Source organism: Symphalangus syndactylus, chromosome 14, assembly GCF_028878055.3.
Source record: "Symphalangus syndactylus isolate Jambi chromosome 14, NHGRI_mSymSyn1-v2.1_pri, whole genome shotgun sequence".
Taxonomy (NCBI): Eukaryota; Metazoa; Chordata; class Mammalia; order Primates; family Hylobatidae; genus Symphalangus; species Symphalangus syndactylus.
Genome location: NC_072436.2, coordinates 80241129 through 80385307, shown reverse-complemented (window position 1 = coordinate 80385307; position 144179 = coordinate 80241129). Strand labels below are relative to the sequence as shown.

Below are 144179 nucleotides of genomic sequence, written 5' to 3'. Positions count from 1 at the left end.
CCTGCCTGACCTGTAGAAGTTGGCATTCCCCAGGGTTCTGCCCACAGGCTGAGCCCCTGCCCTTCCCCCTCCTCCTTTGCCAATCCTACCAAGTGCTCAATGCCCACCCACGTGGGTCTCCTTTCTCCCACCTTTCTTGGATCATCTCACACAGAGTTGGGGGTTCCAGGTCCCATTTTTTATCTTCTGTAGTGCCCAGTCTACAGCTCTGGTTTGGGCATTCTCTCTGACTCTACCTTGCATTGTTTGTCTCACACAAACATGTTTTCTCTCTCCACATTGTATTTTCTGTAGTCAACAAAAATTCACCAACTGTAAGTGTGCAATTCAATGAGTTTTGTCAACCATATACAACCATATGACCACCAGCACAATGACGTGTAGAACACTGACATTATCTCTCACCTGTTTGCCATCAATCCGCCATCCAGGCCCCATGGCTGTTGGGAATCTCTGATGTGTCTTCTATCACTATTGTTTTGCCTTGTCTAGAGTTTTGCATTTTGCAATCATTCAGAATGTAGTCTTTGTGGTTGGCTTCTTTCACAGAGCATATTCTTTGAGATTCATCCACATTGTTGCACACATCAACACGTCATATGGTTGCATGCATAAAGTACTTCAGTACTTCAGCTATTTTTAGAACTGAGTAACATTCCATTGTATGGATAGATCACAATTGGTTTACCCATTCATCACTTGATGGGTATTTCAGTTATTTCCAGTTTTCCTTAACATAACAAAATGCTACTATGAACATTTAAATACAAGTCTTTGTGTGGATGTATGTTCTCATTTCCCCTGGGAATATAGCTAGCAGATAAATTGCTGAGTCATACGGTCAGTGTATATTTAACTACATAAGAAATCGCTAAAGTGTCTCCCAAAGTGGCTGTGTCATCTTGCATTTCTAGTGAATGAGAGTTCCAGTTGCTCCACATCTTTGCCAGTGCCTGTTATTGTTGGTCTTTTTAATTTTGATCATTTGAGTGCATATGTAGTGATATCTCCTTATGGTTTTAATTTGCATTTCCCTAATGACTAACAATGTTCAGCATCTTTCCATGTGTTTATTTGCCATGTCTTCTTTGGTGGAATGTCTGTTCAAATCTTTGCTCATTTTCATTGTGTTGCATTGATTTCTTACTATTGACCTTTGAGGCTGCTTTATTTATTCCGGATACAAGTTCTTTATCAGATGTATTTTTGCAAAAACTTTCTCCCAGTCTCTCTTGTCTTTTTATTTTATTAACAGTGTCTTTCAAAGAGCAAAAGTTTTAAACTTTGATAATGCCTGATTTATCAATTTTTTATTTAATAGTTTGGTTTGTGTGTGCATGTGTGTCCTATTTAAAAATTACTTCTCAGGCCGGGCACGGTGGCTCATGCCTGTAATCCCAACACTTTGGGAGGCCAAGGCGGGTGGATCACCTGAGGTCGGGAGTTTCAGACCAGCCTGACCAACATGGAGAAACCCCGTCTCTACTAAAAATACAAAATTAGCTGGGCATGGTGGCACATGCCTGTAATCCCAGCTACTTGGGAGGCTGAGGCAGGAGAATCACTTGAACCCGGGAGGCGAAGCTTGCAGTGAGCCAAGATCGTGCCATTGCCCTCCGGTGTGGGCAATAAGAGCAAAACTCCATCTCAAAAAAAAAAAAAAAAGTATTTCTCTAATGCAAAGTCACATCGATTTTCTCCATGTTTTCTTTTATATTTGTTGCCCTACATTTAGAACTGTGATCCATTTTAAGTTAATTTTTGTGTGTGGTGTGAGTTGTGGGTTGAATTTCTTTTTTTGCATATAAATTCTAATTATTCCAGCTCCTTTGATAAAAAGATTACCCTTTCCCCCACTAAACTGCTTGTGCATCTTTGTCAAAATTCAGTTAATCTTATATGCATGAGTCTATTTCTGGACTTTATTCTGTTCTACTGATCCTGTCTGTACAATAACACCACAAGTTTTGAAGTCAGATAGTACTGTATAAGTCCTCCAAACGTGTTTTTCTTTTTCAAAATTGCTTTAACTATTTTAGGCATTTGCATTTCCACATACATTTTAGAATCAGTTTGTCAATTTCAACAAAAAAAGCCTGCTGGGATTTTGATTGGATTTGCATTGACTATTGATCAATTTCTCTCCCTGTTACGTTTTAAGCTCCTGGAGGACAAGGAAGCTATCTTGCATTTCCCCTTGGTTCCTGAGCCATAGTAAACTACATGCTTACCTCTGGCAATGTGGCTGTGATTGGGGGCGGGGAGGGTGAAAGCCGAGTGAGAGAGGGTAAAGCAGAAGGCAAGGAATGGTGTAGAGTCACAGGCAGACGTCAGGATGATGAATGGGAACTCTTGGCTGGTGTCATGTATTCTGGCAGTGGCACAAGGAAGTGGTGACTCGGGAGAGGCCAGTTTTCTTCTCATAGCCAAGGTCACTGTTTCACAATCAGGGAAAGTTGCAAGATCCCCAGAACTTGAGATTTCTAGGACAAGCTAGGGTTCCTAGAGTCTGGGATCTGGTGAACAATCGCCAAAGAATAGAATGGAAGTTGATTTCACGTCTGTCTGACTTTAGCTTCCTTCTAGAAAGAGCTAGAAAGGTCTTAGAGATCATCTAGTCCACATTTTATAGATGAGCAAAACAAGAACTGGAAAGACTGAGGCCACAGAGTTAAACAGTGAATTGGTAGCACCCTAAGACTACAAAAAAATTCAGGTCTTCTGTCCTCAAGGCTGTTGACCTTTTGGCTATATTACATCACCCCCCACTTTTTTTTTTTTAGTAATGGTTGTCCTCTCCTGTCTGTCACCAGAGCCATTTACTTCACAGAACTGGAGCTCTTAGAATCAATCAGTTGGCTTGCCAGAAAGTCAGAATTTGGTCTTCAAGTCCCCCCGATGCCTCCTCCCTTCCTGTGCATCTATCAACACAAGACATTATTAAGAAAGCTTAGTGACTTCTCATCAAAATCCCCTCTCTAACCAGACTCTCTTTCCTTGCCATTTGCTTCAAGCCAGCTTTGGCCTTCCCAGGTATTTTGGTGAGATGGGACGGGCTCTAAACCAGAAATCAGGGACATGGTTTTTAAACCACCTATCCCTTACTCATCAGGCAAATCACTGAACTTCTCCAAGCCACCCATGGTTTTCTCTCTCAAATGAGGATGGTAACACTCACCCTATCTGCTTGAAGGCTTATAAAAACACAGTGAAAATAGAGCAGAAGTCCCCTCCAATGCCTACAAGGTGGCATATAATAGAAGATACAGGGAAGAAGATAACACACTCCAGAAACAACCTGTTTCTGAAACCTCACTTCCAGAAGCAGGAATTACAAAGGAGATTTAGGGGTACATTGTCAGGCCTCTGAGCCCAAGCTAAGCCATCATATCCCCTGTGACCTGCATGTATACATCCAGATGGCCTGAAGTAACTGAAGAACCACAAAAGAAATGAAAATGGCCTGTTCCTGCCTTAAGTGATGACAGTACCTTGTGAAATTCCTTCTCCTGGCTCATCCTGGCTCAAAAACTCCCACACTGAGCACCTTGTGACCCCCGCACCCCTACCCGCCAGAGAATAACCTCCTTTGACTATAATTTTCCACTACCCACCCAAATCTTATAAAACGACCCCACCCCAATCTCCCTTCGCTGACTCTCTTTTCGGACTCAGCCTGCCTGCACCCAGGTGATTAAAAAGCTTTATTGCTCACACAAAGCCTGTTTGGTGGTCTCTTCCCACAGACGCGAGTGAAATACATCTTGGATGCATACACTCTCCCTGCCATGAACTGCTTCCCTACTGGAAGGAAAGACAGATTCGACTTCCTTTCATTCCCAGTATGTGTGTGGGGAGGGGTGGACATCCTAACTTTCTACCAATTGCTCCATCTCCATTTCTCTCTCTAGAAATGGAGGCTTCCCAGAAAGTGTTAAGCTCACCTTTGCTCTGGTCTTGGAAGCCCCTTTCACTCCCAAATCACCGCACACAGCTCAAGTCCTAAACTTGCAACACTTTTCCTCTACTTCCCAAGTCAGTCCAGCCAGTGTCCTGGCCCATCTCTTGATAGGCATCCAATTGCACCCCTGATTTTCCTGTTCAGTGGCTGACTTAGACACCCCAGGGCTAAATTCCCCCAGAAGCCAGAAGTTGTTTGTTCATTTAACAGAGTTTTGCACCCACCTAAGTATTATTAAGTGGGAAAGATCCATAAAAGCAATCAGTGATCACTCCTTCATATCAAGCACTGACGATTCTAAAAACTCATGGACTTCAAACTCTAGTTCCCAGGGACGTGTTCCTTTTGCTTGCTTTTCTCTCTTCTGAAAGGAAAGCCTACGTTTTCGCTGAGACTGAACACTGCTCACGTGGTGAAAGCCTTCTTTTTGGTGATGCAAGATTCAACTCTGGTTCCTGGAAGCCTCAAAACTCAGTGAGCCTGGAACTGACCCTAGGCTCTGCTTATCTCTCCTGCTTTGAGCAATTTAATTACTAAATTAAGATAATACCATTGTTTTTCTAACCACAAATGGCTTTAAAATGATCCACGTCGCTAATGGGTAGCTGAATCTCCCTCTAGCCACCTCCCCCACCCATGTCCTAATCTTCCCACCTTCCCCCTCCAAGGAGAACCATACTGTCTTGTCTCTGAGTGAAAGTGCCACATTTCCATGCAAATTGAGTGTGCAGAGTGAATGGGGAGGGGGCGGTGCCCGGACTTTCTCCATGGCTGAGTTGCTGGAGTATTTGCATAATAAAATGCGTTAACAGCTTGGAATTAATCATTGCTGTTACCCTGAATGGCCTAGGAACTATTTTCCAGGCCCTCTTCTGTGAAAACTATGGATGTCATTTGTAGGTAATGGAGCCTCTGCATATTTTTCTAATTATCACTACTACATTTTTTTCTCTCTCTCCAAAATATGCCCCCATCCTAGAATATCATAAACTGTTGTAGATAACTGGGAATTTCACATTATATGAAAATTCACAAATGCTCAGTGATTTACACCACACATGCCTTTACACATAAGGATGATGTTGGAATAGGATGAGCAAGGTTTGCACAATAGAGAGGACAGAGTAATGACTCTAGTTTGAGTCTTCTTCTATGGTTGATTTAGAGCTAAAACTTGGTTCCCTCTGCTGCAAAAAAGGGATGTGGTAGGTGGCCTTCTAAAATGGTCCCATTCTCAGCCAGGAGCGTTGGTTTCACGCCTGTAATCACAGCATTTTGGGAGGCAAAGGAGGTCAGGAGTTCGAGACTAGCCTGGCCAACATGGTGAAACCCCATCTCTACTAAAAATACAAAAATTAGCTGGGCATGGTGATGGGCGCCTATAATCCTAGCTAGTCGAGAGGCTGAGTCAGGAGAATCGCTTGAACCTGGGAGGCGGAGATTGCAGTGAGCCCAGATCCCACCACTATACTCTAGTCTGGGTGACAGAGCGAAACTGTGTCTCAAAATAAAATAAAATAGCCCCATTCTGGTATCCACACCCTTGTGTAATCCTCTCCCCTTGAATGTGGGCTGGACCTAATGGCTTGCTTTTAGCAAAAAGAATATGGTAAAAGTGATAAGATGTGAATTTCAAGGTCAGGTTACAAAAGTCTGATCAATCTCTCTCTCTCTCCCTTTTCCTCTCTCTCCCTCTCTGTCAGCTTGTTTACTCTGATGAAGCTAGCTTCCATGCTATGAGCTCCTCTATAGAGTCCCATGTAGGAAGAAACTCAAGGAGCCCCCAGCCACTAGCCATTGAGGAACTGAGGCCCTCAATCCAACAACCCACAAGGAACTGAATCCTGCCAACAACCACTGAGTGAGCTTGGAAGTGGACCCTGCCCAGCTAAACCTCGAGAAGATTGTACTCTGCTGCCCTGACCACTATTCTAACTGCAGCCTTGAGAGAGACCCTCAGCCCAGCTAATCTGCACCTGGATTCCTAACCTGGAGAAACTGAAATAGCAATGCATGTTGATGTAAGTGCTAAGTTTGGGAGTAATTTGTCATGTAACAATAAATAACTAATAATACTTATTATTTAGGAGATAAAACCATAGAAAATACTTCACAGGGATGTTTTCTCCATAAGATAATCAGATTTTAAATCTTCAAGTGCTATACAGATGTATATTATCATTTGTTTTCTACCCAGTAAATAGGTTCCTCTCCTAAACGCTCCACTTGCTCCCTTTGAGCAGCCAGAGGAAGTTCTGCCTTCCTCCAAATGCCCCATCAATATATTTGTCTGGAGCTTTTATTTCTGTCACAATTCTGCTTCACCACTTGGGTTTGTTGCGCCTACGCTGTGGGCAGGACCACCTCACAGAAGACAATGGGCGGACGATGGTGAGAAGTGAGTTGAGGGTGCGAAAGGAAACTATATCACAGGACTCCCAAATCACTAAGCCAAAGAGAATGGTCAAGCTGGGAACTGCTTAGGGAAAACGTGCCTCCCATTCTATTCCTCAAAAAGATAGCTACTAACATAAAAAAGCTACATACCTCCCTCACAATTTGCCCACAGGGAAATTCCTTGTGGACAAAGGACAGACAGATGTCAAAGTCATCCCTCTGCTCACTGAGATAAATGCATATCTGATTGCTTCCTTGGGAAACGCTAATCAGAAACTCAAAAGAATGCAACCATTTGTCTCTTCTGTACCTATGACCTGGAAACCCCCTTCCTGCTGCGAGTTGTCCCACCTTTCCAGACCAAACCAATGTAAATCTTACATATATTGATTGATGTCTAACGTCTCCCTAAAATGTATAAAACCAAGCTGTGCCCCGACCATCTTGGGCACGTGTCATTAGGACTTCCTGAGGCTGTGTCATGGGTGTGTTCTTAACCTTGGCAAAATAAACTTTCTAATGCAAATCAAAACCACAATGAGATACCATCTCACACCAGTTAGAATGGCAATCATTAAAAAGTCAGGAAACAACAGGTGCTGGAGAGGATATGGAGAAATAGGAACACTTTTACACTGTTGGTGGGACTGTAAACTAGTTCAACCATTGTGGAAGTCAGTGTGGTGATTCCTCAGGGATCTAGAACTAGAAATACCATTTGACCCAGCCATCCCATTACTGGGTATATACCCAAAGGATTATAAAACATGTTGCTATAAAGACACATGCACACGTGTGTTTATTGTGGCACTATTCACAATAGCAAAGACTTGGAACCAACCCAAATGTCCAACAATGATAGACTGGATTAAGAAAATGTGGCACATATACACCATGGAATACTATGCAGCCATGAAAAAGGATGAGTTCATGTCCTTTGCAGGGACATGGATGAAGCTGGAAACCATCATTCTCAGCAAACTATCGCAAGGACAAAAAACCAAACACCTCATGTTCTCACTCATAGGTGGGAATTGAACAATGAGAATACATGGACACAGGAAGAGGAACTTCACACACCAGGGCCTGTTGTGGGTTGAGGGGAGGGGGGAGGGAAAGCATTGGGAGATATACCTGATGTTAAATGACGAGTTAATGGGTGCAGCACACCAACATGGCACGTGTACATATGTAACAAACCTGAACATTGTGCACATGTACCGTAAAACTTAAAGTATAACAAAAAAAATTTAAAAATAAACTTTCTAAATTAATTGAGACCTGTCTCAGATACTTTTTGGGTTACAAGGGTAAAGGAAGGCTGCCCCCCAAAACTATTCTTACCCAGCTTTTGTCACTGACAAACTCCTACCAGTATAATAGGGATAAGAATTATAATAACAACTACTACCATTTTTTGAGCAACTTCTTTGTGCCAGGAGCTTTGCAAACATTCTTTCAGATCCTCACCACAACCCTGGGGAAAAACATCCAGAGTTTAAACCACTTAGCCAACGGTAGGCAGTTAGCACATGTCAGAGCTGAGGTTAGAACAAAACTCCTCTCACTTGTATTTGCTTATTTCTTATCTTCTAGGGGTGTGTGCCTAAACGAACTATTTTCAATAAAGTTAGAATTTATTGGTTTTGTATGCTTTTTATCCCACTTAACACATTATCATGAATATTTTTCCATGTCATTAAACATTTTTTCGAAAACACTATTTTTAAAGGCTGCATAATATTCCATTGTCGAGTGGATTTGCCCTTCTCTTATTTTTCCAGCCTTTAAGCTGTTTCCAGGTGATTTACTATCATAAATTACGCTGTGATAAGCATCCTTGTACATACATCTGTGATCACATCTCCGATTACTTTCTTAGGCTAGAGCACTAGAGGAGGGGCTGCCAGGTCAAGTTAGAAAACACCTTTAAGGCTCCCGATGCCAGTTGCCAAATTGCTTTCCCGAAAGGTTGTACCAGTTCATATTCCCAAGGAGAAAAACACTTAACTTTGAAAGGAAAGGGTGTTTAAAAGTGTGAGATAAGCCGGCACCTTGTTTAAAGGAACAACTCCTTGAGTTCCCCACAAAGGCCCTCTGAGAACCCCTGTGAACCACGGACTGAGGAAACATTGTTCGGCCTTCCTGACTGGCTGGTTAAAATCCCAGCGTCCCAGATGTCATTTTACTCATGGTTGTAGGAGGGGATTGGGTGGGGTAAGGGGGGAAATGGAAGCATTTGCATGATAATCAACCTGAAACTTAATAATCATGCTTTTATAAAACGTGTACGGTCCTTTCTTGAGACAGCTTTTCCAGAATTGGATGACCTTCTCCAAGGGGATAAGGATATTTTTCACTGCCAGATCTTAAGCTAAGGCATTGAAATTATTTCTATACACATACACAAAGAGAAGGAAGGAGCTGAGGTGCAAATATTTAGCCACCCAGAGACAGGAGAAAAGACACCACTACAACTGTAACCCTCTAGATGGTACATAAGGCCAAAGGAAGATTCAGAACAAATTTTTTTTAATTGTTAAAATTCTCTACCCCAATTTGTTATGCATTGACATAGCCAAAGAACTATTGGCCTATTTTAACCTTTGAACGTTTCTATTTTGCTTCTGTGAATTGGAAGAGGGAGACAGGAAAAGAATGTTGAAAAAGACAATGGGTAAAGATGGCAATGGGAGGGAGACAGAAACAGAAGAGAGAGAAAAGGCTTTTTTAATTCTCTGTAGTTACTTGGATTTTCACACCATAGGCTAGATGTTAAGAAATCAAAGTCCACTTCCCTTACAGGTCAGGTAGGGCTGGGCCTGCCTGGTACGGTTTTTAGAGGTCAAAAAGATTTTTGTACTCTGCCATTATTTGATGCCCTGCATCAGTCAGAGAGGCTAATTGCTGTAACAACCCCAATCTCAGAGGCCTAACACAATAAACTTTATTTCTAGTTTATATCAGTTAGATACAGGTTAGCCATGGTGCCAGGAGTAAAGGAGGACCTGCTCCACACAGTCATTCAGGGACTCAGGAAAATGTGTATTAAACCGAGACCAGGTCATTCTCATCCATCAGATGGACAAAATTTTAAATTTTACAACAAAAATACATGTTTATATCAATTGTGTGACTCAAATAGATTTTAGGAATTATAATATGGCTTCTAAGTGTTTTGTGCCCTCAGAGAATATAGGAAACACCTCATAAGCAAAGCTAGGGGTAGAAGGAGAATGAGGTGAAAGGGAAGACATTTGAGGGAACCTCTTGCTTTGCTCCCCAACTCAAAACAGATTTAGAAGAAAAGGGAAAATGAGTCTAAGCCGTTATAGGCTGTGCTTTATAAAATGGGCTCTTTTAGACTCTACGACCACTCTCAGATCCCTCCCTTCAAGAATAACTCACTTAAATCAGGATATCTCAGAATCCCAGGCATGGAATATCTATGCTCATCTCTTAAAGCTCTTGTTTTCTTGTGGTCACACATTTCTTAGCAGCCCAGTCAGAGCATCCATTTTGGAAGGAAAATATTTTTTCAGAAGAAAAGTTGCTCCTTCGCAGGCATGAGGTAAGGGCTTGGGAGACCGTGTGAGAACCGAGGCAGAGGCCCAGCCACGGTCCCACCTGACTCCTCTGAACCTTCAGCTCCCACCTTAGGACAGGTGAAGGCAGAAGGAGAAGCCTGGGGTGAGAAGGTGACTTCAGGGACATCTCGTACAAGACCAGCTAGACCAGATCCAAACTAGCTTCTGGGATAGGAAGTGACTTAGTTACATAGGCATAGGGGCTGGGGGAGAAAGCATTTCATCATTTAAGTTTCAGTATTTACTTAATAGGGACCCAAAGAGACTTTAAGGGAGGTCAAGTAATGGCCAAGAAAAATCAGAGTTTTCTAGAATATTGTATATCTTAGTGATGCTGTCACTTGCCCTGGCTTAGCACCACCTTAACACTAAATTGGTGGGAACCGTCCTTCTCGGGGTGGCCGCCTGGCTGGTTTGCCCAGTGCTTTGCTGGTTTTATTTTTTTATTTTTTTTTTTATTTTTATTTTTTTTGAGACGGAGTCTCGCTCTGTCGCCCAGGCTGGAGTGCAGTGACGCCATCTCGGCTCACTGCAAGCTCCGCCTCCCGGGTTCACGCCATTCTCCTGCCTCAGCCTCTCCGAGTAGCTGGGACTACAGGCGTCCGCCACCACGCCCAGCTAATTTTTTTGTATTTTTAGTAGAGACGGGATTTCACCGTGGTCTCGATCTCCTGACCTCGTGATCCTCCCGCCTCGGCCTCCCAAAGTGCTGGGATTACAAGCGTGAGCCACCGCGCCCGGCCTGCTGGTTTTAAAACTGAGGGAAGCCACCTGGTCTCAGGCATACCAGCATGGCTGCCCCACTAGATTGTCTACACAATTTTGCAGACAGCATCAACTGGGAGCTATTTTAATCAAAAAGACTCGGCCGGGCGCAGTGACTCACGCCTGTAATCCCAGCACTTTGGGTAGCCGAGGTGGGTGGATCACCTGAGGTCAGGAGTTCGAGACCAGCCTGGCCAACAGGGTGAAACCCCATCTCTACTAAAAATACCAATAATTAGCTGTGCATGGTGGTGGGCGCCTGTAATCCCAGCTACTCGGGAGGCTGAGGCAGGAGAATCGCTTGAACCCAGGAGGCAGAGGTTGCAGTGAGCCGAGATCATACCATTGTACTCCAGCTTGGGCAACAAGAGTGAAACTCTGTCAAAAAAAAAAAAAAAAAAAAAGACAAAGGATTTGGTCTGAACCACTCACCGTCTCACCTAGAGGAGTCACGGTGAGGATAGGACAGGGCTGCTGTCTGTGATTCTGGCACAACACAGCACTGTCTACTCCATGAGGAGACTGAATTTACAACTTTGGCCTCTCATCACAGACTCGGAAGGGAGCTTGGAGATTATCTAGGGTAACTAACCAGATGGCAAATAAGGAAATTGAGATGGAGAAACCTTAAGGAACTCACCTAAAGCCATGTAGCAGAACTGTCCAGGACCAAGGCTTCTTTTCTAATCTAGTGCTCTTTCCAACACATGGCATAGACCCATCACTACAGCACCCAAGCAACCAAATTAATGGGCCTCAAGAGATAAACATGGACATCCATCCAAAACCCTACGAGAAATGTTCCCACTAGTCACCACCAGTGACAAAGCAGAGGATGGCAACAACAGCCACCCCCTGGGGAGATCAAATGTGATGGCTAAGAAGCCACACAATACCACATGGAGCCACCATGTGCTTCTGGGACTCCACCCCACATCTTCCAACCTCTCCTGTCCAACTGTAGAGCACTAAACCATCCTGTAATCTCTTTCCCTATCCCACCTTCTTGGGTTTACACAAGGCTGAAAAAGAAAGCCAAAAGAGAGGGAAGAGTGGGCATAGGATGCAGTCAGAGTCACCACAACAGCCTCCTCTGAGAATCTGTTTAAATAAAGTTTATTGGCAACTTTTGAGAAGCTGAGTTAAATACTTTGTTCAAGTTGATTTCATAGAAATGTCATTTCTGTTCTCTGAAAACCAACCTGGCACCCAGCAATGACATCTTCAACCAATGAAGCACCTGCTTACCCATGTATTATTTTTTAAGGGAATAGAAAAGGTTTTGATCACGCACAGAAAGGAACACTTTGCAGCTAGTAGCATATGGCTCTTGGGAAGCTTTTAAAATCTCTACTTTTATGACTCCTCTCATTATTATTTCATCAATTATTTCATTATTGTATCATCTGTGTCATCTGTGTAGATGTAGGTAATTTGGGTTGGTTATTGTTTTAGGAAGCATGTGGAAATTGCTATCAATGAGTAATATTTCATATTCTCACCCCTCCCAGTTCTCCTTCTGGACTTAGAGCTAGTCACTATTAAAGCAGATGAACGTGAGAGTTAGACAATGAAACCATCCTCTTCGCTATTTGAGGGTTGAAAGGCCACTCCAGGTAGTTATAATTGAACCTCAAAGCAGGTGACCTTGCAAAGTTAAAGCATCTGCTCCAATCTACCTCTGCATCTCACTGCCCCCCAGACACAAGTTCTGCCACTCTTCTCTATTCATGGTTCCTGCAAATCTTTTCTGTGCTCTGAGACCCAGCTTGAGATCCTCTCAAGACGTTGTGACAAGTCTCTCCAGCTGACATATTCTCCCTTTCCTGAATTCATATAGCTCTTAAAGTAGCACTTAATTACAAAATATGTTATATTGTGCTGTGTTTGGTGATTGTCTGATTCTTCTCCTTACAGTACACAGAGTGCCCCACGTGGAGACAGCATGTTTGATGAGAAATGCTCAATTAATATTTCTTAAATTAATTAATTAATAAGAGCATGGATTTTTGAGTCAGAAAGACTTGACTTTACCATGTACTAGCTAGATGACCTTTATCGAGCCACTTAACTAGTTTAAGTTCCAATGTCTTTATCTGGAAAATGGCAATAATGCTACATGGCTTGGAGGAATAACTGAAATACACCTCACAGATGCTCAAGCAGAGAGCATGTTCTTTACCCCTGTCAAGTGCCCACTGAGTAGACATTCATTTATTGACTGTCTAAAGCAGTCTGTATTCCAGAGTCCTATTTTTCTTTTTAATAGTGTTCATGCCAAGACATGTCTACCACATTTTTGTTATTTTCACCTATCAATTATGAAAAAGTTTTCAGGAACCCAGACCCAAGTCCCACAACAAAAAGACACAGGTAGGTCAGCATGTAGATGTGTGTTGATATGCCTTTTTATCTGAAAATAAAAATTCCGCAAACTTAACACAATTTGGGAAATGTTGTTTGAGTCACCTGCTGTGAACCTAGTATTGTTCAATTGTCATTTTCCTCAAAACACTCGGTACTGTGCCTTGCAGGTAGTAAGACATAGTGGAGGCCAGGCACGGTGGCTCACACCTGTAATCCCAGCACTTTGGGAGGCAGAGGCGGGCGGATCATCTGAGGTCAGGTGTTCAAGACCAGACTGGCCAACGTGTCGAAATTCTGTCTCTACTGAAAAAACAAAAATTAGCTGGGCGTGGTGGTGCACACCAAAAATCATAGCTACTTGGGAGGCTGAGGCAGGAGAATCACTTGAACCCGAGAGGCAGAGGTTGCAGTGAGATGAGATCACGCCACTGCACTCCAGCCTGGGCAACAGAGTAAGACTCTGTCTCAAAAACAAAATAAAATAAAATAAAATAAAATAAAATAAAATAAAATAAAATAAAATAAAATAAAAAGACATAGTGGGCACTCCATTTGTGTTTGTAAACTGAATTATAGCCATGATTCCAAAGTGTTGGGAATTTAACTGCCTAGGATGGGATGAAAGTGTTTTCAAAAGGCAGTTAATTCTCTGCATTCTAAACTATATTTCAACAAGCAAAACTTCCAAACAGAACTCCAAAAGATGCCCAAAGCTGCAACCAAGACAGCCCCAGGCCAAGAATTGTTAAATGGTGTCCTTTAAACTCTGCCTCGTAAATACTCCCAGCTTAATGAACCAATGCCCCCACACAGCCCCTGAACTGGTCTGCTAACCCCAATACATGTTAAATTTATGATTTCTAAACAAGATAAAAGACCTGATTGGATTTATTTTCAAGAAAAAAAAAAAAAGCATTCCATTCCTGACCAAGTTGGGACCCCGCACTGGTTTGTTTGCTACTAGTGCCTACTGGCCAATCACTTAGACAAAACCTGCTTGTAAACTTCCCTGGCATTTTGGAAGTCGCCTCCTTCCCCTGACTGGCCTGCACCTCCTTCTGTCTCACCACAGATTGCTCATGGCTGGTGACTCCTCCGTGATTCAAGGATGCCTCGTGTGCCTCTGCCTGGTGGCTTCGTACCTGGCCACCCTGAACAGCCACCTCCCAGACGCCCTTCCTGGGTTCTCTTCCAGCGAGAGTCCTGTAGAATCTAAGAGTGACCTTAGAATTCGTTGGCTTCTGCTACAGAGGAGAAAACTAAGACCCAGAGAAGAGAAGAACATGAACTGAAGGAGCAAGGATTAGAGCCCGGGAGTCTTGGTCCTGAATCCAGTGCCATGCCCAGCAACCTTGTGGCCCGAAGACAACCTCAGCAGCCCCCTCCCTGAGACAGTCTTGTCAGCTCACGTGGGGAGTAGGAGGAGTTTGCCTTCAAGGCCTGGCCCCAACACGCCACCTGGATAGAGTCCCTGCAGCTGCCATCCTCGCTGCTAGCGCTCCTGCCAGCTCCAGTCTCATCTCAGCTCACTCCCCCACCTTCCGTCCTCTCAAAGTCAGAGTCCTTGCTTCAGGAGCCATCAAGGTGAGATGTGCTAAATCCATCTGAGGAGAGGAGAGGAGACTAAAGACCCCTTCCAGATAATCTGAGAATAATAAAACAATGGCCTACTGAAGGAAACAGCTTAGCTATCCTGACCAGAACAGCAACCTCAAAAGAGGGCATCTGAATGCGGAGGGGAAGGCAGGGAAGCCGGCCAGCCTCAGCAGTGGCCCAGAGGTTCCATTCATCAGTGCCATCAGCTATTGCAAGCTGAATGCAATCACGTAGAACTATGCCTCACTAGCCTGACCCAGCACTCATACTCCGCCCTTCCAAGAAACGGTCTGGCCTGAATTGCTATCACTCCTCCACCCTCCATGGAAGGGTTAGTACCAGCTCTAGCCTGAGCACTGCAAGAGCTACCCTCCATTCCCACACTCACCCCACGACATCCAACACGCTCCTGCCTAGCCCCCAGCATGTGTCTAAACCCAGGCGTGGGCACGACCAGAAACGACAAGATTGAAAACCCCAAGGGAAGTCTGCAGAATGAGTCACAATGCCTGCATCCTAATCCATGCCTCTTCTAACCAGTTCTGTGGCCTCCAACAAACCCCTGGACTGCTCTGAGCCTCGGTTTACTTCTCTGAGAAATTAGGGAAATAGCAATACCTGGGTGGCATAGAGACAAAATGAGAAAATAAAAACTCTTCAGCAAACTTAAAAGTATTTGTCAAAGCTATGACTATCTCCTTGCATTGCTAGTAATAATATAGTCACTTCCTTGCCCTCCACCCAGATATTTACTCAGAATTTTCAGAGAATTCCCCAAATTTACCAAGCACCTTGTAAGAACGAGCTTCTCCTGATGCTCAAATTCCCTTGTAGTTAATCCCAGCTTGTGCCCATCGATTTTCCTTAATAAGATTAAAGGGGAAGCTTTGACCAGGTCATCTCTCAGGACTCAGGAAACAAAACCGTTTGGTAAAAAATAAATTCCAGTCATCTGCCTCTGTCACCAGCAAATATATTCTCAATGCTACCTGAGAGCAAGTCAGTGCTGAATACTTGGCTCCTCTGCGCTGGTTGCAGAATGTAATTTCATTTCTGAAGTCCCTTTACTGTTGAGGCCAGTTCTTGAACTTCTGGTTCTAAAGCCTGATGACGCTTAGCCCAGTGGTTCACACCTGTACTCCAACACTTTGGGAGGCCGAGGCATGAGGATCCCTTGAGCCCAAGAGTTCAAGGCCAGCCTGGGCAACATACTGAGACCCCCATCTCTACAAAAATTTAGCCAGGTGTGGTGGCTAGCCCCAGCTACTGGGGAGGCTGAGGTGGGAGGATTGCTTGAGCCCAGGAGGATGAGGCTGCAGTGAGCCACGATCATACCACTGCACTCCAGCCTGGATGAGAGAGCAAGACCCTGTCTTAAAAATAAAATAAAACAGAGCCTCATGGCAACAAACAAAACATGTGCCCATGCTCTGCTTTATCTCGGTGTTCACACCTTGCATTCCAGCCTTTTTCATCTACGGACTTTGACCTTCAGGACCAAACAGAGAGATCTACCAGCAGTGGCTGGGTTGTAACTCTACCATCTTGTTGCTGAAAGGGAAAAAAAAAGAGGAGTCCATTCTGAAATAACAAGGAATGACCATACTACAAATTAATACAAAGTTTAGTCTTCTTGTCTCTGCCAGCCTTAATCCTTTTTTTTTTTTTTTTTTTTTTTTTTTTGAGACTGAGGTCTCGCTCTGTCATCCAGGCTGGAGCATAGTGGCACAATCAATCATAGCTCCCTGCAGCCTCCAAGTCTTCAGCTCAAGCAAGTAGCTAAGATTACAATCACACACTACCATGCCTGGCTCCAAGTCCAAGTTTGAAAGCCAGCTTTTCCACATTTCCTAACAGGCAGTATGGACAACATGAAACTTTTAGAATGATAAAAGTAGATGTCACAAACTCACAGTAAAGAGCTGGGCCCCAGGGTAGGGAGCATTTTACCTTCGTTGGGAATGCTCCCATCATTTTAAAAGCCCCTATTTCTTGTACTTCCGAGGGGCTTAAAAATTATTCAAAAGTGAGAATATAATTAGAGGAAGCAGCAACCACGGAATTTGATGACTTTTCCCAATCTCCTCCTCAAAAGAAACCTTCCACTAAAGTAAATAGCTCTAAGGGCGCAGTTCATCAAGAAAGCACTCGTATCAACCCCCGGCCTTAAAATAGACATAAATATTAGGTCAGTTTCACAGTCATTTATCCCACTCTGGGGATAAAACACATAAATAAATTGGAAATGGGCACTTCTCCCACCCTAGGGATATGATCCTGCCCCAGGGCTCCAGGGCTGCTGCCATGTAGTAAAAGAAAGCCATCTCTTCTCTGGCTGATACTGGGACAGTTCCCCTGCAGGAGTCTCAGGCCCCAGAGAATGCCTCTCTTCCCAGCACTAAGGTACGTGACCCCTTGGGCAGAGCACCACCTGGACCTCTCCCGGAGACACCCTTCCTCTTTTTCTTCTTCCTTTTCATGAGGTAATGTTGTGTCTTCCACAACAGCCCCTGTCCTTTACCCTTGGGCCCTCTCTTCTTCCTTTGCCTCCTTTTTTGTTTTTGTTTGGTGGTTGTTTTCTATTTGGGTTTGTTTGCTTCCTTTTTTTTTTTTTTTCTTGAGACAGAGTCTCACTCTGTCACCCAGGCTGGACTGCAGTAGTGCAATCTCGGCTCACTGCAACCTCCGCCTCCCAGGTTCAAGTGATTCTCGTCCCTCAGCCTCCCAAGTAGCTGGGATTACAGCCATGTGCTGCCACGTCCGAGTTATTTTTGGTATTTTCAGTAGAGATGGGTTTCACCATGTTGGCCAGGCTGGTCTTGAACTCCTGTCCTCAAGTGACCCAACTGCCTTGGCCTCCCAAAGTGCTGAGATTACAGGAGTGAGCCACTGTGCCTGGCCTGGTTGCTTTCTTTTAACAGTCTTTTTTAATTCTGTTAATATATATATAATGTACCATTTACCATTTTAATCATTTGTGAGTATACACTTCAGTGGCATTAAGTACGTTCACAATGCTGTGTCCTCATCCCACCATCTACCTCCAACACTTTTTCATCATCTCCAGCATAAATTCCCTACCCGTTAAACAGGAGCTCCCCTTCCCCATCCCCTCATTAATCCCTTAGTAATCTCTATTCCACTTTCTGTCTCTATGAATTTACTCAGTCTAGGTACCTCATGGAAGTGGAATCATATAATATTGGTCCTTTTATATCTAGCATATCTCATTTAGCACAATGTTTGTGAGGTCCATCCATGTTGTAGCATATGTCAAAATTTCATTTATTTTTATGGCTGAATATTATTCCACTGTGTGTATAGCTCACATTTTGTTTATCCATTCATCTTTTCTTTTCTTTTTTTTTTTTTCCTGAGACAGATTTTCCCTCTGTCACCCAGGCTGGAGTGCAATGGTATGATCTCAGCTCACTGCAACCTCCACCTCCCGGGCTCAAGTGATTCTCGTGCCTCAGCCTCCTGAGTAGCTGGGATTACAGGCATGCACCGCAACGCCCGGCTAATTTTTATATTTTTAGTAGAGATGGGGTTTCACCATGTTGGCCAGGCTGGTCTTGAACTCTTGAGGTCAAGTGATCCGCCCGCCTCGGCCTCCCGAAGTGCTGGGATTACAGGCGTGAGCGGCCACGCCGGGCCTCATTCATCTGTTTATGGATGCTTGGGTTGTTTCTACTTTGCATTTATTGTGACTAATACTGCTATGAACATGGGTGTATAGAAATCTGCTTAAATCCCTCACTTCCATTCTTTTGGCTATACACCTGGGAGTGGAATTTCAGGATCGTATGGTAAGTGTGTAACTTTTTGAGAAACTGCCAAACTGTTTTCCACAGTGTTTCCACCATTTGACATTCCCACCAGCAATGCATGTGGTCTCCATCTTCTCTACATTCTAGCTAACACTTGGTATTTTCTGTTTTTGTTTGTTTTTAATAGCCATTCTACTAGGCATGAAGTGGTGTTTGCCTGCTTTTTTGATGGAGGTGGCGGAATAGGGTGGAATTGGTCCTTAACCATCAATTAAGCTGGGGGCCTTGGACCTCTGTGAATTGGCTGTGACAATAGCTAAAGGAGGCTGCTACCTCATACTGAAGAGATGTTTCCCAAGTTTGTCACCGGAGAGGGCACCGAACCAACTTATTATCTTGGAGGGAAGAAGCAGCAAGGCAGAAGACTTGAACTTCTCAGAGAAAAAACAGTCTACAGACTTCATTTTATGCTGTCCTCACACAGTACTGAAAGCTCTACCCTGGGGACCTGGCTTGACTTCTAACTAGCTACATTATCTCAGGAGAGCTCCCAGCTGCTCTGAGTCTCAGTCTCTCAATCAGTGAAACGGAGGCAATAGCACCTGCCTGGCTGCATCGCCCCACAGTGCTGCAATGAGCATCCAACGAGAGAAAGCTTGTCACCTGTGTTGCAAACTAAGTTACGCAAATGCAGGGAGTAGCAGCTAGAAGAAAATGGTTGGGAATCTGAAAAGAATTAAAGCCCCCCATGAATTTCTTCTCACGCCTCCTCCAAAAGCCAGGGACTTCTTCACCCCCCCTCCAGGGCTGCTGCTCCAGCATTTCCGGCAGCTGCTGACAGAATGTCTGTTGCTTCTGATCCCCCATGGCAGAGTCAAGCCCAGATAGAGCAAGGGCCTCTCTCAGAGAGAGGCACCCAGGTCTCACCCTTCCAAAGGAAGCACTTGGAGGGATGGCTTCTCAAAGGTCACACAGGAAACTGAAGTTAAAGCCTGGATCTAAACTATAGGAGAAACAGGAGCATTTGCATCCACACATTTGAATGTGGTAATTAGTGATCCGACTCCCCTGACCCATCTCCAATCTTCTGCCCATCTGAGAGCGTTTAGATGATCTGATGATGTAATTTGAACTTTAAAACACTTGAGAAAAATGTCCACTTTGCTTTTTAAAAACGGAAAGAAAACAAAAGTAAGTTACTCCAGAGACCTGGATGCATGTGGCCGTTCTAGTGATAACACAATGAGAAAAATAAAATCCATCCTAGGAGAGGAAATTATCCCACCAAAGTTCTTCTTGGCCCTTCCAAAGGCCATTTACATCTGGGCGTCTATACAGAGTTCACTCATCACCCAGGAATTACGTGAGGAGGGCTATGCTTGCTACAAGGGAAGCCACGAAGAGTAAGACAGGGTCAGATGGAAAAATAAGACATTTAAATATAATGCTCCAATTAATAAAGCCCTAAGAGCCAACCTCCTTTGTATGAAATAACCTGGGTTTAAAAACAAAAAAGCAAAAAGCTTCATTGAAGAATGCAAAGTTGAGCTGTGGTCTTTGCAGCTGCCTGACTGAAATACAACCCTTGCTGAGATGCTTCCTCTCTCACTGTGACGTAAACTAGGGCCCCAGACTCCTGGCTAAGAGGGGAGACTTCAAAATGCACGCTCTGCACCCAACCCTCTAATCAGTTTTATCTGAGTCTTTCCCACACTTGTTCAGTGCACCCCAGCAAAACCAGGAGAGTTCCATGTCTTCACTCTTTGTTGAGACTTGGTGATTGATTGGCTGGTTATTCTTTAACCCATTCATACTTAAGTGTTACCTCAACCCAGCCTTTGTGGTGTTTTCTTTGTGTTTTCTCTCCTAATTGTGTTACAAAAAGATTTTCATCTTATTAAGGAAATCCAGACCTTGGCACTTTAGGGGGGCAGAGTTAGTCTAAGAAGCCCCTGCAATCACCGTAGGCTCACCCAGTCTGCCTCAAGGTTAACTGAGTTTCATCATTAGGTGACCTGGGGACCCCTGTCCTCCGGCCCCTTCCCCCTCCTCCCTGCTCTCCCTAACTTTCACTCTTCAGGAGGTGGCTGGTGGCCTATTTCTGGAGAGGGTTAGGCAGGGGCAGACCACACTTATGTCCATAGCGTCCTCTTGGGCTTGAGCCAACACCATCAGAGCAAATGTGTCTCTCAGCAAACCTCTCATGTCCTCAAGGGCTGGACATCCCTTTCCTCTCCAGCCAACATCAAGGTGACCCCGATGTTATCTAACATAGTGTTAGTGGTATCTCATGCTTGCGCCCTATTGACCTCTGATGCATCCCTATGCTTGCAATAATTTTCCCTCTAATCATAAAGGTTTAACCCCCTAAAAAGGAGGCATTTAGAAGACCCTCTCTTAATTCTTCAAACCCTGCAAGCCCTAAATGGTGAATGAGGGGCTCATGCAGTGGTCAGAGGGTAGGGGTAGCACACTTCTCACAAGTTCATGTGTCTCCCTGAAACTCAGATCGTGACTCATAGGCGCAGATCGTGAGTCATAGGTCTGAGGAGGGAGGGGCTGCAGGTTGCGCATTTCACCTGGCTCACAGGTGATGCTCTGTGGCTCTACGGTCCACACACGATCCCACATGAGTCTCTGGAGGGGAGCTCCCTTCACCCAGAACCCCCAGGTGAGGAAGGCTTCTGAGAGGGGGCAGAGCTGAGGGCCGGTGTCCTCATCTGTGGAGCCCATGGGGATGACCACCTGGAGACACACAGAGTGCATCCTCTCAGTGACACCCTGAGAGGGAATTCACTGACTCAAAGGTGGCAGGAAGGCCACTAATTACCCAGCAGGCTGTTTGTGCCACCCAGGGAAAGAGGAACTGACCTTTTTCTCATGGGGAAGTGCGTCTTCTCTCCAAACCACAGGCTCACAAGCAGACCAGCTCAAGTGAAGTTCCTGCAATGACCACTGGGTGTGGGCCTGCTTTTCCGGCCCCTGCTGAGAGGGATCCCTGAGAGAGGTCCACGAGCCATGCAGGGCCACCATTCCCCTGCCCTGGTTCGGAACCCCAGCCTCCCCCACCCAGAGCCCACTTGCCTCCAGCACACGGGCGCTGTGCCTCCCAGCCTAAGCCAGGAAAGAAAGCTGTGTACGCTGACACTTAAATTAGAGCCTCGCAATTATCTCTCAACTGCCTTGCCCTGTGCTGCTTTATCCCTGTTTTTTATAGCTAAAGTTACTCGCCCTCGTTTTAAGTACATTGTGCTTAAGGCATAGGCCAACTTCTGATATATTCCCACAAGCAAAATTAAATACCAGTAACATGTGTTTTAGTGAATTGGGTCTCTCAATTTGCATCTTATAATAAGGATGTTATCATACTGGTTTATGGCTGAGCTCTTTAGTTTTTATCTCTCTGGGGCTAGATTCCCCCTCATGAGTTCAATATAAGTCTATGAACTAATGCAATTTTTAAAACACTATTCTTCTATGTTAACATTAACACCCTTATGAGTGAAAGGGTTTTACTCCCCAAAGTGTACAGAATGTTTGCATTCACTGGAGGATGTGGTGGGATATTAGCCCTCAGTGATAGCTGTGGTTGCTCATAAGTGAAAGGAGTTGTCTGTAATCCGGCCTGCCACTGCGAAGAAGACTTTTTCACCTCTTTGCACTGAGACATAATCTCTGGTGTGTTCATTCCCTTACATTTAGATTAATTATAAAACATTGTCACCAGAATATTAAAGTAATGTTTAATACACAGAAGGGAATAAGGTATTCTGGAAAATGCATAATTTCCCTATGATGATTTTGCCAGTTGCATGCAATATGATCTTTTGATTGCCAGCTATAGAAATATTGTGACTAAGCTTTCACTAGCTTTTTATTTTTGCAACCATCCTGTCATAGCACTTTGAAAACTGTAAGCTTGGCCCATCAAAAAAAAAAAAAAAAAAACTAAGAGTGCCCATGCTAAAGAGTTCTGTCAGCTTGGTTCCAAAGAAGGGAGATGATAGGAGAGGGTGAGCCTTGTATGGGCAGCACCTTACACTTCAACAAGCCTAACACAGCTGGGTGGTGGAGAAAGAATGGACTCTTACCCTCTGTACAGGCCCAACACACATGCACATCCATACACACACACACACACACACACACACACACACACACACATCCTTTGAACATGGGAAGGTGTCAACATTCCTAAATGGAAATCTCAAGTCCTCTCACTTGCTTCAGATTTTCCAGGCTCTACTGCAGCCATACACCCCGGAGGAATCATCTGAATCAACACCGAGTCACAGCTAGCAGAATTCTCCTTGCTGGCAGTGGCTGAAATGGGACCAACATTCCTCAGGGGGCTGCTCCTGGGGATTGATTACCTCCCTCTAGATACTGGGCTCCATCCTTGGCTGTGTTGGTTAACAACCAAGTATCGTTACCAGCGGAGGGCTCCTGTCCTTCGAGGTCTCACTCCAGGTCTCTGCAGGTGAAACTTTTCCACGATGATAATCATTTAAAAAATAATCACAATAATAGCAGAAGGAGCACTCCAACCCATCCGTCTTCCCAGCACACTCACTGGGCAAGTTGGCAACCCCATGCTTCTGTCACGCCATCAAGAATGCTGGTAGAATTCTCAGTGTGTTTTAAAACTAAAATTAATTTTTAAATGTGTTTTCTGTTTATCCATGCCCCCTAATGGCAATGCACCCAACACCTATTGTCTTGTTTCTATTCTCTTCAAGGCCTCCTATGTCTCTCTGACCTCTACACTCTGCTCTTCAAAAATATACTGGATGTGAAAAGCCCTCTCAACCCCAAAAGGCTCAAAGTCTTGTAGCTTAATTACCTTTCCATTTGCAACACGGAGGCCCCTTGGGTCAGAATTCAATGTGATTTCCAGTAGGAGAGGGGATAGGTTTACTTGGCTCCAGCCCACCCCACATCTGTTCTACAGATACAAGGACCCCCTAGGCCAGGAGAGGATATATGCTAACCTTTGCTGGCCTGGCTTTCTAGCCTTTACCTTTAACTCCAGGAGAAGACTGGGAGCCCAGAGTGAATACAGCTTCTGAGGATAAGACTACAGAAACTAGAGGATAATGACTATCAAAGATCAAGGTCAGTAATGTCATTGAGATCGTCATAGTCATTACAGATGAGGCATTTTTTTCTGTCTAGATAGATGTGTGTATATGGGTGGCACATGAATATGCATGTGCTATAAATAGATATATACACAAGGAACTATATGTGTGACTGTGCATATGTGCATACTTCCCATACATATACCATGATTCTGACTCATGGGCAAAATGGAAAAGAACGAATCTATGCTAACAGGCCCTTGGAATGCATGCTTGCATTTCCTAACCCAAGTATAGTATGTATGACTTTTAGTGATTATGTTTTGCTGAGGCACGGATTAAGCCTTGTGCTGACATGAAGAGGGGGTGCTTAGCTAGTGAAGGAAGTTTGTCTGCTCACAGACTTCATCTCACACAGGCCTTGCTTTTCTCCCTGTCCCCAATCAAGGTCTATACCTCACTTTTTCATTACAATTTACTATATTCGGTGAGAGGGGAAGTATGGGGTGTCCTGGTAATAGCAGAGTGTTTTCACACCTCCGGGAACACTTCCATGTGTGTTGAACCCCTCAGACGCCTCCCGTCCATTCCCTTGTGACTGATCCTTAGCATGTATTTACACGCTTGCTCCTAGGCCACTGTCCTGAGGTGGGGATGTTGCAGGGGGGGCATTGCTGAGACTTGTGACCATGGCAGGTCACAGGAGTGGAGACCACAGAGCTCTGGGAGAAACTCTAGGATGAAATAGAGAGTTTGCAACCCAGCACCAAAAAGGAATTCTTTATATGCCCTAAATATTATGACTTAAGACACTGGACAGTCATAGACTAGTCCTGCTTCCAGGAGAAACAGGATAGTAGGCATGGGGGAGAGAGATAGGGAAGGACACCAGATGATATGACTTATGACTGCAGTACAAAAATACCAAGTCTCTATTTTTGAAATGCAAGCTCCAAAAGAGTGAAGCCCCAGCCTGCACTGCCTTACTTTGTGCAGAGAATGCTTCTTTGGTTACGTATATACATGCTTGCTTATTCTAATCCATGCCTTTATTGTGAAATTCATCTAATGTTGTGGTCAAATGGCAATAAAATAATATTATTACAGGACACGGGCCTGTACCAACAAGCATATTGCAAAGAAAAAACAATATAAGGTAACTTTTACAAATAGTCAGGAGAATCAAAAAATTCTTAAATCACAGCTGGGTGGTGGCTCACGCCTGTAATCCCAGCACTTGGGGAGGCCAAGGCAGGAGTATCATTTGAAGCCAGGAGTTTGAGACCAGCCTGGCAACAAAACAAGACCCTGTGTCTACAAAAAAAAAAAAATCTTAAATCTCCCCCCAAAAAAGAAGTTGTTGTACCTCTCTGATCTGCAAAATTCTTGTAACGTTCTGTTCTTTTTTCTGTTAGGTTTATCATTTTGCTTTGAGACGTGATACTAAAATGTTAAGTGCTTAATGAGACATGAAGTCGTCCTTTGTGTTGTAAAAATAGTCAATCCCTAGGAACTAACTGACCTGTTTGGGCCTCAAGGTCTTTATCTTTAGGCTGTTTGTGGTGTGGTGTGGTGTGGCATCAACCCATAAGGAAGAACTTTTTCAAGCATCTACAGTCTTTGATGGGTCTAGACCAGCACAAATGGGGAATTTAGATACAGCTTCAAACAACAGGGTCAATGTCTATTTGAATATGTCAAGGATGACTACATAGTTTAACCCAAGTACTGTATGCACAGCAGAATCCTTCTTCAATGAAACAACCAGCACCTTCCAGGATCGGCCTTCTACTGGTCTCTTGGCTTGTTTTGAATTCCCTTTCAATCTATTTCATGCCCTGCTACACTCTTCCAAATCTTTTCTATGGACATGATTTTGAATAACCATTAACTGACTATAAGATTTAAGAAAGGCCATGTGTGATGGCTCACTCCTGTAATCCCAGCACTTTGGGAGGCTGAGGCAGGTAGATCACCTGAGGTCAAGAGTTCAAGACCAGCCCTGCCAACATGGTGAAACCCTGTCTCTACTAAAAATATAAAAAATTAGCCGGGTGTGGTGGCGGGCACCTGTAATTCCAGCTACTCGGGAGGCTGAGGCAGGAGAATTGCTGGAACCTGGGAGGCGGAGGTTGCAGTGAGCCAAGATCGTGCCATTGCACTCTAGCCTGGGCAACAAGAGTGAAACTCAGTCTCAAAAAAAAAAAAAAAAGATGTAAGAAAATGTTGTTGACTATAAGATAAAATACAAGCCCCTTGGCCTATTGTCAAAGTGTCTCCATAACATGGCCCCAAATTAGTTTCCCATGTTATGTTCCACTAGTTTCATAGACAAACCTCTTCCTGCCACACTGGTCTGGTCAGTGCCCTCCAAACACTGCAGTACTGCCTTGAACTGGTTTGCTGTCATCGTTTCTCTCTGTCATCTAAATCCTAGCCTGTCTTTGATGGCTTTTAGCCATCAAACATCTAACATCTCTGTGGGCCCCAGAGAAATTATCTTCCTCTGCATTCCTCCAGTTGGCGTCTCTCACTTACGGATTAATCATATTGCCCTCTCCTATTGTTATGTGCTTTTATGCATATAATCTTAGCCCCCACATAGGACCAACTGTAATCCCTTTGAGGACAGGGGTTGGATCTCGTACCTATTTATAGTTCCCCACAGTGCCTAGAGCCTCTTGCACACCGCGGGGTGGGGGAAAATATTTGCTTATGCTGATGATCTGAGAAAGATAATACTGCAAACGGGAGAAGTAAAGATTTCTTTGTCTTGTTCCATTTGGAATGAATTAGTGGCAGGTAATCAGTCAAAGGTCAGCTCAGAAGGTTAAAATACATGGACTTATCCCCTGTTACAGGTCTCTTATCTTTACAAAGACTGTGTTCCTGTTACTAACCTCTTTCTAAATCATTGGTGTTGTTATTTACAAGAAGGACTGGGCCAAAAACGTGAGGAAACATCAATGTATACTCATCCCTACCATTTGAAAAACAAGTTTTAAGTGTGTGTACCACTGATAAAGTATGAAGAATAACATTCCCATTCATTCCAGAGTACTCAGGCCCTTTGCCTGGGACTGCTAGCTACACAGGCAAAGTGAATTCTATATCAGCATTTTGTAAAGCCCACTATTCTCACCATACCAGCTTAACTGCAATCAGTTATTTAATAGGATTCTAATTAATTTAATTCTCCACTGGCAGCAATTTCTGATGCACAATGACTGTGCCTTTTACCTCTTTGCATCCCTTCCCCAGCACTTAACTCAGCAGGTTGCATATAGCAGGAACCTAATAAATATTTGTTGATGGAACAAATGAATGAGCCATACTGCAGATGGAGAAGACTGGAGAGTGAATTCCTCAGATATGCCTCACAAAACCATACTGGTTCTCCCAGCACCAGAAATGGACAGAAATGCAAGCACCACAGCAAGAAATGGCACCAGCCTTGCTCCATAGTCTGCAGACCCAGAGCCCTCAAAGCAAAACCACTTTGAATAGACTCCTTAATCAGTTTAATTAGCACTGTTGTTAATTTTTTAAGATGGTGAACTCAGCGTTGGCATTACAAGTGGTGACAAAATTTCAGGATGAGGTAGATACTAGGAGTCAATATGTAGAGGTTGGGAGTAAGCATTCTGGAGTGATATGACAGTAGTAGTAATACTAGTTGCAAAACCTTAGACATGACATTTAGTCTCTCTAAGCTTCAGTAGAACGAAAATAATAATAGTACCTATCCCACACGATGATCAGGAAGAAAAATAAGAACATGCATGGAGGACAGGCACGGTGGCTCACGTCTGTAATCCCAGCACTTTGGGAGGCCAAGGTGGGTGGATCACCTGAGGTCAGGAGTTTAAGACCAGCCTGGCCAACATGGTGAAACCCCATCTCTGCTAAAAATACAAAAATTAGCCGGGCATAGTGACATATGCCTGTAATCCAGCTACTCGGGAGGCTGAGGCAGGAGAATTGCTTGAACCCGGGAGGTGGAGGTTGCAGTGAGCCGAGATCGTGCCATTGGACTCCAGCCTGGGCGACAAGAGCAAAACTCCATCTCAAAAAAAAAAAGAACATGCATGGAAAACCCTTATCACTGGGCCCAGAATATAGTAACTTCTCAATAAACATTAGCTGATATGATTATTTCTACTTTAACCTACACTTTCCTCTTTACCAAGCTCTGGGCAGTCTGCCAATCAAGGACGAGAAGGGTTAGGTTCTCAGTCAGAGATCACATTTCAGAAACATCTGGGCCTGGATCTCTAGGCACCCGAAGAAGTCTGGTGCTTTGCCACCCTCAGTGAGGTGCCAAGGCCCTGTGGGAGAGGGCTGCCCTCCATGCTACCCTCCAGCAGGCAAAGGGGTGAAGAGGGACCCCCAATCTTAAAGTACAACCAAAGTGATAAGATGTACCCTGAGCACTGTACATGCAACAGTGTAAAAAATGTGTGCATCACGACGGCTTTAGTTTTCGAACAAAAATCACTTGCTGCTTTTTTTCTGTGACATAAGCTTATAAAGAAAAATGGGTTTACTAGCCAAAAGCAAAGGAAAGCCCACCCTTAACATGGACCACAACCCCACATCCTCGTGGCCATCAAGACTGGATGTCAACACTCCAGTCCCAAGAGGCCGGAACACATGAATGTCTCCCACTGCTGTGACTGTTGTGTGCTGCTGGGAAGTAGGAGGTAGGAAGCAGATTGTGTCCTTCCTTTTTCAGAGGGAGGAATGGGCCTTGAATGTGTCACATGCAGAGAGAGGGGACACCAGGTGGGTCAGCATGGCAATGATAAAGCCAAGATCATAAACCTGAGCTGTGGGCTTAGAGAACAGCACCATTTACCAGTCCAGGCCGAAAAGCACAGGAACCCCATCCTCAACCTGCCCCCGACACGTAGGCCTGTGTCAGAGGGAAAAGAAAATGTGCACTCAGAGAAGCTGAAAAACAAAAAGAGTTCCACAAATAAGGCATACTGGCTACAGGCAAATCCACACAAAGGACCGCTTTAAAGAAAAATCTCTTGTGTTCCTGAGTTCTGAGCTTTGGGTGAGTTTCTGAAGAGGAATATTTGCATTTTGGGTTTTCCCCTTTGTGTGGTGAAGCAACAGGTAAAATCAGTCACTCTGAAATAGAAGCGTGAGCAACTCTGCAAATCTTAGAGCCCAAAGGAAGCTAATTTCTGCGTACCTCTCAACTGGCTTTCTACGTATTCTAGAAGAGGGACAAATCAGCAGGGAGAGAGAAGCAGAAGGTTCAGAAATGGCAGCGGGAGTTGCCTGCTTGCATTACCATCTAAGGAAATTCAGGGAACTATCACTGGGGGAAAAATCAGGCAAATTACTTCGTCTCAGACCATCCTCAACAGGGATGTTTGATTTGCTGTTGCTCAGTGAGGCTTCCCGCTGTCTTTCTCCTATTTCAGGGAGGGCTTTGACTGTGCAGGCTCTAAACAGCTGCTGCGCACAGCAACTGCTGCCCTACCGGGCCCCAAGACATTCAAAGTCAACCCATGTCCACTAGAAATAAATGTGAATCAAAGGGTGACCCGGCCACAGAGGCTGGGTATGGTGGCTCATGCCTGTAATCCCAGCACTTTGGGAGGCCAAGGTGGGCGAATCACCTGAGGTCAGGAGTTTGAGACCAGCCTGGCTAACATGGTGAAACTCCATTTCTACTAAAAATACAAAAAATTAGACAGGCATGGTGGCTTGTGCCTGTAGTTCCAGCTACTCAGGAGGCTGAGGCAGGAGAATTGCTTGAACCAGGGAGGCAGAGGTTGCGGTGAGCCGAGATCATGCCACTGCACTCCAGCCTGGGAGACAGGGTGAGACTCCATCTCAAAAAAAAAAAAAAAAGAAAAAGATACAGGTTATGCTATTGGTTATTTGGATTCTCTAACAGGATGTGATGTGGCCTCGAAATTCAAATTCAGTGGGTGTTTCTCTTACATCTTGTCTAGAGAATGGAACAGATTGTGAGACCCACTTAAGTCATTGGAGATGAATTTGGTTTGATGAGCAGCCCTTTTAACTTTAAAAGCTGTCTCTCAGCAATTCTTGGTCTCCAGGTTTATTTCTACCATTGGAGGGGTGAATTAAAGAAGAATCCATTCAGGTTGTGACCTAAATCTTCTGCGTCATAGGAATATTATTTTAGAAACCTGTATTCCGTATGGGGCAGGCTGACATGTTCCCTGCTAGTACTGGCACTACCAAAACAAGCTTTTGGGTTCGTTCTTAAATCCTTCTGAAATGCATACTTTTCTGCTATTCCTATTTCTGAATTTAGTGGGTCACTAGGGAGAGATTTGCCACTTGAATTCCTTTGCACAGGAGCTGGGAGACTTGGGTTCCAATTCTGATTCAGCCACTAACTGTGTGGTTTCAATCTTGGCTGTGATGTTTTTTTCACACTGTGATCTTAGGTACTTCACTTAATCTTTGGGCCCTTATTATACTGATCTCTAAAATGAGTGATTACTAGGATTCCTTTCAACTTCAGTCTATTCTTTTCTTATCTAATTTATAGAATCACAAGGAAAATTGATTATATCATGAATATAAAAGTATTCTATAAACCTTAAGTACTTCCTGGGAGCATTTTTTAAAATACAAAGCAAAAAGAAAGGCCATGTGTTAGTAATAAGATATCCTAATTTAAACTAAGATAGAAAAACAGACAATGACTGCTTCTGGATTTTACTGGACGTGAGAAGTTCCATGACTTAATGTAACTCCTGGGGAATGCAAACTGAAGAGTACTGTCTCTCCTAGGCAGTCAGAGGAAAGAAATATAATATTGTTTCTCTGCTGGTTAGGAACGCAAGATGAACTCTTGAAGAAGGAAGGTATGCTTGCATCACTGGTTATTTCGGAACTTCCACCAGACTCAAAATTCCTCAAATCTGCTTCCTTCACAGTTTTTGAGTCAAAAAGGAGTCAAAGCTATGTGGCATACTGTAAGAAGAGAACCAACAGTCTACAAAATACTTCCATTCTAATCCTACTATTACTTCTGGGGACACTGATTTATAAAACAAGAATTATAAAATAAGAATTTTTAAAAAAAGGAATAAATATAGCTATCTTCGTCAATGTTAACCTCACTATCAAAAAAAAAAAAAATCATGTCAACGCACACAAAACCTGAAAGATATTCCTGATCACTTGAAGGGCTTGGTTTTAATCTGAATGCTCTTGGAAACTCCAAGCAAAAGTGCCCAGAAAATATGCTGTCAAGGTTTGGGGCACTGAGACCTCAGCAGATTCCAAGATTGCACTCCTTGCCTAAGAGTTTTCTTTAAATGATCACTGGCTTTTGAAACAATTATTTCTCAAACAGGCTGATATTCAACAGGCTGGATGCTGGGTGCTGCTGGGGCTCTGAGTATCTTTCTCTACCATTATGGACCCCAGAGTCTAACAGACCTTTTTTATATAGTGTGATAATCTGGCTGGGCATGGTGGCTCACACCTGTAATCCCAGCACTTTGGGAGGCCGAGGCGGGTGGCTCATGAGGTCAGGAGTTCGAGACCAGCCTGACCAACGTGGTGAAACCTCGTCTCTACTAAAAATACAAAAATTAGCCAGGTGGTATGCACCTGTAATCTCAGCTACTCAGGAGGCTGAGGCAGGAGAATTGCTTGAATCAGGGAGGTGGAGGTTGCAGTGAGCCAAGATCGTGCCATTGCACGCCAGTCTGGGCAACAGAGTGAGACTCCATCTCAAAAAATAATAATAATAATAATCTGAACAGACCACAAAAGGCTTGGGAAAGTAGAAACAATGCCCTGTATTTGGTCTCCTCCATCCGAGTGGCTGGGACTCTGTCCTCTAGTCTGTGCTCATGTCAGGCAACCAATTTATCTCTCTGCAATCTGAAGTTCCACTCTGCAGAGAGGACACAGTGAGGACCCCTGGCAGATTTGTGAGTCTCTTCCCTGCTTCTGCCATTCACAGATAACCATGATCTTGACTCATCACACAGAGAGATGCCTTCCCAAATTATCAATCTTCTATGGGGTTTCAAATGTCTAGCCCTAGGCCAGGTGAGGTAGCGCAACGTCTCTAATCCCAGAACTTTGGGAGGCCTAGGAGGGCGGATCACGAGGTCAGGAGATGGAGACCATCCTGGCTAACACGGTGAAACACTGTATCTACTAAAAATACAAAAAAAATTAGCCGGGCGTGGTGGCACATGCCTGTAGTCCCAGCTACTTGGGAAGCTGAGGCAGGAGAATCCCTTGAACCTGGTAGGCAGAGGTTGTGGTGAGCTGAGACCTTGCCACTGCACTTCAGCCTGGGTGAGAGAGCGAGATTCTGTCTTAAAAAAAAAAAAAAAGAAAGGCTAGCCCTAACACAATTCCATTTCCTAATAAATTCTGTAAATAAATTTTGGTTGTCTTTCAACTTAAAAAGCCATGGGAAAAGACAGTCTTTTTGTTTTGTTTGTTTTGGGGGGGTTCTTCTCCACAGTGAAGAGGAAAAAAGATATCCTTTATCCACTTCCATTATCCTCTTACCCCTTAAAAGTCCCACTTTTAGAGATATCCACTTATTTACAAACTGACTCTGAGAAGAAATAAAAAGTGAGGGTAGAAACACAGAACAGAAATGAAAGTGTAGTGACCACCAAGTGCAGTTACAAAGGCTGAACTTGTCTCCAGACCCAGGATTGTTGTTTCAATTCTGGCCTCCCTTTGGAAGTGGTGTCACTCTTTCTAGGCATCAGCAAGGAGTTCAGCACATTTAGGAAGGATGCCATCACAGAAACCCTAATGGTCTTATGTTTCAGCAACACATAGGCAGAGCATGGGGCAGGGAGAGGGTTTCTTTATGAAATAACTTCTTGTCTGGAAGTCCCAACTAATTGAGAGGAAGTCACAAACAGGCCACTTGTGCAATCAGGGTTATTTGTCATGGAAAAGCCACAGGGGAAAGATGATGGCAAGGAGGCCGCAACCTCACTTTCTCAGTGCACACATCTGTCGGTAGGAAGAGGCAACTCTGCATGCCTTTACCAAAGGCCATCCTGGGTCTGTATGTGTAAGCCATATGTGTGTGTCTGTGAACATTTATAATTTATGTGCTAACACAGGAAAAGATACTCCCTTTGATCAGTTAAACAGAGTTTGGTGAAATTAGCCCTGGACAAGAAACCAGAAAACCTGGCTTCTCTTTCTCTCTTACTGATGTGGCCTCTGGCAAGCCTTTAACCTTGGTGAGCCTCAGTCTCCACCTCCATAAAGTGGAAGTCGTGAGATCTGTCCCAGAGAGCAGGTGAAATAATGCACGAGACAGCACTGTATACAGTACAAGGTAGTTCACTACTGTAGAGAGTCATTATTTATTATGAATAAGCAGGAAAGAATTCAGATGCCAATTAGTTGGCTATCTGTTCACTAAGCTAGGTAATCTAGCCAGAAGGTGGATGGGTAAGATTTTCCCCACTCAGGTTCTCGGCCTGTATGTGAATCTACAGCACACAGGTGTCTGAGCTCTGTTACTGACAAACCTATTTTAATTTGCTATATTGTTTCTAATTCTCTTCTGGATCTCCAAGCAGTAAAAAACACCAAACTGAGAAAAGTTCTGTGCAAATTAACTTGGCCAGCAAGAATTTTTACCACCTGTTTGTAGACGTAACTTATTTGTGGCACTAATTTCTAAGGAATGGAGCACTACTGTGATTACAATTGTCTGTTCTCATGTGAACTTCTTTCCTCCTACAATTTACCCCCTCTAAAATCTGCCCCAAATTTCCTGATGTAAGTACTAAAGAAGTTTTACGTTTGTTTGTTTGTCTGCATTAAGATATATTTCCTGAAGGTCTGGGAACCTAAAATTAGAATATTTAATAAGCAACTACTGACATTTATCACCTTCTTTAGGATTTACCGCTCACCCAGTGACGTTATCTTTCCTAAGCTAAATTAAAAGACAAATTCAAATCCTGCATGGTAGCCACCAAAAGCATATATTTGAAAAACAGGATTCGGCGTGCCATATTACGCATTATTTAATGGTATGCAAATTATAAGTCAGACAGTTAGGAAAACCACACTTCAGCATTAATAAACAGCAACACTACTACTACATTAATTATGATATTGCTATGATTTATTCCCAAGTTTTGCATTTTGATTCTCCTTGAAAATTTATGCCATCTGATAAGTGGTAACCTAGTTCCCCTCCTACATCTCCTGCCCATTTCTCAAATCTGTTCCTCCTACCCACCCGATGGGTGTCTGTAGGAAACGGGTACAGAAATACAAAGTCATAAGCAGCCGCATTGTCTTATAAGCATTAAAAATTAAAGAACAAGCAAACACCACCTAAAGCTCCAACATTTATTGTGTCAATGTTAAGCACACTTTTTAAAAGACAACATAGAATGTATAGAAACAAGGGGTTGGGGACTCATGCGCATTTCCACAATACAGGTAATTAGGTTGGCTGGTTTCTGAAGGGCCAGGGCATCACTCATGACAGCGATGGTCCACGGGCCCTCTCTATGGGACTGATTCACTGTTCCAATGTGGGTCTGTTTTTTTGTTTTTACTTTTTATTAAAAAATATAAATAAAATGGCACTGCAGGCCTAGGCTGGAAGGACTCTGCAGGACTCTGTCTTCGCACAACGGCTTCTTGGAGGCTACTGTCAGAAAACATCACAAACTAGCAGGATGACAGACCACGCTGACGTCGACTGGGCGGCACGCGTCCACCCCGCCCCTGGGGGCTTCAAATTTTCTCAGAACTTAAGGGCTCTCGAGCTTCCATCCGAAAACTGCCACACATCTTGAGCTCTCTGGGTACTACGCCGAATGGGGGTGTGTGAAGAACCTAGAAAGAGGTTGGAGACAGAGGAGGGGGAAAAAAAAAGTACAGGTGTGACTTGGCCCAACGATTTTCTGTTCTCTAACTAGCTTTTTAAAAATTAGAACTTAAACCAACCACAGGTCGAGCCACTGGCATCTTAAGCATGATTTCAAACTCAGCCTCCCCTCCCCAAGTATCTCTGACCTCTGAGTGGTCTTCCCATGCCTCCCTCCCTTCCGTCCCCCCAAGGAGGACCCAGGTCCCCCTACCCCTGCCCAATTGTATGATAGTCCTAATAAACTCGGGACACACCTGGAAGGAAACACTTTCCCTTATGACTGAGAAAACTTAGAAACAGTCCTTTGGTTGAGGAGAGCGGGAGAGGGAGGAGGGAAAGGGGACATCTTCTCAAAATAATAATAAAATTATAAAGAAACAAAAAATCAAAACTGATGTAAAAGCAGCACAACGAAAACATGAAATGTCATCAAGTTCAACGTCAAAGCAGCCAATGATTTACAAGAGGCGAACAAATCTCTGAAGAGAAAACCAGAACCCAAAAGAGTTGCTCTCAAATTGCACCAAAAACTGCCTGTAGTTTCTTTCAAACATGCAGTTTTCTTTTCTTTTTTGGAAGGGGGAAGGCAATGGTGAAGGGAAGAAGGGAGTGGTTATTTTCCTCCGGGGTTCCTCCCTTGCTGTGGACATTGACTTGAAGCAGCAGAACTGGGAGTCCGGATGTGCCGAGGAAGAGGGCTACCACTGTGGCATTCCAGGCCTCGTTGCCATGGCGACCCGAAGCAGGGGCCTGGGGCCTCCTCTCCCCTGACTTGGCGCCGCAGGAGGCCCGGGGTCTGGAGCTCAGCTGCTCTCACGCATCCCACCCCTGAGCAGAGCAGCGGAGACCTGGGCTGAGGGGCATGCTGTGTCCAGGTGGGTTCTGGGGAATCCCATTCCCAGTCCAGCGCTAAGTCACTGTCGCCGAGGCCCCTTTAGCTGATACCCCAATCAAACCCCTTCGTCCAACCTGCTACCAATATTCAAAGCCCTAATAGACAAAGTATATCATGGGCATGTACCACGTTCACAGCTATTTAAAAGCACAGCCCCCCTATGGGTTTAGGGGCTCCGGCTTTAGAGGATACTTGGGGAAATGGCTTAATTTGCCTTTTCTACCATCCCTATGAAAGATATGATACACGTGCTCCCTTGAAATAGTTTTTGCCACTTTACAGAAAGGAAAAACGTATTTGGATCAACCATCGAGCTGTGTTCAGCCAAGTTTAGGTTCTTAAGTACAATGACCCGTGTGAACTGGATTCGTCTCTTTCCCATTTGGAAGGGAGGAATTAATGGTATCCCATGACCGTAGATGACGCTGGGAAATAGAGAGAGAGAAAGAGAGAGAGAGAGAGAGAAACAGCCCCATCCCCCTAAAGGCTGAGTCACTGGCCTCGTGCTGTATGTAGTAAATGAAACAGCGGGCTAATTGGATAACGAGATGCCAGCAAGCATAAGTGCAGACCGGACAACCCATGTCCACAGTTCATAGCTATAGCAGCCCTAGAGTAAATACACATCATCCCAATTCCCTCTATGTGTTCTGATGTCCATTTCTCTAACAATGGGTTCATTTATTTTCAATTGGGAAAGATGCAGGGCTTTAGGAGACAACTAGGAATATCTGCTAGATGGCTCATGCCTTTTAAAAGTTAGCAGTCTTTTAAGAAACATTTTTCCAAACAGGTTGAGAGAACTCTGCCAATCCCATCCTCATGTCGGCAAAGTTCCCACAATTTTTTTTTTATGGGAAGTTGTCTGAAAAAAAGAGAACGGGATGCGTACATTCCTGAACACACCAGGCCCAGGGACAATGGAGTAACAGAATCGTAATGAGGAACACACAGTTACAACACAGTCATAAGAAGTCATGTTCGTGTGTGTACGGAGGGGGAAAAGAGGCTTAAAACAAGAAAACACTGTATTTCCTCCCTCAGTCTCTGTGGGCAAAGTGCTACAAGCAGGAGAGGATGGGGCCTGAGGCTTTTCACTCCTTTTCAGAAATGCCCGAAATAATCCCAGTGCCTTTCAGCAAACTGTGTCTGTGAATAAACCACCTCATTTCCTTATTTCTCCAATTGGAATTATACCTAAGCCATCTCCTGCCACTTCCTTTCAAGTTCTCACTTCTAGCATTATGAATATATACAATACGCACTTATTGCATATACAAAAATGGTATTTAAATAAACAGTTCTATATCTACAGAATGCCCTGGGAAAAACTCAGCTACTTCACACTTTCTGCCATGGCCAGTGCAAATGAAGAACTGTGTTCACCTCACTTCTTAGCAACCTTTGTAATGTGTTGGTTCCAGCCTTTTTGTAGGTCCTAAACAAAGAGAGGATAGCAAATGGGTTCAGGATGGAGGTAATATAGGCACTGGAAGAGTTTCTGGTTTAAAATCTGTGAAAAATAGAATTTGCTGTATTTCTGTTTATTAAGTTGCTCTCAAATGAAGATTAAAAAGAACATTTTAAGCATCAGTTCAGGTATGTAGAGAACATTCCACTATTACAAAAACTTACTTGAGGATTTTAAGAGACATTAATGTTCTTAGTAGGTCCTCATTTAAAAAAAAAAAGATCATGAATTCATCTTACTATTGGAAATTTGTGTTATTTTATATTAAGATTTTAAATTTTAGAGTTCTGGATACAAAATATCATTTATAAGTGATATTCATGTCGGCTAGGTTCTCATGCTTCTATTGTTCATCAGCTTCAGAAATAATATTTTATCAGAAGGCTTCAATAAGTCAGGAGACTAAGTAACCTGAAGAACCCATCTCCCAATAAATTTATCTAACTTTGGGAACATGTAAATCAAACATAATCTGTGATTTATCACCAGATGTTTGCACTCCTCCCCATTCCCCATTTGATTTAAGAAATTTGAACAGACAAGTATACAATATCCACCATTAATTCTGTCTGTCAGGATGCAAAACCTAATCACACTAAGAGCATCATATACTGAGAAATTAAAATGAATACTGTATAACAAAACCTACACAGCTGCACTCATAGCTCCTAATAAAAGAGTAATAGGGACACACAGAGGTTTTATGGACATTTAGTATGGTGGAGTCGAAGTCACCACGTCTAAAGCTGGCATGGCACTGGGGAATTATTTCTATCTGTCTTGAGCAGCATTTTGGATTCAGTTTTGGAGAAACCTAATCCAAAACACATACAGTATATCTTTTCTAAGTTCAGTGACAAACATCAAGTTCTCAAGGTACCGCATGCCCACCCCACCCCATCTCCTATGTAATATTCTCCAACGTCCTTTCTCAGTGGATTCCTCTAGCCCCACTCTCTCCTTCCCACCCAAACTGGCTTTTCAGAAAACATTAACTTTCTTTATACTTTAGGAAGATAAAACTATTTTTGCCTCAGATAAAAGGCATGACATGAAAAGGCCACCTTACAGGCACTAGGGCATAAGAACTGAGCGACAAAAAATGCTACCACAAGAAGACAACAGAACGGCTTTTGTTTTGGTTTTTTACAAAAATAAGAACAATGTCGTATTCATTCATCTACACTGGGAACAGGGAGACGATATCACAGAGGTATGTGTTTAGTAAAGCAAATAGATGCTGCAACATGCAGTATTTGTAAAAGTGACAACACAGATTTCTAAGGATTTTTAAAATAGACCTAACTGGCTGGTCAGAGATAATTGAAGGGTATTCCCACCCTTATTTGCTGTCATCCAGGAAGACCCTATCAAAACACCTAAAGTAATCTGTAGCATCTAGGGTTCCTAGGATCTCAGAACCACAAGGCAAACCACTATGCATCTCAGGAAATCAGTGGCTGATTCCAAAGATTTCACTATGTCTGGCTACACCCCTAGTGGCTGCTTTCTTTTCTTTCCTCTCTGTCTTTTTTTCTCCCTCTTTTTTAAACAAAACAAAACAAAACCTGATGCCTTTGTTTCCAGATGTTTAGATTTGAAAAGTGGGGTTATTTTGTTATGAGAAAAGACTCTTACATGGAAACCAAAGAGCTGATTTTTTTTTAAAAAATATTTTTTACATTATGTTCTAAGGTAAAGCAAGGATGGAAGAATAGAAAAGAATTTTTAGACAACAAGAACAGCAAAAAATTTAAAGGAAATAAGTTTAAGATGCTATTACCAGCAAGTTTTTTCACTTATGTTTGAATGGATTTCTACTAAGAGATGGAGTAAGTTTTTAACATCAGACTGAAAACACCTTCCATTTCTTGAAAACTATTCTAGAACTGTAAAGCCTTAAAACTATGTCCAGGGTTTGAGATATGTCTATTTTAATATAGTAAGCACTTTATGTTCCTTTAGGGTATAATACACGCATCAGAATGCCCATAGAAATAATCCTGAAAAAGACTGACTGGCCTTCTCTTAAAACCTGTTATTTTCTTGAAAGTAATTTACAGAGTGTGTCAAATGAGGACACAAGAAGCTTACAATGTGTACTTTAATTTTTTTTATTTTTTCAATAAAGGGACAAAATGGGTGTATGAACAGGTTAATGCAGACAACTGCCAAAAAAACACAGACAGTGGTTTTTCCAATAGAACTTAACAAAGACCAGAAACAAATACAATAAAAAGCCAGGTTGTAATGACCTTTGGTCATCTAAATAAAAAAAAAAATAAAAACAAAGAAAAATAAAAGATCAAATTAAGCGCCTCCGTTTTGAACAGGGCACATAAGCAATAATAAATAGTGACTCCCATAGTAAAAGATAAAATTTCAAGTTACGACAAACAGCTTTCATTACAGGAATAGAAAAGGCCAATAACAAAATATTCTGCATTGCCATTTACAAAAAAGTATTGACTAAAGCGGGCTTTCTCTTTAATATGCTTTGCATATGAAATTCTTTCCAATCTAAATATAAAGCACCATTTAGTTTTTGGCAATGAAAAAAACTGCAAAACATTGGTTTTTTTTTTTTTTTTTCCTTTTTTTTTCTTTCTTTCTTTTACTGCATATGAAGGTAAGATGCTGGAATGTAGGGTGATAGAAGGAAAGGGACAAAAAGCACACTACGTAACAAACCAACGTTATTAGCTTGCAGTACTGCATACAGTATGGCAGCAGGAAAAAGGAACAAAAAAGGATATGTACAACCCCTATGACAGCCATCCATGTGACATTCTAGCAGGCTCCCCCAAACCGCCATTATATGGCTTCTCATCTGTAATGTCACACTTTTTTGTTTCTCTCTTTTTTTTTTGAAGCATACAAATAATTTGCACTATATTATCCTGCCAAATTAAAAAAATATACTGTGGCAGCCTGTCTTTTTTTTTCCACTACCAAAAAAGGTACATTGATACCTTTTAAGAGAACAAGCAACAGTTAAAAATACAAGCTTCAATATAAATACTATAGTGCCTAACACTAGATGAACATTTAATTCAAATACCATTCTAGAAATACAGAAAAAAGACCATAAATGTATTTTAGCATAGGAATCAACATGAGTGTGCATTTTCCTATATTTAAGTACTATATAATCTTAAACCTTTCCCCAATGTATGTTTTTTTTTTACAACCTGAAGAGCGGTGTGTATCCAAGGCATAGAATTTCCACTACCATTTTTAAATGGATAACAAGTCTTGTAACACCACCAAGACAATGGAACCCTAAAATGCAGTTCCCCCCTAAACATAATGAAGTGTTTTTTAAAAAAATTTTTTCTTAACATTTATATTTAAAAAAGTTTTGTACAAAAAAATCCTTGCACTGTAGAAGCGAAAGCAATCATTCATTTCTATGTTAAGTGTATTCTGTTTCCATTCACAGCGCTTGCAATGTTGCGTCCAAGTAAGTAAGCTCAATAGTCAAGTAAATGGCTGGCAAAGTTTTTTTTTTTTTTAGTTTTTTAAAAATGCTCCTCAATGAGATTGTGTTCAATTTTTTTTTCAGCATTCTTGCAACTTTTCCCTTAAGTATAGACCTGTAAACTGGGAAAATTGTACAGTGCACTTAATTGTCCTATCTGAGCAGGTTTATTTTATACTCAACCTCTGTATCTCTGATTAGAGAAAAGATACAGATATCACAGGCAGAGTCAAGTGCTATTTGAACACCAACTGGGGCAGATGCTAGCTTAATAAAAAAGAAAAAATTTAAAAAAAAATAAAAACAATGAATCCTCTTCCATGTTAACACAAATAGCACACAGTGTATGGAAAAGAAATGAAGTACAACTTTTAGGGAGCACAGACATATATACTGCTACTCTTAAAATTCTTTCTCTTCTTTTTTTAAGAATGTCACATTTAAACGCAAGTCTTAAGATTTCATAGTTAATCATCATTGTATCAATATTAGCTTATATACCTGTTCTAGTTTTAAATGGCAAATAGTACCACGTTGTGCTAATAAGTCATATTATTTTCTTCTGTTCCCCTCTGTCAAACCTTATTGTCAGCCTCTTCCTTTCAATATGGTATACAAGGTCTTAAAGTTTATCATTTGATTGTCCACTTGACAACCAAGTAGATCTGGATCTATTTCTTTTGGTGCCAGAATTTTTAAAAAGACATTATTAAAGCAAATATCTTCATAAAAAGAACTCCTTACTAGTGTATTTAATTGCGTTCCAGGGCTTTTGCACATTACACATTCAATTTAATCATTGTTTAAAAAAAATAAAACTTTGGGCAAAACAGCCCATTTCTTTTAAGCTCTCACCAGGAGCAAGGTAGCTTTTATACTGGTATAATCAGTTTTGTTTATAAAATTAAACTAAAGAAAAAATGATGATTAACTAGGACATAATGGGTCATATTTTTAGGTAGCCATTGTTGTGAGAAATACAATATAGAATTATATGCTAGTTCCTAAGGTTTATTACCTCACCCAATGCTGAATTAAGCTACAAGTTTATAACAAGTAGAAAGAACCATCGATGTGGTTGTAATAGATCCAAGGCACTCATATTTTAAAACCAAATGATAGAATAAACTTGTTCTGTTTTCTGTTAATTTGTCAATTCAAGGCCTTTTTTTCTTCCTCTCCAATTGATACATTTAACCCTTTAGAGACAGACATTTAGCTTATAGAGATTTTTTTCAGTGCTATCTATTCTGTCTATAGAGGGTTAATCCAAAGACTGTTTTTCCTCCTCACGTTATAAAATAAAACTGTACATGATATGTATTACAGAATGTATGCAGCATGGTCTTTTTCTCTCTCTCTCTCTTTTTCTCTCAGAACGGAACTGGAAACAGCAACATGTTTGCTCAGCAACGAATTAGGGACAATTCAAAATAGCCATAACATACCATACATGCTGTCTAAGTTTAAAAAAAAACATACACAACATGTAAATTATTGCACAAGAGAAAGGCTCAAAGTTTGCGTAAAATGCAATAGTATTGCCCCATACAGATCATGCATTCAAACGGTGAGAACATAAAGGAAAAAAAAAAAAAAAGGAAAAGAAAAAAGAAAAAGAAAAAGAAAAAAACAGGTGTGCTGGTGACAAGCACTCTCATATTCTTAGCTTCGTTACTTCTGTTTGTTTGTTTGTTTGTTTGTTTGTTTGTTTAAATCACATGGGACTAGAAAAAATCCTACAGGGAGTGGGGCTGGAGGGCGATGGGGAAGGGGAGTGGTGAAAAAGGGGGTGTCAGGTGGGAGTGAGGGAGGGGTATTAATATACCTCTATTCAGTTTTTATATCATTATTCAACACTCGATCACTGTGCCATTTTTTCATGTGTTTCTCCAGGGTACTGTACACGCTAAAAGGCATCTTACAAATTTCACATTTGTAAACGTCCTTCCCCACCTGGCCATGCGTTTTCATGTGCCTGGTGAGCTTGCTACTCTGGGCACAGGCATAGTTGCACAGCTCGCATTTATAAGGCCTTTCGCCCGTGTGGCTTCTCCTGTGGACAGTGAGATTGCTACAGTTCTTGAAGACTTTCCCACAGTACTCACAAGTGTCGCTGCGTCTGCCCTCTTTTGAGCTGGGCCTGCCCGGGCCCGGACCACTAATATGGGGCGTGCTCCCTCCACTTCCCGTGCCGCTGCGCCCCGAGATCCCTCCGTCCAGCTCCCCGGGCGGTGTGGAGAAGCGCAAGCTCCCGTTCTCCGAGGAGTGCTCCGACGAGGAGGCAAAAGGCGATTGTCTGGAGTCTCCGAAGCTAAGGAAGGGATCTTTGAGCTGCCTGGAGGCCGCGTAGCCGGCGAGCCACTGCGAGTACACGTTCTCCGTGTTGGGCATCGCGGCCGGGGGCAGGTCGAACTCCTTCTCGAGCTTGATGCGCTTAGAGAAGGGGCTCAGCGAGCTGGGGCTGCCCAGCAGCAGCTTTTTGGACAGGCCCCCCGAGGCCGACTCGCCCGGGGAGCAGCCGCGGCCATTAACAGTGCCATCGTCTATGCGGTCCGACTCGCCGGCCACTGAGTCTTCGTCGCAAGTGTCCCTGTGGCCCTCGGCCTCGGCCAGGTGGCCGCGCTTATGCTTCTCGCCCAGGACCTGGTGGAAGGCCTCGCTGAAGTGCTGCATGGAGCTGAGCACCATGCCCTGCATGACGTCGGGCAGGGCGCGGCTCTCGTCGCCCACGCCCACGACCGCGCCCCGCGAGCTGTTCTCGTGGTGGCGCGCCGCCTCCAGGCTCAGCCCGAAACCGTAGTCCACCCTCTCGCTCTCCGTCAGCTCCTCCTCCTCCTCTTCCTCCTCTTCTTCCTCTTCCTCGTCGTCCTCCTCTTCCTCCTCGTCCCCGTTCTCCGGGATCAGGTTGGGGTCGTTCTCGCTCTTGAACTTGGCCACCACGGACTTGAGCGCGCTGCTGGCGCTGCCCACCAAGTCGCTGGTGCCGGGTTCCGGGGAGCTGGCGGTGGAGAGACCGTCGTCGGACTTGACCGTCATGGGGGACGATTTGTGCATGTGCGTCTTCATGTGGCGCTTCAGCTTGCTGGCCTGGGTGCACGCGTGGTCGCACAGGTTGCACTTGTAGGGCTTCTCGCCCGTGTGGCTGCGCCGGTGCACCACCAGGTTGCTCTGAAATTTGAACGTCTTGCCGCAGAACTCGCATGACTTGGACTTGACCGGGGGCTGGGAGGGAGGAGGGGCGGATTGCAGAGGAGGGAGGGGGGGCGTCGCCAGGAAGGGCGGCTTGCTACCTGGCTGGAATGGTTGCAGTAACCTTTGCATAGGGCTGGGCCGGCCTGGGGACAGCGGTGGGCTAGACGTGTTCCCTGCCAGCTCTCTAAGTCTCCTAGAGAAATCCATGGCGGGAGGCTCCATAGCCATTGGATTCAACCGCAGCACCCTGTCAAAGGCACTCGGGTGATGGGTGGCCAGGGCCATCTCTTCCGCCCCCAGGCGCTCTATGCGGTGGGGGTCCAAGTGATGTCTCGGTGGTGGACTAAACAGGGGGGGAGTGGGTGGAAAGCGCCCTTCTGCCAGGCCGGAAGCCTCTCTCGATACTGATCCTGGTATTCTTAGCAGGTTAAAGGGGTTATTGTCTGCAATATGAATCCCATGGAGAGGTGGCTGGGAAGGACATTCTGCACCTAGTCCTGAAGGGATACCAACCCGCGGGGTCAGGGGACTTCCGTGTTCGCTTTCTAAGTAGATTCTTAATCCATGAGTGTTCTGTGCGTGTTGCAAGAGAAACCATGCACTGGTGAATGGCTGTTTGCAAGTTGTACATGTGTAGCTGCTGGGCTCATCTTTACCTGCAAAATAATACAACACCAACATCAATGTTTAATCACTGAGGCGGGCATCAGCAATTGCTTATTTATGTTCCACCTCCAGCCTTCCCTGCCCCCACCCCTCAACCCCAAGGCCTAAGCCCTCACTGACCTACCCCCTGTGCCTGGCACGTCTGAGCATGGGTACCCAGTAAATATTGGTCCAATCAGTCTTCCTGCCATTAAACTCAGTTCTAGGAATTTTATATCCAATCCCCAAAGCAGAAAAATCCTGACCAGTTCTGGCTTGAGGATGAAGGTCCCTATATTCTAGGCACCTCAACAAATGTCTTCTAAACTTTCCAGTCCTATCATCTGTAGTTTGGGGCAAGCCATCTCATCTCCATGTGCCTCTGTTTCCTCCTCATTAAGTGAGAAACTTGGACAAGGTGACCCAAGGAAACTTTTTGGCTTCCTAAATCCCAGCTTTCTATTCCCCCCTGGGTGGCAGGTGAACTTTCTAAATAAGCAAACATTTCATAGAGATATCAAAAAAGGGGAAGAAGGTCAACTCACTACAATGTTCTATGGCCCTAAAGATGCTTTCAGCCTTAGCCTGAAATACACTAATTGTTGATATTGTTAAAATGAGACGATACTTGTAAAATACTTTCATAGAAAAAAGACTAGCAACATTCTCACACCCCAGACTGTGGGAAGATCAGTGAGTCCCAATTGTGGTTCCACAACACCCCATGGGGACGCCCATTTTTATCTCAAAGAATGTTTAAAAAATCTGAAAGAAAAACTTCATTCAGATTTAACTGATAGGCTGTATCCAATCTTTAGGAGTTGTCCCCTAGTCAGACAAATGAAAGTCTGGAAAAGTTAGGCGGAGTGGCTGGTGCCGACTTAAGCAGACACAGCATCCTAGTTTAAGGAACAGTTAAAACAGCCAGCACCATGACAGGCAGCAGGCTGAGAAATGCTACACTATCCTCCTCCTCATTATTTTGAGAGGCTAACAACGTGAACCAAATTATACAACATCCTGCGCCCTCGCCCTCTGCTGAGACTCAGCTCCAGTTGAGAAAGAAACAGAAAGATACAGTTCAGCTAGTCAACTCTGGCCAGTAGCCAAGCCGTCTGGAGAGGGGCCCTGCTTAAGTCACATTATTTCCCTTGCTGAAAAGAACCCAAGAGTGGTAAATGCCACTTTGGCAAAGAAGGGCCAGCTTGACTTCACAAAATCTTTCATTTGGGGAGATGGCTAAATTAAATATATATGGGGAGATAGCTACATTAAATATATATATATATATATATGGAATAACTAACCAACAGTTTACTAGTCAACTGCAACATTAAAAAGGGCAGAAGTAATGGTAGCCAAAGGACAAGGATGAGAAAAACAGAAAACCTCCCAGAGATTCTGAAAAAAAGCCTTAAAATATAACTGAGAAATAACAAACTTTTCTCCTTCTTTTAAAAGAAGGGCTGCAAGAGTTCTTTAAGGCCACAGCTAGTATTTCTCAGTAACTTTCTAAGAAGGAAAAAAAAATCTACCAGGGAGGTTAAGAGTGAGAATGAGGAATTAATCAATTATATGATGCGCCTCCATTTAGCAAGTCAGAAAGAAAAGCCGGCAGGGTCTTCTCAGGAGCCCCCAAACACTGGTATTCCAAAACAAGCCAGCCTTTCTCGAGCACTTGTCTAAATAATGGACTCCTGCCCTGACCTTGTAATTTACTTTACAATGCATTTATAATCCTACTCAATATATCCCACTCCTGGGTAAATCTCTTAAACAAGATTAGATGGTAAGATACCAAAATTAGGTTTCAAACATTTGTCTAATGTGGAAGGGGGAAAAAAGGCAGAAAGATTTTGAAAGAAAACGCTGACATTAGTATCACATTATCTGCCTATTTTTGTTTGCCTCCTCTCTTCAAAGGGAAATAAAAAGCTTCATTGAGAGCATTTTTATAAATTTTTTGTTGTTGTTGAACAATGACTTGGGTCCCAAATAGGCTGGAAAAAAAACTATCTGGTTCCAACTACATGATCCTCTGTGGCTTCCTCCTTGTCCTCCCTAGATCCCTGGGTGACTATCATACCCACTTAGCCTGACGATCTGAGTTGGGCAAGTAAAAAGATTTGTCTGATAATGCAAGTCCTTAACACGTTCATCACTCCAAATGCCTTAAAATTATATTTTACCTTATAAAAAATCGATTGAAATCCAGGACTAGACTCATAATTAGTGGTGCTGGTTTCACATGTGCCATGAATGTAGTCATTGATAAATGCCAAAATCTGTGGCATACAGCGCTACATCAAGGATCTCATTTGTATCCTTTCAAAAAGGCTTAAATGAGAAAAGTCCATTTTATTTTGCTGCCCTGAGCATCCTAAACTTCTTTTCAGAGCCAGTTATGTGATCATGCTACAGTATGTTAACACTACGATGTTATCCTCCCCTCTCTCTCATACATCAGGTCAGAGAAAATGGCATTTTATCTTCTAATGAGCATACAACATACAGTTTTCACTATCGCATTTTAGTATTCCCATCAACTAGATATTCTAGATCATGAGGGCAGCTAGTGTAATCATAATGTCAATGAGAAGGGCTGTTACGATTGAGACTAAAGATTACATGGAGAGAGCTGCTTTGAAACTGGTAATTATTACCAGTCCACTAATAGCAAATGATGCATTACAATTTCACCATATAATCTGTATTTCACTCAGCTCATGCCGGTGTACCATATTATATTACAGTGCTCACAGATTCTAAATTCTTAAACTGCAGTCATCAATAAATGTGTTACTTGCCATAATTTGTGAAATTACTTTGTTCATAACATCTTTGATGATTTAGAAAGACTGGAATTGATTTCCTGCGTGGCAAAATTAGGGCTACATTGATTTATTGATGTGTAAAATATAATAATATTCTTCATTTACTCTGATGAAAATCAACTTCTCAATTTGAGAGCCTCATTGGGCATTTACGGGGACTGTTTTGATTTAGAGCAATAAATGATACCTGGCCCCTAAGCATAGGAACTTGAGGCATCAAAAGGGTTAAAATCAGCTATTAACCCACCTACTGGCTTTTATTTTATTTTATTTTACTTTATGGGAAGGAATGACCCCCATTTCTAGTATGTCACCAATGTGAAAAAGTCATGTGATCTAAGCCTCAAGATTCAGAAGAACAAGTTGGTCTGGGACTGGAATCCTAGATCTATTATTCACTAGCTTGTAACTCTGGGATAGTCATTTGATTTCTCTGAGTCTTAGAACTCCTATCTGTAAAATGAGCATAAAAACAGTACCTGTAAGAATTGTTGGGAGGTTCAAATGACGGAAGTATATAAAAGCCCTCTGTAAACTATCAGGTCCAATGTGAATGTGAGTTTTCATTACTACCAGGGGTGATTAATTACTGAGGGTAATGACTAACCACATTACACACCCCGAACAGCTTCCAGAGGAAGGTCCCAGTCCAGGCCTTAACCCAGGCCAAAAGGAGGCTCTAGTTAAAGAGCAGGGGTGACTGGCACACAACAGGGCGGCCACAGGGAAGTGCTATGAGCTCTGGAAGCCGGGGGCAGCAGGTTAATGCTGCCAAGTGGAATGGGCATCAGGTTTGTTCTAGAGCTTTCTGGACCCCCACAACCCACTTCCACATACCTTGTTCTGGTCACTCCTAAATTGATCCTGCCAGCAGGGGCACCAGCAAACTATGTACCCTCCCTTTGTGGGAAGGTGGGAGAGGACAGGGGTTCCCTATCAAGCTCAGACTTTCCTACCAGTCAAAGCAAACTCCCAGCCCTCAGGAAGACCAGGCTGAAGACCGAGAACTATGTTTCCCTGGCCAGCAGCCCTTGGCCTCTCAACTCCACACTCCTCTCAGCTGCTCAACTCCCTTCTATCCCTTCCCTCCAAAAGTGTCTCCGTTCCCACAGCCCCATGCAGGCGCCAGATGCCCCCAGCAACAGAGGAGCTCTCCCCACCCAGCCAGCATGCAGGGACTATAAACCATGAGCCCAACCTCCTAAACCCTCTGCAATCTGTGACCTAACCCAGGCTTAGGCCCAGCTTGGGGGAAGGGAGCCGATGAGGTGCTTTTAACCCCTGAACCACCCAGCCCTCAGGACTTGAAGGCTTATGAAATTCACACAATAACTCTTTGTTACCTAGGATTACCTAGGAGTTAACAAAAATAAACAATTGGCTTTGAATCTGGTCTCAGGGTGCATGCCCTGCTCTTCAGATACCATTTACAAGACAGGTAAGTGTCGTTTCCCTCCCATCTAAAAACAGTCCCCCTTAGAGCCTTAACTCTGGCATCTTGCTCTTTGTTATTCTCTCTCCATGACCTTTTTCCTTTTCTTTTTTTTTTTCTTTCCACAGCAGGTTATTTTTCATTTACTTTCAAATAAAAATTAGATGTCACACTTCTTTTCTTCTTGAACCTGCTTTTTGTGTTTAGGGCGGAATCACTGCCCACCCCCTAACCTTTTAGCCATGCATGATTCATACCATGTGTTCCTACACAGAGAAGCAAAGTGTATTGTTTTCTAAAACAGTATCTTTCAGAAAACATTTGTATAAATGGACAAATTTAAGTTTCATAAAATGGTCCCTACTATAAAAGATCGCTTGAACAAGTAAATGATGGTGGTGGTGGTGGTGGTGTTGGTGGTGGTGGTGGTGATGGTGGTAGTGGTGGTGGTGATGGTGGTGATGGTGGTGGTGGTGGTAGTGATGGTGGTGGTGGTAGTGGTAATGGTGGTGGTGGTGATGGTGATGCTACTGGTGGTGATGGTGGTGGTGGTGGTGATGATGGTGATGGTGGTGGTAGTGATGGTGGTGGTGGTGATGGTGGTGATGGTGGTGGTGATGGTGGTGATGGTGGTGGTGATGGTATTGGTGGTGGTGGTGGTGGTGGTACTGGTGGTGATGGTGCTGGTGGTGGTGGTGGTGATATGGTGGTAATGATGGTGGTAGTGATGGTGGTGGTGATGGTGGTGATGGTACTGGTGGTGATGGTGGTGGTGGTGGTGATGGTGGTACTGGTGGTGGTGGTGATGGTGGTGGTGATGGTGGTGGTGATGGTGGTGATGGTGGTGGTGGTGGTGATGGTGGTGATGGTACTGGTGGTGATGGTGGTGTTGGTGGTGGTGGTAGTGGTAATGGTGGTGGTGGTGATGGTGGTGGTGGTGATGGTGGTGGTACTGGTGGTGATGGTGCTGGTGGTGGTGGTGGTGATGTGGTGGTAGTGATGGTGGTGGTGATGGTGGTGATGGTACTGGTGGTGATGGTGGTGGTGGTGGTGGTGATGGTGGTACTGGTGGTGGTGGTGATGGTGGTGGTGGTGATGGTGGTGGTGATGGTGGTGATGGTGGTAGTGGTGGTGGTGGTGCTGGTGGTGGTGGTGGTGGTGATGGTGGTGATGGTGGTGATGGTGGTGGTGATGGTGGTGATGGTGGTGGTGATGGTATTGGTGGTGGTGGTGGTGGTGGTACTGGTGGTGATGGTGCTGGTGGTGGTGGTGGTGATATGGTGGTAGTGATGGTGGTAGTGATGGTGGTGGTGATGGTGGTGATGGTACTGGTGGTGATGGTGGTGGTGGTGGTGATGGTGGTACTGGTGGTGGTAGTGATGGTGGTGGTGGTAGTGGTAATGGTGGTGGTGGTGATGGTGATGCTACTGGTGGTGATGGTGGTGGTGGTGGTGGTGATGATGGTGATGGTGGTGGTAGTGATGGTGGTGGTGGTGATGGTGGTGGTGATGGTGGTGATGGTGGTGGTGATGGTATTGGTGGTGGTGGTGGTGGTACTGGTGGTGATGGTGCTGGTGGTGGTGGTGGTGATATGGTGGTAGTGATGGTGGTGGTGATGGTGGTGATGGTACTGGTGGTGATGGTGGTGGTGGTGGTGATGGTGGTACTGGTGGTGGTGGTGATGGTGGTGGTGGTGATGGTGGTGGTGATGGTGGTGATGGTGGTGGTGGTGGTGATGGTGGTGATGGTACTGGTGGTGATGGTGGTGTTGGTGGTGGTGGTAGTGGTAATGGTGGTGGTGGTGATGGTGGTGGTGGTGATGGTGGTGGTACTGGTGGTGATGGTGCTGGTGGTGGTGGTGGTGACGTGGTGGTGATGGTGGTGATGGTACTGGTGGTGATGGTGGTGGTGGTGGTGGTGATGGTGGTACTGGTGGTGGTGGTGATGGTGGTGGTGGTGATGGTGGTGGTGATGGTGGTGATGGTGGTAGTGGTGGTGGTGGTGCTGGTGGTGGTGGTGGTGGTGATGGTGGTGATGGTGGTGGTGGTGGTGGTGGTGGTGGTGGTACTGGTGGTGATGGTGGTGATGGTACTGCTGGTGATAGTGGTGGTGGTGGTGATGGTGGTGGTGGTGGTGGTGATAGTAGAACCTTCACATTTTAACTACAATGATGTGCATTTTTCTCTAAAACCAGGAGAAAAGTAAGTCGAAATTATGTGTGGGCATGTATGTATAAAATATACTATGTTCAAATACACATGTAAATACATAAGGAATATGCATTAGAATAACTCTGGAATAACCCTAAACTGACTCCTTTTGATTCTGGCCTTGGCTAAAGATGTGTGCCATGGACTATACCCAAAGTCCTAAATGAGGCCACAGGAGTGAATGTCCAGTAATAAAATGGGCTCCAGAGGCACAGGCATATTCAATCACTAGCCATGGAGCCAGACAGGACCCTGGGGAGAAGACCCACAGGGATGAGCTACTATCAGCTCCCAGCCTCCAGTGAGAAAAGAAAAAGGGGAGGGAAGAAGTCCTTCTGGGGCTGAGTGGAGTGGGGAGCGGCTGCCAAGTGAGTAATGGAATAATACATATGACAATCTATTTTGGAAGTAACTCCCTTCAGTACTTAAAAAGTAAGGGCAATTTCCAGAAATTCTCATCTCCATACACATGGACATTTGTAGAAGAAATAAGGCTCAACTTACAAATACCCTGCGGGGCATATTCTGCACTCATCCCGGGCGTGGGGATTAGAGCTCCATGTGCAGAACGAGGGGAGGAGAGGCCCCTCCAGTGCAGAAGTTTATCTGTGAAAGAAACCCAAAATCAAGCACTACAGCTACAAACAACGTGCATCATAAACCACAGGATATCACATTTCAATTCCATTAAAATAGATTACAACATCATTACAACAGCCTTGCAGATAGTTAACAGGCCCAAGGCCTGAAACAAAAGAAGAGTGGTGAGTTATTTCCCACAGTTTCTGTTTTGTTTTCAATTTCGGTCTTTTTTGACAAAAGGGAAAGGGTTTGTTTTAGGAATGGGGAGACGTGGTCTTTGATTCATTTGCTTGTTTATTTGTTGTTGTTTGATTATTGTCTTGTGGAAAGAGATGTGTAAACAGCAAGGGGAAAACTGGTAATATTGTGGGTAGCCTGGAAACATGAGGGGATTTTATCTGCAAGGCTGGTTTACATGCATACATTAACTTTACTTTATAGACAAACCCAAGCAAAAAACAAAATGCTGATAGGAAATGAGTAGATTTGTGAACCGTTTTTTATGTGACAGAGTCCCACTCTGCCTTCTCTTTTTGTTTTTTTGAGACGGAGTCTCGCTCTATCGCCCAGGCTGGAGTGCAGTGGCGCGATTTCAGCTCACTGCAAACTCCGCCTCCCGGGTTCACGCCATTCTCCTGCCTCAGCCTCCCGAGTAGCTGGGTATACAGGTGCCCACCACCACGCCCAGCTAATTTTTTTTGTATTTTTAGTAGAGACGGGGTTTCACCATGTTAGCCAGGATGGTCTCGATCTCCTGACCTCATGATCTGCCCGCCTCGGCCTCCCAAAGTGCTGGGATTACAGGTGCGAGCCACCGTGCCTGGCCATCACTCTGCTTTCTCTGTCCCTCTGCCCCCCTCTTCCCATGCTGTATTTATGATAGAGCCTTCAGTGATAGGGGAACCTTGAGCATTTCTGGACTGAGCTGGGCCATACTCTAGAATCCTGTCAACTGGAAACCTTATACAGATGTGGCTTCTCACAATACAAAGCAATGGAAAATAAAGATTAGACTTCTGGGGTCCAAATAACTTTGACCATTAAATAACAAGGAAAGAACCAGCATTCCAATAATGCCAGCACCCAGAAACCCTGACCCACCTTCACCATTTTACTGCACTTTGTTGTACTCTGGTGAAGACAAGTGACTTCTCACACTAATAAAATGAATCTAACAGTCAATGAAACATTTCTAGCACTGAGATTGTTTTGAGAAGAGGAAAATTTGGTTTGTGCAATCTGCGCATTTTATGGTTTATTTGGTAAGTGCCTAGCTTTTCCAAGTCCTCCTCTAGCTAACTAACCACGTAGCTGTCCATCTTGAGACAGACTGGAGGATAGATGGTGCAGGAGAAGCTATGTGTGTTCTAGAGGTTTGGAGTTCATGATGATTGGGGAGGGCAGGAGACAAGAAAAACAGACTTTGATGGTGAATAAACAGTATGTTTTCCATTAGCTTAATATTAAGAGCACTTAGAAGTGTTGTTGTTGTACTCTAGGATAGAGCACACTGCCAAGCACAGCCAAGGCAGTTGGGACAAGATTTCCTTTCGCAAGGAGCCTAGTGGGTAACGATGGTGTGCTGCTGAGAAGGCTCTTACACACACAGCAGAAGTCTGCTGTTACCAGGCCTGCAGAGGGAAGCCCTGGTGGAAGCACCACCTAGCCTGAGACCGTCTACAGAGACATTTCATCCTTTCTGACCCAAAACAAAATAAACACCGCAAAGTGAACCAACACAAGCAGGAAGACCGGACTTAACAAACAAGTACGTCTACATTTGACTGTTTATGTCAAATGAATTGAGAATGTGGCGTAAAATTACTACAGATTTTGTCATGGTATTTTTCAATGAGAAATCTGAGAATCCATTTTTGCCTCAGCCTTGTTTTTGCCTCAGCCGTTCACTAAGTTTGCTGCCAAAACAGACATCCTTTTCTTAGGAAACACAGGCAACCCAGGTATCTCTGTGATCCCAGCATAAAAGCAACAGGTACTTGGATCCTTGTATGGGGAGCATCTAATTTCAAATTCTCTGCCACTTACTCTGGGAAGAGACCCTGAAGTGCTTCAGCAGGCCTCCAGCCAGAAATGGGAGAACTGCTAACCTAATCCATGCTTAGCCCCTCACGTGAATCTCTGGTTCGCAAACTTGTCTACAAACCCATTAGCCCTAAACAAGCTGACTGCAGGACCAGATCTCTACAGTGTCCGGCCATGTGGCAAAGTGAGGTCTCATCTGAGTATCTGGCAGCATAGTTTGTTTTTGTTTTTGTTTTCTAAGTTGTAAAAGACCCTAGCTATCATCAAGTCTGTCCCTTCATTTTACAGATGGGGAAACTGAGGCCATGAGAAATTAAGTGACTTGCCCATGGCTACACTGATGGTTAACCATAATGTGAAGATTAGAATTCATCTCCTGACTCCTGTTCCAGTGGTCTTTCCTGGGAATCTGTCTCTTACCCCCTGCTGTTCCTGCCGTGGTCTTCACTTCCCAACAAGAAGGTCCGGTTTCTACTGATCCATTAGGCAGTACTTAACAGTCTTGGGGGAGGGTCCAGCCCAGCAGTGTTACATGGGGCTTTCGAAAGGTGCCAATGAACTGACTTGGTCTCACAATTGGAAAACAAGGCTTGCTCTGCTGCCTGGGCCTCCTAGCCTCACCTTTGCTGTGTTCACCCTCTACCTCTGCTTCCCCTGCAGAATTAGACAGCTGAAAACATTTCTATCAGCCTAAGAAGCTATTTACTTTAGAAAAAAGCACACTGTCTTTGTGAGACTCACCCTTGCATTTATCTTCCTCCAGGAAGAGGGTCAAAGCAAAGCCAAATGGGGACCCCAGCTGATTCTGCTGCTTCTTCCACTAAACACATCCATAATATTCTCTTTGGTAAGTAGAATCGACATTCCCACAAGAACTGGAAATGCTAAATTGTTAATAGCCTCCCTAGGGCTTAACTTCTTGCTATGATGCCTTCAATTATTTCATCACGGCTTAGACAAAGTAAAGTATCACAATTAACGCTTCTGAGCATCAAACTCAAGGAGCAGCTCTGCCTTCCCAGGCCAAGGAGGGGAAAAGGAGCTGCCCTTGGTTGAGGGCCTCTTCTTTTCCCACCTTCACTTTCATTCTCCCCAGCCAGAGATGGGCTCTGGTTGCTGGCTAGGAAGTGGGTGATCTAGGTATGTCCTCTTTTTTTCTTTGTTAGTGCTCTTAGGCAAGTGATTCTCACAGTGCAGACCCAGGCCCACCCCCGATCAGCATCACCTGGGAGTTTGTTCAAAATGCAAATTCTTGGGCACCACCTCAGACTTACTGAATCAGAAATTGAGGGCGGGGAAGCAGCAGTCTATGTTGAATAAATTCTCCAGGTGATTCCCATACACACTCAAGTTGAATCAGCACTGCTGTCTTAGGGTAAGGGAAGAATGAACGCTGGAAGTTTTGAGATTCCCTGGGCAGAGACCCATGGGCCATAAGGCTGTTTTTCCTCCTGTCCAGGACCCACCTCCTTTAGGACTGGAACAGTCAAAAACAAATTAAGCTTAGGGAATCCCTAAGGATCCCTCCATTAGGAAATTCAGGTTCCACCCTCCGTCTGTCATTGATAAGGACGGGGAACAGGTCCAGGCTCTCCATCGGGTCCAGGGCCTTCTTAGCATGAGACAACACCCAAACCAGCTTGTGCCAGACAGATTGTGTCCTCACTGCTTCCATAAAAGCCGACATGTCGGGGAATGCAGCTGTGGCAACTACACGGACACAGCAGGAACTGGACCCTTGTTTCCCTTTCTGGTCTCTCAAATGGGACACATTTCCCTTTTCTGACTCAATCTTTTTTCAGATGGCTTACACTTTTCTGGTGGAAGGTGTTTCAACCTGTTCTATTTCATAAAGGTCTCTCTAGACCCAGCATTTCCACTTGGGGCCTCAGAAATGCCTTACACATTATTAGGTTGCAAAGTTTCCTTATGGCTAAATTTTAAAATAATGACTCTTATTTTTCAGGTTTCATTAAAAAAGGCCGGGCGCGGTGGCTCACGCTTGTAATCCCAGCACTTTGGGAGGCCGAGGCGGGCGGATCACGAGGTCAGGAGATCGAGACCACGGTGAAACCCCGTCTCTACTAAAAAATACAAAAAATTAGCCGGGCGCGGTGGCGGGCGCCTGTAGTCCCAGCTACTCGGAGGCTGAGGCAGGAGAATGGCGTGAACCCGGGAGGCGGAGCTTGCAGTGAGCCGAGATTGCGCCACTGCACTCCAGCCCGGGCGACAGAGCGAGACTCTGTCTCAAAAAAAAAAAAAAAAAAAAAAAAAAAAAAAAAAAAAATATGCAACAAACTGGGAATGGCTTTGATTTAATGTTATACATTTGGTCACTTTACATTTCTACATATATTGGGTACCAACTTTTGACACAGAGCTCTAAGCCCAGTGGGATGTTCCTGGAATTTAAGTCATTAAGTCAAGTTTTTTGGTTTCCTCAAGAACATCTCAAAGATTCCTTGACTATTAACATGCTATTTGTTTCTGAAACTAATCACTGGGTGTGTAATACAGCAACATTACTGTCGACTAATCAACAGGTAATACTGCAGATTTCCAAATGTGCCAAGACAGCTAAGCAAAAAGCATCATTCCAACACATTTAATGACTGCTTTGGGAGCCCAACTTTAACAGGTACTAAAACCACAGGACTCTCCACAGGAGTACATAGATGTGTGCTATTCACTAAAATGTATGTGTGTGTGCATGTGCAAGCGTGTATGTGTATATGTGTGTGAGCGTGTGCATGCGTATGTGTGTTTATGAGTGTGTGCATGTGTGTATATTTTGTGAGTGTGTGCATGTGTGTGTACGTGAGCATGTGCATGCACATATGTGAGCGTGTCCATGCGTGTGTGTATATGTGAGTGTGTGCATGTGTGTCTGTGTACATGTGTGAATGTGTGTATATTTCCTAAACATATGTTTTTAGATAATTTCCCTGGTTTTTTTTTTCAGTGAGACAGGCACAAAAGCAGTAGAGCTGTCCCATGTGGAATGGGCTATCTCGTGACGCCTCTTTCACCCTGGGTCTTCAAAAAGAGAATGGATGGCACTGTGATGAGGACGGGTCTCTATATTGGTGACAGGCCAAAATACAGGACTACCTACAGTCCTTTCCCAGTCCATAATCCTCAAGTCCCTCAGCCCTTCCATGTAGCCACCTTCTAGACTACACTTAAAATGTATCCTGAACGTTTGTAAAGTACCCTGAAGGAACCTATTCCAGTTCTGAATCCGATTACTAGGTTCAAGCCACACAAATAACAACAGTGCAGCTAGTCTGAGCTAGAGGCTTCTTTACCTAACTGCAAAGTAAATGTCCTTTCTATTCAGCCGCATCTAGCTCTTGACCCTATGTTTACCACAGATACCAGTTCTTCTCACTTAGATTCTCTGACTTATCAGAATAGTATAGAGCAAACATTAGCTATGCCTGTGTCTTGAGTTGTGTCAATCTGTAATGAAAATGTGCCAGCCTTATCATCACTCAGACTTCTTAATTAATCTTCTAATATTGTCAAAATCGCATTCTCTTTTGTTCTAGAAATGAGCATTTACATGTGCATTTTTTTCCTTCATTGCTTTTTTACTAGTTAAGGTTTTACCAAATCCTGATGTTCTTTAAAAAGTGTATTCTGCAAAAACAAAAGAAAGCAATAACTATAGACACTACGATATAAAATTTCTTTCCTGAAATCCGTTTATCGTCCTTAGATTCCTTGATACTTCACCAGTGACTTTAATAACATCAATCCCTCATTTTAAAACTCTTTTTTGATCAATGCTATCCTTTCGGAGCCTTGATTATTCAAACAATAGGTTACTAACTTCACCTTTTATGAGTTCTCCTCCTAGGCTTTTTCTCAATAAAGGGAGGAAGTAGAGATGACATTTTGTGTGCCCCTTTATCTATAAAAATGCCAGCCACCAATCTGTCAGGCCTAAACAAAATTTTTCTGCAAGCTGTGTCTTTAACATAAGCAAAGCATATAATTCCAAAAAAAAAAAAAATCTTGCTTTTCTGAAGAGCAACTAAGCCAAAGACATTGTGTTCCATCTTTGTGTTGAAATGCAGATTTCCCACTAAAAGGCAAATCCTTCATTTCAAAAGGTTGAATAGGATGGTACTTAAAAAAAGAATTCCAGCTGGTTAAATTTAGGGTGTTAAAAAAAGTTCACTCCAATAATATTCTTTGGCTCTGGGCCCAAAGTATTTTCACTTGATCGTGAATTAGATAAATTTTTTATTACACTTTAAGCTTTTGCCTTAGAATGGTGGAACTTATCTAGGAGACTGAGAGGGCAGCTGCATAAAAAGACAAATTGTCTTAGGACAATTTTTTTTGTTTGTTTAATCACATACCTCACTATGCAAAATGTGTATTCCCAGGATAAATTCCATTCATTCATTCTCTCATGCATTCATTCAACCTCTCATGCATTCACTCAACAAATATTTACCGAGTGCCTACAATGCCCAAAGCAATGGGCTAGCCACTGTGGGCAGTACAAAGAAAACAGACACAGATTTCTCCCACAGCAGGCTTCATTTAGTAGAAAAGGTAAGGCCTGCACAGAAATTGCTCTACCCCAATGCAGAAAGTGTGTCATGAGAGAGGTACAGATGAGCTGCCATGGAAATTCAAAGGAAGAGAAATACTTCCATTTGGAAGGGAGGGAGAGAGGCTTTGGGAAAGAGGAAAACTTATGAGTTAAACCCGGAGAGCCAAGAGAAAGGATATCCTAGATAAAAAGAAAAAGCAGGTAAAGATGCTCAGAGAGAAGCAAAGCCCAAGGTGGGCACAGAGTAAATGGGGCCCAACAGGCGGTTACATTCACATCAAAATATTGCACACTGATTCATCCAGTTGACAGCAGAGGATACGACCATCTAAATAAATCCTCTGAAGAGTTCTGTGACATCTTCAGCTTTCACAAGTGCGTATTTTCCAATTGCACATTTTCTGAAAATAAGGGACACAACCATGTGGACTCTTGTGAAACTCCATGAAGGTTCATCTGTTCTGTTTTCCCCCCACCTCAATTGTTTCTTCCCCCAATGAGTGTGGGTGGCCCGCTAAGGCAAAATTTACTATGTTTTATTCCTCTGAGTCAGACAAACAAGTGTTGATAGCCATGTTCTTCCTTGCAATACTGCCTTCCTGGCTTAAATAATCTATTTCAGATGTCTCATTGCCAGTTTAAGATGGGCTTGTACTTGCTGACACATTTTCAACAAATGACTGTGCAAGAAACGTTGAGATTTTCCTACACTACTTTGTCTCTTCAATCACCAACTTGACCATCCCTCCAAATTTCCCCTCTTTCTTCTTTTCAAAGCCATGGGGAGGATAGGGGTGCCCTTACTTCTGCTCTGAGTCCTCAGCTGAGGATCTTGTTTGTGTGTAGTGGGGGCAGGGGGAGGGGTGTAGCCTTGCCTCTATCTGAGGTATTTATCAGGTTATTTGGGAGCTACTTTCAGAGATGCCCCTACTCTGTGTATTCCCACTGCCACCACTCCCTGGATTCCTTTCTTCCTTTAGGAAGCAGGGACTTGTTCCTCTGGAGAGACTGCTAGAGGGAAGTCAGGAACCTAAGTTCTGCAGCCCCAACTCTGCCACTCACCAGCTGTTTTGTGACTTTGAATAAATCCTTTCTTTCTGGCCCTAAGTGTTTCCATCTTTAAAAGGAGAAGACTGGATTAGATGAGGTGGCTTCTCTCTCCTGCCTCCCATGCCAGTCCAGGCCTCCTTCGGACCAACCAAGAGACCTACTATAGGCCGTGCTAGAAGCTGGCCAGGATACACCTGTTCCCCTCATGACCTTGACCTGGATGAGGAGGGCCTTATAGGAGAGTTCGGGGCTGGGCTCGGTCCCCAGGCTAATCCTTAGGCTTAGAGAGTGAGCCTGATGATGGATTTCAACCTCCTGGGACACAGTCTTGCAAAGTTCACCTGTCTGAGCTTCAAGGAGGAAACCTAGGTGCGTCCTGAGCCAATGAGACTGAAGGTCAGAGAACCAGGAAGAAACTTCCCCAAACCCAGGCTAAATGTCAAGAGAAAAGGTCTCAGTGGCTCATGCCAGAAGTCCAGTAGCAAAGCTCGGCCTCATGCCAGAGCCTGGCACTCACTGTTCACGAAGGCACACACAGGACTCTAAGAAAAGGGAGTCCTCTCCCTGGCCACCACAAACCAGGACAGCAAAGCCCAGCACCCTGTGGTCCTTGCCCTCCCACCACACCCCATCAGCATGGAGGGTTCTTGGAAAGCCATGTGTGAAATGAATTTCTGTAAAATAAATCACATTTGCTAACCAACATAATTTCAGAGATGTTTCGTCACCCTTCCAGGCTCATTGAAAATTGGCAGGGCTTCTAACATTTTACCTTTTAAGTGTGTCTTCCTTCCCCCCAACCCCCAATATCCTCTCTGTCAAGTAGTTAATGATCTGTAAACAAACACTTTAAATTCAGTGGGGGAGCTCACTATTTAAAGAAACCCTGTGGTGAAACCTTTTGAAAAGTTAACAATCTTTCTGTAATGTGAAAAATCACTCTCTAATTTATCAGTTTCCATTAATGAGATTTTTGTGTGTACTGGGCCTTCTGAAAGTGGGGCTCAACTGCAATCCATGCCTTTGTAGTTCGAAGGGACGATAAAACACACTGCCCTGAACATATTTCTGTCACCCGAATTGTCCAGCTTCACGCAAACGTATCACAAACACTCTGATGCCTCCCTACCCCACTTGAGAAATGAAGAAAAGGATGGAAAATCATCATTTGGACACCTGGAACGCCTTGCAAACCAAACTTGCATTTCTCCCGGGTTAAGTATTAGATACCTGAGGAAGGTGAAATACGCATTTTCAACTGAGCGTTCAGGAAGAGGCATGGGGCTGTGAAGATGGATGCGATGAGAATGACCATTTGCAAACGTTTGATTCTGATAACACCTGCTAGGGCAGAGAAGGGCTTGTCTATCAAAGCCAGCAGAACACACGACTCCCAAATTACTCTGAAGGGGCCACCCCGAGCCTTTTTATCTGCATCAACTCACAACAAATGTGCTTTATGCCTCTATATTATCATTTCGATCGGTCTTGAGAAAATACTAGAATAAGCTAAAGAAAACCAAACATGGGTGGAGGGGCAAGGGGAGGGTTGGCATTAGGAGAAATACCAAATGTAGATGACAGGTGGATAGGTGGAGCAAACCACCATGGCACATGTATACCTATGTAACAAACCTGCACATTCTGCACATGTATCCCAGAACTTACAGCAAAATAAATAAAGAAATAAAGAAATAACGAAACATGGTGTTTCCAAGAGACTCCTGATGTTTTGTTCGTGGGCACTATGGAAACAGGGGCAGTGGTACTGTGAGTGGCAAGGGAGTGGGGAGCCATGGTCACCAAGTGTGGGCAGCCCCAGCGACACTGCAGCCCGGCCAGCTGGAGGGCTTTCCTGACTTATCATCCAAGACTGGTCTGTGCACGGAGAAGGGGCCAGAAGAACCGGCAGCCCCAGGAAGGCTCTGTCAGGCCTCCCCCAAGGCCAACAAGCCCAGAGGAGGGCAAGGCCTCCAAGTTTAGCCCTTCTTAAGGAAGCACATCTGTCTTGGCCTTTATGGAAAGCTTTTTTTTTTTTTTTTTTTTTTAATTGAGACATGGTCTCACTCTGTTACCCAGGCTGGAGTGCAGTGGTGCAATCTTGGCTCACTGCAGCCTCCGCCTCCCGGGTTCAAGCAATCCTCCTGCCTCAGCTCTTAAGTAGCTGGGACTACAGGCATGTGCCACCACCACACCTGGCTAATTTTTGTACTTTTTGTAGAGACGGGATCTCACCATGTTGCCCAGGCTGGGTGGAAAGTGCTATGTTCTTCCCAAAGTACTCTCCTCACATCCTGCCCCCACAATCGCCCTGTGGAATGAGGGAAGGTATTAGCCTCACCTCCCAGTGAGGAACTCGAAGATCTCAGAAGTGTCCTGCTGTGGACAGGAAGGACAGGGCTGGGCTTCAGAACCCTGCCCACCTTCTGACGAACCCCCTCCCACCGCCACCTCAGGGTCTCGGCAGAAACGTGTCGTCTGGACACTGGACTTACAGCCCCTTTCAGGCAATCTCCTCACTTGCCTTTCTGGCACTATTGAGTGAGTGGTGTGTGGACTTCAGGGGAAATGTGGAAGGCACTTCACAGGTCTAATACTCTGTGACAGTCTTGGCCAAGAGATTCTGAGAACCAGAACCAGCCATTCTCCAGAATTAAAACCTATTATGTCCTGTGGTTAACACAGAGCTGCTCAGAAATTATGAGAACTAATTTAAGGCTTCAAAGCTCTACCAAAAAAAAAAAAAATGGTCTAGCAGGTCAGGCTCTAACATTTCTTCAGGAACAAAACTAGGCTGCCCTCTCGCCTGAGGTGAGGCTGAATGAAGGAGCGCTCTGGTGCTGCGAGGCCAGGCTTCCTCCCATGACAGCAAGTCCTTCTTTCAGAAAACAGGCCTCTGCCCGGGGCACGCGGCAGCTGCTTCTCTGCAGTGCCTCAGCACCTTCCGGCCTCCCAGGCACACAGCGTCCCAGCTCCGGCCTCAGTCCTCATCTCTGTGGCAGAGCCCCACAGAACAAAACACAGGCCTCAGCTTTGTCTTGTTGTTGTTTTTTTCCCCTCCTCCCTGGCTTTTTATCCAATTTCCTAATCCTTCATTTATACCACTGACCAATCTGAAAAGAGTTCCCTGAGCAAATCGGAGATGCCCGCAGATACAACCCGCCATCATTGGAGCAGCCTCAGTCCAGCCACGGGGTGGGGCACTGCCGTCTGTTCTTGGGTCTACTAATTCTGCTGATTCCATGTGAGTAACATCCAATGTTCCCAGACACCTCCAAGCTCCTCCAACCAACAGCACAACTTCCTCAACTGCTTTCTACCCACCTAGCAGGTCCACGTGGGGACTCAGCCTATGGACACCTGGCCTCTGCGGGCACAGGGGCCACACACCACGGTGGGACCTGGGGACCACTTTTTGTTTTGAGTCTCTCTAAGGCTGCTTGGAAAATGAGGTCTCTCAGGTCTAGCATTTCCACGCAGTCCCAACCATGAGGCTGACCGGAGGCCACCAATGTCAAGCTCTCTCAGGTCTACTAGGAACAGGAAAGAATAACTCTCCCTTAACAAGCCCCTCAGGCTGAAATCCTTTTGCTTCCAGGGCCTCAACCTTCTACTGCTGGGTAGAAAGCCCCCTCTGTCACCGGCCCACAGATCTCAGCCGCCATCGCACTCAAACCCTGTCAGGCGGTGGAGAGTGTGGACGGCAGGCTGACGCGGTTTCAAAGAGGCCGACCAGGCAAGAACCGTCCTGTACTCCTGCCCCGGCTCTAATGCAATAAAATGTCTTTTATCAATGTAATTCAAGGCAAAGAGTCAAGGGTCTGTCACCATTTTAAAGAGGCTTATTACATGGCCACAAAAATTTGCCTCAGGCTCAAACCTGGCATGTAAGGTATCAGCGTGGGACAGGTTCTTTTGATTTGATTTTATTTTCTTACAAAATCTGAAAATGAAACGCTTCTGTCCCTCCCTTCCACCAACCGTTTTTTGATTTATGGGGAGGAGGAAAGAAATCTGAAGTTGACAGGTTGGGACAACTCCACTCAGTTTTCTCACTCAAAAGCAGCTTTTGTGAAATCATACTTTGCATTTATGGCCTGCGGCTCTTGGCCGACTTTGGCAGCTCCTCCAATGTGGAGCAAGCTGTGGACTTCCCCGGGAGGAGGCCCCACTGAGATGACTGCTCCACTCTGCACCAAGGACAGAGAGGCGGGGGAAGGTTGGGGGGGAGGGGCTGGAGGCCAGGGGGCTGGGGACATGAAGGCACTGGCTGGATAACACAAAGGCCTGCAAAGGATGTGTCTCTCTTCTGAACCTGGCTCTCCACTCCATTTCCCCTGGATCCAGGTCTCCCTATAATCAGCATGCATCTACCACTGGTTCTCCAACTAAAAGTTCAAGGCTTCTAAGAACCAAGACTCAGTGGTCTGCCTCTGACTGCCCAGCACCATGCTGGGCAAAGAAGACCCCCTCAATAAGTACTTAGGATTCAAGCTCTGTGCAGTGAACTTTTCTTCCTGTTGGAGAGCCATTCTAAATGACCTGGCTGGAAGGACCAGGCCATGGAGCCAGCACTGACCAGGGGAAACCTACCCTAGTAAATGATTCACTAATCAAGGAGCCTCTGGGTCAGCCTTGACCCAGGAGAGGATTACAACCCCTTGAAAGTGGCTGCTGGTCCATCGCTTCACTGTACTATTTTGGCAATCTGTAATAGTGTATTTACTCAATGGTTGTTATGGACAATCAGGTTAATCATTCACTTTCCAAATGCTGTGTAATTACACAGTTAGAAGAGCTACAGTGGATGTCAAATTTCCTTAAGTCTTCTGATGAATTGGTCTCAATTACTAGTCTGGGTCCCTTTCTCCTTCCTCTCTCAATTTGTTTTAGCAATCCTCCACATTTTCCTCTATTCTCATCCCCTACCTGCACCCCCTTCTCTGTCCCAAGAGAAAGAACAGTGTGAAGTACATCCGCTTGAATAATCCTATTTTTGAACTCATAGTTCTAAATAGTTTTTGCTCCACTAAAAGGGCTTAAAAATAAGGCTAGGAAGCTAGCCCTGGGAGGGGCATTACAGGCTGGCTGGAAGCCCCCAGCTGCCTCCCTGCCTCAGTTGCAGGGAGAACACCTGCAGCCACCCACACCTTGTCACCCAAGTTGCACTAGATCCTGGTACAGCCCAGTGGTGGCCACAGCTCAGGGAACAAAGAAGGCAAAGCCCTGCTGTGCTCAAGGAGATTGAGGCTTCCCAGCCCCCAAACTGGGAAGGGCCCTGGAATGGGATATCCCCTCCCCTCCCAGCACCCCATTACCAAACCTAGCCACCCATCTCTGCTTGGGACATGCTAGACGGCAAGAAGAGAGAAACAATTAACACCTTGAAAACAAAAATGAAGCAGGGATCCTAGAAAAAGTAAAAACATTCGGAACCCAGGGCCTTCTCTCTGTCTCCCAAGACCTACAGCAGGCCCTTCACACCTCTGGTTTGCGGCTTTAATGCACTACACCCCACCGACCGCAAGCACATACACATGCTCTCAAGAGTCAGAGGGTCACCCAGGGCTAGAACTTAAGCCATCCAGCCCACAAGCTGGCAGGTGAAGGAGGACAGGGTTCAAGGTGACAGTGCTGTCCACGGCTGGCCCCTGGCTAAGAGCAACTGCAGCAGAAGCAGTGTTTCTTCTACATTTCCACGGCTCGTGAAATTTTTTGTCTTTTTTTTTTATTTGATGCTCCACCCCCTACATCTTTCTTTTCCCAACGTGCTCCAGGACATACAACTCAGGGCTCCAGTGTTTTAAGGGCATTTTTTTTCCACAAGTGAGATTAATTTTCTAACAGAACCCTAGTACATTTTATGTGATGGTGGGAGAGCCTTTTGACCATCAGTGTCCTGGAATGAGCTCAGCATGCTCTCTGGGAAGTGAATTGGGAAAGTGAATGGGGAAAAGCCTCAACACACAGACAGCCCCACAGAAAATTCTCCATCTCAGGAAACCCACCTAGGTATAGAGACCTTCTCCGGAACCTCTGGTCTGTTCTAGTCCTGCTGTCAAAAGAAGGGGGTTGGACTGATGCTTCCCAGCGGAGGGCTTGTTTGTCATTTTTGGACCTAACATCCAGTTCATCAAGGTCACTCCTGACTCCCAGGAAGAGAGGCAGACCTGTTAAGGGGCAGGTGGTTTGATCCACTTAGGACATTTTGGACATTTTGCATCTCTCACGATTCTATCTTGAGAGTTTAGTTTGGTTGGAGTTTAGTTTTTGAGTTTTTTGTTCAGGTTGTGGTTTCTCTTCCTCCATTAAAGAAAAAATTGGAGCTGTATTTCTGTTTCCTGTTCACGGAGCGGACAGAAGGAGGGTGTGCAGTGGAGGAGGTGTGTGGGGAGGAGGCTGATACATGGAGCAGAGCCGAGAATATCCGGAACTGGAGAAAAGTGAGAAATGGAGCTTTTTTCTTGGCTTCCAAACAGTTGTAATTTCCACTGCCACTGCTTAGTTCCTGGGCACCAGGCATACAGAGTGGGAAAGGGGCATGTGACAACTTTGCCACAAATCAGGATTTGGCATTTAAATCCACAGGAAGCAAGAAGAATAGAGGGACTGCTTATTTATAGATTTGCAGATGAATGAGATAACCAAAATGCACTTCTCGTGTATGTGAAGGAGCAATTCCATTTTCAGACTTGGAAAGTTCTCCATAATTAAGTATCACCCGACCCTGAAAGCACATTGCATCCCAAGGTTAAGATGAGCTTCCTGAAAACAGGGCAGAAGACTGCTGCTTCGGTGGTAGCTCAAGAATTCTATTTTGAAGGACAGGTTAGTACCACACTACATTTAACTGGATTCAGTTCATGTGATTATACAGTGCTTTGCTTTCTGGAATATGTAATCATCTCTTTCTGATGACATTTTAAATATCCAACTAGACAAATAATTGCAGCAATAATTGATAGCAGAGTCAAGCTGGAAGATCATTGATTGGCAGAGTCCCCACTGAAACAAATCTTTCTTTCAAACATTACAGAAATGATGATGTTTAACTCTAACTTTTGCTGATAAATGCTCAAAATCTGATTTACTGATAAAGGCACTGCAAGAAAACCTGCACTTCAGCCCATGATTACTTTGTGAGATGTTTGAGAAGAATCAGGCAGTGTGATTTATATTATTTCCCATGAATAATTGCAAGGATAGTGTGGGTAGCTGGAGGAGAATCAACACAGGCGAGAGAAGTGTTGCTCCTTAATGCTACACTTCCTGAACAATGCTAGCCAACAATCAGGGTTTACAGCCCTTTTCCCCTCTAATATATATCCAGTGGTAGAGAAATGGTCTTGACAAGGGGAAGACCAGGAAAAGAAGACACACAAATAATCAACTCCACTCAGGCCTTTGAAACGTGGTTTAAATCAATGCCTCAAACTGGGACTCAAATTCCCCTGCCCAGTGCAAAGAGCCCTGGCCAAGGTCAGAAGACTTGAGACCAGGCAAGTCCCAAATGATCTCAGTCAAGTCCCCAGGTATAGCTGCAGTCCCTTCAGCGCCAGTCTGTTTCTCTGTCCAAGGCAGAACCCAAATCAACTGCTGTCTATGTCATGGGTTTTGATTGTAATATTTAAGTTAGGGCACTGTGTTCAACAACTCAGACCCTGTGGAATGCTGCAATTGTCAGAAATAACTCAAGAGAAGATGCTCGTCTCCAGGAAACATCAAATGAATGAGCTGGCATATTAGCAGACGTGGATTACAGTAAGGAAAATCTAAAACAGAAGATGTATCTGGATGCTTCAGCAGGCAACAAAGGAAGAATTTGGGGACTGGGTCTAAGCACTCGCCCAAAGCACTAGAAGGAGGATTTCTTTTTATTTTTCTTTCCTAGTTTTGTTCTTCTGGTTGTTCTTTCTTTCTTCCTTTCCTCCTTTTTTTATTTCTTTCCTTCTTTTTCTTTCTTGGATGCTTTTTTCCCCCTTTGAAACTGAACCATTATAAATGAGTTGGTCTCATAGCTTCTGTTAAAAATCAGACGCTTGTTAGATGTAATGATTATCTGCATTGTGACACTTACTGCGTATGAGGGGTCTTGTCGAACAGCTTTACTCTAATTTAGAGCTCCTCTGTTAATTAGAAAGCCCTCAGATTTTCTGCAAATGCAGGTCACTATCGACAGCTCATGCTTTTGATGCTTCGTCTGTGACAGTTGTTGGGTTGCCCTTCTAGGAGCTGGCAGGGTTGTCCAGAATCTGACAGTGTCAGAAAATGCAGTCACCATGGCTGCTTCACAGGAAGTTACACGCAAGGTCTGCACATAGTCAGTTTCCCTGCAGCCCAGGAGCCTGATGAAATCTGCACTCACATTCAGCTGAAAATAGCTCGAATTCCAACCCTCTCTCCCCCTGCCTCCTCTCTTCCCCTTTTCCTCCTTTCTACTTCCTTGCCTCTCTTTCTCCAACCTCTGTTTCCAGCATCTTCTTTCTCATCTCTCTCTTTAGTCCTCCACAACTGGGGTCCTCTGCTGTCAAAAACAGCCACATTCACCAGAAAGGGAAGTAGGTTTTACAGATAAACCGGGTTGCTTTTCACTGAAACAGCAGTGATTGTGGAACAGAAACTCTCCCCTCCCTGCCTTTTAAATAATATTTCCTATTTTTTTGCACCGGTCAGCAGCTGCACCTGGTGAGGCTGAGGTCAAGGCTACACTTCCAACATGGCTCACATGTTTTTTCTTAAGAGAAGGGGGACTTTGGAGGGGGGCAAAAAAAGAAGGAGAAAGAGAGGAAAGGTTAACCACTCAAGCAAAAATGCATATGGGCTGAGGTTTCCTGCCCTTATCACCATTCCAGTGTAAAACCTCAAATTATATGAATTCTCACTTAGGAATACCTCATTATGGAATATATGTGCTGGGGGTCTGGGCAGATGGGAGAAGGGGTGTGTGTTCATGTGTAAACTTGTGTGCTCCAAATTTAATCAAGTTCAAGCCAAAAAGAAATCCTCTGTGGCACTTGTTTAGGACTTCGCAAACAAACAAACAAACAAACAAAAAACAGTATTTAAATCAAAATAGGAAATATAAAAACGATTTGTACACCCTCACCACCACCACCAAGGCATAGCCTTGGAAGAAAAAGGCATCCCTTGCAGCCACAATTTCACAAGTTGACCTTTTCACCAGGCCAGTGCCTAATTCCCTAAACAGGCCCCTTCTTCCTTGAGGTCCCTGCAAACAAATGCAGTCGTCCAGAGTGTAATGGAAGTCTGGCCTTGGAGTTACTGGCTTATGAAATGCAATGGGATGAGGTGGGGTGAGAGGCCATAGCCCAGACTGAACGACACAGTAACCAGGCAGAGTGGAGCAAGGCCACTCCAGCAAGAATGCCAAGGATACTTGGCAGTGGGTTACTAGCCCCAGCAGGGCCCATGCCTCTACGGCCATGTTGCTGTCATCTTGGTTCTTGGCTAGCAGACGCCAATGCCAGGAATGTCCTCCATGCCTTTAAGCTAAATGCAAAAACAGAATGGTGTGAGCCAGGGCAGACCTCATACTCTTTTAGATTCTACCTATAAGGGAAAAATAAACCTAGACCTGGAAAATAATGTGTAAAGTGGCAAAAGCCAATCAACTCATTTAAAAAGAAAAACCCTCCATCCAACGTCATGAAGCTGCTGAATATTAGGTTCCTGGGAAGCTGTCCCAGCAACCTAGATATGAGAAACAACGCTTGCTATTCTGGGGTGAGAAGTGAAGTTGCCTTTCACTCGGGACTGTCAAACACAGTCTATAAATACCAGCAATGCCCCTTGTGAACTACGGGCTGAGCTCAACCCAGAGAAGGCAAGTGTTTCCCAAAGGTCACACAGCAATTCCAGGTCCCCCAGAAGTAGCCCTTCACCAGATGGATCCCATCACCAGATAGCTCTTGGAAATATACATTGCTGCATCTGATTCTCATTTTCAACAAGAAGGCTGAGGAATGAGATTGCACATTTTAGTTTCCTTCCCCAACTTTCTTTCTCCAACCTTCTGCTCTGGTTCTCCTCTCCCCCACCACATGTACAGAAAAAATCTTTTTAGTATGTTTAGGGATCTATTTCCATATCTACCCAAAATCTCCAAGCCCCTTGTTCTATCAGCAGGTCAAGAGTAGAGAACTGTGACAAGCTGTTCTCCATTCTGAAGTGGATTTGACTGAACAGCTGCTGAAAGGCAAGACATCCTAGGAAGACTGGTACTGGGGATTTCAGGGTCCTTGTTCTGTGGGTGGACCATGGCTCCTTTCCAGAGAATGACTTGTGATTTGTTCTCTCTCCTACACATCAAAGTGAGACACCAATCACAGCTCTACTGGCCCACCTTGCCCCACCTCCAATTTGGCAACTTTGCCTCCTTCTCACACAATGAGAAAGAACGGATAGCCAAATTCTAAGAGTTCACTTTCTGCACATATGTGTAGTTAAGTACTGAAGTGAGAAATTCAAGAAAACTATACTTAGGCACACACACACACATTTTGAGAGATAATTTCTAAAGACCTACCAATCTAAGATACTGAAAGAAAATGGCTACATCAGGCCCAGAAAAGCCTTGAAATTTTCCCTGTCCGCAGACCACAGCCCTGTGGTGGACAAGAGATCCTCTGGCTTTGAGATGAATAACGCACAGAAATGAGCAGCATGATGGATTAGCTGGCAGATTATTACCAGACACGTGAACATGCCAACTCAACATCAGGATTGGGCCTGAAACTTCTCTCAGGAAGGCCTTGATAGCATTAGATGGTTGACAGAGATATTACAGTGTAACAGAGTCTGAGCCCACAGTCTGAGAATGACCACATCCCTTCTCAGGGAGACGTTCCCACTCAACACCCTGGGAAGACTACTGCGAATCACTCTGTCTCTCAAACCTGGCCATGGCTCAGCCCACGCCCTTTCTTGTATTCACCCTTTTCCCTGCTAACAGAAATGGAATCAGAACAAATTAATATTTAATTTTAAGATTACTATTCTATCAGAATAAAAAAGACTCGGGAGATTCAAAGCCAAGGCAAATGCCCCTCCTTTAAGTCTAACGTTGCTATTCAGGCATTTAGGAGTGCTAGGCACAGTGAGTTTCCCTGCCTCCAACCTGTGACTTGCCACAAGGCAGGAGGGGGAAGGATGGTGTGACACCCCTAAGTGTGTGAAGTTCTAACCTTTTACCCATGTAATGATCTACTTAATGTAATATTTTGTCTTTAATCAGTGAAGGAGTAAGATAATTTGATATCCTATAAAACTCCCTAACCTATATTTTGCAAGTCGATTAGCCAAGCTCTTCATGCTAATGTCAGCAGAGCCCATGTTACATCTCCAGTCAGGCTTTCGGGTGTCTGCACCCCACAATGCCACACGTCAAGAGTGGAAGAAGAAAATTCAGCAGGGGGAGCAGTGTAGTGGGCAGTTACATTTTCGTCATCTGTATGGAAATTGGGAAATCGTCTTCACAAATGGAGATTATCTTCCCTTGGGATCCTTCTGGAGGGCTATAAATAATAGAACATACTAATCAACATTAGATATTAAAAAATGAATACAGACTCAGATTAAAGGAAAACTAAATGATGCCTTTATAAAATCCAGAACAAAACAAAACAAAAAAAGGTATGAAAAAGAAGGCTTAGCGGATCCCCCTTAAGTTTGCCCTATTCTCTGGCAACCAAACCAGCCTTTAATGAGGGTGTTCAAAGTAACCATTTCACACTCCCTTATTTATGAGCAGCAGAATGTAAAAAGCAAGAGGCTTAATTTTAATGTGGTAATTTTCCCATCAACCATTCTATCTAAGGAAGCTGTAGAAAGGTGAAAACTGGAAATCTGTAAACCTTTAATGGGAAATCTGGATAAGAATTTGGTCTAAATATATGAAGAGGAACATGGACTGCTGGCACAAACACAAAATGCAAGTACTCCAACTCCAGCTCCCTGATAACATCTGCCACTAAAGGTTTACTGACTTGGTTTTCCCAACTCTAGAATGGAGCCCTCATCCAAACCTGGGGAAGTAAAATATGAACAATTAGATATTAAATGCTTATAGATCCCTCTCTGTGCTATTACTTTTGACCTGGGTTTTAAAAACACAGTAACACTTACAATTTATTCTCATTATGTAGAAACATTTAAATTATCCTGGAAGAGTTTGTCTCACGGGCTGTTCAAAGACTATTTCTTCCTTTCCTTCTAGGAACATGAGGAGTGAATCTGACTATTTCATCAAAGCCTGTAAAAGATACCTGAGTCATGATTTTAACTGAACAATGTCTCCAAGAATTCAAACTGTGAGAAGGGGAAAAAGACTGTCTCTTTGGTGTAGTGGGAATCACCATTGTGTCCTCCCTGGTTCCTCTCCTCTGTCCTTGGCAATCCAGTTACAGTTTGACAGCATTTAAAGATGACAGTACTTCAGATAATAGGACAATGCCATAACAGGATTACAGCAAATGTGAAAGAAAGGACACACGTAGGTACTGTCATTTAGGTAATGTCATCTATGATCAGTTTTTGTTTCATTTTTTGCTGACACAGAAGTCAGTACTACTTATACAATTCACTGGAAACCCTGTTATGGCTGTAAATAGTTTGCTTCCCCCAGTGAAAGAAAATACTTATTGTACTGCAGGGGAATTCGGTAAAACTTTCTAGTTTTGCTTAACATGAAAATAATAACAAAAAATTTCAAATCAGTATCAATAGCCAAAGATCCAAAAACAGCCTAAAGCCACTGCTACCCAAAACAATTTTTGTTTGTTTGTTTGTTGTTGTTTTGTTTTTGAGACAGAGTTTCACTCTTGTTGCCGGGGCTGGAGTGCAATGGCGCAATCTCGGCTCACTACAACCTCCGCCTCCCAGGTTCAAGCGATTCTCCTGCCTCAGCCTCCCGAGTAGCTGGGATTACAGGCATGCGCCACCACACCCAGGTAATTTCTGTATTTTTGGTAGAGACGGGGTTTGCCCATGTTGGTCAGGCTGGTCTCAAACTTCTGACCTTAGGTGATCCACCCACTTTGGCCTCCCAAAGTGCTAGGATTACAGGCATAAGCCACCATGCCCAGCCATACCCAAAACAAATTTATCTTCAAAGAAAAAAATGCTGTGTGTCCTAAATAACAGGTGGTCAAAACGTTTCTAAAGGATATCTTAGACCCCAATTAAACTGTTGCTTTAGAGTTTGGGGAAAATAAAGTGGAAACACCTAACTAAATTCACACTGTGAGAGCCAGTCAACACTAGCCCACCTGCCAATGGGGTCCTTGTCAGTCACTTACACTATTTCTCATTCCATTTCTTTTATGTCATTTTGCCCACAAGATATCCAAATTCATATAATAGAAGCGTTTGGAACCCAGTGCTACACTGCTTCCTAACTAATTTCTGCCACTGGAAGTTTGTTCCTAAAGCCACCAAGTCTCCTAGAAGCCCTTATTTCTTGGCAGTAAACACAGGGCTGCCCTGCCTGCCATTAAAATAGCTGCCTCGTCATCCAGGATGACAAAGAGCCACACTGTGTGCCAAGTGACCAGCCACAAACAAAAGCTTGTTTGACCAGCACCTGCCTCAAAAGAAAATTCTGAGTAGAAGAGGAAGCACCTGAAGGAAGCTGAAAAGAAAGTCTGACATTTGAAATTCTAACAGAGGTTTGTTCACCTCTAGGACACTCTGGGTCACTAGCGTCTCTGCTTTCCTTGTTCCCTGGCTCATCTCCTGAGCCCCCGGGCCCTTCTCCTTTCCAACTGTCTATTTACTAACCACTTTTATCAGCCCCCCTCTCACTCCATCCAAAAATGTTTACTCAAATTCAGGCTAGCTTAATAGCCCCCAAAGCAGGAGGACACTATTAAAGAGAGATCACAGGGATATGAATTTTGATGCCTGCCTTATTTTGTCACATATCATCTAAATGATAAATGCTGTCATGAAACACCATCCATGCCCTGAGTATCCCAACATGGATGGACTGGAGGAGAGGGACAAGGGACCAATACAAATCCCGATGGGCCCTTGATTCTGAACTTCATTCCTGCCCACTCCCCATCTGCAATGGGGGCAAAGGCAAAAGGAAAGCTTTCCAAGATTTAAACAGTCCTCTATATTAGTAACAGACCCATGTGCTAGGCTCCTGCAATATCTGGTTCCATTCTGCTAGTGAAAGGAAACCCTACAGTCAACCAACTCCATCCTCTAGAACATATAAGTCAACAGGGGAGAACTCGGCATGAAGGGTATTACAGAGAATTTCAACAACTCATCCACCCCCTTTGCAGAGTCCTCACTTAACATCCCCTAGCATGCTGCCTTTGTCTTCTGATCAGAGTATTTCGGCAGCCCTCTATGATCTATAGGATGTGGTCCAACTCCTTAAGCCATCATTCCAGAGCTCCACAATCCAACTCCAATTTTCTATTCCAGTCTTAGTTCCCTGTACCCATCAATGAAAATATTCTGCTCAAGTAAAAATCCCTTCCATTCTCATTTCCTTCCTGGCTTTTCTTGTTCTCTTACCTCCTGGAATCCTGCTCATACTTCAAGGCCTCACTGAAGGTCTACCTAGTCACCTTAGCAAGAAGAATCAATCTCATCCTTCTCCAACCTCATAGAGCACTCATCCCATGCACCACTCCCTGACTCATATCTAGGCATTACATTGCTGGTTAACCCTCTATGCCTCTAATTAATTCCATGTGTTCCCAATGAGTTTCTTAAGTACAGGGACTCTTTCTCCTACTTGCTTCTATTATATTTGAAAGTACCAGCAGAGCAGGTGACATGATATTCATATATCCTAGGAATTCAACAAATAGCATATACATGACTGATTTACCTTCCTAAAAGGGAAGTTATTTTTCCAAATATCATTTCTGTTCAAAATGGTAATTTTAACCTTCTTAGCACCCACAAACAGTTCCCTTCTGATATCTACTTGAACTTTCAGATAAAAAAAAAAAAAAGCAAGTTGCAGTAACATGTTATGCTACACAAAGATTAGCATGAATATCCACCCTCTTTAAACAGCCACCCCACACCCTGGAGAAGAGCAAATGTGAAGTTTATGTGCCAACCAGCCTGTGTGCCAGGTTGGTAAAGTCTGACAGAGTTAACAAAAAATAACAACATCTTCTATATGTGAAGCCCAAATACGTGGTTGTGCAACTCTATAGCTGACTTTCAACCATGGTCATCTGCAAAGAAGTTAGTCTCAGCCACTTGCGCATCCTCAATTCAAAAAGCTAAGTTCTAAAAACATATTGTTAATGCTCTTTTAAATGCAGCACTACTAAAAAGGACCTCATTTTGATGCCAGAGGGCAGCAAACATGGACACTCTTGGCCCCCTTCAGCTATTAAGTATGGTAAAAGGAAGTCCTAACTATCATTTGAAATGCTCCCGGCCAGGCGCAGTGGCTCACGCCTGTAATCCCAGCACTTTGGGAGGCCGAAGCAGGCGGATCACCTGAGGTCAGGAGTTCAAGATCAGCCTGGGCAACACAGTGAAACCCCGTCTCTACTACAAATACAAAATTAGCTGAGCGTGATGACACATGCCTGTAATCCCAGCTACTCGGGAGGCTGAGGCAGGAGAATCGCTTGAACCTGGGAGGCGGAGGATGCAGTGAGCCGAGATGGCGCCATTGCACTCCAGCCTGGGCAACAAGAGTAAATCTCCGTCTCACCAAAAAAAGAAATGCTCCCCTCAGGTCTCCAGGCTGGGCTGACTGTCCACATCAAAACACCCTAGGCATCATCACTCCGTGTTGAGAGCCAAGACCTGGCGTGTGGCCAGGTAGGACCCAGCACTACACAGGCACAGACGTTTTCCATGTTAAGAACCCAAATCTACACAGTCCTTAGCACCCAAAGAGGTTCAGAAAAGGCAGTCCACACAAATCTGCCAAATAAATGAATGAAGTTCAGCTATTGCATTTATGCTAAACACCTTGGAAATTGAGAGGGAATCTGGAGAGGAAGATGGATGTAAGAAAAACAAAAACCCTCACTTTACAGAAATTCACCACAGGAGATGCTACACTGTTAGCATCTCCACTTAAGAAGAAGATATACTGATGAATCAAACTGAGTTGGTGACAGCCACAGTGGCTGTCGCCTGTAATCCCAGCACTTTGGGACGTCAAGGCAGGAGGATCACTGGAGCCCAGGAGTTCAAGACCAGCCTGGGCAACAGGGAGAAACTCCATCTCTACAAAATTAGCCGGGCATGGTGGCATGCGCCTGTAGTCCCAGCTACTCAGGAGGCTGAGGTGACAGGATGGCTTGAGCCTAGGAGATCAAGGCTGCAGTGAGCTATGAACATGCCACTACACTCTAGCCTAGGCAACACAGCAAGACCCTGTCTCAAAAACAAACAAACAAATAAAAAACAACTAATTGGGCTAATGTTTAGAATAAATGTATTTCTAGGGAAGAAAAAAACTTAGTTGGGTACTCCCTCCCCTTTTTACTTTTTGAAGCCTGCTGGAATTCCAGGAAAATAGATTTCCTCCCCTTGCTCTCTCCTTCCTCACATACTCACCAGTACTCATGCACTTCTCAGACCCACATGCTCTGCTTATGGTGGATAACCCCATCTCAGTGGGCCTCTCTCTGTCTGTCATTACCAACTTCTATAAAATCTCAGAATCCAAAGGGCATTCTCATTTCCCTGAAATGTACTTTGGTGCTACCCTGAAAGACGGCTAGAGTCTTGAGGAGACCCAAACAGTTAAAGGCTACAGACAGACTTGGTTCCACTCCAGTGGTGGGTGTTTTGTTTTGTTTCGCTTTAGCTTTATTAAGGTATAATTTACATACAACAAAAGTCATTCATTTTAAGTGTACAGTTGGAGTCAATTTTCCAATTGTATACAGCTGTGTGGCCTCCACCAAAATCAAGATACAGAACACGTCCACCAGTCTAGAAAGCCCCCTCATGCCCCTTTGCTGTCAATCCCCTCCCCTAACCCTCTGACCCCTTCCTTCTAACAACTGAACCCCCACCTACCACTACAGTGTTGAGAATTCTAGAATTTGGTACAAATGGACTCATACAGGATATGGTCTTTAGTGTTTAATTTCTTTCACGGAGCAGAATGATCCTGGGATTCATCCGTGGTGTGGAGTGTGTTACTCTTTCATTCTTCTACTGTTGAGTTGTATTCCACCATAGGGCTGTTTATCCATTCACCTATTGGTTGCCATGTGGGTTGTGACCACTTTTTGACCACTACGAACAGTGCTACAATGGACACTGTGTAGATGTGTTTATAGGAATGTATGCCTACATTTCTCTCAGGTAAATATCTAAGGCATTTTGAGAACACAGAAAAGGTTTTGAGTTTGAGTCCAGGGAGCCCTCATTTTGTCATCCTCCAGGCTGCCCCCCTCCCACTGCATTCCCTGGAGAGTTCAACTCCAAACCCTGTATCCCAGCTATCTGTTTGGCTTAGCTACCAAATGTCATCCTATTCCGAATAGAAACCTCCCCACTACTCTAAGGAAATGATGGGAAGAGACCCCAAAACATTCTTAAAATGGGCATTCATTTGAATCAGGCCAAATCAATTGGACTCTGGGTCAGAGATAACTTAAATGTGGTGTTCAGAGTCCTAAGAGCCCCCACTAGCTCAGAAATGGGCTTAGTTGACCTCCCCCATTAGCAGCATACAGAGTCCAGGAGATGACTTCTACCTTGCCAAAGGCCTTGGGAAGAAAGACAGCATCAAGGTCTCACACAACACTCCAGGGAGGCAGCTACTGCCCAGTACTGTGGACAGCAAAGCATCGGTGCAGGAAATTAAGATTCCCCCTGCCTCCCCCTCCCCCATCCTTATCAGCTCAGCCAGGGCGGGGCTGGGGGACCACAGGTGAACAGGAAGCAGAAGGACCCCTGGGGGAGACAGGGCCTCCAGTGGGACCAGAGCTGAGTGGCCCCAGGCAGTGGCGGAAGCTGATTAAAGGAAGGTACGGGGAGTGGAGGGGAAGTGGACAAAAGACAGGACAGCCATCTTAGACAACAATGCAAGGGGGAGAAACTGAAGAAAACAGAACAGAGACCACCACTGGCAATAAACAGAGAGAAAGGGAAGCCCCATGGGTGAGGCACACCTGCATTACTTAAGACACCTGAGCACATTCTTACACCTGGGGCAATAAATACATCCTTGAGCTACACAGGCTAAGCAAGAGTGAGAGAGGGTGATGCTGACAGGCCACATGGGAGAGTGGGAAGACGTGGGATGGGAGCTGGGAGTTTGGCTTCTCATCTGTGCATGGCCTCTAAACTGGGCAGTGACCATGGCCTGGTCACCTCCCCACTCTGGACCTGGGTTGCCCCTCTGTAAAGAAGGAGGTTGTAATAAATTATCTCCAATACCCTAATGTCTTATAAATCTTGTGCAATTCTTGCCGAGATGGGAGTATGGGGAGAGAAGAGTGGAAACGGCCCAGAGCTCAGTGAGATGAGATATCAAAGGGGAGGAAAAGTGTTCATTCCATCTCCCTAATCTCCAATTGGGAAAGCCAGACTTGGGGCAATACGGACTGGTTCTGTGATGACAAATAACTCCTAGCTCATTCCTAATGATTCATCACTAAATGTTCTTTCTTCAGCTGGAATTTAAAAAATGGACTCATCCATAAAATAGAAATAATAATAGTATATGCTTCATAGGGTTTGTATGAAAATAAAATGAGTGCGTATTTGTAAAGTTCCTAGAGCAGAGTAAGTGCTCTGAGCTTGTGAACTAAAATGCATGCCTCCTGGTATTTATTAGTTACATCTCAGCAGAAGCAAAGTTATCAGGCCCTTCTTCTGACCCTAGTTTGGGTCAGAAGAAAAGGGAAGAGGGAGAGGAAAAAGGAAAAGAATATGATGTCAGGGGAGGCGAGTCAGTTGGGAACACAGATCCTAACACAGTAGCTAGTATCTGATAGGTGCCTATATGTGATGGATGGGTGGACAGCCCGGCAGATGAAAAATGGACAATTATGATGAGGGGAGAGTGCAGACAGGGGAAGCTTCACCTCCTTTACAATTTTGGGAGTCCACACGGCATGGCATACAAATTATTTCATTCCCATTGAGAAATAAAATCCAATTCTCCATCATCAAGAGAGCCTTCCCAAAGAGGCCCCCCTGGGCAAACGGCCACCGACGGAGAGGTCTGCCAGTCCTCTTCTACCCCACCCACGCCACCACCCTAATCAGAGGCCAAACCCTTCCTGGCGCCTGTGATAAAAGCAACTGTTAGCTTGCACTAGAGTAGCTTCAAAGTTGTATTGACCCTGGTGTGTTATGTCTAAGAGTAGATGCCATATCTCTTTTCTGGCCAATGTTATTACCTGTATGGACTTTGCACTGGAATCAGCTATCTGCTCTTACTTATGCACACCTGGGGCATAGAGCCAGCCCTGTATCTCTTTTCAGCTGTCTCACTACAGATAACTCCCAAGTCCTGTCTAGCTGCCTTCCTTATCACAGGGATAGCACCCAAGGTCCATCAGTACCTCAGAGCAGAACCACCTATAAACTTGTCTGGTTTGCCCATGGGGGACAGTCAGGCTGTTTTCCAGGGTGGGATGCAGACATTCTCTGCCTGTTGTGATGCTTACACGTAACGTCATAACAGACACACGTATGTGTTGTAATCCCTGCGGTTTGAGAGTTTGGAGTTTCCCTAAAAGTCCAAATGTTCTCAATGGGCCCTTAATCGGCACATACACACAAAAGGTACCTGGAAAACTGTAATTCTTTTCCTGCTCAGAGACAGGCAATTCAATATCCCTTCCCCCAACCCAAAACCCTTGCCACCATGGGAGCCTGGGGCAGAGAAGGCACAGTGAAGTCAAACTGTAATTCCAGGCTCTAAATGGTGCTGTCATTTTTCTGAGAGTCTCCAAATTACAAGGGTATTTTCATTATTCTTAGCATATTTTTTGAAACACCTAGGAAACATACTGCAGCTCTGGAAAAGAGAACAAACCAAAGAGAAGGGGTCCAAAGGTCACCCTCATATGTGAAAAGTCAATTGATGATGAAGGCTTTAGGATAAACAGAGGGGAGATGATTGAAAGCAATGCACCTGTGCAGGAAATGGATTAGGGAAACAGGGAATTGTTCATGAAATCCCAGAAAACCAGAACCGGGAAAGTTCTGGAAGTCGGAAAAACAAATCATGACTTAAGCAATGGAAGTCCAATACACGTTTACAGAATGCCTTGTCCCACGAGGCAACACAGGCTACCACAGATGGGGGACAGGGTGGGAGTGGACCATCCCAGTGGCGTTACCGAGGGGCAAAGGGATAGCCCTATGAGGCAAGTGTCCAGGGCAGAACTGGAGCTTTGTGAAACCACTTCCCAGGCAGAGACAGAGCAGTAGGCTGGTGCTGCCAGTCTGACAGTAAGTCTGCCATTGACCTCTGGTCAGCTCTGGACACACAGCAAAAGTGAGTTCAGAGCAGCCTGAAGCAGGAGAGAGGGAAGAGAGGAGGATAACACCCATCTTCCACTTTGCTGCAGGTTCGAGGCAAGGATTTGAGCCAGTTACCGCTTCTGGAAGAGCCTGGTGAGTACATCTCTCCTGTGCTGTACAACCCTCTCTCCTCACCGACTTTCTCTCCCAGCAGCCAGCAGGGGCCTGGGCCATTTGTGGAATGCAAGCCCTGACCACATAGACTTACTTACATGCCAGGACAGCCACCAGGTAGCCTTTCCCCCTCTGGGTTCCATTGTGAGCGCTCTCTCTCTCTCTCTCTTTCTCTCACTATGCTCCCAAGAGGAGTCTTACATCAACCCCTTCCTCAAATCTCCCTCACTGGATGCCACAGTCATAGGCCTGAAAAGCAGCATGCAAACTGAATTTTTGTAAAGTGGGACCCATTTCCCCACGGACAGTCATAAGAGATGAGTGAACACAACTTAGCACTTAATTTCTGTCTTCACGATTACTTCACAATAAATCTGGATTCCAAAGGGACTATGAGCTCTCACATGGAAGGAAGCAAGATCTCTACTCCTCCCCCAGTGTTGAGTGGACAGGGAGTACGCCGCAGACACCTGTTGGCCAACCAATTCTAACTCCCTTTAGCTAGCATCCCCTAAGCTAGAGCTACAGCTAGAGCTATTTCCTTGCAGCCTTCCTTTTCTCTAGCAAAGTCCTTCCATGCAGTATTTAATGACCTGTAAACACTTAATGAGCTAGAGAAACATTCCATTGAAAGGAATACCACTGTGCATCCTTTTGTAAAGAGGGGGGAAAAATCTTTTGTAAAACGAAGCATCGCCTTTAACTGGTCTGTTTGATCAAGTCAGATTTTTCAGAATATGAATAGCTAGTATTCAAGCATATAGAAACTGTGTTTAAGTTAATCAATCCCTAGAAACTAGCCCCCAGATTAGCAAGCCAAGGATATATGAGAGTGCTTTGAAGTCTAGACTCAAACCGCTGCTCCTGAATTGAATCAGAACATTCCAGGTAGACATATTCATGGCCCCTAACATCAGGAATCAGCTAGAAACTCAGTCGGCTCTTACCAGTCACTACCTACGTCAGTGCCATATCCTATAATGGTGACGATAATGACCATTATGATGATAATAATAATAATAGCTTCCACCGGATGGCACTTTGCACCTTCCAGAGCAATTTAACATCTTTTACTTTTTTTGGAAGGCCTTCAGGACCAGCCTCCTACTCTTCCCTTTCTCTGAACTATCACCTTACTATAGGCACATATTTCCCCCAAAGGACTCAGTGGTCTCTTTTGTCTCATTTCTCCCTTTGCTGATGATCCAGTAGAGAAATGATCAAAAGGATCCCGCACATTGTCCTAAATGAAACCAAGCTTCCTCTGCAGGACGGAAGTGACCCAGGTGATAGAAGGGGGAGCCTGGACCCACCGCTTCATTGGCCGAGGATGACCCCATAAAGGTCAGGGTGCTGCAGAGATTGATATGCACAAAATCCAAGAGGCCCATGGAGGTGGGGAGATGAGGGACCCACCTGGCAGTCCCTCAAGAGCAGGGGTCTTGTCTTTGGGGGAGGACATCACTCTGAGCAGGGCTGGGGTGAGTCAAAAGTCTGGGAGAAGGGAGGTGTGGAGGGGATAACTGGGTCAGACCCCAAGCAGGAAGGGCCTCTATGTAGACGGGTGTGTGGCTCCTTAAGGCGACCCAGCAGCCCTGGGCACAGAAGTGGTGCGTGGAGATAATGCCAACAGTGATAACCAGCAAGGCCTGTCAGAAGAGGCCCTGGACACTGAAGGCTGGGCACAGCCTTGGGGACCGCTCACAGGACATGCAGCAGTGTGTGCCGACAACTCCCCACCGCGACCCGTATCAGTGCCGACCAAGCACACAAGATGCACACCCAGGCTGGGCTGGACAGAGGGGTCCCACAAGATCACAGGGTGTGCCCTGAGAAGGTGGGGAGCTCACAGCCTCCAAGTATTGCATCATCCTGCTACCAGGAAGGCAATGGGCTGCCCCATACCCACTTCCCTTCCTAGAAATGGCCTGGGACATTCATCATTTAGCCACCTCTGGCACCTGCATTTGTTTTTCAAATTTTAATAGCAAATAGGCTTAGTGTGCTGAGCAGAGCTGAGCAGAGGTGATCTGACCCCTCTATCTACTCACGTAAGATCAGTAAAGAGAAGGAAGCAGGCAGATGAGGTGACAAGGGGAGAAACCAGTGAGGTCATCTATAGGTCCAGGTTCATCCAAACCCACCCCATTGTCAGCCAGACTGCCAATTCTCTGAGGAGCTAGAGACTTGTTGCTTAAGGAAGCCACTCTGATGGATGTACTAATATGTATGTACCTTACACATACATTTGAATTACCTGTAAATCTTGATCAAACTCAGATGACTGTCCAACTCATCCAGAAACTACGTTTGTCTAATAGAACAGGAAGCAGGTGGTGGTGGTGGGCAGTGGGGGGGCATTGATGAGTGGCAGGGCCAGTGTTTCTTCTCCATTTTCCATTCCACTGATTCTGTCCCCACACAGGCATCCAAAGGGAAGAATGCTACAGCTACAGTCCATTTCTCGCTGGCTTTTCTGGGAGATCACCCTACAATGTGTTCCCCAGTATTCAGGTTTCTGGGCTGCCATTATCTTCTCTGGTCTCAGAGCCCAAGCCAAAGAGCTTGAGAACAGTATCTGGCCACAGAACCTAAGGCCTGGTACAGTAAGACAGCCATGTGCAAGGCAAGTGGATAGCGCCCTTCCATCACCCCCACAGAGCCACAGGGGTGTCACGCCCCTGCCCAGCCATACCCTTCTGGGCCACAGTGCTGGAGGCTGAAGTCAAAGCCCATGGTGCCTTATTCCTTCAGGAGCAATACTCCTGGGAAAGGTTGCACATTTTGTAACTCCTCTAAGTGATATTTCTTCCCGGGGCAAAAAAGGAAATTAGCCCCATTTTATAGATAAAGAGCCTGAGGCCTGATGGGCTGATTGACTTGTCCAGGGCCACCTAGCCAGCAGGTGAAAAGACTCATGTGTAGCTGGCTTTAGAGTCCAAGCTCCTTCAACGTCGCACATTCTCAAGACGGTGTTTGCCCCAGGCCAGGGCTAGCAAAGAGACCCCTCCAACCCCTCACACCTCCCCACCAGCCCCATGCAGGTGTCAGTGAGGCCCAGGAGCATGAAGCTTCCCAGACCAAAGGGGTGGACAGCACTGAAGGAAACCGCTCAACCTTGAGTGGAGAGGCTGCTGTGAAACAGCGCTGGGCAGCACCTGGGCCACAGTGTGTGGAAGTAGACATGTTCCTAAGCTGCCTGGTACTCTGCCATCTCTCTTCTCTTCCTCCTAATCCATAAGCACCAGACCTCAGGCCCCATGTGCAGCTCCAGAAGCTGCTAGACCTCAAGCAGGACAAAGATTCGGAGAGAGCAGCCACTGACCTGGCTCCTCCCAGGCAGGCCAGCCCAGGTGAGCCCCTCCAGCCAGGCACCCACCCCACTGCCAGGCTGTTTACTCTTAGCTGGTGTTTGTCTCCTGTCTGCTCTACTGTAGCTCCCTCCCTCCTCTCCTCCTTTCGGTCCTCTGCCCAGGCCTGCCTCAGGCTGTCTGCCAGTGAGATTGCATGTCAGGGCTATGCCCTGGTCACTGAGGGCTGGGGTGCCCAGAGGCCTGCAGCTGTGCCCTGGATGGAAAACCAGCAGCCTGCAAAGGTGTGGGGGCAGCACAGGAACTGTGTGTGAGAGGGGTGGTCTTGAGAGTGAAACTGGCCGAGTCTAGCCCAGGCGGAGAGGGGACAGGGGGCAGGTAGGGATAGGGCAGGTGAGGTTCCCGGGGCCAGTTCCCCCATTATGCACTGCCTCTGCTCCCCCGCCCCCATGAACCGTGCCTCTGTGGGCTGACAGATGTGCCTTCAGAGAAGGGCAGGGAGCAGCTGGGGGCCTGGCCAGAGCAATCATCGCAGCAGGAACTTACATCAGAGCAGGCAGCCTACCCAAGAGGCAGGGAAGGAAGGAGAGCCCCTGAGAAAAAATAGCAGAAGAAAGGAAGGGACTACGTGTATTGATGGGATAAACCAGACACCTCACACTTCCCAACCCCTCAGGACAGGGTTCAGAGCCAGACTGGTGGCTGCTACATAGAGACAGCACCCTCCACCAGTTAAGGTATAAGACAAGGTATAAGGCTGATGGGCTGTAGGCATCAAACCTGGAACTCAGAGTCGGGGCACCTCACTTCAAGCCTTGGTGCATAGGTAAGATGAACGCTCAGGCTCCCAAGTTAGACAGATGAGCTGGATTCTTCATCTACCACCAATTTCCTGGCTGTGTGCCTGGCAGCAGCTCTTTAACCTCTAAGAGCCTCAGTTTCTTCACTGGTAAAATGTGCATGATGACATTGTATGGCCAACCTGGGGTTGCTGATGGAACTGGTTAAAAGAGTGTCTGTGAAGCAAGCCTAGCTGGGTGGGCTTGCAAGGATTTCTGGGTTGCTGCATCCTCCTCTGTAAAATGGGAGAACCCTGAACTGCTCAGCTGACCTCATGGTTGACTCACTCAACAACAGAGGTCTCCACAGGAGCCCTGCCCACACGAGACATCTTTGGCACATCTTCTGAAACAAGACCTGTTTCTGGAAAGTTGTTGGTAAACATCCAATTTTGCACTTATTTATATTATTGTTTCAGAAACACTAACCTCATTCTGCTTTGATTCAATGACAGCCAATTTCATTCATTTGGTCCAAACCTGTAGTGCTACTTGCCAGAACAAAATGGAATGAGCCTCATTCCCTGCCCTCGAGGAGCTCACAGTCCAGTGGCTCTGTCTTTAATAGCTATAAGAACACAGGTAAGTGTCACAGGAAGCCATGGTCCTTTGGGGGAAATGAAGAACACTCTTGTAATATGATTAATCACTTTCAAATACTTTACCTGGTTTGTAAGTTCTCCTTCAGGTGCTTCCCTGAGTGGCAAGAGGGAAAGGCCTTTTGCAAGTACTTACATCGCTTTTTTTTTTTTTTTTTTTTTTTTTGAGACAGAGTTTCGCTCTTTTTGCCCAGGCTGGGGTGCAATGGTGTGATCTCGACTCACCACAACCTCTGCCTCCTGGGTTCAAGCAATTCTCCTCCCTCAGCCTCCTGAGTAGCCGGGATTACAGGCATGCGCCACCATGCCTGGCTAAGTTTGTATTTTTAGTAGAGATGAGGTTTCTCCATGTTGGTCAGGCTGGTCTCGAACTCCCGACCTCAGATGATCCACCCACCTCGGCCTCCCAAAGTGCTGGAATTACAGGTGTGAGCCAGTAATTACACTGCACCCAGCCTTACACTGCTTTCTTAATTATAGCAGTGTGCTCGTCTCACATAAAAATTTAAGAGGGGAAAACAGGAAGATGCATTCTGAGAAGTTATATCAGCCCCTCTGCCTCTCTACATTCCAAAACAGCCTTTTATTCTAATTATTTTACTAGTGAATTATGGAATAAAGTAGTAGTATGTTTCTTTCTACAAAACTTGTGTTGCACTAGGTGAAATCTCAGGCTAACAGAGCTTCAGGGAAGAAAGGCCAGACCAAAAATATCCCTCACTCCACAGAGAAGCTGTACCACCAGAAGTCCTGGAAAACTGACAGGTTTGCATGTTGTAACAATGCAACTCAAGACCATCAGAATGATATAAATATTTGTATAGATACTTATCAAAGCAACAATCAGAGATCCGGTCCCTCCAAATGAGCTTACAGTTTATTATCCTGCTTTGTAAAAGTTGGTGAAACAAAACGATGGACAGCAGATTTGCTAAGCTCCAAAGTCAGGGAGTAGGTAAACAGTGCGAACATGTCAGCTCCCTCCTGGCTCTCCCCTACAGTCTGTGAGCAAATGGAAAAATAAACCATCGGAAAAAGTCTCAGCCTAATAAAACTGCACAGAGAGAATAATTTCTTCATCGGATTCAGAAGAGTAGCGGGGGGTTCTTGCCAGCACAGATTTGAGCTCTGCCATCACACACTTTGTACATACAATTCCGGGATCTCAGGAATTGCTCCTAAAGGAAGAGCCAGCTTCCTTCTCTTATCTTCCTTCAACATCAAAAAGCAGTGTTCACACCCAATTCCATGCTTTCTAATATTAAAATACGAATTTAAGAAATACCAGTGAAAAGAGATTTTTAAAACCAGAAACTCTTTGTGTTGTAATGTTCTCAACATGTTAATAAAACTGTTTTCAATCATCATCAGAGAAAAACAAATTTACCTCTGATCATGGTAGCACAGTAGAGCAGAAAGAGCACTCAACTGGTGATCAAAAGAAATAAATTCTAGTCCTGTCACCCAAAAACTATGTGACCAGGGGAGGTACTTAATCTCTAAGAGAATCAAGTCTCAAGTGGGTAAAATGAGCTGGGGAAGGAGTGAACCAGTGAGAAAGAACGCTGGTCTGTCTGGGGCTCCCAGAAGACACAGACAGACTTCTTTCTTGCTCTTGTCCAAACACCTCCTTGTCTTTTAAGGTCTGGGCTGTCTAGGGGGATGGCTACTGGCTTGGAGCAAAACCAACGTGTCTGTCATCTTAATACACGGAATGTGTTGAAATGAAGGTGTCTGTGTGGAAGGGACAGACCCAGATCCACTCCGCATTTGTCCTGGCAATGGGAGCAGGAATGAGTCCACCTTCTCCAAACCTGGTCACTCCTAGTCCCAAGAGGGAGAAGCCACATCACCCTTGATCATGTTAGCCCCATTCTGCAGCCTCAGGAGGCTCTGAGCAGGTGGAAAGTCAGAATGGGGTCCAACCAGGAGACCCAAGACAGAAAAGGCAGGTGGCTGCAAAGGAGCCTCACTTCTCCAGGGATTGTGACTTTTTAGTAAAAACCCTTACCCATGCCACCCACCGTAGCCCGGACAGGCATTCCAGGAACCAGACATCTCCCTGGAAGACAGTAGGCTATTGCTTCCTCTGAGCACTGCAACAATTTTCTCTGGACCCTCTCCTCCACCTATTCCCAGGATGGGGCACAATCCTCCCTCCTATCCATTAGATTGCCCAAATCTGGGAAAAGAATTGGTGGCGCTCAGGTCTGAGTACAGACCAAGCTCCCAATACCAGTGGCTATTTCAGGCTTACAAAGCCTTGGTGGTTTCCACACCCAGCAGTTCCTACCCAGGACTGAGAAGCCCTCAGAAAACACCCAGATGGCCCTTGTTCACCCTCCTGGAAACCTATAGCTGCCAGGGAAATGTGACATTTTGTGAGGACTCATTTAACCTGCCTAGAAGATCTAGGAACCAAGATGCAACCCTAAAGCCCACTGCAAGGGACGATATTCTGGATCTTTTGTCAAAGCTGGATTATTTTAATAAAATTTTTATATTAAACAGTAATTCAAATTCATCTAAACCTCCTGAAAATTGGTTATTGGCTGCTTCATTGATTCTAGAAAAAAAAAAAGAAAGGAAGAAAGGCAGGAAAGGAACGAGGAGGCAGAGAGGGAATGAAAGACACTGAGTGTTAAGGCCCAACCCAGCCAACACCCCACCTGCTAGAAGCCTGCTGGAAGCCTACATGGCTTCTAGTGGCACATTCTGAGAACTCTGAAGAGTACCATTCAGCCGACATTGCCCCCATGACACAGGGCCCTGGTCTCCTCTTTGACTCACACTTGCCTGGCAGGACTCCCCAAACAAAACAGAGGTGCTCAGCTGGGCACGAGAGAGCAGGCCCCAGGGCTCATGCTGCACTGTGGTTTCCACAGCAATTCCAGAACTGCTGCCTACCGGCACACACGCAGGATCAATGATGAAGATGCGGCCGGGCGCGGTGGCTCACGCTTGTAATCCCAGCACTTTGGGAGGCTGAGGCGGGCGGATCGTGAAGTCAGAAGATCGAGACCACGGTGAAACCCCGTCTCTACTAAAAATACAAAAAAAAAATTAGCCGGGCATGGTGGCGGGCGCCTGTAGTCCCAGCTACTCGGAGAGGCTGAGGCAGGAGAACGGTGTGAACCCGGGAGGCGGAACTTGCAGTGAGCCGAGATCGCGCCACTGCACTCCAGCCTGGGCGACAGAGCGAGACTCTGTCTCAAAAAAAAAAAAAAAAAAAAAAAAGATGAAGATGCAGTACCTTCTGGGTCTGCCTGGGTCCACCCTTCCTTTCGTAGTCACTGCGAGCGAGGTTTCACCCAGCCCAGCCACCCACTGAAAAGGCAGAGGAGGCCACCCGTCCAAATGCTAGGACATGACATACTTGAACCTGAACCTTCCTCCTGGCCAGCCTGCTCTCCCAAAGAAGGAATAACAGAACAAAAAAGTCAACCTCTGACTACTTCTGGTTTGTAAATTTATACCAATATTCTTCTTGAAGTGGGAGCTCAGCATTGGGACACCCAGGAAAAATAATCTCCAATGCAAAAAGCAAATAGAAGAATGAGTCTGCTGAAACAGCCAACTCTGTCTCTGTCTCCCCCAAGCCCTCCTAGTCAGAACCTTCTGTCAGCATTTCAGCAGGTACTGCTCACCTGGAAATACAGCTGATGTATTTACTGAGAAGCTTCTTCAACCTTTCTACTGGTGCTTAGGGACAATGCCAATCAAGTCTTGAAATTATATAGAGAGGTGGAATATCAGGTACATATCTGTCCCCGAAAATGCTTAAAAGATCAAATTGATTCCTATCACATACCTCCCCTACCAGTGAGCACCCACCACTAGCTTCCTTGCTCCAAACTATTAAAACAGAGCTTCCCCCAAAAAAACAGTCTTCTGCAAGCCGCAACTTCCCTACCTTGTGTGCAGGCTGTGGAAGCGTGGGGTGGACCCAGAGACGTAAGGAGTTCTGGGTCAGAATCCCTAGTCTACCTCTGTGGCTGCGTGAGACCAGACATGCCATTTAACCTCTCTAAGCTTCAACTACCCCTTCTCCTGCCTCTTCACGGGGTTACTCAGGAGGTGAGGCTCCATTTGACAATACTCCTCAAAGGGCTTACTCAAAAAAAAAAAAAATGGGATTTTATCCCTATCCTCATTATTAACAGCACAATGGACATTTGAAAGGGATGGGCCCAATTTTTCATAAGCCAAAAAAGCTAGAGGATCAGAGAGAAGAGAAGGGACAGATACTCAGAAACGGCTTCAAGGGTGTCCTTTGGCACCCCATTCTCCCAGATTGTTCCAAATGCCTGCTGCAGTAATAACAGCCCCAAAAGAACACACCACTTTGTCAGGACTTGTAGGTGAAATGTGTTGGAGCAGCTGTCAGCTTGGGGAAAATCACTCATCAGGTAGTCAGCCGAGTGAGGCTGCCTTCAGCTGGACAAACACTGCATCCACACGGGGAACGAGCGAGTGCTTTCCTGTCCTTCCCTTAGGGGCCAAACCAGCCCTCTTTTACCTTCTTGTCCAACCCAGTGGGCCTCTCTCCCTCAAATGCACACCTCCTTCTCTTTCCTCCAGCTCCCTAAGATCTTGTTCAGGGCACAGACAGCTCTTCAGGCTGCCAGAGCAAGACAGTTCAGAAATAACGACCCCTCCATGTGCATTCCCACCTCCTGGAGACAGGGGACACAGCTGGCCACTCTTGACGAGAGTGTGTAACCTCTCTACCTGGGTGTATCATTTTAGAATAAGCCATTCGTGGCTGACTCTTAAATGGGAAGGGCCAATTACAGATACCTCTGAGAACAACTCTACCTGAGGGAGGGGGAAGTACCTCCCAAAACAACGGTGGGCAGAAAAATCTGCATCCTGTAAATATCCAAAAGCAATAGCAGCCCCACCTGGTTCATCTGCCAGATGCTGTGGAGATGGCATGGTGGCATTTGGTAAATAACCCAAATAGGGCTTTGCAGCGTATGGGACACCATACTAGGCTTTGCAGCCCGAGTGAAACCAGATGGTATGAGAAGACAGTGAATCACTCATAGGCAAGGGATATTAGCACACCTAAAAATCCCCTTTTCCCAGCCATCCTTTGACACCCACCATAGAAATCACAGAGAGTTCGGAAAGAACACCTGGGCCCAAAATAGCTTGTCCTGTTAGCCAAATGCCAGCACTCCCACTTTGTCTGAGGACATGGAGGGGAGGCAGCTGGCCAGCAGCTAGGGCTCTGGCCTCTTCATTTAATTCTCTCTGCATCAGAGGAAGAGTCACCTTCATAGGCCAGGTGTGGTCTGACTTGCCACATTTAATGCCACGAGACCCTGCCAGCAGCCTCCATTCTGGTCTGTCAAACCCCCGGAAATCTTGAGACAGTGTTCCTCAGATCCGGGACAGAGCTGGCTCAGGACACCACACGGGTCAACCCGAGCGCGCCAATCCTCAGACCCTCCAAGGTGACAAAGACCTCACTAGACTGTATCTCATTTTTCCAGCCTCAGTGAGCTGGCCCAAGCTGGCATGCTGAGTCCAGGAAAGCCCTGGCTATACAAAACACAGCACCCACGCGCCTTTGTGCATGGATGCTTAGAGGGCTAATAATAAAGGCAGCTCACTAAGGAAACGACCAGGCCCAGCAGTCTCCTAAATGGCGAAGGCAGCATTTACCACTGATGACAGCCCCCCACATGTTTCCTTCTAAATGCCTGATATATCCATTTTTCTGTCAGCAACCTCAAATAATGTCTATAATGCTGAAATTTATACATGGGTACTTATAAATGTGATTTCATTATAGCCTCTGCAAAACTACCTTTCCACCTAAACATTTAATTAATGTAATTAAATTGCTACCTGATGGCATTATCTAATTTAACTTGGGATCCAAACTATTGAAAAGCATGTGCCTTTTAACACCCTGACTGGTAAGGCATGTGATGAACAGAGCTATAAACATGTTGGCGTAACTGAGCTGTTTAAAAATAAATTAGCAAACTATAAAAATAAACAGTAACATACATATGTACTCAATTATGAACTAACTCTAATTTTTGTTCTGAAATACTGTCTTTGACCTTAGTCATAAACAAGCACTATTAAAAAAACATAATATCCCAACAGACAGAGGGCCAAGGATTAAATGCTCTTTCAGCTCTGCAGAATGCAAAGCAAGACAAGGAAGGGAAAGGAAGGGAAGGGAAGGGAAGGGAAGGGAAGGGAAGGGAAGGGAAGGGAAGGGAAGGGAAGGGAAGGGAAGGGAAGAAGGGAGGGAAGGAGGGAGGGAAGGAGGGAGGGAGGGAGGGACAGAAGGGAGGGCCCTTGCCTTTCTTGAAAAGCTAGAAAACTGTGTCCAAAACCTACAAAGACTGCTGTGCTCTTATTGACTTGAAGCTGCTTCCGTTCAAGCCAGAAAAGTTAAAACCTGGTGAAGTGCTTTTACATTTTCAGATGTTTTGGAGTCTCTCAAGAAATGAGGACAGGCAAGGGGAAGAACTATTTCCACATGCAGCTGTTTCAACAGCTCACTGTCTGCACAACAGAGTCTCTTACACAGGGCTGCCTCCACACCTGAGCTGAGCTCACTGTCCTAAGTCGGCTACTGCTTCTAAGTCCCCAGCTTTTCTAAGACATATGGCAGAAATGTGGAAATTGTCTTCCAAATAGCACAAGACAGAAAGCGGGTGGGGTGGGGGGGCAACGGGTGCGGGGAGAAGGGAAGAAGTAAAAACAAGCTGTTGAAACTGTATACAGGACACGTTTTCACACTAATCCAGTGCTCCTGTAACAAAGGACAGCATACTATGGGATAATTACTATGGATTATTATTACAGTTTCTAAAGCAAAAGAACAAAAAAAATTCACAAAAGACATATTACACACGCAGATTTCTAAAGCTTTAAAATCATATGGTCTTCGGTGTTGGTTCCTATGGGGTTGCGGATAATGCCCTAACTGAGCAGATGCAAACACAAAAAAGAAATCACAATAAACCTGAAATTCTCTCATGTCATGGTGCTTACTGCCCTTTCTTTCACAAACAAAAGTAGTTGAGCAACAGCTAAGTAGTTATTCATCTCAAAGAACCAACCTAAAATGCTGACAGGCCCAGCACTGTCTACCCCTACCCCCAAACAACAACAACAACAAATTACACAAATAAAAACTAGGAGGAAGCTCAAACTCATCCACACTTGGTTCAGAACACAGGGAAGGCCTGATGTGAAAGAGGACACAGAGAAGCTTCCTGGGTGTGCAGAATTACACCCCAGGCCACACTCCCTGCAGGGGCCACAGGAGCAAGCACTGCAGTCGGCTCCCCGAGTCTGACTTTTACCCAAACAGGGGGTTGCCAGTTGCTGCGACACAAATATCCCTAGCACATCACCTAGTTGGCAAAGGAATGCAACTGGGAGGTTCTGGAATAGCACAGTGTGGACCCGCACTGGACTTTTCCTGTTCTGAAGAGGATTTTGCTTTCCTCCGGGATGTAAAGCATTTGGCAGGCAAAGGACAAAACTTACCTCAGGTACTATGGCAAACTGGCCAAAGGGAAGCGTTGCTAGGAGAATGGACACGGCAGGAAACAGCCTCAGCTTGGCCCAGGAAGAAGCTGGCGCTCAGCTACAGGGGCCGTGGGAATAGCTGGAGGCCTGTGCATTTCCCTGAGGGTCTCCTTGGCGACAGGGCTGGACCTTTGCACTGGCAGCCTGGACTCTTCTCTGAGCTCCACCTTGGGTCCCCTATGATTCCAGAAGAGTTCGCACTACATGTGGCAAAGCCAGCACCACAGAGGGGACAGAGGGAAACCTAAGGCCTACCTTGAGGGATGTTAAACTTACGCTCTAACCACTGCTACTTAAGGTGTCTTTTGAATCCTGAGGACCAAGGAGCTCTCCTATGACAAGGAACCTGTCACTGGTTCTTCTGTGATTGCTAAAGCCTAGAGGACGTCCTCCAAAGAAAAGTGGCTCAGACAGAAACACTGACTCTTATTTCTCATCAGACTCTGAAATCACAGGCTTCTGGTCTAAAGATTCAAGCTGAGAAACAAGAAAGCAATTTGTTTGATTCAGGCCCTTGCAAATTATCCCCCAATAATTTACTTGGTCTCAGCTTTGGCTGGCTTGGATGTTATGAGTCCAAGAATTTTTTAACTTTTCCATTAGAGGGCTCTGCACTCTCCTTTCAAGGAAAAAGGCTCTATCTGCCAGCCCACCTCTTTCCAGGAATGGGGAAAGGGGGGAGGAGAACCTGTGGAAAAGAGGACAATGGATTTCCAGAAGAAATTCCAAGCTGGGGGCTAACCGTGGACCTGAGCACAGCAGAGCCACACGGACGTCTCGGAAAATGGTTCTGTGGAAGCACAAGACACGTGGCAGTGAGAGTCCTGAGAAGTCCAGGAAAAGATGCAGCTTCCAACCCATTCCCAAATATCACCAATTAACAGCAGCCCGATGGTCTACCTAAGACCAGAGAAAACAAACGAAGGGAAAGAAATGCAAGAAACAAAGCGCATCTTTCTGGATCAAAAGATCAAGTTGTCTTTGGTAGCTAAAGAACAACAGAGAAGGAAAAAGAACAAAAAGTTAGGAGGAGGAGAAAAACACCTGGCCTTCCCTAAAGAACTGGACTGAAATCATCTCGGCTATAGGCAGTCAACTGGGGCTCTCCAAACAGCCGCAATCGGGGGGCTATTCTCTTTCCCCTCACAATCTTCCTGAACAGGGCAGTAGTCTAGCATCCACTGAAGTCCTGAAGTGGGGAAGGCGCGCCAGACACGCCCATCCTCTGAGCACCTCCACAGCCTTTCTGGCCCATCCCAATAAACAGCAATTCTATTCTCCCAGTCACCGAGCCACATATTTTGGGGTCCATCTTGACTCCTCTCTTCTTTTCATACCCCCCATCCCATCAGTCAGCAAATCCTGCTGCTTTTACCTTCAAAATATGTCCAGAATCCAGCCCTTTCTCACGTCCCCACCACCCTGGTCCATGCCACCATCACTTGCCTAGAATTTGCCTTCTGACTGCTTCTGCCTCACTTTCCCATGCTCAAGTCTCAAAATGCAGCCAAAGCAACTCCCTGGAAGCCCAAGTCATATGACATCACTCCTCCAGTGGCTTCCATCTCCCTTGGAGTCAGAGCCAAAAATCCCTGCTCTACGTCCTTAAGGAGCCAGCTGGTCTCCTCTCCTCCTCCTCCTGCACTCTTTCCACTCTGACCTCAGGGCCCCTCGCTCCTCCTCCAGTAGCCAGGCATATTACACACAAGGTCTCTGCTCTCTACACACTCTTCCTGGAACCATCTTCTCAAAATTCTCATGGCCAACTTCCTCACTTCTTTGGAGTCTTTGCTTCTCAGTGGGCCGTCCCTAATCGTCCTATTTAAAAGCCCGGCCACCATGCATGCGCCCCTTACCCCTCTTCCCCACCTTATTTTCGTGCGGGCAGTTTGATCTTCTTTTGCCATACTACATAATTCACATATTTATTGGTGCATCTTCTGTCTCTCCCCAGCTAGAAAGGGGGTGCCACAAGAGCAGGGAGTTTTTAAGGCTTTCTACGCCCAACACCAAGAACCATTCCCAGCATGTGGCAGGTGTTCAAAATATTTGTTGAAAAGTGAATGAGTGAACCTTCACAATTCCAAACTGCCAGGAGGCCACTCAATGCCATATCTATAAAACTGTCAGGCAGCCCAACCTGGGGGCACTTTGGCTTTGGATCTTGGGTTTGAGCCAAATTCCATTTTCCCCACAGACCCTGAGACCCAGAGGGAAGAGCTTTTGCATTGTAATATAAATGGAGGGGTTCAGCTGGTTTCGGGGAACCCTTGACAGGAGCCAGTTAAAACCAAACGAGAGTCTTTCCTAAGGCTTAGGTGGAGCCTCTAGAAAGAGGGGGCTCAGAGCCTGGGGAAGAGCCAACCACCAGCAGTTCCTCAGAGCTCTTCCCACTGGGGCTGTGCAGCCAACTGCGTTTCCAGGCACACTGAGATGCCCATACTCATATCCAATACTGTGCAGGGGCACTGGCCAGGCACAAATCCCAGCTGCCTCCACGGCATTACTCTCCCTCCATTCTTGCGTTCAGATTCTCCCTCCTTCTGGCAGGAGCACTGGGGAGGGCAGGAGAGAAGGAGGTCATGGTAAAGGGACAAATCCCTTCTACCTGAGAGCCCGGGATGCAGCCAGAAAAGCTAAAATACCCTTTCCCACCCTAGCATACATTTTGACAGGTGAATAAGTGCTCCCCAGTAGGCAATAACAAGGAGAAGTCTGAATTAAAAGAACTTGCCAATTTGGGAAGTAATGTCATTCTATGTGACTCCACTCTATTCTGTTACCAATAAAACACTTAAAGATGCTATTCATGCAGACATAAAGTGCTAATGGCCACTTGTTAACATGTTTCATAATGCTAATATTTCCCTCTGATTTCTGACAGTTCTTTTTTTTTCTTTCTTCTTTTTTGGGGCTATTTTAAGTTAACAGAGCGCTAATCTGATTCAAAACTGAAGACTCAAAGAGCTACACTGTACATAACGCACTATTAATGACAACCATTGCTTTACATGCTGCACCATTTCATGAAAACAATCATCACTCAGTCAATGTATTTTCCAAGCCATAGAAAAGCTGAAATAAGTTGAAAATGCAGTAGGCAAAGAAGCAGCTAGTCATGTAAGACACTAAGGGGCAGGGGAGTCATTAATTCTCCAAGCTTTCAGTACTCTGTTTCTATGAAGACAAGGGTTGGGGGGAGCTTTTTTCTTTCAAATAAATCAGTAAAATGATGAGGTGCTTCCTCTGCTATGCCCAGTGGCCCAGGCACACTCACTAAGGTATCCTCCCAGCAATGTAGGTGTTCAAAGGCAAAAGAAAGGGAACCAACTCATGGCATAATACTTGCTCGGCCAAAGACACGGTGACGCTTCCCAGGAAATACAAGCCTCACAGTCACTCCAAAATGAATATGTGTGCAGCCACCTGGGCTTGCAACTTAATTCAAACAACTTGGAAGGCTAAGGAGCACTGGAGCTGGGGAGCTGCAGAGGAACCCCTGTGCTCACCACCCTTGGAGAGCTGTCAGAGAGGAAGCCTGCTTTCCTCAGACATTTTAACGGAAGCCACCTACAGCCCCACCTGTCACTGTGGAACTGCTCACGGTGGCTGCCTGATGCGCTGATGTGGAACTCAGAATCATTCATTTGGGTTTGTGGCTGAGCTATGCTAGGTAACTGGGTGGCCTGGGCAAGTCACTTCACCTCCCTTGGCCTGTGTCCTTGAGCTTTCCTGGCTGCACATCTTGCTCTCAGGTATAAAGGATCTGGCTCCTTCTACCTGCCCCTGTGCCACACACACTCGCCTTTCAAATGAGAAAGGCAGCTTTGAGAGAGGATGCTTGCCTTCCCCACTCCCCTCCCAACCCAGAACCTATCACAATGCTCTGCAGAGAGTACATGCTCAACAAATCCAATGCTAAATTGTCAAAAGTCAGACTAGATGGTATCTGCCTCTCCTCTCAGCTCTAAATTATTTGGTCAAAAGAAAACTGAAGCCCCCAGCAACTTCATTTTGCATATCTAATTGGAGATGGTTTCAATAATATAATTATCAAGGCATCCCTACGTTACTTGAAGTTGGTTCATAATCTGGCTACGTTCACAGCCTGATGAAGACAGTTTATTCTCTTTTAGTGTCTCAAGTATGAGTCACCTCTGATGACGGATAGGAGAACAAGCAGGTTTTACTACAATACACACCTAAAGTAAATGAATAAACCCAACCACTTTGCCCACCCACATGGCATCCATTTGGAGGAGACACAGAGAAAGGAGTTTCACCTCTTAGACGTCTCAGAGGTTAATATTTTCTCAAAAATTAACACACAGAGCAACAGTTGACAAGTCACAGTGGACCACACCACCACCTCTGGTTACCCCGTGAGAAAGGCAGAGAAAGGACCCCCAGAACAGTCACCATTTGAGGAGAGGTTCAGGGATCATGAAGACTCACCACCCCACTGAAATCCACGGATGATCTAGCCTGTGAGGGGTTGGGGGTGGCAAATTACTTTCTCTTTCTCATCTTTGAATGGCTCTTCCCCGGAGTCAGGATGACTCTCGCTAGATTTCAGGTACATCCCCATCATGCCCCAGACTCCAGTCTCTGCAGCTGACACTGCTGCAGGATGCTAAATATGGGACAAGGAGGGGACAAGGAATTCAGTCCCAGGAGTGGCACTAGAAGGAGTCCCTGCTCCCTCAGGAGCCATCTGCCGGGTGCTTCGGGAGATGCTGCCTCCACGCCCCACTTGAGGCTGTCCACAGCAGAAACCAGAGCCCAGATCCCCTCAAGCCAGCTACTTTGGCAGGTGTGGGTGCTGGGTCAGCCAGCCTCTAGCCAGAACTCCTGCTGCTTCTCTCTTTGTGGAGCAAATCTTCATGTCCTGTAGTCCTGCCCTCTCTCTTCTGAATCTTCCCACCCTTCCAAGGGCCTGCTGCTTAATCCGTCTCCCCACTCACACACTGAAGTAAATGAATAAACCCAACAGCACAGACTCATCCCTGATCAGGACTGAAAAAAGAAAGAGAAATAGCCTCCCATCACACCACTCTCTGAGAAATTAGAACTGAGTCCTAGCTCTAGCACTGGGCACAGCTGGGTCAGCACCTACAAAGGGTCCTATGCAGTGAACACCTTGCAGTCGGAAGGGCAGCTACTCTCTCTTCTCAACAAGCCAGAGATTCTCTGCCTTCCAGACAGGCACCTCCATGAAAGAGAAGCTGTTCCTGGCTTGTGGTGAGCAAAACTCTCTGGATTGAGTCGAGACCTGGATTCTAGTTCCACTACTTTGAATTCTCTAGGTTCACGGTCCTACATCCTCAGAGAAGGACAGACTTGAGGGCAGACAGCCACAGGTGGCCTGGCATGGGCTGAGGCAGCACACAAGGACTCTGAGCCACACCAGCGGACTTTCCTGAGAGCACATGCAGCTAGCAGTGCTCCAAGCACCCTCTGAGAGGCTTCCAGGCTGGGATACCTCCAGCCATGTGGTGGAAACTGGTAGCAAAGGAAGCCCAGAAGGGCCACAACTGAACTAGAAGGCTCAGGACCACACCGGCCACTGGTGGGATCGCAGTGCTGAGCCACGAGCCCTACTGGGCAACCCATTTCTGGGCAGTCCCAAGACTTGGGGAACAAGCCATCTACAAATAGAATTAAATGGCCAGGTGCGGTGGCTCACACCTGTAATCTCAGCATTTTGGGAGGCCAAGGCATGTGGGTCACCTGAGGTCAGGAGTTCAAGACCAGCCTAGCCAACATGGTAAAATCCCATCTCTACTTAAAAAAAAAAAAAATTAGCCAGGCATGATGACATGCACCTGTAATCCCAGCTACTTGGGATGCTGAGGCAGGAGAATCACTTGAACCTGGGAGGCGGAGGTTGCAATGAGCCGAGATCGTGCCACTGCACTCCAGCCTGGGTGACAGAGCGAGACTTCATCTCAAAAAAAAAAAAAAAAAAAAAATTAAATTGGGTGGAGGAGTTTCTTAGGAAAAAAATCAGAGTTGTGCAAACAAATCTAGTTGGTCTGACTGTCTTTACAACACACTGAAAGGGTAAGGCACCATAAGAGGCTGTGAATTCCATTGATAAGAGAGGATTTCCCTACTCAAATATCAAAGGTCTTGCATACACATACACCAAAACAGAAAAAAGAAAAAAAAAAAAAAAAAGAAAAGAGAGACAGAGAGAGAGAGAGAATCACCTTTTAAACTCATCCAAGAGCGAGTCAGAGCCACCCAAAGGAAAGCAGGCCCCAGTCCCTTCCGAACTCAGCCGTTCTCCCTCTGGTGAGACAGGCTCTAGCTTGTTTCCAGAATGCCACTACCAGCCTCCCACACGTCCAGGGGACCCCCTAACTCCAAAGTGTTGCCCAGACCTAAGGATCCTCCTCCACGTGCTCCTTCCCCAGCACTGGCTTCCAGGTAAGCGAGACAGAAGCTGCAAGCAGAGTTCACCGCTTGACCATGGGGTGAAGGCCACAAAGACACCACCAGCTATCCCAACCCCAACACTTTCACTTTTTCACTTTCTCCACAGGGAAGGGGGAAATAAACTTTTCCAGCCTCACACCTTCCCTGGACAGGGAGCTGGGGATCCATTCAAAGCCCGGTCTTTCTCTGTTCAATCAAGCAGCCTGAGCAAAGTACAGCTTAAATACTACATATGAACGAGCATTATGTGAGGCACCAAGAAAGCACAAAAAATAAAACATGACTCCTGCCCTCCAAAAGGTTATAATTTGAGGAGGAGAAAATACACCCAAGAGCCAATGTGATACCACTGATCCCCTTTTAACTAATCCCAGAGTGACACCTCCTCCAAAGAAAGCCAAGTTGCTGACAGAGTCAGGCCTTCCTGGTTACCTAGAAAAATGGCCCGAGGAGGTCCAGCCCACTGGAAGGAGATACAGAAACAAGCACTCCATAAATATCTGTGGGACCCAGCTACCTCTCTGAAACACAGCCCAGTGCTTTCAGGCAGGGAGAAAGTGGTGGTGGGTGGCGGACAGAGATGTGAGCGGACTGACACAGACACAGGGGCTTCCAAATGACTCTTGATCACCCAACTTTCCAGCTTCCCCATTTCTGCCCCTGACTTGAGTTCCCAGGCCACTCAACCCACTGTGAGATCTTACTGTGGGGATTACCGAGTCACCACCAGGCTGGGCAGAACAGGAAGTGAACAAGTCAATTCGAGAAAGATCCAATCAGGGAATGTTCTCTGGGCACCGCTGGGCCAACACCCATGGAGGGGTCCTGGAATACAAATACCCTGGAGTCTGAAGGGTGGTGGCACCTCTTCTCACCACTTCAATTATGTCTTCATTGAACTGGGGTATGAAAAAGGGAAGCAGGGATTGAAAATCTAGCCTTGTGGCCATAAGCCTGTGATGACTCATGCCACCTTTGTGTGCTCTAAGATGCTTTCCCATGTCTGTAATGCTTTTCATATCATCCTACACACTCACAGTCACCTCTCCTCACCCCAGCACACAGAAAAGATGTGCTTATTATGTGCACTTAGGTTTTGTTGTACTATTAAACACAATGACCCACTCCTATTATTATAACACAGGTTTTGCTGGAAACTCAAAAAAGACTTGGCTCTGCTGGCTCGCAGGGAATCTGGGCTCCGCTCTTCCAAAACCTTTGTTCTCCAGATGTCAGCGTAAAGTTATGAACAGCTCTCCCCCTGAGCTAACTTACCGAGCAGTAAGTGAGGCAAGAAAGGCCACTCACTATATTTCTCAGCCTCCATGAAGTTGTCACTGGGAGAGGAGCCAAGAGGGAGGGGGCACCTTCGGAGACAAGATCGTAACTCACTGTCATCCGGGGAAGTGGAGAGGAAGTCAGGGAACTTGTGTCAGGAGTGGAGAGCTAAGCTCAATATGGACAAGGGCAGAGAGGGGCACCTGGGAAGGGAGAAATGTGGCATCAGGACAACTGGGAGTGAAAGTTTAACTGCCCTCAAAGATGGCTGACAAAGATCTAGCATTCCTAGTGCACACCAAGCTGAGCATGAGTCATCAATGAAGCACTGGTTTTTAAAAAAGCAAGCAGGACATAGGAGTGCAGACATAAGACTAAAGAATGTGGAAAGCGCTAAGATATCTTGCCATTGGACTCTGTAGTTATCAGACTAATGTTTGAGTAAAAGAGCTGGAAAACCAGCAGATTCTAAAGAGAGGCACAGAAACAATAAATGGGTTACAAGATAATAGATCCATGAGTTCAGGTTCAGGAAAGAGATTATTTGGGAAGAAGTAGTGGCAGAGAATGGAATGAAGAATGTAAAATATGAAGCATTTCAGCCCAAAGCTGGTGATGAGATACTTTGTCTTCTCTGGAATGAAGAGGAAATGGGTTTAAAATGAAGCATAAGGGATCGAAGGTAGACAAAAGAAAGGATTTCCTGAGATTGAGAGGTGTCTTTAAAAATAGAACTAGGGTGGTGAGGAAGAGGTTGGGCTGGCCAATTCTGGAGGGCCATCTGCCCCTGAGAGGGCGCATGTTCCTTCACCACCCCGACCCCATCTACTCCATTATCTCCAATGATCTGGATAAAAAAGCCAAGCTGTTTCCTAGGCACACCATGTAAACCCCAGAAGCGCCACGCTTCGGGAGCCCTAGCAGGAAAGGTGGTAGGAAGACCAGCCCTGAAACAGGGCACAGAAAACAGGGAAAGGAACAAGTCAAGATGAAAGGGCAAAGGACCATTCTCTGCAACAGCACAGGTGATTGGGTGGTGGTTTTGTTGCCTGGGTTTTACCATGGGCTCCCCAGGTTAGCACTGCCACAAAAGCACCAGGCTCTTCATCAACAAAGCTCCAGTTAAGAAAAGCATTCCAGCCATCACCCATAAAAGTGTGGGTGCAAGTTCCTCTGCAAAGCATATGCGGGCCACCTCTGGCTCCTGCTGGCCATGAAGAGGCCGTGTGCGATTGGTACAGTCAGCCAGGAATGAAAGTGGGAAGCCCCAGGCTCTGGGCCAAGTCTACCACTGCCTAGCAAGTAGCCTCTGGCACTCACTCCCCTCTTAGCATCAACCTTTCTCATCTGTAAAACGACAGGGTTAATGATATGACTTCACAAGTCTATGTCTACATAGAAGATGCTCAATAAGTATTCACTTTGCCTTTCCACGAAGGAAACTATCTATGCTCAAAGAGCTGTACTTTCTTTTATGATTCCTCAGACACTCTTGTCGACTAGAGGAACAAGAACCTTACTCTAAAACCCAATTTTAGGGGAGAAGAGAAAATTTTTTAAAGACTTTGAATTAATTACTGAAGGCCAGGGGCATTTGCTCATGCCTATAATCCCAGAAATTTGGAAGGCCACAGAGGGAAGATTGCTTGAAGCTAGGAGTTCAAGACCAGCCTGGGCAACATAGCAAGACCCTGTCTCTACAAAAAGCTTAATAAATAAAATAAAATAATTGCTGAGATTTAGCTATCTTTTTAAGGAAAAAAAAAATTTGGCACAGTTTTTTATCTATCAAACCTAGACCTAAAATCATCTTGTCTCATTCCCTCTGTCAACGTCTGCTGAGCTCTCATAATGCATAAAACATCATAGATAAAGGAGTCACGGGATTAGACCTACTGTTCCATACCAGTATGTTACAACCTGTCATGAAGCAGACTCAGAATTTGGCTACTACTTAGTACTAACATTTAATTTAGTTTTAAAATGTCTGCGTTAGAGCAGATTCAGGATTATGCCTGTAAGATGACATTCCAACTCACCTGCATTTAAATATGAATAAAGAGTGAGCAGAAGGGACCAGGTAAAAATGGCACATGGGAGGGCATCGCACGTGTGAATTTTAGCTTCCCACACACAAAGGCATGGGGGGACAAGGCAGGAAGCATTGCTCTAGATCTGAGAATCACCACACACCAGAGAGGGCATGGGAGGTGACACACAAACCCAGCAGAGAACGTTGAGAAAGAGTTTTAAGAGCCTATTCATCATTACAGAGTTCACTTAAAAGTCCATCTAGAATCAGAATGTGGGATGGGATGCCCCAAGGCATTCCTGGGGGCCGGGAGTGGATTTTAAGGACTCATCAATTACTGTTCAAGTTCAAGTCAAGCTGGATGGACACCATCCACATGCTGCTGCTCGATGGGCAAAGATCAAGAGGCAGTCGTTCACCACCAGCCGTATTTCCTGGGGCTGCTTGTTACTGACATTCTGTCATTCGAGGTGGGTCCTGAAGCCACAGTAAGCACCAAATCTGCTCCCTATGATCCACAGCAAAAGGAGAGTTCCCTCTTTAAAAGAGCGATGGCACACATCTCTCAACTCTTGAGAGAAAGTGAAGAGAAGTGGGATTTTTCAATGCTGATACCAACAGGAAACAGGGAGTCTCTGGTAGGTAATACCAAACCAAGAAGCTTCTTTTCTCCCAAGTACACCAGGAACCCCTTTCAAATACAGGTGCTACAAAAAAAGAAGTAGGTGTGAAAGCGGGGCAAGAAAGGGAACCTGAGGACTATGCATGCTCTGTCTGTGGGTATCAACACCTTTAAGGCATTTTGTGGTCTTTTTGATTCTATAACCTCCATATTGAGAGACATAAAACACAGAACATTACACCTGTCAGGTGCTGGGCCCTGAACTATCTCCAGGCAGCTGAAAGTCAGTACATCAGCTTTTTAATGACGTGAAAGTTAAAGATTAAAAACATGCTGGAACGCTTACTTTATACAGTGCCAAAAATGTGTCTATAACCTGTAAGGAGAGATGGGTGTGGAACATCGTAGGAAAAAGGTGACTGCACTCATGCTGCAGAGAAAAAATAAGGTCCTCACTTGCCTGCCTGCCTGCCTTCCTTCTTTCCTTACAAGAGAAATCGCTCCTGAAATCTGACATGCTTTGCAACAGCAGTAAGTTGACCACTGGAGAAAGTGAGGCTGGAACCACTGGAATCTTGTAGATTTCTGAGGCCAGTTCTGTTCTGACACATGCAGCTGGGAGCCACTGGTTTAGGAATTCACGTGAGCATGGGACTATGCTTATTCAGAAAGGGCTCCCGGTCACATCCTGTATTCTCCTGAATTACTCCAATGACAATAAAAACTCAGTGAAGACAAAGAGATCATTTTCGTAGGGCATTGTCATTTGCCAATCCATAACTTAGGAATTCATGGCTATGCTTGGATAATTCTCTCTAGACTTGGAGTGTTAAAAAAACTTTGCACCTAGTTATTCTCCCCTCTCTCTGGCAGGAGAATCATGTCACTGGCAAGCAATTATCGTATCCTCTTCAAATAATTTGGCCTAAATTTTCATTTATGCCTGTATATTTATGCACAAATGTGTGTATGGTGTAGCATTATGGCTTCTTTTTCTGAAAATTGAAAAATTCAGAAAGCCAAAGATAATAGAATATACCTTGCATGGCACATCCTTTAAGTAGGAATCAAAAATAACTGCAAAATTATTTATGCAGGAGTATTAAAATTTTCCTCAAAAGTTCCCAGGCAAATGGGTGCCTCTTTAATTTTCACCCTTACAATAAACTCTTCTGCAGGTTTTGTTTATTTTGAGGAAACATTTCACTTTTTTTTTAAGACATGAGGTGTGAATGATGCAAAACAGTATTTGGATATGTAAACTGAATTATTTGCATAATGCATTACCAATCAGTGAGTATAAATTCTGGAGTCTGAGAACCTGAAATCAAGTGCCACCAAATTTTTTAAAATCTAGATTATAAAAGTAAAGAGCATCACCCTTCGGTGGGATAATGTACACATTTGTGTATACATTTGCATTCCGTTTATAAGAAGGAGAAATTATCCTCACAGAGTTTCTGAGGAAAATTAAATAAGTGGCCTTTGATGTAAACTGCTTTGCTCTCACTCAACACTATGAGGCATAAGGTCCTAAATTCATAGGCACAACCACAGAAGCATGAAGGAGAGTGAAGATATTTGCATCAAAAAGAGCAGACAGTCCCCCACCCCCACCCCATGTTGGTCGCCTATGGAACCTACAGGAATCTGAAGGGGCAGCCAGACATTCTGCCTATACCACCCATCAGATCAGCCACCAACCGAACCAAAAACCACCCATGCCCTCTCCAATGGGTTCCCACCGGTGTTTTCCTGCAAGCTTAGCCCCTTCTTTGCAGAAAAAAAGATATCGATCTGCCAACAGCAGAAAGAAGAAAAAATTATTCCAGCTCTGTACACAACCTTTGTCAACCCAGCATGATAAAACCAAGTCTGGGAAACTATTTGTCTAAGCAAACACTTTTTGGAAAGGGATGAAATGGAGAGGAAAGGAAAAGGAAGTGTAGCCTAGTGGTCAGCACACACACACACACACACACACATATACACACTCACACAAATCCTTGAGGGTGCCAGGTTACATTTCTACAACAGCTGCCTTCCATTGTCTACTGCCAGTGAAGCCAAACCAGCCTAAAATTTAATTTAATCTGCTGTAAACCCAAGTATCAGGCACTTAGATGGCAGCTAAAAGCGCCACTCTCAGATAACTGAGCGACACTTGCTAATAATAGCCTCTGTGTGAAGCGAGAGAGAGTGGACATTTTGTAAAACCAGAGGGACCTGGGCCTGGGCCTGGGTCTGGGAATGGTGTGATGTGGTTAGGCCAGTCTCAGCTTCCACGCAGCAGATACGGCAGAGACGAGGCCCACCATGGCTCCCGTGTGACGGGCTGCACGAAGCCCACCAGTGACCTAGCTTTCAAGTCACAGAGCGACAGTCCTGTGACTAACCAGAAGAACAAAATGCCCCTTTCCAGCTCTGCAATTGCCACTCTGCTCCCTTTCATCTTCCATCTTGTGCCCCAGTCCTCCCTTAAAGGGAAGGCTGCTTAACCCTTCACGTGTTCTTTGTCCCCTTCTTTCTGAGAGTGTGGTCAATCTCCTCTCAGGCAAATCATCTTTCTCTAATAGCCAGGGCTCAAATGGCCAAAGGAAGGTCCCAAAGCCTTGTCTTCATCAACACTACCAGCCAAGTGAGCACGTCCCAGCTGCTTCTTCCTGAGCCCCACCACAAGGCACAGAGGCACCTGTGCTGAAACTCAAGCAAACGCCACATCTGACTCTGCCTCATGCATGGAAAAAGCCAAGGGATCTCTGTTCTTCCAGGAGAATGGGGGACAGTGCACAGTACAGGCCCTGAAATGACCCCTTCACAATGAACTTTCCAGATACAAGACGAGCTCACAGGTACTTTCTTGCCCACAGGACACTTGTCCCCTTGCTATCTCTGAGCCAAAACCTTGGTGAAGAAACAGCACCGACTAAACAAGGCCATACTGCTCTCTACGAGTCAGGCAGTACCTTTATTTTCTGGAAAAATCTCAAATACTACAAAAGCAGACAGAATGTTATAAATCAGTCCCCAAGTCCACATCTTCCAGCTCCAACCACCACAGCTCATAGTCGTTCTTGTCTTCTGTAACCCTATCGCCTCCCTAGCCCATTTTATTATTTAAGTTGATCCCAGACATCATATCATTTCATCAGTAAACATCTCTGTATGTATTTTTTAAACATAAGAACTCTTTTTTTTCTTTTAAATACAACCGCAAAACCATTATCACACCTAAAAATAATAAAGTGACAAATAAAGTCCCGTGTTACCAAATAGGGGAGTTACTTTAAACTCAGAAATACTTCTTTCCACGTGGGTCATGTTTTGGAGGATCCCTTTCAGTGAGGTTCAAGACTGAAGCTGCCAAGAAAAGCTTCAGAGAATCACACTCTCTAAAAAGGGCCTTGTGTAAAGCCACCTTGCATGTCAGCCCAAGCTCCTGCCCCTTGCAGTCCTTTGCCCTATTCAGGGCTGAATGCACCCTCTGAGAGTCTCTGTGACTGTCCTCCCACATGGACTGCCCCACAGGCCCCGAGTCTCCCTCACTCCCCACCATGTGGCCCATCACCACATCCGACAAGCAGGTGCACTCCCAGTGTTCAGAACTGGAATTAATTTGTCTTGGAAGAAAGTGTTCTCCTGGACGGTTCTGCACAGAATTCATTCACAGAGCATGTCTTGGATATACAGCTGACTAGATATGTCAGTTATGTTCCAAATGGGTTTTCACAGGTCAAGGTTCTGCAGGCAAGAGCAAATACTATTTTTAGACAGGATAAGGTCACAATGCTTTTAGAGACAGTGAGGTCTACAATAAAACCTATTGATCAGCCTCTGGAACTAGTGCTCCAGAGAGACACAGAGATTGAAACAAAAATTGCCTGGCCGTTTTCTCTGTGGACTCTGTGGGTAAAAGCTTGTTGGACTTAATATCTTTCAGGATATAAAATAAGTAAGAAGTAACTGTGTACAGATTACTGAAGTCCATTTAACCAGATGCAGAGGCAGGTCACAGAAAATACACTCATGGCAGAACTGTAAAGAAGGGAGATTTCAAGGCAACACGTGTTGCAACCTAGAGAAAGAATAAACACCAGTCTTCTCAACTCAGGGGAGGCACAAAGGACAGCCTGCCATCCAGGATTCCTGCTTGGGACCGTTGCTCCTGAATTTGCCACTATGATCCTCAATCCAGCGCTATGTGAGCAACAGACTTTCAGATAAATAGTATGGAGATAATTTGCTTAAGTCAGATTTTGATGAAAAGTGGTTTCCACATGGACAGCTTTCAAAAACTTCTATATTTATTTGATGGAATCATGGTGAATTCTAAAGAATTTCCTGTTCTCTCTCTCTCCCTTTCTACACACACACAGGCAAACAACTATACATATATATTCATACATGCATATACGTACGTATATATGTAGTATGTACGTATGTATGTGTGTATATAGATGCATATGTATATATCCTTTGTCTTATGATGATAGTGTTGATGTGTTTGGGGATTTTTTTTTTCAAAAAGAGATAATAATCCTTTTATAGGTGTACCACACAAGACTCCAGTAAGCAAAATCATTCATTGCCAGGCAAAACTTGAGAAATAAATTTAGAAATCATACGAGCACACAGGAGCTCAATCAAGTAAATGAATCACCAAGGCACAGAAGGTCACTGGAAAGTTATTTAACTAGCCCAAACGTTCAAGAATTGACCAAGGCTTTAGCAGTAAACCCTAAATAATTTGTTTAAGCCAAATAGGAGCTTTAAGCACAGACATTAATGCAATGGACTACCTCATCTTAAACTTCAGCCAGAGATCTAAAACTTTGAAGTCAATTATGTTCCCATAAATACCTGTCCATTATCAGGGGTGCTTTATTGTTTTAGAGACTCAGGACCACAGGAACTAGTGTGAAAACTGGAGGGTATCTTCATTTATCATCCGCTCCCATCTCTCAAACAAAATATGCCATGGTAAATATAATCCATATATCACATGGTGACACAGCTGACCCCATTAGTGAGCCAAGACTATCCTAGCGGCAGCTTCCTATCATACATTAACAATGCAATGGCTGATACATTTGCACAACACAATAAGGGGTGGGGGAGAAGAGAGAACATTGCGCTATGAAATCCTAAACTTCATGTCTGAATACATAATTTTGTCACCTATCTCTGGCATGAATGTTATCATGCTTTTATTTCAGGTAATAACGGAAGGTGAAAGTAGAGCCTCTTGGGGGCTGCCATTCATTCGGCCTGTTATTTGCTTTTGGGTTGGGTTAGGGCTAAACTTTATGTTCCTTGTTTTTGTTTTTTTTCTTTTTTCTTGTTTTTATAAGATTTTTTTTTTTTACCAGAGATAGAAGAGCATGCAAAATCGGAAACAGCTGATTACCAGTGCCCTTACAGAGCATGCCTATTAAAAATCCCCAAAACATTATAAATTAAAGAGGCAGTAATTTAAATAAATTACTTTTTTATTGAAGCTATAGATCTCAAGAGTGCCTTTGTCCTACAAGGTACACATATTTCACAACTGATTCATTTGCCCCTTACTCTGAGCACATGGGATAATAAAAGAAAATTTTAGATCATCATTATCCAGAGGATACCTTTGAATGCCCTTTTTCAGCATGCTTCTGAAAACATCATTTCATATCTCATTCAATGCCACATATAAATGGTATTTGCTGGACAGTGTGGCAAACAGAAACACCCGTGCTAAAAGCCAATCGTAAACACCAAGTTTAAAAACTGGATTGCAAAGATCGCATGTCCCAGAACAGGCCATATGCTTTTACCTACATGATGAATAAAAAAAGAACATTTTCCCTCAATTTATGCTGTCTTCAACACTAACAGAGGGAGAGTTCTTCTAAACATGTTGCATCGGATGCCTTTAACAAGCAAAAATTCCTAACTCCAGGGACTCAGCATATGTAGGCTATGTCCATACAGAGAAACCAGCTTTTGGGAGGAGGAAGGAGGAAAATATCACTGAATTCAGTCAGTTAACTGAATTTAAAATACCTGGTTGTTTGAATTCAACTATTTTTTTCAAAAACGTACTTCTATTTTGATGTAGTTACATTTGCCCAAAAAAGCAAACTTGGAGAAAATACACATTACATTCTTTGGAGTTTTTCAAAAAAACAGCTTGCAACAATTAAAAGATGGAGAAATCTTGTAAGGCTGGAAACTTCTGTGAATTATCACCATTCCATTATACTGCACTTCAATTTTGCTTCCAGCAATTTGAAAGATGCCTTTAAGCTTTCTGCTGGGGAATCACAAATCCAAGCCTTAATCTCCACCATAGCTTCCATCTTTGAGGCAAATCAAGAAAATAATATTCTGCTGTCTTTGCAGGTGAGCCCCAAAGAGCAACTAGATTCCAAAAAATAGCAGGGAGAAAACTGGTCAGTGGTGTTCATACTATGCTAGAACATCATGGGGACTTAAGAGACCCACCCAGTCCAAACTATCTATTTTACCTACTTTACAAGACAAGGAAACAAATGCTAACAGGTGAAGGGACCCCAGAATCTCACAGCATAACACAATAAGGGTCAGAACCAGGTGTCCTGGTTTTCAGATCAGTGTCTCTCTGTTAACACTAAAAGTCAAAGTTTGGTTCTAGAAAATCTGTAATGCCCAAAAGACCTTAAATGCCCTCCCCACAAACCAGTCTTGGTAATTTTTCCATGGCTTTCACAGAAGGGTAAATGTCTAGTTGGAAGGCCTTTACTAATTTTTATGTTATCTGCTTCCTTCATTCATGTTTGGTAATCAAAAATAGTTTATCATAATGCTCTCAATTGGAAGGTCTTCATACAACGGGCAGATACTGCTATTTTCTGGTAGAGGATGGCAGCAGGGCTGGAAAAAAAGAATGTGGTTTTTTTTCTAACCACAGTAGGTTTTTTCTATAACAATGATTTCACTTTCTAGATATAAAACAGGCATGGTTTCTCTCACCCTGAACTTCTGCAAAATCTAGATTTGATCAAATTCAGAAACTGGTGATTTGATCAAATTCAGAATCCCATATTTTGGGATGATGTGTTCTAGCAGAAAGCTATTGGTTGGCTAAATTTTGCTCTTTCTTCCCCAAAAGATTTTTAAATAGTTTTCATTTTTAAAAGGATTTCAACTTCAGATTGTGCCCATGCCAAAGTCTCTATACATCTAATCAATCAATAAATAAGACAAACAAAGCAGCATATGTTTATCCTTTACCATTTGGGAAGTGTACATTAATTACTGCAGATTGTCTCCTATGCATCTCCCCCCACTCCCTCTGCATCGCAGACAGCAGTGCTCAAAAGGGTCCGCAAAATAAAAATGTATCGGGTAATTAAATGGATATTTATAATTAGAACTTAATAATTTGCATCAGGGACAAATGAGCTCTGATTTTAATCTGCAGCGCATTTAGATTAGCCCAAAGATAGTGTAATTTGATGGTTTATAGGCCTCCTCTCGGATTATGAAACAATACCAAGCCTTCAAGTGCAGTGTGTCTATGTCAGGAGTGTGTTAAAGAAGAAGATGCAATGAAAATGTTTGACAACGTGAAAGCAGCCATAAATTACATGACAACTGTGTAAAAGTCATGATGAAACAAATAAAGGGCTGACCTATAATGCGTCTGATTCATTGTGACACACACAACTCCCTGCGCTAATCTCTGCCCAGCCAACGCATTCTTAAGCGGGGAACTACTTAGCACCAGGAACGTTGTAAATTATCACTAGTCAACAGCATTGATTTTTAGTCGACATTTCAATCAGGTTGAAGTAGAAATACTACCCGGCTCATCCAACAGCCTCTTAACCAGTCCACTGCCCCTCTGAGGTCTCCTCGGTTATGGCTTTGTTAAATTTCCATTGCTCTCACCATTCGATATTTATTGTAGCTTTGCCACATCCAGGCACTTGGCCTGAAGGGTCACCGGCCTGCCTCTTGGGACATTAAATTTGTGCTTACCTAATGAAGGCAGAAACAGAAAAAGAAAAAGAAACAAAAGGCTGTCATCAGAGATGTGGCCTGATTTTCACTGATTTTCAAGGGAAGAGAAGGAAAACTAGGGGGTGCGAGAGAGGGAAATAAGGGTTCTAAAGCCATGATATGCCTTTTATCATTTCAGCTTTATCATTTCAGTCTAGGAGACCCAGCAAATAAAACTAAGAGCTTCTCTTCCAGGGTGACAAGGGAGAACCACTACACTCTTGACCCAAGGGTATGTAGAGACAATGAAGAGGGCCAAGAGAAGGGGTGAGGGGGAAGGGCTTGCATGACCTCCATTGAGGACGTCCATGCCCCGGGACAGAGTGCGAAGTAAAAGTGAAGCTTTGGAGCTCTTCACCTACATGGATTCTCAGCGGCCACCTCCATCCCACCTCAAACTCAGAAGACAACCTGGATGTGAGCGACAACTTCTTTGTGATGGATCTGAGCAGCCTCCCTTGGTTCTAGCAGAAGGACTTATCAAGTGAGCAGAGCTCCCATCCGACACTTGCCAGTGCTGAGGCCAACTCTTCCATTCCTCCCACAGGGCCTCCACACGCAGTAGGCGCTTCTCAACTACCAAATGATTCTGAAATTCTATCAGTGGAGGTCTATGGTAGCCCGGCCAATTGGAAAGGATGGAGAATATAGGAAAACAGTGACATTTGGTTTTGGAATACATTGTGTAATTCATCTGCAACGAACCTCAGGTCTTGCTTCAGCAAATATTAATAGTGTCAGGGCAGCCTGTGGAGTGACTGGGAGAGGCCACCACGCAGCTGAAAACTTGCCTCTGGGGAAGCCACATGTGGATCATATGGAGCTGTTGACTGCAGTTTCCATTCAAAACTTCCCTCAAGTTTCCAGCATGCCTTCCGGACTTGCCTTACCACAGCCTTGTTCAGCCAGAAATGAAAACCTCCTCGAAGCAGATTATGACCCCCCAGAACCCATCGTCCTCAGAAGCACCACTGCCACGCACACTCACTCACACTCAGTCTCTCCCTCCCTGTATAATTCTGATTCTCCCCAGCCTTTGAAGGTACGATCCGAGAAGTGAATGCCACAGAGACAACACACAGAACTGCTGCGGACCAAGCCTCACCACTCCTTTAAAGTCCTAGCTTGGCTTCTCATTCAGCCCACTGCAGTCTCTTGACCAAGCCACACACAAACAGTAAAACCTCCTCCCTCTGTTTCTCAGGACCCTCACTCGATTTCGGGCTCATTCTGGACAGATGGGGAAATGACTACTTGCAAAGCAGGATTCCTTACATTGCAACTTTTCCCAACAGCTCCGTGCTCCTTCAATATGCCCAGAACTGGAGGGGAACATTCTTCTCTTTCCCAGAAGATTGAAAAACTTGACCACAGAACCCATGGGAGGGACAACTGTCCAGCACCAGAGCTTCCTGCCCAGTTGTTGCCTGGCACCGCTGAAGAAAGCTGCACACGTACTGGAGAGGTAGCAGAGGGTGGCGGCCACAGGCCAAAGGATTGAATAACTGTGGACCCTCAGGGAAGTCATTTAACCCTTGATGAACCCCAATTTCCTCCTCTACCAAATGAGGCTAATGGGAGTGTTTCCCTTCCGAGGTTGTTGTGGGATGGAATACCAATGTGTCAGACATATGGTAATGACAACAGCAATTCTGGAGGTGCAGCCCCCGGAGCAAGTAATGTCTGTGCTTTCCCTCATTTACTTCTCACATGGACTCTATAAGGTAAGGGACCTTGAGTTGTCTCCATTTCACAGAGAGGTGAAATGCTTCCCTCAGACTCTCCCAACCAGCTAGTGGTAACGTAGAAATCTGAACCCAGAGTAGCTGTGTCACACACCCAGGCACAAGCCTCTCATAAGGCAGCACACATCTATGGGGAGAGGGGACTCCCACCCACTGAGGGAGCTGCCACCAGAAACATAATGAGACCCTGAGCTCTTTAGAGCCCCACCTGCTCTGCTCTTCTCTCATCCCAACCTGCTCATCCCATACTGGGGGAACTACATTGAGACCCCAGGAGCACACAGTTCCAAACCATGAGTCATAACCGTAATAGTAATGAGCTTTTGTGACATGTTTTACCATGTGCCCAGCACTGAGCCCAGTGCCCCCACGTGCTCTCATAGGATGCTCAAAGGCCCTATGAGGCGAGCCCCGTGATTCCCCCCACTTTACAGATTGAGGAAGCGGAGGCTTAGGGAATGAAATCTGCCCAAGGTTGCACAACTAGAAATGGTATTACTTCTTTACCCTCAGCCTAAACCATTTTATTTCATGTAATTAAAGACAAGAAGAAAAGAAAGAAGAGACATCATATGTCAAGGGCATATTTCCCCTCTTTCGGTCCCTCCTCCCTTTGTTACCAGCTCAGGTTACAAAGACACCTAGGTGGGAGAGAAGACTGCCTCTAAGGGCTTGGCTGAGTTGGGGGGGTAGCCATGGGATAAACCCAGAGGCCCCCAAATTTTCCCAGTTTTTTATTTGCTACTAGAAAAGGAGAAGGAAATCCCGCCTCCCTTATGAGGCCTCAGCCAGGGGAAGTAAATGTGATTTTATCACATTTTATATAGATGTGCATAATGGTGCCTTTTCAAGTCTATGATGGGAAAAATATTTTTTATTGTGTGAATATCATTTCAGACAGGTCCCTAAACCACTTGAAAGCCCTGGTGTCCCCTAGGTGGGATTCTATGAACCCAGCTTTAGCCCCAGCAGCTCCTCTGGTGGGAACTAGAACATGCCTCCTGCCAGTTAGTAACAGGGAAATTCAATTACTTCGCCACTTGTGGCAGGAGGGCAAAGACTGCACATTAAAAGAGCTAAAAATGTCAGGAAGTTATTGGGATGATGACTCTTGCTTGCCAACATTCATATATGAATGCATAATGTCACAATAAACTAAAAAACACAGGAAGAGGCCAAGAAGATAAGAAAATCGAGAACAAAACAAGCCCAAACATATGGGTTTGCCATCGATCCTGCCCAGGAAAGGCTGCGCCTCTAACGAGAGCACCTTTTCCCCACCGCTGGCCTTTCTTCAGCCTTCCTTGAGCCTTCCTTGCATATTATCGTTCTCAGCCACCGACGGCTTAATTCACAGGCCCCTTCCAACAAGTTAAACTTCAGCCATTTAAAAAAAAAAAAAAAGAGTTTCCACTGATTTCTTACCTGCATACACAGGCACGCTGGCCACACCCCACCCCACTGCACCACGAGCTCTCACACCTGGTCGCCTGAACACAACCAAACCCTTCCCATCTGGCCCTCGGGTTACTGGCGTTATCACAACTCTTTTTTTCCCAACGGCAAGCCAGGAAAGATGATAGAACCCGCATGTGTAGCCAAAAGACTGGCCTCAACTGGTTCAGAGGAGGGAAAAAATTGAGCTGTGCGTCTCTTTATTTTTTTATTTTTTATTTTTTTGCCTTTAGCCAAAAGACCAGGGAGCATTTGATGTACAGTCAGCAGGTATTTAAAAAAGAAAGAAAGGAAAAGGAAAAAAAAAAACACTGAAAAGGCTTGGCTGCACTGGGGCCCTGACACGCTCTCATCTAAAGCCTGGCCCTCGGCCAAGTTCATCTGTTAATGGACAACCACAACCAGGGCCTGCACCTCCCCCACCTCCCACTATCCCTCCCGAGTCTTCTCTGTTCTCCTACCTCTTTCGAGCTCCTAAAAACTAGACATCGATTATGTCTGCGCTTTTCCCTTTCTATTCAAGATAAACAAAGTGCTTCAAGTTCAGGGCGCACCCTGGGACCCCTGACAAAACAATCTATCATTCTGTCTGCTAAACCAGTCTGGCTACACCACGGCCAGGGAGAGTAATGCTCCCAATGTACAATTTTCCCTTTGTGCTCCTTCCCTCTTGCCACTAACCTCTTTTCTTTACCACCTTCTCCGGAGCAGATGGACTTGACCACTTTGCTTAAGCCCCTCCTGGCAACCTCAGAAATTAGAGAAAAAAAAAAAGAGCTCCTGGCTACCCCACTCCGGTCCAGGTTTTTCTCCTCCCTCTGTGTTGCCCGACAGTCCTGCACACACAGACACAAATCCCGTTGGACCCACACAATCTTTTCGACCCTCTCACCACTGACACTAACCCAGAAAATAAATTAAATACTGGGACTGCCCCCTCCTTTGCGTTCTGCAAGAATATTTTAAGTGAGTTTTGTTTTAAATCATATCCATTAATTTACCCTGACTTGCAATTAAATGCAAGTACACTTTTTACAACCAGTACGGAATGTATTAATTATAACTACAAATGGTCAAATGAGAGCACAGTCCCTCCTAAAAATATTAATAAAATACATAATAAATAATATTAATGAAACAAAAATAGATTCATAAGCCTTGGCCAGGGCTTTTATTATTTCATGCAAGGGGAAAGTCCAGCCAATGAAACTTGCTCCATACACTTTGGCAGGACTCAGACCAACCACTACCATTAAACTCAAGAGCATGTTTTGGCAGTGCCCTGGCATTGGGAGGCCCTGTGCAGATACCACCAGGAGACACTCACCCCAGTACCCAAGGCAGGGTCCATAACGTCTTACTCAGCCTTCCCATGTGGTCGGGAAGTTACCCACAGGCTGCTTCCCTCTTCCTAAACATCCCCTCCGCCGGCCGCAGCTGTCCTGTCAGTGTCCACCCTGCCCCTCAAAGGACAAATGAAATCCCCCAGACCCAGTAGGAAATAAGCCCACCTAAATGAAGGACTCAAGACTAGGGCACCATGAGCATCTGGGTTAAGGCTCAGAATCCTGCACCAGCGTTGGAAGCTGCCTTTGTTCCTGCCACACCGCCAGGCCCCTGCTAACCTGTCTCCACAACACTCAGCCTCACGCCTCACCCCAGCACTCCCTGCCTCTGCCCCTCCCCCCAGATCCAACACACCCACCGCACAATCGAATCTAATTAAGATCAGGAAGAAATTTGCATTTTCTTTTCACTGTACCCCCAGTAATCACAGAAGTTCTTCAAATTTTGAGAATTTTGTTCCTCTGCTAATTATTTCCCTCATTTTGCATTTCAAGGCACAAAGACAGTCTATCTCACTGGTGGTCTATTAATAGTTTGAAGTTTTGAGCGTCAGAAGGTGGTTGTTGCTTTTTGGTTTTTGTGGGTTTTTTCCTTTTAAAACTATTCTGTCATTTCCAGTTTTGTAAAAAGGTTTTGTTTTGTTTTGTTTTTTGTTTTTTTTTTTTGTTTTTCTTTTTTTGGTGGTGGTGGCGTTAATGTTTCTTCAGAAAGACAGCTCTGGGCCATTCTGGGTATTATGATTTGGTTTCCCCCTTACAATAGTTACTCTCTGCCTGGTTTGCTGATTTACAGAACCTTGGTATGTGAATGGCGAAAAAGAAAAAAAAGGAAAGAAAGAAAGAAAATTCCTTGGCATAAGTATATGTTTGCTGATCAAATTTCAGATCATGTGTTGTTCATTATTATGACTTTATTTGAAAAACAGTTTGCCACAGTGAGATGGATTCACTTATACGCTTTCTACCTCTCCACTCGCTTTAAGTACTTCGAGAAACAGTACAATTTTTTTAAAGGTACATTTAAAGCATTAACTAGTTTGGATTAAAACAATGTTTCACCGTCTGTAAATTCCCTGAAAATACATTTTCAAAAGACTTACGCAAAGCCACATGATTTTGAAGGAGCTAATGAGATTGTCCCACAAACAAAATTTAATGGTGACTTAAGAAATTCTAATACTTTTCATTTACTTCCTGTAGAATTATTTGTGTACTTGACATTTATACAGTTTCTCCATTATATAACAATCTACCCTGGGTACACTAGATTACGCCAATCTATTAGAATGAAATTTGTACTCCATATAAGCAGAAGTTTCCAGTCGCTTTTGACTTACCATTATGTTTCAATGTAAAGTGTTATTATAGCAGAGTATAAAGCACAGCTCCTCCATGCTCACGTTTTTAACTCTAATACTGTAATCTTTCTTGCTGCTTCTAGGGCTGTGTCAGTGTTTACATTCCTGGAAGTTAAATAAACCAACATGGCAAAACTCCTGGATAGACTGAATAATAAGGCTTGTGATGACTAAATTGTTTACTTTTTACCTTGTTAGGATCCCTTTCTTGTAAAGTTTGGGGAAGAGAGAGAGGAGAGAAAGAGAGAAGGAATGAAGGGGGCGATACAAGATAGAAGGAGAGAGATTTATACACTGGCTTCCATATGTCACAAAGACCTTCCTATCCACAGCCAACGCGACTGAAGCAGCATGCATAAGTTAGTGTTGCTTGTTTTGTTTTCTTAAATACCAGGTCAGCTGAATACCCCTTTCTCCACTGCCCACTCAGCCCCATATAAAGTATGAAGATTTTTTTTTTGCCCATTTTCAAATAGCAAATTATCCATTAGATTTCATCATATCTTAGTAAAGCAATTACATCAAGAAAATTATAGTGCGTGTGGAATCAATTATGCATGCAGTTGGCCGGAGACCAAAGGCTGTGAAGTCGGAGAGGGCAGAATCGCTCGACACACACAAATAAAAAGCCCCTGGATCTCACAGATGGACCCCATCAGTTCATCTTACTGCCTAAAAAGTTCATGCACTTAATAATTTATTTGTGTTCTGGATACTGTTTCCCAGCTGAATATTAACAACTTTAAACTGAAGCATGCTTTTAGCATGGTATGGATGGAAGTCACGGTAGGGCGGTGCTAGGTCCCTCAGAGGTTAAAATTATAGTTATGTTTCTTACACACTGTTCATTTTCCATCGCAATTTATTTTCTTTCATTAAACATTCCTTTTAATCAGAATATCAGTTACAGTGTTCTGATTCTGCTTGTTAACCAGTGATAAACTCATAAACCAAAGATGAACATCAATAATACAGCACAGGTTATTCAACAGCAAAGGCAAACACCAAAATCACAGGCTCTCAAAAATCGGAAACCGTTAGTTAGCACCTTGTTTTCACCACCAGGGCACTCGTGTATCTTGAGGGAGACACTGGGAGCCCAGGGAGCCTGGAGACCAGGATATACTTTGGTGATGAGGGGAGGACACATTGTAGCTCAGAGCAGCAGCTGAATGAGAAAACTTACTTGATCTAAAAGATAAAAGAGTCAGCCAGACCGAGGCCCAAGTCCTTTAGGTGCTAGCCATCTATCTAAAGAAGAAACCTAAAGCATTGTTAGAAAGGTTTGTAGTTCTGTAGCCTTCCCTCTTCCAAAGGAGGAACCTGATGTCTTAATACACTAGAATAGCCAAGGCTTCCTGCCATCAAACTGCTAACAATAAAACTGCCCTGCAACGTTCGTGGGGAACAGAAACAGGCAATACATATTTCTCTATGTATCTGGAAGTGCCTCAATCATATACTTAAATTTTACAGTCTTCTCCCCAAATGAGAACGATTTCCAGCCAACACGTTCACAAACTGTACTTAACGTTAAAAGAAAACGGATAAAACATATGTAATTACTCAAGGTTAGACTTCTAATTCCTCAATTCACTAAAGGAAACTTGGCAAGAAGATGCATCATTTTGCTCCTTTCTACTGGGGCATCTGAGGAGGAGAGCCACTGAGGCAGCTAATACACAAAACATGATCAAAAGTGATTAACAACAGCTTCATATGCAAATTGCATTAATGAAGGAGTGCAAAGTCATCATGTAAATTAAATATGTCAAATCTCTTGGTGAACTTTCAATCTTGAGAAGAAAAAACACTGCTTTAATTTTTTTACATCATCAATTTTGCAAGATTGAAAATCTAAGAATCTTGGTGCTATAAACAATTTTCACCTTTTTTTTCTCCTTCAGCAGGCTGACAGGCCAGCCTGATGTGCACCGAATGTACATGTTAATAGGCCAATCAAAAATGCAAAACAATTCGCAATTACTGGAAGGACCTAATGGTCATTAGAATTTACAACTAGGTAATGAACTGAAGTCTGCCCACACCATGCATATTCATAAAGCAATTTAGCCTTTGAAGATTAAAGAAGTGCTTAAAATTCAAATGAGCTTTAGCAAATTATCAGTAAGATTCATCCAAAAAGCAAAGGGTTTTTCTTCCTATGATTTCCTCATTTTTTTAATGCAAAATTGTTATATCTTCCAGACTGAGCTTAAACTAAACATAGAGCTTCTAGTCAAGCCAAAGGGGCTAAGAGACAGAGGCTGCAAACATCGTCATGGACTTTGTTCATAAAACTAAGCCCTTAAGAGCCAAACCTATCTCTAAACATGGTAATTTATCAAAAACAGCCCAGAGTCGCTCATAGGCAATACTGCACAGTCCTCCAACAGAACAGATTAACTCGAGTCCCTCCACCCTCCCAAAAAGCCTTTTCCCCCTCAAGTTGTCTCTCCTGTGTAAACATCCACTGTGGTATAAAAACAGCTTTTTCATTGGCTTGGAGTGGCATTAATTTTAGAAGTTTCTGCTTCCAAAGGGAAACCAGCAAGAAAGGAGAGGCACAGGAGGGAGAGGAGCAAGGTCTGGTTTACTTCTGAGGAGTGCAAATCCTGTTGCTTGAGATCTGCCTTTCTGATTTCCCCCATTCAGCACTAGCCGCATTTAATCCATGGTGAACGGGTCATGCAGACATCAGCTGACATTCAGAAAGTTGTGGTGTCCACCGACCACCACCATCCCACCCCAGTTATTAGAGAGTATCGTGGGAACCTGGACTTTCAGGCGTTCCAATTACTAGTCTGGAGAAGAATCCTTTGCTTGAATGCTAACTCACACCTTGCTAACCTCCTGACATTTAAAAAATTCTAGTGACAGAATTCCCAATGAACTCCTCCTCTTCCTCCCAACCCCAACCTCTCCACCCCAGGTGAAAGCAAGAAAGTATATGTTAAGTCCTATCTCAGCTGGTGTGCAAGTCAGACTGTGAATAACAGCTTCGAAAGGCCACGTGTCCGAGCTTACCGCTCCACTGCTAGACCCAAAAGCTCTCTGCTGTGGGGATTTCATTTGAACTGCTATCGAAGAATATTCCAAGAACCTCTCTCCACACCCTTCTCCCCCTCTCTCCCCCAGCCTCAGACTTTCTCCTAGAGTTGATCTTACCGGAAATGTGGATATTATCAAGGAAATGGGAAAGAGAAGGGAGAAAAATCTCAGGTACTACCCCCTGATTTCTTAACTCTCTTATCCTTGGGCCCTGCTCAGAAATGCGCCACATTTTAACATTTATTAGAAAGGATAGGATGCAGAGCTGCATGGAACCCACATCCACAACCATCTGTATGAGCCACAGGTCCACAGTCCTGACCAATTCCGTTTGACACTAATGTTACTCTACATGAGTAGAGTTCAATGAGGGTTGATATGGGATGTGACAAGGCAAATCAGAATTAGATTAAAAACAAAAGTTTAGAAACCGATGCTACACTACAGAGCAAATGGGACTTGAAGGCCAAATTTCCCCTAACTGCCTTCAAGTGATTTTCCCTATTAGAGCGTTTGCCTGCCACCCCCCTGCTGGCAACACCGCAATCACATCAGAAAGTAAAGTGGAATGCATATAGGAAGCCTTGAGATATTCCTCTTTAAATACAATACCTATATACTTAATATATAGCAATTAACTTCTGGTCAGGAGTGTGCAGGCAGCAGGCTGCCCCAAGCAGATAGGAGGGGAGGGGGGCCCAGAGCTGGGACAAGCACAAAAGACAGGTCCAACAACAATGCCTGCTGTCAGCAGCTGAATTATTTTTATACAGGAATTTTTATCTCTATTGTACAAACAAGTACGTGTCTGTGCTGACTTGTTAAGCAATCCACTTGTATGTAGAATAAGATTTTTTTTCTTTCTTGCTACCAGTCATACAGCTCCAAGATCAGAAGAAATACATAGTCTTTGAAGCTGCTCAAATGTTTTAGTTAAAAGGACAGCAGTTGTTTTCAAAGATCCAAGAGTATCTTTATCAGAATTAAATTTTTCCTTATTGATTTTTTCCCCTTAACATGACAAAAACATAACATGAGAAGGTTACGATTTATTATTAAAAATTTTTTTCAGCCTTTAAATCATTCTTCAGTAGCCAATGTTCACTTTTAAATGTAAAGGAATAATTTTTTTTTAAATATTAGGGTGTGATTGAGTAGGAGAGAGAAACTCATGAGATTTAAGATTTAACATTGGTTAATGCATTGTTTTAACTGGAAACTGAAAGGATCGGGGCAGGGGAGTTAAAATGGAGAGTAAATGGTTCACTGAGGGGTTCCCCCTAAATGTAAATAAATCATAAAATCATGGTATACCTTGAGTTGGTGAAGGAGTATACTTCAGGTTTGGTTCTCTTAGTTTTTTGAGGTTTGTTTTTGTTTGGTGAGGTGCAGAGATTGGCCAAATATTAAAACTCTATATTTAAAACGTACAGGATCAGACTTGGCACACAGTGCTTTCTGCTCCAACATAAGAATCCAAGCTACACCTTATTTCCCTAAAAATTAACAGATGTGACTTCCTTGCAGCTTTTTTATGCATAATTACATATTAAGAAAATGAACAACTGATGAATATAAATTTAAATGCCCTGATGCTTAGCAAAAAGCTTCCTTGTGTTTTTTAGAAAGTTCAGAAAGCAAATAGAAAGGCGAGGTAGGTATACAACAGCACTGGTTTTCTTTTTGAAGGCACCCTTGCAGGTTTCACAATAATTCCATTCTTTATTTTAATGGGAGTTTTTAATCAGTGGATTTGCCTCTATCTAAAACTAAAATCAAATCGTAGGTGCAATTGTTCATCGGCAATGCTAACAACAGTGAGAATACAAATAAAAACTCACTGTGAGTGACCAAAGGTCCCCAGGTATCCCCTTCATCAACATACCTGCTCCAGGTTCCCACCGGGAATTCCCTGGCGGAGACCGATTCAGTTCTGAATAACATGCTGCCAGCCCTATCTGGAAAAGGGTGTGCAAGGCGCCTTCTCACCTCTTTTACAGGAAGTTTAAACCTGATCATCTCACCTTTAGGTACACATAATTTGTTGTTTAGCACTCTGAGAACTTGGTATTTTAGCTATCTAAAGAGATCAAAAAGGGCAGAAGATGGAGTGAGCTGAGGCCCAGCCTAGCTCTGGTGCACACGTCAATCGTGCACTGCGCGTTGCCTTAGAGGAGCAACCTGTGCAGGTAAATCTTCCAGCAGCATTGCATCAGATCCGCTCACATCAGTCTCCAGGGTGAACCAAGAGATGACACTTCAGTTCCCTGTCTGCAAACTTCTAATTCGCCAGTTCTTGGCAGCTTATTTTTCCAAGTGTTTTGTTTCAGGAGACGTGTATTTTTCTTTATACGTTTTGTGGATCTACCACAACTGCTTCTGACAGCTGTTGATTCTGTTAAAGGAACACATTATAAAAATCTTCTTTAAAACCTCAAGCAATGTGGACTCAAAAATATAATGGTGAAATATTTTAATGGAATTCCAGTTGAAAGTTGTTTTTTAAAAAAAAGTACAAATGAAGATACAGAAGTCCTTTAGGTCAGCACTAGATTTAAACTGAATGTCTCTGTGTGTGTGTGTGTGTGTGTGTGTGTGTGTGTGTGTGTGTGTGTGTGTGTGTGTGTTTAATGGGGAAAGAGGGGTGTTGCAAATCACCACAAATATTTACACTGTACTCCCTTTGTTCAAATCACATACTTTTAACGGGAAAAGCTGGAACTGTGGCTATTTAAAATTTTAAATATTCAAACGCCTGTAATTAACCATATGAAACAAATTATGTTGCATTTCTCCATACCAGCACATGCAAAAAAATTCTGGTGGTGAATTGGGAGGTGGCAGAGTTGGGGAGACAACTCCAAGAGAAGAAAAGGATGATGTTTTCATTTCGCTATAGATCAAAGGAGAACAAGAATGGAAACTGTGGCATATCGAGCATTTTTCCATCGCTGTCTTTCACACTGGGCTATCTAAGTTTATACAATTCCCCAGACTAGCTGCATATTAAGCTTGCTGTGTACAGCTTTATTATGGTGCGGTGGTGGAAGAAGCATTAATATTCCAGCTCCGCATCTGACAGGGCATTTACATGCGCCCATCTGAGCGGCACCTGAGAGCTCCTCCAAGGTGCAGTAACTGTGCGCCTATTGTAAAGGCAAATGAAGCTCACCTATTCCCTGCTGGGATCAGAAGTGACCTCACCACCCCCCATGCCTCAAATCCTTCCCTTGCCAACCTAACTCAATGCCATTGCAGAATGACGAATGAGCTCAGAAATAGACCCCAAGTTACTAACCCTGCTAAGAACAGCAAAAGCCTTTGCTGAAATGTTTTAAAAATGCATAGGGAGTGCAGCTGGCCAGTAAAAAGCAGGGAGACAAATTCCAGTGAACCCAATATGGAATACGTTACATTTTTAAACTGATTAGAAATACAGTCTGATGTTTACTGGCTTCAAATGAGTTTGGCATCAAGTATACTGGCTTTAATAATGCTGGCACTTTTAAAATTATTATTATTTTAAATCTGCCTTTGGTCTCTAGGAGCACATGTAGAGAGCTAAAGAATTCTTATTTGTCAGGTTACATTTCCTGGAAATTAAGTTTGTGACATAAAATGACTCCAGTAGCAATAATATGGTTCGTGCTCAAATTAATTAGGTCATGTTGTAAAAACTACGTGGCAAATTACAAAGGTAAATTTACTGATATTGGCCAGTGCTGTACACCCTGGTCGTAAAGGGGAGAAGCTGTTTAAGGATGCCCATTTACCTGGGTAGGAGAAAAGAATCAAGGAGGGAGGGAGACAACGGTCAATTTCCTATTTGTATTACAAATAAAAATAGTAGTCATTATCCATTAAATTATATAGTCTGAACATATTTTATGAACTTTATTAATGTCATCCAAATTGACACATAACATAAAAATCTGCTTGATTTGAAATAATATTAAAAGTGGGCTCTAAGTTAGAATCTTTTTTTTTTAATCCTTGAAATAACAACACTGCTGACATAGCCATGACCCAAATGAAATCTGAACAAGCAGAAAGGTACTAAAGATGCTTGGTGATTAAATCTCATGCTAAAAAAGTGGCAAGGTGCCAGGCTGGGTCCAGCTTGATGCTAAGTGCTTTTTATTGCACAAAGCTGGTACTACTGTATGTAAAAACAGACTTGGGCTTGGGGTAAATTTTGTCAAATGACTTCTTTGTGCAATAAAGGGTGTGAACAGACCAACCAAAGTAGATGAAATTAACATCCAGTGACGCAATCTTGGTGCATCTCCCTAGCTGTGCTTTCTACTTCGGTTAAATTTAATATTTCCCCCCAAAGGAAAGCCAAACTTTCTTCCTTTCTTACTGACCAGCATGCAAAGCCACCATTCACCTATTCTCCTCTATTAAACACTTTCATTGAGAAATCAGAAAAATCTAAAAAATGTTTCCCTAGGATTTGCATGTTTTTTAAGTACCCCAGTTTAGTACTCCCACATTAGCCAAACTACGTGGAAGCTGCAGTGTGAAATTAATGATTTTCCAGGACTCTAAAAGGTGCCATTAATATGCATCCAACTCGCCTCCTCCCTGAGCTGAAGGTTGCCTGTCCTGATCCTGCCTGCACATTTCTACACCCAGTTGCATTTTCCAGCCCATGTGCAGCTCCACAATTAAATGCCACATTCACTAAGAGAAAGGTGTGCAAAACATATTTCAGATCCTTTATAGTAAAGGCACAACTTGCAACACAACAAGGAATGGGGTGATTTAAGAAATTACAGCACTGTTTGTGTGTGTGTGTGTGTGTGTGTGTTTTTAAGCTTTCACAGAATAAACACAGAGAATGGGAAGAAAACTTTGTCCCCCTCTGCTCCTGTTCTTGAAGTGAATACATATTTGTGTTTCCAATAAAAGGCCATTTTTACATTAACTGTCTGTAACAGCAGGAGACAGAAAAACTAACACAATCTCCACATCACACACAGGATGATCTTCATATCACGTGGACCTATTCTCAAAACTATTATTTATAAAAGATGACTAGGAAAATGCACAATGCATCTTTTCTGTGTCATCACAAGGGTAATGTCTGAAGAAGTTTGGGATCTTTAGGATCTTCTACATTTTAGGTATTTTTTTTTTCCTTTTGGCTTTCCTTAGTAAGTTTAGCAGCCATGCGGGCCACTGTGTTTAATTAAGCTTTCAAAAGTCCTGACAATGCCAACAATTGTAGGACACTTCTGCGGCTCAATCATGCAATCACTGTGACAGTTCTATTTACAATTTGTCTTAGAAAGAGTTTCTCTGACATTGTACTTTGACAAAACATCCAAGCTGCCAGTTCACAACCTTTCTCTGTCTTATTTACAAATACAGCTTGTATATAGGGCTCCCAGTTTCATGAACATGAGTCTTTGGATAGTGGCCTCACAAACATAGGCTCCCTATGAAAATCCTAGGTACTTATTAGGAAACAATATTCTCTACTCTCTGGATTCTGAAGGTAAGTAAAATGTTCACCAGTATATTGTTTTTGTGGTAGTGGTGTTTTTTTGTTTTAACTGCCATGCTGAAAATTCACTTCAGAGGTCAGTCGTTTTTATTCAGAATCACATAAATAAAGAGAAAAGAAAAATAAGTAGTCATAATAGCATACTATAATTTATAGTCTCATTTACAATTACACCATAAGGTACACAAATACATCCTCCAGTTCAGTCTGAGCTAGGAGAGAATCAGAATGGATACAAAAAGAAAAGGTAAGTTCATTTTCTAAATTCTGAAAAGCATATTGTATTTGATTTACTTTTAAGAGCATGCTAATGTATTTCCATTTTGAATTAGTATATCTCCCTTCTTTAGAGTGTCTGTCTGATATATCATTATCTAAATACCAGCTATACTGTCTAGGCAAATAATTTTAAATACCCTGATATAAATATCTATGTTCATGATTTTAAAGAGGAAAAATGTTATATATCAACAGGAGCAGACTTTACTACATTTTATAGGACTTGTCATATTTTTTCTCTAGTCTCTCAAAAAGCTAACTTTATGACAGCCCAAACCTAATTTAAAGATTCCTATGTGCAATAAGCCAAAACCTCAAATCTGACATGATGGGATAATGTTTGGGTCTTTTCTATAAGGGAATAGCAGTTTCACATTCAGTAATCTTCCATGAATATTTCCCCCATCATAAAATATGAGACTAAAAAAAAAGAAAACAAAATAAAACAAAACAAAACCCCTATTGAAAGCTCTGACTGCAAGTCAAAGGCTGCTGATATCTGAGGGTGGATATTTGACACACATATTGATGAACTGGGCCCACACAACATAAGCTGCTAATTCCCAGCTAAATTAATACTACTTCAATGATCTCAATGGATCACAATCACACAATATTTTGAATATTTAAATAAAATGAAAAAAGCAACCTGATTAACATCTAGGTGTACAGCTCATATGTGTACGTGGATGAAGTGGGGGAGCACATACCCATCTATTCACCAGGTAAAAAGAATCCTCTAAAAAATACTCAGCTTGGGCCAGGCACACTCACTCAAGCCTGTAATCCCAGCACTTTGGGAGGCCAAGGCAGGTGGATCACCTGAGGTCAGGAGTTCAAGACCAGCCTGGCCAACATGGTGAAACCCCATCTCTACTAAAAATACAAAAAACTAGCTGGCTGTAGTGGCACACGCCTGTAATCCCAGCTACTTGGGAGGCTGAGACAGGAGAATTGCTTGAACCCAGGAGGCAGAGTTTGCAGTGAGCCAAAATCATGCCACTGCACTCCAGCCCGGGCAACAAGAGCAAAACTCTGTCTAAAAAAAAAAAAAACTCAGCTCGGAGAGGCCTGAGTACAGTGAAAATGCATACCATTTTACTCAAGATTTAAAGAACTCTGCCTTATTCTCCTATCTGAAAGTCCCAAATTCTAAGCTTTATTTATCTTAGGAAGAAGATCTGTCACTGTTTTATTCTTGCTTCCTGCCTATAAAATGGTACAGGCTCACAGTGAACTCAAATCCAACTTACATCACTTTAATAAAGCCTTTCCTACCCAGCACGCTTAAATGACTACCTTTTATGTGGTTGCCAAACATATTCTTCTAGAGATTCATCAATATATCCCTTTCCTTAATACAAAGCATTGCTTCTCCTTTCTTTTTGTGACACAATTCAAATATGTACTGAATGATTACTGTTATTGTTTCCTTCCTCATCATAAAAAGAAAAGCAGACTTGGAATTGTGCAGACGTGCTTTAGAGAAATGGGCTGGGGGTACACACACAGCCGTCTTCCAGAACTTCGCTTCAGGGGCACCTGAGGGCCAGAGCATCGGAATTTATATGCAATGGTAGAATATTAATTTCACCATAGGAAACTCTTAATTCATTACTGTGAATTATGAGAAGTCGTGATTCTAGTTACTGACATCTCACTTTGAGATGTGACCACACTATTTATGTTCAGCCAGTTCCAGTGTGGGAACAGGTGATTAAACACAATGAAAGAAATAAAGACTTTGTAATTATTCATGCATGAAAGGTTTACCTCACCTGGGTCGCAGCACTTGTTGTGCACCCATTGAATATCTTAGACATCTTAGAGAGCTTTTTGTCTCAGTTAAATGATTGATTATTAGCGCTATAAAATATATTTTAAATTTGCTTTTGGTTTTGGCTTCTCTAGGCTCTGCTATTATACTTGTTCTTTAAAAAAATAATAACAGAACCTTTAGATAACCAGGGAGTTCAAGCAAATATCTTTTATTTCCCTACATAGATTCACAACTATAGCAGTAAAAGCTTTAACTATATGTAAGGCCTTCCCCCCAGCGTTTAGATTCCTCCTCTAAATACAGAGGCACAGAATTTTTGAGCTGGTTAATCTGAGACTGAATAACCTATCTGGGACCTCAGTAAGAAGTGTGGTTTTAATTCTTGCTTGACAGACACTGTGTTTTGTCTTTTAAACGAGCAGCTCGATATGTAAATACGATGTTACATCACGCAAGTGTTACTCCATATTTGGTGATTTAGCAAGGCTTTGGATCTCCGAAGACGACAAATCCCCTTCCGCCTGCTCTTGCTTCATTAATCATGCCTTACATTTCTGTTCATTTTCCTTCCAGTCACAAGACAACACATGGAAATGGTCATTCCCACATCCTACTGGGGGGTAGGGGAGATAAAATCTTCACCTAGATGTCACATAAGGTAAATGTGGTGGATTCAAGAAATACACTCTGCAAATGCAGCTTCCCTAGTAGCAGATTTCCCATTTCACTACAGGGAAAATATCTGAGTGTTATTACAGAAAGCATTAAAAAAAGAAAGAAAATGCCACGTTTGGTTTTAATGATCAAATTCTAGAGGGGGAGAGGAGAAGTAATATGACATTTAATCCCCTCTGGACCACTGACCTATTATGGTTCAACTTTGTGGTCAAACTAGGTCAGAGAGACAAGTTCCAGTGAATCAATTCATGATATGCACTACCTTTCCTGAAACTGAACAAACCTCTTGCCTTTCGGGAGCTGGATGGTAGGTAGATGGAAGAAAGCGATCCACCAACAGGCATGGCGTGTCGGTCATCACAGAATCTGCATTGACTTTTGTCTAACATGCTCAATCAAAAAATGCTTTGAGGGTCACTATACAGTGTTGCTGTTTATCACTTAGAGCAGGGAATTTAAGTCCCACTGCTAGCCTTTAATTCCTTTTCCCTTGAGCTGCCGAGAAACCCACATACCTAGCTACCTCCCTGCTAAAATTAACCGAAGGAGGGAGAGCTGTTGAATACGTGTGTGTATTTTTCCAAGAAAATTTTTACATTGTGTTATAGCAGAAACAGTGGAGTCTGGACTGGACATTTGTAAGGGTGACATGTGGCTGTGTAAACCACAAACAAAATCAAGATACATCTGTCAAAACCACATCAGAGACAAGAGAGAGCACAGAGAAGCATTTATCATTTAGCTGAGGAGGCAGGCTGCAGGGAGCAGCCGTTCCTGTCAAACCAACCTTTTGAAATTTCCAACATGCCCTTAAACTTTTCGAGTAAGCATGTCTGTGCGCTTCAGCAACTGCCCTCTCTACTCTGGCCTGGCCAGTCGAAAATGGCATCTTAAAGTCAAGGTCATGGTGTCATCCCACCACGGGGCTGTGTTTAATTACAGCCCCATCCGGGCTGACAGCCAATATGGATCCAAGGCTAGCCCTGAAGCTCAGTTAACTCTTTCCACCTCCTCCAACTACCCTGCCAGCCCACTCTACTTCAGGGAAGCTTGAGAAAGAGCTGAACCCCTAAGGAGGCCTGGCCAGATGTTCTGAGTCAAACAAGTCATTGGCTGAACTGCAAATGCCTAAATGGCTACTTTGCCTCTGACATGTCACCAAAGCTGAAAATGGACAATGGAGGCTGGACTAGGTGTAGTAAAGCTTCAAAATGAGAAGGTGGGGATGGGGAAGAAAAGAAATCCAAAATCGACAGATCCAGAGAGAAGGTGTCTGATGTGTGTACCTATTCTGCCTACATCTGATTCAGTGAGGTGGAAAATATTTATTTTTCTGTGTTCTGGGAGTAGGCAACAGAAATGATTATTTTAACATTACAGGGCTGTCATGGACAGTCACATAGAGTAATAGAGAAAGCACTTCACAACTCCTTACTGCTTGGCTACAGCACCTCTGAAAATGAAAAGAAAACATGCAAACAGCTTTTCTCCTTGCTTCTCATTTACCTGCTATGTGTTCCTGTTTGGGGCAAATTCCTCTAGATGACGTTGATAAACAATCGTCATCCTCTGGCGTGACCTGGATGCCAACCTCCACGGGATTGGATGCTTTTTTCATCTCGATTGGTGAAGGGGAAGGTGGCTTATCCACAGCTTTTTCTAAGCAGAGGCTGCCATTGCATTGTTTCCGTTTGTGCTCGATAAAAATAAGAATGTCCCCCAATGGGAAGTTCATCTGGCACTGCCCACAGGTGAGGAGGTCGTGATCCCCTTCTGGAGCTCCCAACGGGCCATGGTCTGGTTCATCATCTGTAAGAATGGCTTCAAGAGGTTCGGCTGTGGTTGGAGAAACAAAAGCACAATTATTAGAGTGCCAGAGAGGAGAAAAAAGGGGAAAGCCCATCTCAACCCCATGCCATCCCACCACATCATGTAAAGTGTTTCTAGGCTTCTCTATATAATACCCAGAAAATGTGAGCATACAAAATGTACAAGGATGTGAAGGTTATCAACCAGAGAGCAAATCTGTCAATGAGGCAAATCATCATATATGTAAAGAAAACAGTCTTCCTTGCATAACTCCAGAGAACACACACACACACACACACATACACACATGCACACACACACAGCAACAAATGTGTCTGGTTTGTAAGTTTAGAAAGAATGCTACTTAGTTAACACAGGGAACATAAAGAAAGCTTAAATAATAACTACAAGAAAAACTGTTTAAAAAAAAGTGGATAGAAACCAAATTTGTTTCTTTTTTCCTACACACCAAGTTGTCCATTGTGCCAAAGAATGAAAGGAGAGGTGAATAAACACACACACCCTTTGTGTGTGAATGTATATACTCCTAAGTAAACAGACATGGCTTCATAAATTAGAAAGCTACTATGTCACACGAAAAATGTGCCACATTTACACTGCTGTAATAAGAAAACGACTGCATGCACCTATGAAACGGATCTAAATAATAATCATGTCGCAGCATAATTCACCCTGCCAAAAACCTTTCTGCTCTCTCAGCAGTGCCACAAAATCAAAGAAATACCAAATTCACTGGCAGTATTTCTCAGACACATTAGCTAAATGGGATACTTTTGAGTACTTAAGAAAATAAGCCAATTAGTCATTTTTTTTTATTCTGAGAAATGGAATGCCTAAAATATTCTAAACATGTTTGCGCTTGGTGACATCTATGGTATAAAAATCAGAATGGTCAAGCAAACACCACATTTCAGAGCAAGGCTGAGAAGTCCTTTCTTTAGACTTGAAATACCTCACCTAATGTTGTCAAAGTTGACTAATTTTCTGAATGAGCTCCAAAATGCTTCATTATGAGACTATTTCTGCACACATAATCACCAGTGGATGGTATAACAAGGTAGACATGTCTTTCTTTCCTGTTTGCTTTTTTTTAACTTTGTACTAAAATACTCCAGCATCTACTTTACCAGCTTCTATCATTTTTTAAGCTTCCAAAGGGGAAAAGAGAGTTGGTAAGTCTCTGCTTGTGAAATCTTATGCTTGCTCTATCCAAAAAAAAAAAAAAAATCACAAAATACAAAACACATCCAGGATGCTGCCAGTTAATAAAACTGAAGCAGAAAATGTACAAGTCTTAAACAGTTAATCAGTCTGACCTTCTTTAGCAAGCTGCCAATTTCACATTTAATGAACTTAAAGCCACAGAGAATCAAAAAATAGATTTTAATTTGAGTGTAGAATATTGGAACAGATTTTGATAAAGTGCAAAAATCCAGTGAACTCAGGTTAAATTTATTTCAACCCTACCCAGGCTGAATATTGAGGGGGAAGATCTGGAGTAACTCCCAGATGTGCTAGGTGAAATAATATTGAGAGAGCCCTGCCTAGCTGCACCTGTGCTCAAGTAGGACATCTCATAATTTCTAGCCTCTGGTACTCCTCCTAATTTAACATAAGGTCACCACAGGAATATGAAGGTTATATTCCTACTAATAAAGACAGTAAAGTAAGCACTTATGTTTCTTTGCCCAACATACGGGCCAAAAGATAAATACAGAATACATATGCATACTTTTCAAATAAAAGAAGACAAACGGAAGTGCCTCTGCATTGTGCCTTTATGTCATTCTTCTCTTACATTTGCTTCCATTTTGACCAAGTGAGGAATAGGGAACTCATTCTCAAAATATTCCTGTTGTCTGAATTAAGGATTTTAAGTACACATTGATAAATGTGGCTTTTTTGTTTAGCATTAGCTACAAGTTCTGAGGTTTACAGACTGAAGGAAGACTCAGGAAAATATTTTATTTTATCAGACTTAGTAGTACATAGAACCTTTGCAAAAAACAAAAATTTTTATTTCCACCGTTAAGATTCTTTTTTTTTTTTTTTTTGTTCCCAAGGTCTGACACATTTCTAAAACTGGGAATATTATTTAGGTGCAAAAGGAAATATTCTCCTAGGTATCAAATAGTTAAAGGTAATGTGGTTCAAAACAGACTTGGTTAAAGTCTTCTAAATGTAGTGACTGAACTGATTTACAATCAAAACCGGGAAATGAAGTGGTAATTCAGAGGTTGCTGATTACACCTCCACATTTCACCTAATTAATTTTATAGGAGGCAAAGTTCTTGAAAATAACAAGATGATCAAATGTACAGATATAAAACCTGTAACCTCAACATTTTCTATGCTCTTAACGTAAATTATTGCTAATTAACAAGAATTATATCCTAATGTATGAAATACGTTTAACATCGGTCTCCTTGCAAAACATTTGGCTAGTGGTGTTCAGAGAAATACTAAAATGTGTTTTTATTATTGCTGCTATATTATTAAAAATCAGACAAAGTGGGACACAAAGAAAAGATGAAAATACAATTCTCATGGTGTAGTCTACTGATTTGCATTGACATCTTTTCTCAGTGGCAATCAACATTTCCTTTCTGGGCATCTGATAATTTCTCTGCATTTTAATGCAAATTCTCCTTTCCCTAAAAACCTTCCTAACCCTCAGCCATTTACCCCCTCCCTCAATTCAACTCTATCCTCCTTCGCCCCAACAATACCAACATTTCTAAGCTCCGGCCTAAACTCCGGCTACAAAGCAGGGAGTCCTCGATTGAAGTGGAAGGGAGTAGGCAAATAATCATAATAATTAGCCGCGAATTCTCTCTACGAGGGGAGGAAGAAATAGAAAATAAAATGCTTCTACGTTCAAACAGCAGGACAGCCTGGAACGTCTCAATGTCTCAATGACAGACTGAGATCTCTTTCCTCTCTGTGTAGTTGCAAAAGAATAAATTTAAGGGAAAAAAATAATCCTTATAGGAAATGTTGGTAAGGAGCGAGCAAAACGAGAGCTGCCGGGGAGCGGAGGGGGAGGGGGAAAGAGAGATGTGTCTTCAAGTTTGCTTTCCAAGTCCTTCTGCTTGATTGTCTTAACAGGGTAAAGAAGCAAACGGAGGCTGAAATTCAGAGAGGAAAAGCAAAGAAACAAAAGCAAAGCCGGGGGCTACAGGCCCGGGGCAGGGGCCCCGGCAGGGGTGGACCGTGCAGAAAGTGAAGTTGGGCGCGGAGACTCTGAGGCACAAAGCGAGCAGCTTGCTGGCTGCAGGCTCCCGCCGCGCTTGCTGCGAACACGTGCAGCGGCGGCCGCGGGGCCTTGGGGCCTGGGGGCCCGGGGGCCCGGAGGTCCGGAGGTCCGGAGGCGGAGGGCAGCCAGGGGCCCTGACTGCTGCCTCCATGCCCGTCCAGCTTGGCCGCGGGATGACGGTTCCCTGGGCCTGCCAGTTGGTGAAAAAGGAAGTGAGGTTTGGAAAACCCGGCTGGTTAACCTGGTGCAGTCTCAGTATCTCCGCACACACCTCAAGCGCGGGTCCTGAAAATCATTCTGTGTCCACAAGCTTACACTTTTTACTTTGGGGGATCTCTGCAAATGCATTTCCCCCGCAATTCTGGGCACTGGGTGTGCGCGGCGGCGGCTGCGGTTATTCATTATTAATGACGCTGCTTGCCCGCATCATTATGATGATAACTATTACTATTGTTGTGATTCCGAGCTCCGAGGCGAGAAGGGGGGGTGTCGGGCTGCAGAGCCGCCGAGCAAGCCAGCCGAGGCCACCGAGGTCTGTGCTTAGCATGGGGGTGAAGGGGTGGAAGAAGTGAGCCTGGAGACCAAGTGCAAACTTGCCATATCCCCCTCTTCGGCCATGCCCCGAAGCCCTAGAGCGCGCACTCCCAGTTCCTCCCTACCAAAAATGCCGGCCCCGAAAGAAAGCGAAAACTGCACCCTGCTCCGAGCCCGGCGCGCGCTGGTCTCAGCTCGCGCACGGGGGTGTCGGCCGCGCGCCCGGTCGCTTCTCCGCGGCCCCGGCCAGAAGCATTTTTAAAGTCAAAATGAAGAACAAAGACATACGGGGTGCTGGGGGAGAGAAAGGGAATTCTGCCTAACCGTTCTTTCCCCCCACCCCCACCCTCGCAAAGCTCGTTCCTCCCCGGACGAGAATCGCCGGGCAGGAGGTGGGGGAGGCTCTGGTACAGGTTCAAGTTCGCTGAGCTTTCTTGATCTTGTTCTGCCTCCTAGCGACCGAATGGCTCATTCAGCCCACATAGCAGAGGCGGGGGGCGGGGGGGGGTGGTCCTGAGGACCGGGATGGCTCCTGCCCCCTATGCGCACCCAGAAAATGAAGAGAGAAAGAAGTGGCCCCCTCACCCCCTCCCAAACTGGCCCTTTAACCCAGGGACAGGAGGAGGGGGTACTAACCCTCCCAGCCTAGAGTGTCCCAAGATGGACCCAGGAGGGAGAGGGGTACGAGGGAGCAGCCTGGACTGCGCGCCCGGGTCTGTCCTTTGTGCCCCCACTGCATCCTTCCGAAGAAGGCCTGACTTTCCCGAGTCCTGCGAACACTGCCCTTCCTTCCCGCCGGTACCTGGCCGGGCTGTAACTTCACACCGCCGCGCGCCGCGTCTGATCCGCATCCGGCGCGGCCGGGGGAGTTGGGGGCGGGGGAGAGCGGCGAGGGAGGGATGCGAGGGGGTGGGGAGAGGGAGGGCCCCGCAACGTGCCGGGGTGGGGGAGCTTCCGAAGTGTGTGACAAGTTCCAGGGCCCAGTGAAAAATTCAATTCCCTGTGCGCACCCCCCACCACCACCCCTTTAAAAAAAACACAGAACCAAGTATAGGTGGTCCTTTAAAACTGCATCAAAAATTTAAAGTAAGAATCATAAATAGAGTGGGGGGGAATGTGGGCCCTCACGCCTTTCTTTCCCTTGCTGCCAAACTTTCCTAAGTGCCCACCACCCGCCTTTCCAGGCACAGTCAGCGGGAGACAGCCACCACCACCAGCTCTTATATAGACTCACAAGAACCTCAGACTAAGCCAGGCCTGGGGAAGAGGGCAAGACCGAAAGGATGAAGTGCTCGGGGTCCCAGGATCCCAGCGCCCTCAAAATGCACACTCAAACACACTTCTCCCTTGCCCTTCCCCGGCAACCCCGCCACCTGGCCTGGCCGTGCTCCGGGCGCAGGGGGACTGGTGGCCAGACCGGGCGGGGTGGGGGGTGGGGGGTGGGCAGGGAAAGCACGTGGTGACCTCCTCGCCGTCCCAAGCTGTGGACAAGAGACGTCTGAGAGAGTACCCAGGGCGGAGGGGAGGGGAGGCGCAGAACGCGCTTTTACAGTTGCTTTGCAAAATAAAAATGCTTTGCAAAGCTGAGTTTCACCCAGCCGATTTCGCAGTCTGGGAGGTCGAGAAGAGGTCTGGGCATTGTGCTGGGGGCGGACCAGGACCGCGGGCCAGGCTGGCGCGGAGTCACTGCGTGGCCTGCCGCCGTGCCTGGCGGGTGGGCGCCGGGCGCCGGGTGGGCGATCCGGGGCTGGGCTGGGGCGCGGCGGGGTCGGGCAAGGCCCGGGCGAGGCCAGGCCGCCGCCGCCGCCTGCTCCGGGGCTGCCGCGCTGCGCTCGGTCCTCTGTCTGTTTGTTGGCAGGAGGCTCCCGCACACGCGGTGCTTGTAAACATTCAGACACGAGATTTTTCCCAATCAAAATCCACTTCCACTTTTTTTGAAAATCTTCCAAAAAATAGTAAGAGGAGGGAGTTCCTCTCTCCCTCTCCGTGCCGTCGGCGCCCGAAGTTTGCAACTGAAGGGGTTTTGGGGAACAGGGTGATTGTAAATTTTTTTCTAGATGAGAGATTGTTAGATTTTTGCAGGGGGGCTGGTGGGGGAGTCAAAGAGAAGGCCATCACAGAAAAGGGTTGGCAGGGCGTTTGGCTTCGTTTTGGGGGCAAGAAATTGTACATTATCTTGCCTTGTTTTGTTTATTTTATTTTTATGTATTTATTTATTTATGTGCCAGTATTCTCCTTGCTGCCTCTGAGGTTCGGCCGGGAGGGGAGGGCAGCGGCAACCCAGGCGGCAGCAGTCCGGGCTCCCTCCCTCCCTCTCCCGCGTGCCCCCGGCCGCCTCCTCCCCCGGCCCTGGCTCCTGCCCTTCGGCGGCGGCGGCGGCGGCGGCGCGGGAGGGCAAGCGCGAGGAGCCGGCACAAAAGGCAGCGGGACAAACACCCACCTCGGGCCGGAACAAAAGGCGGCAGTGCCGGCCGCGTCTCCCGTCCTTCCCGGTCCCATGGCTCTCCCCGTCGCCGCGGCCCCTCTCCCGACTCGGCGGACTCAGGAGCGCTGGGGGCCCCTTTCCACAGTGCCACTTTCTCACTATTGTGGGGATGACTACTTTCCTCCCGCTGCACACTTGACCGTGAGCGCGCTGGTGTCCAAAGGCCAGTCTCACCTCTTTTCTCCTCGGGAATCGTTTTTTAGACTTGTACTCACTCCCTCCCCCCCATTTTCTTACGGTGAGTGGGAAGCAACCTCCCTTTCCCCATCAGCTCCCACCCCCAGGTTTGCATGTGAGTTGTTCGCATCCTTAGCATTGTTCATTATTTTGCAAAACTGGCGGGGTGGGGGGGGGGTGGAATCATTGCATTCCTTTTCGAAAAGAGAAATAAAGCGGCGGAAAGGAGGAAAGAGGAGGAGTCAAATTTTTGTAAAATTAAATAAAATTAAAAGGTGCGTGCTGTCTCAAAAGTGCATACACGGCAATGGTTCCAGATGGAATGAGGGTTTTTTCCCCGTTTAATCTCTTTTACCTCGACTCTCGGAGGTTTTTCTCGTGAAAAATTTAAAAATGCATGCACACACCCCTCTCTCCCCCTCGCTTTTGCTTCTAGTCCTGCGCGCTCTCGTGATTATTAATAATTATTATTACTATTATTGGGTTACTTACGCGAGAATTCCCGTTTGCTTAAGTGCTGGGGTTTGCCTTGCTTGCGGCGAGACATGGTGGGCTGCGGGGCGGGCGGGCGGCGGCGGCGGCGGCGGCGGCGGCGGCGGGCGGACGACGGCTCGGTTCACATCGGGAGAGCCGGGTTAGAAAGAAGGAGACTCCAGAGAAAATATCTTCATCAGTGCCTTTTGACATCCAAAATAAATTAGAAATAATACAAAGATGGCGCAGGGAAGATGAATTGTGGGAGAGCCGTCATGGCTTTTTTTTAAGCAAAAAAAAAAAAAAAAAAAAAAAAAGGGAGAGAGAGAGAGAGAAGAGAGATAGAGGGAGAGAGAGAGAGAGAGATGAAAAAAATGGCAAAAGCCCCCCTGAGCTGCAAGTTCAAGTGCGGACGTGACGTCCCTGCGAACTTGAACGTCAGGAGTCTGGATGGACAGAGACACACAAAACATGGGCAGGGCGAGCAGGAGAGAAGGGGAGGAGGGAAGGGGAAGCTCACACCAATGGACACACATCAGGGGCTGGACATGAAAAAGAGACCAGGACAAGCCAATGGCCAGTGCGGGGCGGGGGAGGTGCGGGGCGGGGGGCTCCGCGGACGCCAGACGCGGCCCCCGGGGGAGGGGCGGGCCGAGGGGAGGGGGCGCTGGGGCCGCGGGCTCACCAGTGGCCGCAGCGAGCGCCGCGGCGGTGGCGTGGCCGGGAGAGAAGAAAGGGGTGGCAGGGGTGGGAGGAAAGGGTGGGGGGGGAGCAAGACGTGCGCCCTGCTCCCCCCCACACACGCGGACTCTAAAATGAAAGATTATTCAAAAAAGGAAAAAATAGAGCGAGAGTGCACCGGGAGGCTGCAGCCCCGGGCTGGGGAAGCGCGGGCGGAGGGAAGCCAGGTAGAGTTGCTCCCGGACACCCTCCTCCGTACGCACACCCACTTCCCCTCCCCGCCGCCGCCGCGCTCGCTCCCCGCGTGTGGACGCCAGGGGCCGAAGTAAAAGCCCCGAGCCCGCGGCTGCGCTCGGGAAACTTTGCCCGAGGAGAGGACAGCAAAGAAAAATCACCCGAAGTTGAGAGCTGAGCCTCCAAGTTACAGCTCCGCAGCGGGCGAGGGGAGGTGGGAGGGAGCGTACGGCAACGCGGAATCCAGCCCAAGTTTGGAGGGTTGCGGGTCCGGAAGGGCAGCGCCCGAGTCTCCAGGAGCCCGGGCGGCCTGGAAAGAGGGGACCGGGGAGAGGGAGGCGGCGCAGGCCGGGGCCCGAGGGCGCCCCCAAGGCGGAGCCAGGGACCGGGAATCTGAGCGCCCCGCCAAGCGACTGGGTCTGAATGCAACTGGAAGCGCCGAGTCCCCGGCTCCTAAGGGTCGCAGAAAGACAGCCCGAGGAATAAAGAACGAGGAGCCAGAGTCTGGCCCCCGGAGGGGAGCGCCGGGGGCTTGGGCAAGAGAGGCGCCGAGGGGTCCACCTCTCTGAGCGGCCGAGGACAAAGCGCGGGCAGTCCCGGGAGTCCCATTCCCTGGGAATGTGCTCACGGCGCCGCGGGAGGTCCCCGAGCCGGGTCCCTGGGAGGGACACACCCCCTCCCACTCCAGAGCAACTGCAAAAGCACAGAGGGATGGGAAGAAAATGTTTCTTACGGGCAGAGCACAACTGTTCCTGTGCTGTTACCCAGGGAAAGAGAAAATGGGGAACGGAGAGAGAGCGACAGGCTCGCAGGAGCAGCGGGGAGGCCACGGTGGTGAGATGACAGCCCCAGGTCACCGCCGCGCTCCCCAGGCGCCGCCGGCCAAGGCGCACACCCGGGAGCCAGCAGCCCCCTCTCGCCTTTCTGCAGACGTTCCCTGGAAATTAGGGAAGACCTGTTGGAAATAAAACCCTGTCTCTTTAATGCACACACGCACACACACGCGCGTGCTGCCGCTGTCAAAAAGCGGGCTTCACTCTGGCGTGGGATACTTTCAGTTTTACGTAAAATGTACAGCAACAGCACCCCCTGCGATTGGAAAGTTTATTCAGGAACGTGCCTGTAAAGTCCCCTGGCGCCTCCCGCCTCCCAGCCTCCCGGCCTGCCAGCACCACTCTGCAGCCGCCGCCGCCGCCGCCGGGGAGATCGCGGTCCGATTCCAAATCGGAAAGGAGTTAGGGGGAGAGGAGAATGGACTCAGGTCCAAGGGAGTTGCGGAGGGTGCAGGGTGGAGACGGGTCGCCATGGCCCGCGAGACCCTGAGCTGCAGGTGGATATGTGTGAGTGTGTCTGCAGAGCGAGGAGCCCTCCTTCCCTCGCCTCTCCACAACCCCCGTCTTCTCATCCCCCTCTTCAGTCTAAGGGGTGTCGTTTCCGTAAACTCACCCACCCGATGGGGGGGGCTTTATTGTTTTAAGCGAGGGCCCCGGGCTTGCACGCGCTCACCCATCCCGCAGCCCTGCCGGCAAGCGGCTGTTTATTCCTGTTTCGTCTTAGTAAAGTTTCAAGTCTACTGTGTTAGAAAATGACTGGCTTGCGTAGCTCGGCGGAGCTTCGGACCCCTTTAAGGAAGAAAAGGAGGTTTTGATGCTCAATATTGAGAGAGATGTGGGCTGGACTGGGATTGTGTCAATGTGGTTTGTTGTTTGTTGTTGTTTCCCTCCAGTTTCCGGGGGGGAAGACCTCAAATTCTGTTTAAGAAGCGGGAAGATTCACTAGAAGTTAAGCTCTGTAGCTTGTGTGTGACACCATTTCCCCTTTTCACTGAGTTCTTCAGAGCAGGTCAGCATCTCTATTCCACCACAGTCTGTTTTTTGTCTTGTTAAACCAACCTTGGAGTCACCAAAAGAATGTCTTCTTGGGGGGTGGCGGGGGAGGACGACGTGGGGGACGGTTGGAGGGAAGGTGAAGAGAGGGAAGAAGAAAGTGCAACTGGGAGGCCTTTCAAAAATAAATAAATAAAAGAAAATCCCCTTCAGGTAACAATAGTGAGCCAGATTCTTTCAGAACCAGGCTTTTCAGATTTGAATATTGTTCCCACCCGTCCATAAAAGTCCATCTATGGAGAAGATATATAAATGATCGAGTGCATGTTGTGGAAATATATATATATATGTATGATTTATATATAATGATGTGTATAAAGCTTTTCGGGGTTGGCTGTAGTGTAAAAAGTAATGACTTTATTACCTCTGAAAGGTTCTGTGGTTCACATTTAACAGTCTTCTGAATTACAATTCATTACACAATTGTGTGCGCTCTAAAGACGGCACCCTATCAGGGCTGCTATCTGTGGTTATTTCCAATAAATAACTGGCAACATTTTATTGATTTTCCTTTTTAAAAAAATCATAGGAAATTAAGCACTTAGTTACAAGTAGGTCTGCTATGTTATTGCACTTGTTTCAGATTCCAGGGGGTTCCTTCCGAAACCACATCTTAAAACATACATTAAAAAGCCAGTTTTGCAGCTGCTTTCCCTGGGTGCCAATGGAGAGGTAAGCAGCGACGATTCCCCGATTAACATATATTTAATTTCACCATCATAATATGCCCAGGGTGAAATGAGAAGTGCTCTCCGCTCCCGCCCCTCCCCCAGCCAGATTTCACCCAGTCCAGAAAACCACGGCTGTGTGTCGGCATTTGATCCCTCTTGGTCCTCGACCCCCCTCCCCGGCCCCTGGTGCCCTCCCCTATGGCGACACCCCCTCCCTCAGCCGTGCTGGATGCTCGCTAAAGCGCCCGCAAGTGGGGGAGGGGAGGGTTTGTATGTGTGTTTAAAGAAAGATGTGTCGTTTTAAGAGATTTTAAAATATTACGTAAGTATTGATTAATGATGCAGGTGGTTTTGTAGAGGGGGTGAAAGGTCACTTTAAATGCGCACACTTGGATACACAATAAGTATATTTACCTTTCCAGAAGTGGCTTTTAGAAAGTAATAAATTATGACAACGTTAAAATTATTTTCTGGCCGTTCAGTTAACTTCGTTTGGGGCTGTAGAGCTGTTACTGCTCCCATTGAAAGGGTAATTACGTTCCGTGGGCTCTTTCCCAAACCTTTGGTGACGACACTGCGTGTAAACTCCAGGCCAGCAGACGACCCCTCCCCTTCCCTCCTCCCCCTTTTTATCTTGCCCGCGGAGGAGACGCCCCAGGACTTCCTGCAGTATATATTCTGCCTCTGATCTCCGTACTTAATAGCCAAGTCCTAGTTTATGCTTTATAATGTGTTGACAAGTTTTCTAACAGACTTTCTGAAATAATGCACATATATTCACGTCGGTTAGAAACCCACCGTATTTTTAGAGTTGAGTAGATCTATACCCTAATGCAGTGAGAGAGTGTAAATCATACAGGATTTCATAGTCCTTTCAGTAGTTTTCGGTATGAAGTATGAGCCGCGTGGCCTCCAGACGTAACCTTTTAGAAAAAAAGACAGTGCTTTTATTTTATGGTGTAAAGTGCTTTTTAGCTCCAGGGCTCTGAACGTGAATGTGGTCAACAAACAGCTCGAAGAGGGAGACTTAATACAGTCCCAGCCCTCGGACCGAGGATCGCCTGGCGCGAGGGACTCGGACTGAGCTGGAAGATGAAGGGTTAAAAGGTCTGTCAGGATGGAAACTACAAGATTAAAATAAAATATTCACTGTCTGCCTTTAGGGGGAAACACCTTCACAGATTCAAAGATAAATAAGTGAATGACTGAATTAATGATTAAAAATACAATCATTCCCTTCTTGATTTTTACTTTAGCCTTTTTTCTTCTTTTTATTTCTTTTCTTTTATTTTTATTTTTATTTTTTTGTTTTGTTTTTCCTAATCGGCAGGTCACAAAATAGAGAACAGGCAGTCATCTTCATAAAAATAAAACTTAGGTTTGGATTCTATGCTTGGCATAGGTTTTGTATTTTGGGTCTCAAGGATGGAAGTGCTAGGCTGTTGTTAAGACAAAGGAAAAATGAATTTTAAAATGTTGAGGATGGCTGGGCATGGTGGCTCACACCTGTAATCCCAGCACTTTGGGAAGGCGAGGTGGGAGGATCACTTGAGGTCAGGAGTTCAAGACCAGCCTGGCCAGCAATGTGAAACCCCATCTCTACCAAAAATACAAAAAATTGCTGGGCATGGTGGCGCATGCCTGTAGTCCCAGCTACTTGGAAGGCTGAGGAACAAGAATCGCTTGAACCTGGGGGACAGAGGTTGCAGTGAGCCAAGATCACATCACTGCACTCCAGCCTGGGCAACAGCCTGTCTCAAAAAAATAATAATAAAAATGTTGAGGAGTTGCTTGTGGAAGAGGATGAGCTTCTTTTTCCTCCTCTACTCCCAGTGTGACCCAGAGGCTGGGAGGTCCCTGGAGGACAGTATCTATACCTTCTACAAAGGCACAGACATCTCCCAAGGAGGCTCCTGGGAGAACCATTAGTCGGGCATCTTTCTCTCCAGGCTCCCTGGGCCTTTAGCTAGCTAGCAGTCAGCGCTTCAAATACCTGAATGAACCCATCCAAAGAAAAAGGAAAAGGAAAGAAGGAAAGGAAGGAAAGGAAGGAAGGAAGGAAGGAAGGAAGGAAGGAAGGAAGGAAGGAGGGACAGAGGGAGGGAGGGAGGGAGGGAGGAGGGAGCTGAACCTGCTCTAAGTCTATACTTGCCTCTAGATGAGGCTGCTGTGTGCTAAGTCAATAATGTATGGGGAAGAGGGAGCAGTAGTCTTACCACGTAAGTAAGGGGCCCCTTGGAAGAGACAAAAAGTTCTAGTTAGAACACTACTGAATGAAATGCTCAGTTTAGCTTCCTAATATTGACATCAAAGACACATAGGTGCTGGGCAATGCTGCCAGTCCAATGAATGTACTGCACTAGAGGGTTCCTAATGCAATACTCAGCACATGGTAGATGCCCAATAAATGATCTTTGATAAATAATAAACTAATAAAGTTATTTGATAAATAATAAACTAATAAATCCTATCACCACATACATGAAACCAACATAACCATCCAAATTCTATTCATTTTCCCCAAAAACTAATAAGGCTTTGATCAGGCAACCCTATTCCAAGAGTGTGTTTAAACATAAAAGTGATTCCCACCAAGGATGGTGAGCTCAGAAAAGATTATCTCGAATATCAGAGCAGCTGAACAAGTAACAATACAAGATATTTCCATCGTCTCCAGCAGTGTACATTATCAAATATCTTCCAAATAAGCCAGTATCAATAATCTGGTATCAAATGATTTCCTTTTTTTTAACATTGCTTTTTGGATATGCACAAATCTGCTTTCTCAAATGAGACTACTTTTAAAGGAAAAAAAAATACAATCAAAACAACCAAAAATAAAAGGTATTTCAAACTTGATTCTCTATGCTTCCCTACCCCATGCATCTTTTACCTTTAGCAAGGGAATAATTTTTTAATACGTGTTTTTCAAACCCAATCTTAAAAACAACCTTCACCTATATGCCTCTCTCTCTCCCTCTCTCTCGTAAATAAAAAAAAAAAGCAACACAGACACACACACACACACACACACACACACACACATCTGGTCTGACATTTTGTACAGCCAGCTTCAGCCCAATGTGATTTAAAACAATGTGAGTTAAAAACCTCTTAAAATTTGGGTTTATAATGGAAACGCTGACAGACTCTTAATTATAGCAGCCCTGCCAGACACTGCTATAATGAAATAGTTGTGCTTTCATTACTATAGAGGCACTATAGTTAAGGGTCTGTCAGTGTTTCTATTATAAACCCCAAGTTTAAGAGGTTTATAACTTGGGCTATTTAAATGGCACTGGGTGGAATTCAAGTTATCAGTCCAGATGTGAAGTTGTTTTATAAAAGGCAGAATAACTCAGCTGAGGAAGCTTTTGGATCTCTCTCTCTCTCTCTCTCTCTCCTCTTTCTCTCTCTCTCTCCTGTTTCTCTCTCTCTCTCTCTTCTGTTTCTCTCTCTCTCTCTCTTCTGTTTCTCTCTCTCTCCTCCAGAACATTTCAGAATGTTTTTAGTAGTTTCAGATGGTCTCATTGCCAACTTCCAGCTATGACTTCACTGTCTAAAAGGAAATTTTATAGGCAGTTAGTCCTTTATTTGGACAAGTACTCCTTGCGATTTTATAAGTTTTTATTATTTTATCCTGGAGTATGTATGTGTGGGTGTGTGTGTTCCTACATATATAAAGGCACACACACAGAAAGAAACAACTTAAAAATTAAGACTATATGCCAAGGAATGTTGCGACCTTATACATATACACAGAGGTATGCATTCTGTGCTACCTTCTGATGAAAAAGTACGAACTTACCAGAAAGGAAAAATAAAGCACCTCGGATCATCTTAATCCTGTCTACCAACTGTGTAGTAAAAATAAGAGTTAGTATTCACATCTTATTTCATAAAAGGTACAGCTTTCCTGGCATCACTTGGTTTATTTGGAAGGCAATAGCATGGTGCAGTCATCCTGAGCTACCCAAGGACTGTACACAAACACCATGTATTTCTCTGCTTGACTTTGATTGTTGACAGATTGATGAAGAATTTACTTTGTATAATCCGGTGGACCAGAGTTTTGAAATATGTACTATTAACCTGGTATATCACCACCATAATATGAAACTAATGTTTATGGGTTATGATGTGGCCGATGCTGATTATGTGCATGAGGAAAACAAGGATGGTGGTGGTAATGATGATGATGGTGGCGATAGAGGTGGCGGTGGTGGCGGTGATGATACTGGTGGTGATGGTGATGGAGAAGGTAGTGCTGATGGGGTGGGGAGTGGCAGTTTCTCTAATTTACATGTCCACCAGAGGGCAGTAGAAATAGGATGAAAGATGGGGTAAGGTCAGAAGCTCTAACACATTGTTTCTCCAAATCTTCTTGCTTTAGAAAAGCCACTCCATAAACATCAGGTGACAGACAAGTTAAAGTGAAGTTTTTAAATGCATGCAGCTCATGGCCCCTCCACCAAGATGTGGCCTTGGCTGGGTGTTGTTGGCAGCCCCTAAGGTCACTGACCTCACACAGAAAGGCCCACCAAGAGCTATGCAGCAACCACATCTGAATTCAGAAATCT

At 44.8% G+C, this 144179-nt stretch overlaps 1 protein-coding gene across 27 annotated transcripts; it reads right to left on the bottom strand.

The window, feature by feature from the left end:
- Positions 1 to 33875: 33875 nt before the first annotated feature.
- Positions 33876 to 137813, bottom strand: BCL11A (BCL11 transcription factor A). Of its 27 annotated transcripts, none has more exons than XM_063616854.1 (6): positions 137776 to 137813; positions 136146 to 136330; positions 128878 to 129207; positions 51086 to 51187; positions 43974 to 44116; positions 33876 to 34384 (listed from the first exon to the last, which is right to left on the bottom strand). In XM_063616854.1, exons 2-6 carry the CDS (start codon positions 136198 to 136200, stop codon positions 34283 to 34285), a joined length of 732 nt encoding a protein of 243 aa, XP_063472924.1. In that variant the 5' UTR covers positions 136201 to 136330; positions 137776 to 137813; the 3' UTR covers positions 33876 to 34282. The 27 variants fall into 27 exon arrangements, with proteins under 27 accessions (XP_063472924.1, XP_063472922.1, XP_063472923.1 ...); XM_063616852.1 differs by lacking the exon at positions 137776 to 137813 and adding an exon at positions 137204 to 137382; XM_063616853.1 differs by lacking the exon at positions 137776 to 137813 and adding an exon at positions 136813 to 137136.
- Between the last annotated feature and the right edge of the window lie 6366 nt (positions 137814 to 144179).

Coding starts and splice junctions, on each gene's coding strand:
- BCL11A (XM_063616842.1), bottom strand. CDS start 136,200: ATGTCTCGCCGCAAGCAAGGCAAACCCCAGCACTTAAGCAAACGGGAA. Junction 129,208..136,145: donor AAGCAAACGGGAATTCTCGC/GTAAGTAACCCA, acceptor CTCCAACCACAG/CCGAACCTCTTGAAGCCATT. Junction 44,117..51,085: donor ATATGCCCCGCAGGGTATTT/GTAAGTTGAGCC, acceptor ATTATTTTGCAG/GTAAAGATGAGCCCAGCAGC.